Here is a 144,179-nt window from a genome sequence, read left to right on the forward strand (position 1 = left end):
GCTCTTGATTTAAGAGTTTTTACATGTATTCAATACAGTCCTTTGTCACGTAAATGCATTGCAGATATTTTCTCCCAGCTTGCAGCTTAATTTTTTTTCTTAACAGTCTGTTTCAAAAAATAAAAGTTTAAATTTTAATGGAGTCTAATTTATCCATTTTTTTCTTCTATGATTTGTGTCTTTTGTGTCCTATGTAAGAAATTCTTACCATAGTCTTGAAGATTTTGTCCTGCTTTTCTTCTAGAACTTCTATGAATTTAGCTTTTATGTTTGAGTTCATGATTCACTTCAGGTTAACTTTTGTGTGTGGAGAAGGATTAGGGTAAAGTACTTTCATTTTTCCATATCGATATTCACTTACTCCTGTGTCATTTTTTGAAAAGACAATCCATTGATCATTGATTTACATTGTCATCTTTGTAAAAAAAACCAAAAAAGAAAAAAAGCAACTGATTACAGATGTGTGGGTTTATTTCTGGATCCTCTATTCTGTTCTGTTGAGAATCAATACATATTCTAGATTACTGTAGCTTTATGGATGAATGGACACGATATCCTCCATATACACTAAATCTTCGTTTTCTTTTGCAAAATAGTTTTGCTAATTCTAGGTCCTTTGCAATTCTATTTAAATTTTAGAATTAACTTGTCAGTTTTTATCCAAAAGAAGCTTGCTGGAATTTTGTTTGGGATTGCTTTGAATCTATAGATTAATGTGAGGAGAATTGATATTTTAATAACATTGAATTTTTATTCAATGAATACGGTGGATCTCTCCATTTCTTTAGGGGTCTTTTAAATATTTTCTTAGCAATGTTTGCAGTTTTTATCAGACGTGGTATTGAATTTATCCCTAAGTATTTCATTTTTTTGATGCTATTGTAAAGGGTATTTTTAATTTTCAATTTCCATCTTTCAGTTTGTTTATCAGCCTTACATCTTGCATCCTTGCTACACTCACTTATTGGTTCTAATTGTTTCCTTCCAAAACGTTTAGGATTTTCTTCATATACAATAAATAAAAGCAGTTATACTGTATCTTTTCCTATCTGTATGCCTCCTATTTATTTTTCTGTGCCTGTTATACCTTTGTACTGGCAAAGACCTCCTAATATTGAATAGAAGTGATGGAAATGGGCCTGTTTACCTTGATCTTGATTTTAAGGGAAAACACCTTTCATCTCTACCTATTTTTCTTAATAGCATCTGTTCTCATTTCATGCATCTTTCAAGGTTCTTTGCCTTTACTTAAGGATATCAGTTACAGTGTTGGTTGGTTATTGGTTTAGATTTTCGATGCTCTTTGCCTTGTTTTTGATTCTGCCAAGTTTTTTGTTTTTGTTTTGCTTGTCTTTTTCATTTTATGGCTTTCTCAAATGGACTTACATCACTGTCTATTCATATTTGAAAGTGAGGTACTGTGGACTGCTGGTTAGTCCCCAAATCCTTTCTTCCCGGATACTTGGCTGCCCAGCTAAAGGATACATTTTCTAGCCTCTTCTGTGACTAGATGAGGTCATGCAGCCAAGTTTCACCAATAAACTGAAGTGGAATTTCTATGTGCTGCTTCTGCCTCATCTGCTTACAACAAAATTGCTGCCCTGATTTTCCTCTGTTTTCCTTCCTGCAAGCTGGAACACAGATGGCCCGTGATTAAATGAAGACAATCTCTTAAGGGATGACAAACCAATGAAAGGAAACTGGGTCTGTGAATGACTTGTGGAACAAAGAGAAACTAAATTCTATCTTCTTTCAGTTCAGTTCAGTCACTCAGTCGTGTCCGACTCTTTGCGACCCCATGAATCGCAGCACGCGGGTCTCCTTGGTATAGCAAATCAAACTCTGCTCTGATATTTCAGCTAATACAAGCACTGAAAAGCTGGCTGGAAGCTTCACTGGTGTGACCATCCAGGGGTGAGTTTCACTCCAAGGCAGTGGCTCTCCAGGTGTGGTCCAGATAACCTGGGGGTTCTTGAGGCCTTTTCAGAGGGTACTTGAAGTCAAAATTATTTTCATGACAATACTTAACTATTATCTACCTTTTTCACTCTCATTCTCTCCCGAGTGTCAGCAGAGTTTTCCAGAAACTACATGACCTGTGATAGCCTAACAGAATGAATGAAGAACCTCAGATTTGCAAAAATGTAAAATAATGCCACTCTTCTCACTAAATATTTTTACTTGAAAACTGCAGTTATTTTTCATAAAAATACATTAACACAGTTTATTGTTATTTTTAAATGAGTAAGTAAATATTCTTTAATTTTTTCATTTCAATCTTGAATATGTATAATCCATCTTTTTTAAAATTGAAGTATAGTTGCTTTACAATGTTGTGTTAGTTTCAGGTGTATAACCCAGGGATTAACATATATCTGAAAAAGTATATGTATATAAATAGGTAATATATATATTTTCCAGATGCTTTTCCCTTGTAGGTTATTACAAAATATTGAGTATCGTTCCCTGTACTACATAGTAGGTGCTTGTCGGTTACCTATTTTATATATAGTAATATGTATATGTTAATCCCAAAACTCCTAATTTCTGGCCCGTCCATAATCCATTTTTAAAAGCTCATTGGAATACTTAATAACTTTTAAGAACACAGAAGTTCCTAAGATCAAAAAGTTTAAGAACCATTGCCCAAGGATGACCGCCCAGGGTTCTCTGAGTGGGGATTTCCAACTGTCAGGATCTGTGGGGTTTTCTCCTGCTTAGAAACTCTCAGAGACCTCTCACTGCACTTGGAACATTTTTAGAAAGCCTGCATCTGGGGCTTGCTTATTTCATCACTGTCATGGTGGGGAACTTTCCCAGTCCCATTCACTCGCTATAGTTCGACCACACTGGGTTCCTTCAGGGCACCAAGGTCCAGCCTGCCTGGAGGTCTCTGCAGTGTAGGGAAACGGCTCTGTCGTGGCACCCTGGCAACCTTACACGTCTCAACAGAGTCCATATCAGCAATGCTGGAACTTCAGCAAAATTTGTCTTGAAGAATGCCATGTGATCCTCCTATGACAAAAGAGAGGCCGGTGAGGAGCTGCTACAAGGCCATTTTTTACTCATTTCCTTATCTAAAGCTGTCAGGAGATAGTTTCTCCTAGCCTTTGGGTTCTAGTGAGGTCTGAGGCTTTCTGTCTCACCCACCCCACCACCCTGTTAGGCCATGGGCTCCTCAGCAACAGGGCATCCTAACCTCTGGCCCCATTTGTTTCTGTGATGTACTACCAAAAGGTCATTAGGAGTTAGCCTCTTTGGCTACTCTTCCTTTTGGTGTCGTATAAGTAATAAACTGTCTGAATCTAAACAGGGCTCCTTGTCTCTCTACCAGCCAAATCTCTCTGCCATGCCTTTCCTTGGGCTGGACATGGCAATGTTATTCTCTCTTCCCATTCCACCCAACCTTTCACATCTAACTTCTTTACTTCTTGCTGTAAATGTTATTTCCTCATGGAGCCCTCCTTGACTAGCTCACTCAAAACAGACACACTGTATCAAACGCAGTTGGTCGCAGTTCCAACATCCATTCTCCCTTGCATCCTGGTCCTTGCTAACAAGCAGCCTCGTTTTGATTTCTTAGCATATTAGGCTGTCATGTGGTTGAAGAGAGGCCAGCCCTCCCCAGTCCCAGAGACTGACTTTTGGCTCATCAAATTCCAACACTGTAATGCTGTTCCTTTGCCAGTGACTGTTCTGTAAAGGGACAGATGACACAATTCTGCCCAAGAGCACGTGGGTGGAAGTCTGTTTCGGTGCTTCTGAGAAACTTTACCTCACTCATACAAAGGGACCAAAAACATGACATACCCTTTTCCTGCCTTCTGGCCTTTGGTTAGTGTTGTGTGAGAACATTAAACTTGAACCTTCTACAGTCATCTCTTGTCCTTGTGGGGACAAACAGGAGGATGAAAGTCAACACCTGAAGATGGCAAAGCTGAAAGATGGAAACATTCTGAGTCACTGAGGGTCTGGTGAGCCACTAAATTAACCAGCACCAGACCAGCTCTCCCCTGGGACTTGCTAGTTGATATATTTCTTTACTGTTTAAGTCAACTGAGCCCACTCTTCTGTTACTTGCAGTACTTCCTTACTGATTCATCATTGTCTTATTGTCTGTTTATTTCCTTCAGGAAGCTAGTCAAAATTCCATATCATTTATTCCTTTGTGTACTTATCTTTTGCCTGAATACACCACTCTCCCTTCATTCCATAATGTAAATTCTATGAGGGCAGGGGCCTTCTCCGTCTTCTTCATCACTTATCTCCAGTGTCCAGTATGATACAAGAGGCCTGCAATAAACATGTGTCAGATGAATAAAGAAAGAGTTGTTTTTCTATGATTACTTGCTTTAGTTACCATCCTTCCCATTATGGCACTGATCCTGGAAGTAGAATCAACCTCTGTTTGGATATTAATTACAGATTGCACAGTCCCACAGCTTGGAATAGCACAGGCTATGGTTTAAGACATATCTGCCACTTGCCAGCCATGTGACTGTAACCTGGCTTCTCTGAATCTCCATTTCTTCAGCCTTGTCTAACTCAGTGAAACTATGAGCCACGCCGTGTAGGGCCACTCAAAATGGACGGGTGATGGTGGAGAGTTCTGACAAAACGTGGTCCACTGGAGAAGGGAATGGCAAATCACTTAAGTATTCTTGCCTTGAGGACCCCATGAACAGTATGAAAAGGCAAAAAGATAGGACACTGAAAGATGAACTTCCCAGGTCAGTAGGTGCCCCATATGCTACTGAAGATCAGTGGAGAAATAACTCCAGGAAGAATGAAGAGATGGAGCCAAAGCAAAAACACCCAGCTGTGGATGTGACTGGTGATGGAAGTAAAGTCTGTGCTGTAAAGAGCAATATTGCATAGGAACCTGGAATGTTATGTCCTTGAATCAACGCAAATTGGAAGTGGTAAACAGGAGATGGCAAGAGTGAACATCAACATCTTAGGAATCAGCGAACTAAAATGGTCTGGAATGGGTGAATTTCATTCAGATGACCATTATATCTACTACTGTGGGCAAGAATCCCTTAGAAGAAATGGAGTAGCCATCATGGTCAATAAAAGAGTCTGAAATGCAGTTCAGTTCAGTTCAGTTCAGTCGCTCAGTCATGTCTGACTCTTTGTGACCCCATGAATCACAGCACGCCAGGCCTCCCTGTCCATCACCAACTCCCGGAGTTCACTCAAACTCATGTCCATCGAGTCGGTGATGCCATCCAGCCATCTCATCCTCTGTCATCCCCTTCTCCTCCTGCCCCAAATCCCTCCCGGCATCAGGGTCTTTTCCAATAAGTCAACTCTTCGCATGAGGTGGCCAAAGTATTGGAGTTTCAGCTTTAGCATCAGTCCTTCCAATGAACACCCGGGGCTGAATTCCTTTAGAATGGACTGGTTGGATCTCCTTGCTGTCCAAGGGACTCTCAAGAGTCTTCTCCAACACCACAGTTCAAAAGCATCAATTCTTCGGCGCTCAGCTTTTTTCACAGTCCAACTCTCACATCCATACAGGACCACTGGAAAAACCATAGCCTTGACTAGACGGACCTATGTTGGCAAAGTAATATCTCTGCTTTTCAATATACTATCTAGGTTGGTCATAACTTTCCTTCCAAGGAGTAAGCATCTTTTAATTCATGGCTGCAATCACCATCTGCAGTGATTTTGGAGCCCCCAAAAATAAAGTCTGACACTGTTTCCACTGTTTCCCCATCTATTTCCCATGAAGTGGTGGGACCAGCTGCCATGATCTTAGTTTTCTGAATGTTGAGCTTTAAGCCAACTTTTTCATCCTCCTCTTTCACTTTCATCAAGAGGCCTTTTAGTTCCTCTTCACTTTCTGCCATAAGGGTGGTGTCATCTGCATATCTGAGGTTATTGATATTTCTCCCGGCAATCTTGATTCCAGCTTGTGCTCCTTCCAGCCCAGCATTTCTCATGATATACTCTGCATAGAAGTTAAATAAGCAGGGTGACAATACGCAGCCTTTTCCTATTTGGAACCAGTCTGTTGTTCCATGTCCAGTTCTAACTGTTGCTTCCTGACCTGCATATAGGTTTCTCAAGAGGCAGGTCAGGTGGTCTGGTATTCCCATCTCTTTCAGCAATCTCAAAAACAACAGAATGATCTCTGTTCATTTCCAAGGCAAACCATTCAATATCACAGTAATCCAAGTCTATGCCCCAACCAGTAATGCTGAAGAAGCTGAAGTCGAACAGTTCTATGAAGACCTACAAGACCTTCTAGAACTAACACGCAAAAGAGATGTCCTTTTCATTATAGGGTATGGAATGCAAAAGTAGAAAGTCAAGAAATACCTGGAGTAACAGGCAAATTTGGCTTGGAGTACAGAATGAGGCAAGGCAAAGGCTAATAGAGTTTTGCCAAGAGAACACATTGGTCATAGCTAACACCCTCTTCCAACAACACAAGAAAAGACTCTACACATGGACATTACCAGATGGTCAATACTGAAATCAGATTGATTATATTCTTTGCAGCCAAAGATGGAGCAGCTCTATACAATCAGCAAAAACAAGACTGAGAGCCGACTGTGGCACAGATCATGAACTCCTTATTGCCAAATTCAGACTTGAATTGAAGAAGTGGGGAAAACCACTAGACCATTCAGGTATGATCTAAATCAAATCCCTTATGATTATACAGTGAAAGTGAGAAATAGATTCAAGGGATTAGATCTGATAGACAGAGTGCCTGAAGAACTATGGATGGAGGTTCATGACATTGTATAGGAGGCAGTGATCAAGACCATCCCCAAGAAAAAGAAATGCAAAAAGGCAAAATGGTTGTCTGAGGAGGCCTTACAAATAGCTGTGAAAAGAAGAGACGCGAAAGGCAAAGGATAAAAGGAAATATATACCCATTTGAATGCAGAGTTCCAAAGAATAGCAAGGAGAAATAAGAAAGCCTTCCTCAGTGATCAATGCAAAGAAACAGAGGAAAACAATAGAATAGAAAAGACTAGAGACCTCTTCAAGAAAATTAGAGATACCAAGGGAACATTTCATGGCAAAGATGGGCACAATGAAGGACAGAAATGGTATGGACTTAACAGAAGCAGAAGATATTTTTAAAAGGTGGCAAGAATACACAGAACTATACAAAAAAGATCTTCACGACCCAGATAATCACGATGGTGTGATCACTCACCTAGAGCCAGACATCCTGAAATAGGAAGTCAAGTGGGCCTTAGGAAGCATCACTACAAACAAAGCTAGTGGAGGTGATGAAACTCCAGTTGAGCTATTTCAAATCCTGAAAGATGATGCTGTGAAAGTGCTGCACTCAATATGCCAGCAAACTTGGAAAACCCAGCAGTGGCCACAGGACTGGAAAAGGTCAGTTTTCATTCCAATCCCAAAGTAAGGTAATGCCAAAGAATGCTCAAACTATCACAATTGCACTCATCTCACACACTAGCAAAGTAATGCTCAAAATTCTACAAGCCAGGCTTCAACAGTATGTGAACCGTGAACTGCCAGATGTTCTGGCTGGATTTAGAAAAGGCAGAGGAACCACAGATCAAATTGCCAACATCCACTGGATCAAGAGAGTTCCAGAAAACATCTACTTCTGCTTCATCGATTATGCCAAAGCCTTTGACTGTGGATCACAACAAACTGTGGAAAATTCTGAATGGGAATACCAGACCACCTGACCTCTTGAGAAAGCTGTATGCAGGTCAAGAAGGAACAGTTAGAACTGGACGTGAAACAACAGACTGGTTCCAAATAGGGAAAGGACTACGTCAAGGCTGTATATTGTCATCCTGCTTATTTAACTTATATGCAGGGTACATCATGAGAAACGCTGGGCAGGAAGAATAACAAGCTGGAATCAAGATTGCCGGGAGAAATATCAATAACCTCAGATATGCAGATGACACCACCCTTATGGCAGAAACTGAAGAAGAACTAAAGAGCCTCTTGATGAAAGTGAAAGAGGAGAGTGAAAATGTTGGCTTAAAAGTCAACATTCAAAAAACTAAGATCATGGCATCTGGTCTCATCACTTTATGGCAAATAGGTGGGGAAACAGTGGAAACAGTGACAGATTTTATTATTTGGGCTCCAAAATCACTGCAGATGATGACTGAAGCCATGAAATTGAAAGAAGCTTGTTCCTTGGAAGAAAAGTTATGACCAACCTAGACAGCATACTAAAAGGCATAGACATTACTTTGCCAACAAACATTCGTGTAGTCAAAACTATGGTTTTTCCAGTAGTCACAACTATGGTTTTTCCAGTAGTCACGTATGGATGTGAGAGTTGGACTATAAAGAAAGCTGAGTGCCAAAGAATTGATGCTTTTGAACTGTGGTGTTGCAGAAGACTCTTGAGAATCCCTTGGACAGCAAGGAGATCCAACCAGTCCATCCTAAAGGAAATCAGTCATGAATATTCATTGGAAGGACTGATGCTGACACTGAAACTCCAATACTTTGGCCACCTAATGCAAAGAACCAATTCATTTGCAAAGATCCTGATGCTGGGAAAGATTGAAGGTGGGAGGAGAAGGGGACAACAAAGGATGAGATGGTTGGATGGCATCACCCATTCAATGGACATTAGTCTGAGTAAACTCCAGGAGTTGGTGATGGGCAGGGAGGCCTGGTGTGCTACAGTCCATGGGGTGGCAAAGACTTGGACACCACTGAGCAACTGAACTGAACTGAATTGAAATAAGACTGTGTATTTATGAAGCAAGTGGTTCGCAGTCAGTGTTCAAGATTATTTCTTCTTAACACCAACGTGCACACCTGGCTGGAAGAAGAGCTGAAGGGTAAATGTGTTGTGTAGCAATAAATTGGATCCACTCCTGAAGCTGGTGCCCCAAATCTGCTCTTCCCTAAATTTTTAAAATATTAATTTATTTTAATTAGAGGCTAATTACTTTACAACATTGTAGTGTTTGTTTGTTTGGTTCTTTTGCCAAACATTGACATGAATCAGCCGTGGATGTACATGTGTCCCCCATCCTAAGCCTTCCTCCCCCCTCCCTCCCCATCCCATTCCTCTGGGTTGTCCCAGTGCACCGGCTTTGAGTGCCCTGTTTCATGCATCGAACTTGGACTGGTCATCTATTTCACATACGGTAATACATGTTTCAGTGCTATTCTCTCAAATCATCCCACCCTCGCCCTCTCCCACAGAGTTCAAAAATCTGTTCTTTATATATGTGTCTCTTGCTGTCTCGCATATAGGGTCATCCTTACCATCTTTCTAAATTCCATATATATGCATTAATATACTATATTGGTGTTTTTCTTTCTGACTTACTTCGCTCTGTATAATAGGCTCCAGTTTCATTCACCTCATTAGAACTGATTCAAATGCATTCTTTTTAATAGCTGAGTAATATTCCACTGTGCATATGTACCACAGCTTTGTTATCCATTCGTCTGCTGATGGACATCTAGGTTCCTTCCATGTCCTAGCTATCGTAAAGAGTGCTGCGATGAAAATTGGTGTACATGTGCCTCTTTCAGTTCTGGTTTCCTTGGTGTGTATGCCCAGCAGTGGGATTGCTGGGTCGTATGGCAATTCTATTTCCAGCTTTTTAAGGAATCTCCACACTGCTCCAATGCTGCTCTTCCTTAACTTTTGCCTCAGCCCAATTAAATTCTTCCCAGATAACCCCCTCAGTATGATTATCCTTTATCCTTCCCATGTCTCCACCTACAACTAGGCCAGTTCCACACAGTGCCCTCATGTCACATGAGCTTTCCTGTGACACAGGAAAAGCTTTCCCTTTGCTTCCCAGGACATAGAGGGGAAGTGGAAACAGGGCTTAGAACTGGAAGACATGTGATCCGGTTCAGTCTAGCTCTGACTAGATGAGTGACCCCAAACAAGTGATTTAACCTCTGAACTTTAACTTTATCTGCAGAACATAAGGGGTTGTAATGATGCTCATGTGGGATGTTGTAGATACACAGACTTGAAAGTTATAAAACATACAAAAATTGTCGTTGTTGTTGTTGTTTCATATTTTCAGCATTCCTGCTAGTGAGATGAGAATAGAAGCAGACAATACTAAGGCTATTCTTGCAGGATTCTGGAGCATCCTGCTTTGCGTTTCCTGGCCACAGTCTGCCTAGCCAGCCACGTCAATGCTCTTCATTATTCATTCATTCAATAAATACTTATTGAGTGCCCACTGTGTGCCAAGCACTGTTGTACATTCTGGGAACAGAACAACGAAGACAGTAGACTAAATATTCAGCTCTCATAGAGCTTGCATTCTGGTAGGGAGAGGAGAAGCCTGTAGGCACTGAGGGTAAATATCCACCACCTGCAGAGTGCTGCCCATGCATATCTCTGGCCCTTTGTTACCCCACTGGTGCCAAACGGGGACAAAAAAGAGAGACAGAGAGGAGAGGAATGCAGGAAAAAGAAGTTGAAAGAATCCAATCATACTAGAATCCAGAAACGGGCCTGGTTTCATTAAAATTAAGTGTCCATACACCACTTAGCTACCTCAGTTAAGAATGCAAAACAACAAATCTAATTATGAGGAAACATTAGAGAAACCCAATACCAGAACATTCTTTTTTTCTGTTTTAATATAACAAAAGGCAAGGAAGCCTGAGGACAAATTAAGAAGACTAAAGAGACAAGAAAAATAAATATAGTACCGAATCTTGACTGCCTTCTATATTGGAGGCTGAGAGGAGAAGACTGCTATAAAGTTCATTACTGGGTCAATCGAAAAAATGGGATGGAGAAGGTATATTAAATTTATTCAAGTTATGTAATAGGATATCCTTATTCTTTGCAAATACAAAGAGAGAGAAAAAAGGAGGCAGAAAGGAGGGAACAAATGATAAGAAGTGAAAATTAATAAGCAGAAACCTCATTTTAAATTGAGTCAGGAGAACAGAAAGGGGAACTCTCACAACCTACCAACAGGTAGAGACTCAACAGGAAGAGACAGCTTTGCATCTCCAATAGAAAGGTTACTACTTTAGTTTCCAGCAGAAGGAAGGAAAATTTTCTCCTTGCTCAGAAACAGCCCAGCCAATAAGAAAGAGACTGTCACAATTGAGACAACGAAAAGCCACACTTTTTAATTCCCAGTTCCCTCTAACTCTTTGTTTATGACAGTCCCTTCCAAATCACCCTTCTCCACTAAAAAAAAAAAAGTCCTCTGCCTTGTTCTGCAGACTTGCCTGTGGGTTGCCATAGATTGCTCAGCCAGAATTGCAATTCTTTGCTGTTCTCAAGTAAACCCAATTTGCTGATAAAATAACTGGCTATTTTATTGCTTTAGATCAAAAAAGTAAATGGAGCAAATTGTTAGCAGTAGGTGAATTTGAGTAAAGATTACACAGCTTCTTTGCACTATCTTTGCAAATTCTCCAAATAAGACTTTTACAAATGTGTCCCCCGAACCCAGACTTTAAGCCCAATCCCTTTTTTAAATTGTTGCATGACCCTGAATGACTCCCTTCCTCTCTCTGGACCTCATTTTCTAGTCCAGATGGTTTCTGAGGTTCTCTCTGACTCTGGCAATCAATGTCCCACAACTCAGGTCGCTTCTAGACAGGGCTTTGGAAAGAAGATGTCTCCTCTGTCTCTCAGTCCAGCAGTTACTTCACAACTTTATCCCCCATGCACACCCGCCCTCTTTCATCAGCCATAAACTTGCCCTTGCCCATCTCGTCCACCAGCCAGCAGGCCCTGCTACTCTTTCTGAGGGCCTTAGGGCTCATCTTCTGGGAGCCTCCAGCTTCAGTTCACAACAGGCACGTGCATTTATCCCCCAAGAAACTACAGCCCCCCAAATGCTTTGCGGCAACCTCTGGGCCTTCAGTACTACCAAAGACAAAAGGTTTTTCAGCGCGGGTCAACCCCCGCATGGCTTTTTGGGAATTGTAGTTCATCTGCGAAGAGTCTGGGAACAACAGTAAGGCAGCAAGCCACCCTTCCCAGAATGCATAGCGCGCATCCTCCCCAATCCGAAGCGCGGATCTTGGAAGTAGGGCGGGGACATGGAGGAGCTGTCCGGCGCACGCGCTGTCTGTGGCTGGGGAATTCATGTGGAGGTCAGAGTGGAAGCAGGTGAGAAAGCTGGGGAGCGGCTGTGGTCCGCATTCTGGCGTCTCTGCAGTCCCCTCTCTGCGTTCCCATTCTCCTCAAGTTTGGGCGGGCGGAGTGTGTGCCTGGGTCCGCCTCGTGTCGGAGGGGAAGGGGGTGAGCCTGGGAGGAGCCAGGAATTACGTAGAGGTAGGTAGGTGTGTATGGGGGCAGGGTGAGGAATAATCCAGAAGATACTAGGAATGGAAAGGCCGAAGGGTCGGGACTAGGCGTCCTGATCACGCGAATGGAATAGTTAAGTGCACGGATAGAGATGAAGATGCTCAGAAGTTGAGGCCTGAGAAGGAGGGATAGAGGCTGAAGTGGCCGACGACGAATGGGGCGGGGAAAGACAAAGTTTTAAGTGCAAGAGCAGATTGTAGAGAGGTCAGCCGCGCTCCCGTCCACCCCGCTTCTGCTCCTACCCCCACCTGTTCCAGGGCTGTTGTTCGCGGTGCAGCTGTTTAAGACATTTTTGGCCCTGTTATTTCTCGTGATTTGTTGGCCCCAGAACGTCATCCAGAGCCTGCTTCCATAATAACAGGTTATTCATTCTTCATACCTGATGTTGAGAAACCGTGATGAGGAGTTAAGCTGTGTCTTCTAGAATTAGACCTCCAGGTTCTAATTCTCTTTGCCTCCTTCATAGCTGCGTGATCTTAGGCTTCTTTTGTAACTTAACCTCTCTTTGTGCTTCAGTTTCCTCATCTGTGTAGTCCTCTACTTCATAGGGGTTGATGTGAAGATTAAATACACCAATTGCTGTTAGAAGACTGCCTATTGTAAAGGTTAGCTGCTACTGCTGTTTTGTTGTTGGAATCACGTTCTTTTCTGTATCAAAATCACATAGAACCAACCCCACAGCCTCTCTTCTGGGGCCTGCAGGTTCAGGAGATGAGAGGCTGTTTTGGTATGGTGCTAAGTTTTCTATGGGTAATCCAGCCCGTGCCTCCTTCCCATTTTGAACCAATACCCCAGACGCCGTTTCTTAAGTAGTAGAAAAAGAAGAAAGCAGCAGAAAAAGAAGATCAGAGGAATTGATTATACACTTTTACAAGCTGCAGAGAGTTATTTATGAAATGTCTTTCAGTTGAAGATTTAGAGCTCTCAGGAGTGGGGAAATAAATAGCTAGCTTGAGAAATGCATGTGATGCCTCAGAGAGGGCTTCCTCTGAGGATTGGGGATTGAGTTGTTTTGTTTGTTTTGTTTTTACCCCCTTAGGTGTGAGTGGGTCCAGCCAAGGGAGACATGGCTGCCAAAGTGTTTGAGTCCATTGGCAAGTTTGGTCTTGCCTTAGCTGTTGCAGGAGGCGTGGTGAACTCTGCCTTGTATAATGGTGAGGCACTGAGGGGTGGTGGGTCACTGACCTTTCCCAGAGGATTTTCATTGGTCTGCCTAGCCCATGTGACACTCCTGTTGGCAGCCACTTGCTGCGAATATATTTGACCAAGAAGGCTCACCTGCTGCCATCCTGCACCATATGATGGCCTTGTCATCAGAACCTCTGTCCTTGGAGCCTTAGGTTCTCTCAGAGCCTTTCTTTACAAAGAGCCTCCCAACCTAATTGGGTGTTTCCACTTTCTCTTATTAAAGTATCAGTATGTCAGGATTTTGCTGGCCAGTTGAAATGGAGAGTCTGTTCTCTTCTGCCTGTGTGGGGAGTAACTCAGCAAGGGCTTTAGACCTTTGGTGACCTTGATCTGAGCAAAAACTTTTGCTCTGCTCTAGTTGAGTTGTTCCCAAGAAAATATCTTTGAGATGTATTGCCCAGCTTTTAACAGTGTAACCAGGCTTTAAGCTGTCTTTTGAGGACATCCCTGGCAGTCCAGTGGTTAAGACTCTGTCCTTCCATTGCAGGGAGTGCAGATTTGGTCTCTGGTTGGCGAATTAAGATCCTGCAGGTGAAGCGGTGTGGCCAAAAATTTAAAAAATAAAAACAGGTTTTCTTCCACTTTCCTGTGTGACGTTAGGCAAGTCACCTTCCCCTCCATAGGACTCAGGTTTCTCATTGGTCAAGCAGCAGGATTGAACTAGTTTATATCTAAGACACTTCCTGCTTTGATATTCTCTTAACTTTTCACTGTTGGAAAGCAGCAATAGATTGACCCATCTCACGCGAGACTCTGACAGCAGGAGGATTACTTTCAGAGTGAAGATACTGGCCCAACTATAAAGCCCAAAAAGGCAGAGACAGAAAGTGGCTGATCAGAAAAGCCTCCTCTGCTTCTGTGGCCCAGCTTTATACTCTGATCTTTTTGGCCACCCTGCATGGCTAGACTGTAATCATCATCATTAATTTCTCTCTGAAATTAGCAAGACAGCTCTATAACCCCTTCAGATTTTAGAGAAACCAAACTGTTGGAAAGAAAAAAATGAGGACTTTAAAAATTTTAGGGTTGCCATAGGAAGGGTGCTACTTCTGGGAATACTGGGTTAAATTGGAACCAGGATGGACTGTGAGTTTTAGAAGGAAGTTTTGGGAGCTGGTTCCTAGGAATGTGTTGGTGGGAGTTCACGGGTGGAGTGGTTAATCAGAAAATCAGCAGCCAGTTGTTTCAAGGAGGAAGAACGCTGAGAATAGATCCTGTTACCAAAGTCCTTAGGAGGACACGGGACAGAAAGTGATTGCTTTGTTTCGTAGCTATTAAGAAGACTCTGGAGTCCTGAAGTGTGGGAAGACAGAGCAAGAGACTTACTATATAAACAGAAAACACCAGGGGCCTTTCAGACATGATCCTTTTGGTTAAGGGTGAGGGGATTTTTCTGACCCATTGTTATCCTTCATTCCCAGTGGATGCTGGGCACAGAGCTGTCATCTTTGACCGGTTCCGGGGAGTGCAGGACATTGTCGTAGGAGAAGGGACTCACTTCCTCATCCCTTGGGTACAGAAACCAATTATCTTTGACTGCCGCTCTCGACCACGTAACGTGCCAGTAATCACTGGTAGCAAAGGTAAGTCTCATCTGTGGGTCAGGTAAAGTGGAGTGTGTGGAACAGGTGCTGTGGGATCCAGAATGGGTTGAACTTCCCTAAATATTTTTCCTGAAGAGTTTTATGTGGCTACAGAAAAAGAAGTATACAAGGATGCCTGAAGAGACATTATGAGTTCAGTTCCAGACCCCTGCAACAAAGCAAATGTTGTAATAAAGTGAGTCACACCAATATTTTTGTTTCCCAGTGCATATAGAATAGAAGTTATGTTTATCCCATACTGTATCCTATTACAGGTGCAACAGCTCTATCTCTAAAGAAACAGTGTACATACCATGATTAAAAGATACCTTATGGCTAAAAGATGCTAACCATCATCTGAGCCTTCAGTGAATTATAGTAGTAACATCACAGATCACCATAGTGAATGTAATAATATTGGAAAGTTTGGAATATTGTTAAGAGTTGCCAAAATGTGACTCAGAGAGACTTTCTTGGTAGTTAAGAATCTGCCTTGCAATGCAGGGGATACCGGTTCGATCCCCAGTCAGTGAACTAGATCCCACAACTAAGGCTGCGCATGAGCCACAGCTAGAGAGTCCCCATATCGCAGCAAAAGATCCCATGTGCCACAACTAAGACCCAAAGCAGCCAAGTAAATATCTTTAAAAATGCGATACAGACATGAAGTGAGCAGGTGCTGTTAGAAAAATGATGGTAATAAACTTGCTTGATAAAGTGTTGCCCCAGACCTTCAATTTGTAGGAAATACAGTGTATGCGAAGCACAAATATATGAGATGTGCCTGTATATTCAAGATACACACACAACTATGAATTCAGAGAAATGGACGGATGTATTTCAGTAGTCGCATCGCAATCCAGCTTTAAAGAAATCTGAGTGTGCCTCTGCTCTCTCGGTTGGCCCTTCCCATCAGCTCTTGCCCCCGGGGTGACTGTACGCTGATCCAGCCGTTGTGTTGCCTTCTCAGCTGGCTTGCCCTTGGCCTTGCTTCTAGACCTGTGTTTCCAGCAATGCTGTCCCCACGCTGTTAACCTCCTGGGCCGGGACCCACACCCTGAGCAACTTGGTGTCTGACATGCCACCGACTCCCTGGTTGGAGCCTGAAATGAATTATTGTCACGGTTCTCCCCTCCCTGCCCCTCCCATGGCAGTAAATGGAGCGGCAGGTGCTGGCTCGGCTGTGACCTTTCTGTGCAGGAAGAGGGGATCGCGTGGATGTTGCTGGTCCTCGGCAGATGTTTGCTTTCTATAGTAGTGTCAGGCTTTGTGCTGCGTCGGAGGGTGGGGTACGTCAGCAATGAGTAAAGCGGGAGCCTTTAGGAGTTCGATCTAGCAAGGGAGACAGGCGTGGACAGGCGTTAGGAGTGGGATGTGGTATGCAGCATGGAGGGGAGCAGAGAGGAGCTGTGAGGAGCGGGTGTCTGTGCTGGTGCTTGAGAGTGAGAAGTGCGTTGGACAGGGGAGGGGACAGGGTATTGTCTAATCTGTCCTGTTTCTCCCAACGAGGGAGAGGACGAGCCTCCTGTAAAGGGTCTGGCCTGCCTACTATATCAGAGGAAATCAACAGTGGGGTGGGGTTCATTAAGAAACATCTTCAGTTCAGTTGCTCAGTTGTGTCCAACTCTTTGTGACCCCATGAATCGCAGCACACCAGGCCTCCGTGTCCATCACCATCTCTTGGAGTTCACTCAAACTCACGTCCATCGAGTCAGTGATGCCATCCAGCCATCTCATCCTCTGTTGTCCCTTTCTCCTCCTGCCCCCAGTCCCTCCCAGCATCAGAGTCTTTTCCAATGAGTCAGCTCTTTGCATGAGGTGGCCAAAGTACTGGAGTTTCAGCTTTAGCATCATTCCTTCCAGTGAACACCCAGGGCTGATCTCCTTTAGAATGGACTGGTTGGATTTCCTTGCAGTCCAAGGGACTCTCAAGAGTCTTCTCCAACACCACAGTTCAAAAGCATCAATTCTTCGGCACTCAGCTTTCTTCACAGTCCAACTCTCACATCCATACAGGACCACTGGAAAAACCATAGCCTTGACTAGACGGACCTTTGTTGGCAAAGTAATGTCTCTGCTTTTGAATATGCTATCTAGGTTGGTCATAACTTCTTCCAAGGAGTAAGCATCTTTTAATTTCATGGCTGCAGTCACCATCTGCAATGATTTTGGAGCCCCAAAAAATAAAGTCTGACACTGTTTCCACTGTTTCCCCATCTATTTCCCATGAAGTGATGGGACCAGATGCCATGATCTTCGTTTTCTGAATGTTGAGCTTTAAGCCAACTTTTTCACTCTCCTCTTTCACTTTCATCAAGAGGCTTTTTAGTTCCTCTTCACTTTCTGCCATAAGGGTGGTGTCATCTGCATATGTGAGGTTATTGATATTTCTCCCGGCAATCTTGATTCCACCTTGTGCTTCATCCAGCCCAGTGTTTCTCGTGATGTACTCTGCATATAGGTTAAATAATTTATCTTAAAGGCCTTAACGAGTGCGTGTATAACCATTTCCCACTCTAGTGCCTGGTTCAGAACTCATCTCATGGGCACTTGGTCCATATTATTGATGACTGTAAGCAGTGCCTTGGCTCCAAGCACAACTGGATTGTCAGGGGAAGTTGTAATTCCCTGGTCCTTTGACTGGTAATGAGAAGCAGCCTCTCAATGAGTCTGATAACCCCTCACCTCTGCTGCATATTTGACAGAGTGCTTTTATATTGTCTCCTTCAGTTTCCCCCAACGTGCCTGGAAGGCAGATGATATCATCCCTGTTCTTACAGATGAGGAAATAAGCTGAGAGAGGCTAAGGTTTAGTGAGGCTGTGTAATAAGTAAACATTAGAGTTAAGGCACAGCCAGGCCCTGGACTTTCAGTCCACTGGATTCACAGTCATCTCTCTGAGGCATACTCCTGCCTTGAGCCACGTTTACCTGGCCTTGGAGAGGCCTTATCCTAGTATTCTTGGCATTGGCTTATCTCTTTGCTTAGCATATTCATTATTCCAGAGATTCCACGGCACTTACTAGACCTATAATCTGAATTTGCTCATGTCAGAGGGCATTCAGGACATGGAAAAGCTGTCATCACCAGAATCCTTTGAGAAGTTATTAGCGCTGGTGCTCTGCTGGGTTCTCTACCAAAGAAACCATGAACCTGTGCACCTCACCTTGAAGGGTTTGTTAATCAGCAACTTTACTTAAAAATTGTAGCAGATTTGGCCTAGGGGAGGTCATAGGAGGCCATGTGATTTGTATTTTTAACTCCAGCGTTTGTGCCCTGCCCTCAGATTTGCAGAATGTCAACATCACCCTGCGCATCCTCTTCCGGCCGGTTGCCAGTCAGCTTCCTCGCATCTTCACCAGCATTGGAGAGGATTACGATGAGCGCGTGCTGCCGTCCATCACTACAGAGATCCTCAAGTCCGTGGTGGTGAGTGAGCAGGGCCTCGTCCTCGAGCCCAGCCCCCAAGAGCGCACTCGGTGGCAGGAAGAGCTTGGTGATGACTGATTGGGATTCTGCTTCTTTGCAATCATGACTGGCTCCTCTGCCTTCCCTTGGAACCAGGCTCGCTTTGATGCTGGAGAACTGATCACCCAGAGAGAGCTGGTCTCCAGACAGGTGAGCGATGACCTCACAGAGCGAGCAGCGACCTTTGGGCTCATCCTGGATGACGTATCCTTGGTAAGGGTCTTGGGGAGCCGGAGGGGTGGGGGTAGGGGGGTGCCTGGCTCCATTTCTGGGTAGATACTGTGAGGTCCTACCTTCCACTTTCCTTGATGAAGACTGGAAAACATGGAATCTTCTTAGTGGTATGAGACAGTCTCCTTGGGTTTATTTTCAGATGAGGGTTCTTTTACTGCCCCTGTGCTGCAGACGTTTCTGTTTTGATTTTTGATCCTACCCAGGTGGTCCCTAGCCACTAGGTTTTTTCCCTTCCCAGGCTGAGTGTTGCTCACGGGTCCCCAGGAAGCGCTGTCACGTTCACCTCATTTGACGCAGAAACTGCCTGATAGAGACTAGGGAGCGGCTTGCATAGTCTCTTCTCCCGCGCACAGACCTCCCAGCCTGACCCCCGGGAATTTCCCAACAGCTAGGGCTTGAAGTGCAGTGACGTGAACTCTGAGAACTCCCCGTGAAAGGTGATAGAGTGTAAATGAATGGTTCTGTCCCCCAAAGCCTGGTATGGGGGCATCTCTGAGGCATGAGTTACCCTCTTGAGACTGTGTGGTCTGTGTATTTATACGACATTGAATGCCGCAGTGCAGACAGAAAGCAATACAGGCAGGATAGCATTTCAGATCAGGGAGGGTGAGGGAAAGGGGTCTTGTTTCTGATTCTCTGGGGAAAATCATTTGGAGTGATTTGTTCGGTTAGTGAGGTAGGGTGTTTCCTGTTCCGTTCTCCTGCGCGTCACTGGGGAAAGGCACCGTTTCCCACTCAACATCTGTGCAGCTGTTTAAACAGTCACCCTGTGCACACCCATTGCTCACCCCAGGACACTGCCTCCGTGGAAGGCTTTTGGGTTCCCTCTACTGGCAAGACGCCAGGCTGCAGCCACTTGGCCCTTGCGACCAGAGCAGTTTCTCAGGCCCTCCCACTTAGTGTTAATCTAAACACCTTGGTCATGAGAACATAGTAAGTAAAAACCTAAGGAGAACCTTGGCATTTTGCTAAATTTTAACCACGTAGTCCATTCTGGGGAAATGCGGGTTGACCACAAGAAACGGTCTAAGAGGTGTGAGGAGAAAATTAGGTTTCATGGGGAGTTTGCTGCCTTCAGCTGGCCCTTCTGGAAAGAAATTTTATTCCTTAATTGCACATTTCATTTTCATTTCTCAGGGTCGTATTTTCTTCCCCAAACTTTGAGCAGGAGTCCAGAAATGGAGCAAGCAAGGCAGAACAGCTGCAGTGTAAGAGTTAGGAGTGTTAAAAGTTCTGAAAAGACAGTGGGCTGCAGTTTGCTCTCCAGAAGAGGTTTTGAGCTGCCAGTTTTTTTTAAAGCAGAGATTGGGAGTGTGGGGGTGGAATGAAACAAGTAGAATTTGATAGCAAAACCCATACTAGTCTCCCCTTTATTCTTCCCGTTTAATAAAAAGTTAGATAAATAAATTAGGCTTTCGGAGTGCTGAGCTCTGTTCCCGTAGTTTGCACTTGATCACTTATGTTACTAGGGACGGCCTGTGCATAATCAGAATTTTAAACCTTCACCCTAAGCAATAATCTTCACCTGCTTTCTCTTTCTTTTAAACCCTTTACCAGAAGGACTTGCTCATAGGAATACTGTGATTTGCAAAATCATGATTTGGAAGTCTCACTCATCCTCCTCCTGTTTTGTGATGGAGATGCTGTGAGAAAGCAGTGGACTGGTTAATCCATGAGCAGAGAGCCTCACACTCTTGAATCCCTGGGAACCAGCTGCGTGCCTCACTCTCAGGGGCTCAGTTTTCCATCTGGTCTCTCTGGGGGCTTTGAACAGGCCATCAAAGGGCCTTGGAAGAGCACTTGTCGGTGCTGGGGGTCCTGGAACCCACTGTTCTCCTCCCCTGGGGAGGTGGTCAGTTGAGTAGACACCTTCTGGTCCCCATGGCTGTTTCCTACCTGAGGACAGTGATGAACAGGAGCACGTTGGGCAGCTGAGGATTCTGGGGTGCGAACTCAGTTTGGACACAGATGTGGAGGTGGAAGGGTGTTCTGGCCTCATGTTATCTCCAGCTGCTAGAGCCATTCCTGGCCTCCTCCTCCAGCCGCCAGAGGGGCTCTGCAGCAGCCCTGTCAAAGCAATTACAGTGCCTCATCTTGCTCTCACTCTTTCCCCTTAGACACATCTGACCTTTGGGAAGGAGTTCACAGAAGCGGTGGAAGCCAAACAGGTGGCTCAGCAGGAAGCAGAGAGGGCCAGATTTGTGGTGGAAAAGGTGAGTGCTCAACCAGATGGCAGGAGCCTCTCTCCCCTTTCTCCTGTGCTCAGCCGCCCCGTTTGCTGGGTGGCCTGGAAATTCATCATCTGTCATCTCTTCTTCCGGGATCATCGGAAGGGGATTGAAAAGACTGTGCTCCTGCAATTGGTTCCAGAGTCTTTAGGGTCTAGTCAGGGATATGTGAGGTTATGTTCCTAAATCATTGAAGAGTAATTTCTTTTCCACGTCCCCAAGATCAAAAACACTCTCCCACAAATAAAAATGTTTCTTCTGGAATATTTTCAGCTTCACTGAGAAGTTGTTTTTAACCTTAGTTGCACAGTGAAAGCTGACAGTGTAAAGGATCAAACGTTGCACCAGATACACTATTATCACTGGATTTTTTTTCAAGCACTAAATCCATCCAGATGTGTCAGAGTGTGCTGGGATGCAGTGGATTTGCACAGGGCCTGGTCTTTCAGTCTTTGCAAAGGTGTATTTATTTCATGTATCTCCTTCTCCCCACCACTAATACACTTGGATTTTTATTCCTAATCCAAGATTCCTTCGTCCTTAGAATCAACCAAAGAAAGATATATGGGTAGACATTTAACTTTAGAGAATATAGACTCCATGTGGGTGGAGATTTTTTTTTTTCTTTTTTCTTCCTCTCTCCAGCATCTAGAACATATCCAAAACCATGCCTCAGGTAGATACTAGGAATCCGTAAACATTTGTTGAGTGAACAGCCCCAGAGCCTCAGTTGAGTAGCTGTGTGTTAATCTCAGGGAGGCCCTGCACCGCGCTCTCCTCCCACCCTTCTGAAAATCATACATTGTAGATAGACGTCTTCGGTTGATACAAGCTGAGAAAGCCAGGAGGTCTTGTACTGGTGCCCAAGTTCCTGGTCGGGAACCCCTTCAGCCCACAGTCTAAGGAGCATCCTGTGCCTGCTGCTCCTACTTGGCTGCACTGGTTTTGATGAAAGTCGCTTTGACTTGGGCCTGGAGGGAAAGATGAAGGTTGAGTCTACCTTTCCTTGGCCTGGGATCCTCCAGGCTCAGAGTAGGTGGCTGGCCTCAGTTGCTGTTAATGTTATTGAGGACTTTGAAATAAGACAGCTCTCTATACAGCCAACAGAAACGTGTCCCTTTAGTAGTGAGCAGTGGGCATGATGAGGGCAAGGAGAATTGAGTGAATAGTGTTTGTTGAGCCCTTCTGAAGGGAGAGAGAGGTAAAATCCCAGAGCTCATTCAGGATCCAGAGAGGGTGCCTAACACAGAGCTTTTGAGGCTGTAACCCGCCATCACGCCCCAGGGTGTCATCTTGGTCTCTGCCTCCACCCTCGCAGGCTGAGCAGCAGAAGAAGGCAGCCATCATCTCCGCCGAGGGCGACTCCAAGGCGGCCGAGTTAATCGCCAACTCGCTCGCCACTGCAGGCGATGGTCTGATCGAGCTGCGCAAGCTGGAGGCCGCAGAAGACATTGCGTACCAGCTGTCGCGCTCGCGGAACATCACCTACCTGCCTGCCGGGCAGTCGGTGCTCCTCCAGCTGCCCCAGTGAGGCCTACACCTCCTGGGCCAGCTCTACCACCTTCCTTCTCCTGCCCCAGAAATCACTGTGAAACTTCATGATTGGCTTAAAGTGAAGGAAATAAAAGTAAAATCACTTCAGATCTCTTAATTACTCAATCAGATGGAGCTCTTTGATTCTTCTCATTTCCATCCCCTTTGTTTTAATTTACCTTCCTACCCAAAATTGCTAAGTGCCTACACAGACAGCTTGGTTCCGGTCTTTGGGGCCGGCTGGCACTCCTGCCCAGGCACTGAGAATTGGCAGAAGAAAGGCAGGGCCTTGTGTGTAATGAGCTGGGAGTCAGTGGGAGGCCTGAGTAAACTTGTAGCCTCCAACCAACCCTTCATTCAGGATTTGAGGAAGATGGCACATGCAGATGAATGGTGAACACAGGCCTTGGATTTCTCCAGTGGCTCCTGCACAGACCCAGCTGAAGAGAGGTGCTGGGGAGGGTCAGAGAGGAAGTGATCCATCTCTTACCATAAAGCTGATGCTCTTTAACTGCGGGACCAGCGGAAGCAGGTGTGTACAAATGGCACGGATTGAAGAATCTGCCTCCGTGAAGGTGGGTGGGCCTGATTTGATTTGCTCTCCCCCCGCCTCAGAGTTCTGGAATGGATTTGAATAGAGAGAGCAGGCCTGGACTGAGATGAGAGTCCTGTGGCCTTCCTCTCCACCTCCCACCTTCGTGTCTCAAATACCCGGCGGATTTCCAGCTTGAAGGATTGCATCCGGCCAGAGCTGTACAGGCCTGCCAAAGACGTGTGCATCCCGTGTTCCTGGCTCCCTGGTTCAGAGACTGCCCTTCTAGAGGGCTCTGTGCCTGTGCCTTGAAGGAAATGACCATGAGAAGAAGACAAATGTGTGTAAACTATCAATAAATGACACCCAGACCTTCCAGCTCAGTTTTGTGGGTTTGTTTTGTTTGTTTGTGGGAGCCATGGGCTCAGGAAAGAACATTCCAGTAGTCTTTGTGTGCACAATTGTATCACCAGAGAGGACAGACTCTCCAGCAGGGCAGGAAATGCTTTGGTTTCAGAAAACACTGGGTTGCCGTCCAGATCCATCCCCAGCCTGAAATTAATCAGTGGTGTCAAGTGAGGTTTATCATGACATGGGTACTTAGGAGGTAAGGTTAGATGGAGGCTTGTTAACTTCCTTTGTTGTCTTTGAGTTGGGAGTTGTAGGCACATTTACTGAGAGAGGGATTGGCGTGAAATACACTGCCAAGCCCGCAGTGCGCTCTGGTTAGACTGACACACAGTAGACGGCTTCAGGTACCTTGCCTGTCATGGGGTTGTATTGCTTATTCCGCTTTATTCTGCTGTGGAAAGGCCTTGGTCTTTGAAGGGCGGGGGGAGAGAGGACAGGATTGAGAAATGAGCTGTGCTGGTCACCCACCTCAGATCCTTTCAGGAACAGAACGGGAACAACAGTGCAGTCAGCACCCACGTTGACTGCTTTAACCTCTGCTCTTGGTTTAGTCCCAGGCTCACCACCTGGCCAAGGAGAGCAGCCTCTTAAGAGGACTCGGCAGGCTGGTCTATGACCTGGATTCTGCATTTCCTCTCCCAGAGTGATAGGGCCAGCTGTCAGCTGGGAAAGGGGACAGATGCACTGATTCGGGGTGGGCTGGGGCCTGACTTCTGCTGGCACTACACCCTGCTCCCCTTCCAGGGCCCCTCCGTGGGGATCACGTCCCTTCCCACCGCTGTGAGCATGCCGACAGGAGTGTGATGGGCTCATGACCCTCAGCTGAACTTCCCGCCAAAGCTTCGTTCTGATGCTGAGCGAGCCTCGTTCAGCCCGTCACCTCACCACCTCCCTGGCATCAGTTATCTCAGAATAACTTACTACTTGTGTTTTTTGCTGTAAGAGTAGCGAGGCCTGCAAGTGGGGAGGTGCCTGAACTCAAAATGCAGGGAAGACTGGAGCAGAAAGAGCTTGACTGCTAAATAGGTTCCAGACCTGCTTCCACTCAGCGGCCTTCCTCCTTTCCTGCTGTTTATTGCTCCGGACACCCTGGTGGGTGTCGGGGGCGGGGGGGGGGAAGGGGGGGCCGGTGCAGGAGGCGCCTCTCTTCCCCAGGCCCTTTTTAAAAGAGCAGCTTGTTTCTTGCATTTGGCAGGAGATTGGATTTCCCACCCAGGTGTGTGAGGGGAGCCCTCCCCAGCTTCTGGGTTCTTTCTGCCTCCAGGTCAGCCCTTCAGCAGCAGGCAGGCCAGTTCCTGCTGATTTTGTCTGTAGCCTCCCTGCCATGAATGGTGCCAGTGGTAACCCGGGGCCTCATTCTGCCTTGACTTCCGCCAAGTAATTCTTTTCACAAATGTTCAAGGGCTGTTAACTGACTGCTTAGTCCCAGCGTCCCCTGAAGGCCTCCGGGTTTCTCCAGACACTGCCACAATGGGCTTTTATCAGCTCGGGATTCTCTTGGCCTTGGATCAGAAGCCCTGTCCTGTCCTGCCCAGGGAGGGGCCAAGCAGGAGTGTCTCCATCCCTGCCTCCTTTGGTCAGGCTGAATAGTTCCCTTGTTTGGGCCCTGAACTGGGGGAGCCGGGAAAGAAGACCCTCAAAGGTTGCTGCATTTTACACGCGTTCTGCTGGTGTGGACCCAAGTGGGAGGAGCTGTGCCGCTCCTCCCATCCCCAGGTGGGTCAAATTGAAAGAGAGAGAGAGAGAATGGAATATTGTCCAAGCTTGGTGTAGCAGATGCTCTTCTAATGAGCCAGTGGTCCAGCCATCAGCAGGGAAGAGTGTTTAGGCCGTCCCTGGACCTTTCCCATCTGCCAATACTGTGGGCAAAGCAGCCCATCCTGACTGAAAATAACCTGGGTGAGACAGTCACAGGAAGCTGTAAATGATGTCCCTGCCTTTCCTTGGCCTCCTGTTCATCCTGCACACTGTTCCAAGCTTCATTTTTCATTATTTTTATTGGAGTATAGTTGCTTTACAATGTTGTATTAGTTTCTGCTATATAGCGAAATGAAACAGCTATATGTATACACATCCCAGGTGGCGCTAGTGGTAAACCTCCTGCAATGCAGGAGACATAATGAGACATGGCTTCAATCCCCGGGTTGGGAAGATCCCTGGAGGAGGGCCTGGCAACCCACTCCAGTATTCTTGCTTGGAGAATCCCATGGACAGAGGGACCTGGTGGGCTACAGTCCATAAGGTCACAAACAGTCGAACACGACTGAAGTGACTTAGCATGCATACGTGTGTATATATCCCCTCTTTTTTTGGATTTCCTTCCCGTTTAGGTCACCACAGAGCATTGAATAGAGTTCCCTGTTCTATACTGCAGGTTCTCATCAGTTTTCTATTTTATACTTAGTGATGAGTATATGTCAACAAACTTCATTTTTCTAAGTAGATCTCTTCCCCTTTCTCCTGAAAAACCTTCAGCAGCTACTCCTCCCTTGATTGAAGTGAAGTGAAAGTCGCTCAGTTGTGTCCAACTCTTTGCGACCCACAGACTACACAGTCCATGGAATTCTCCAAGCCAGAATACTGAAATGGGTAGCCTTTCCCTTCTCCAGGGGATCTTCCCAACCCAGGGATCGATCCTAGGTCTCCCACATCGCAGGCGGATTCTTTACCAGCTAAGCCATGAGGGAAGCCCAAGAATACTGGAGTGGGTAGCCTATCCCTTCTCCAGGGGATCTTCCCGACCCAGGAATCAAACCGGGGTCTCCTGAAGTGCAGGCGGATTCTTTTACCAGCAGAGCCACCAGGGAAGCCTCCCTTGGTTAATAAAGTGCAAATACCTTGTTCTGGCATTCAAGGCCCTCGCTGCCTTTCTAGTCCAACATACTTGACTGCTTACTGTCGCATACCTACCTAGTGGCTCCCATGGGATGGGGAGTGCTGTTTGAAAATGCAAGTGGAGAGGGGCAGCTGCTACTAGCTTTAGGTGATGGCGAGTGGAGGTGGCGGGGGCACTAGGAGGCCTACCTCATATGGGACAGACTCACACGACAAAAGCTGTTCCAAATGTAATGCCAGTGAAACCCCCCTTTGAAAACACACGCCAAACTGAGTTCCTTGCTCCTGTCGGCATACCCCCTACTTTCGCTGCACCCCTCTGCTCACAGAGTCACTTCCTCCAGTCAGCCCTTCCCCCACATTTCACAAGCCCAGATGCCCCCCATCTGTTGTAGCCACGTGTTTGGGAAACAAACTCACTCAGAAGGACAATGCAGATAGTGGAGTGCAGTTTATTACACCGGCGGGCTCAAGGCAGAGTCTCCTCTTAGCCAAGGACCCTGACCAGTTCTTGTGAAAACCTTATATACCCTAAGTGTACATGCCCAAACCCACCTCCCCAAATTCCCTGAAACTAGCCTGAACAAAGGAAAAGAAAGATACAATCAAAGTTAACCCATGATTCATATGCCTTAAGCCTAGGTAGTTAACAGTGGACAATTATTAATAGGCCTATGGTCATACCCCAATAAGCACAAGAGAATGTATGATTCTATTCGGTTACACAGATAATTAGGATATTCTTTCAGGCAACAGAGTCTAGGCACGAGCCCTGGGGCTCTTCCATCCAGGGGGTCTGGTTTTCCAGTTGGTATGTCATTTCCATAGATACTGGGCATATAGCTCAAAGTCCAGAGTCCGGCCCAAGATGGAGTCCTGCTTTCAAGATGCAGCCTGTTCTGTTTCCTCCTTCACGTCCTCTGAGTGCTAGCTCAGCTTCTTTCTCTAACACACACAAAACTTCCCTGACCCACAGTCCCGGGAGGCACTCTGTGCTCATTTGGGCTGCAGGTGTGTGTGTCCTCCCTCCAGCCCTACGTTTATGTGAGTCAACATTTCCCCTTCCTCTTCTTTCCCCCAACCCCCGTGGCCTTTTCCCCCCAAGTCAAACATGCCTGGCTCTCGGTGGGAGTTACTGAATGTTTGTCAGACGAGATGAAGAATAGACGTACAGGACTGAGGTTAGAGGCGAGCTGAGCATTTTTCCCTAGGTCGCCTCAGGCTGCTCTGAAGCAGGGCTCACAGTCCTGCAGACCGATCCACCCACAAAGGTCCCACCACCCTCTCACTTCCTGCGGCCTGCATGTGCGGACTCTCCTCTCGCTCTCCTCTGCCCTCCCTTGCTTCTCTCTGGAGCACCTCTCCTCTCTCACCTCCCTCTTTCAATCCCAGTCCCTTTTTGTCTCAAGCCCAATTTAAAATTCTTCTTCTCCAGGAATTTGCCTGTGGCTGACCTCTTCCCACCTTTCTTTACACATAAGGTCTCCTTTTATTCAAAAGACTTTAGCTCCGGAACTCTGGCAACAGAGGGGTTGAGGATTGAACAAAAAAGGAGTGAGGCCTGTCCCAGCTGGTAGAGGCTGGGATGCTTTGGCAAGGCCCAGATGCACACGGCTGGAAGAGAGAATGGAAATGTACTGGCCTGGGGAAGCTAGTTTAGATTTGAAAGAGGACGACTTTGCCCAGGACGCTGTGTGGAGAAGGAGGAGGGCGTATTTCCAGCATCTTCCAATCAAGCTACTTTGGAAGAGAGAGTACAACTAACAGGGCAAGGCTACTCTGAAGGAACTGGAAGCTGTTGTCATCCAGGGAAGATCAGACAAACCACTTGGATTAGCCAGAAAAGCCTTTTATTGATGACAGGCTTGGACCATCTAAATTTGCCTGAATGAGCTGTAAACATTTGGGTCAGGGGCTGGCAAAGTCTGGCATGCAGGCCACATGCAGCCCACTGCTTGTTTTTGTACATCTCATGAGCTAACAGTGGTTTTCACTGGTTTTCAATGGTCGGAAAAAATCAAAAGAATACTATTTTGTGACACATGAAAAAGATATGAAAATCAGCCTTCAGTGTTCATAAGTAAGAGTTTTATTGGAAAATAACTATGCATGTTTGCCACTAGAGTAGCAGACTTGCATATTTATAGCTGAGATTATATGGCCTGCAAAGCCTAAAGTATTTACTGTCTGTCCTTTTATAGGAAATGTTTGCTGACCTCTGACTTAAGGAGATTAGATAGCCTTAAATATGGGGTGAACCCTGAAATTTGGAAGTCTCAGGCCTGAGGGCTTTATGTCAGACAATGTAATTGTCACCCAAGTCCCTGACTGTGTCCGAGGCTACAGTGAACTGGGAAGAAAAGTAACATTGAGGCCCTGGCACACAGACTTATAACACCAGCTGTCTCCGTGGCTGCACATGGTTCTAGAATAGGCAGAGTGGGAATGGGGTAGGAGACAGATGGGAATTAGGTGACCCCATAGCCACTGAGGGGTCTGAGGATCTCCAGGCCTGGGGTAAAACCACTTCTTTTCCATTTGTCTGCCCTCCAGGAGGGTTTGCTGCTGTACTGTCCTTTCCAAGCCAGGCGAGGCCACAGCCAAGGAAGGGAGCCTGGTGCAGCAATGACTTCAGAGATGGGGCTTCTGGGACACTTAGCCACTGGGTGGGAGAGTCTCTTGGTTAAGACGGTGTCTATCCTGGACAATCAGAGACCCCAAAAGAACCCACAGATGTTCCTCACTGTAGATTATGCCAACCCTGTTCTCCACCAAACATTCAAAAGCAGAGGAGCTTGCCGTCTCTGGCTGACGATGGCTTCTTTGTCTTACTTGCCTCCGCCGGCCTCTCAGTGGGAAATGCTATTTCCCTCTCCCACGTCCACAACCCTCCAGCTCACTCACTTCCTTCGGGAATTTCCACTGCAGTCACAACAGCACAGAATTGAGCAGAAGGTTTTCAGGGCCTCAGGAACAGCCCCTTCATTTGGGGGAGGAGGGGAGGAGACTTGCCCAACATCCCACAGGATGCAGATGGTAGGGCCAAGGGTGGAATCTGGCATCCACCCTCCATCTAGTACTGTTTCCATCCCATCTCTCAGCTTCCAGGATTCTATACCCAGGAGCCCCTGTCCTGTAAATCCTTGGCACTCATGGGTGTGCAAGTGCGTGTGGGGTCCTCATTCCCTTTGTGGGCGCACTTCCATCCCCAGCTAGACCACAGCACTTAGGAGGCAGAGACAGCACTTATGCCTTCTAAGGCCCTCATGCCAGGGCACTACGTTCAGCCTTGCTGACACTGAAACTCTGAGCTGGCCTGGAAGTCCCAGGTTTCTCACCCCAGAAGACAACTACGTTTGTAAAAGAATATGAGTTCTAGAATCAGAAAGATTCGTGTTGGGAATCTGACTCTGCCACTTACTAGTTTGGGAGACCTTGGGTAAATTACTCAACAACTTTAACCATCCTTTTTGTCTCATTAAAACTAAGGACACAAATATCCACATTGCAGGGTTGTTGAGGAATAAGTGAGATGACAGATGTGAAAATGCTCAGCACAGGGCTCAGCACACAGGAGATGCCCCAGATCTCCTCGTTCCTATCCCTATTTGTGTTTGAAGGTGCTGCCTGCCTCTCCCTAACATCAGATATCAAAAAACTTATTTGGGCATCTACAGGCCCCTGATTCGAGGCCAGATATTGAATAGGGGGCATAGGGACCATCATGGGTCTGCCCCTGGATTGATTCAAACAAGAAGATGTTGGAGGGGTTGAGTTCCAGGCTCCTCCTCCCCGGAGCCCAGATGTCTTGAGGTAGGAGGCTTGATCTAGCACTCAGAAAGCTGCGTTCAGACCTTCCTTATTTGAGATTGGGGGTACAAGCTGGCTGCACATATTCCAAAATGTGTTTCATACAAAGGATTTGCACAAATCTCGTTATATTGCCAAGTCTCCATTTCCCCATCCTTGCAATGAGGGAGTAAACAGCTGTTTGCCAGCTGAGCTCAGGGGAGTGTGGAACGTGTCCCCTGGGGCTCTGAGTCCCTCCTTTCCCTGCTACATACAGCCACAGCAGTGTTGAGTTTAGCAGTCTTACAGGAAGGCCTCAGTCACTTAGTGGTCTTAAAGAAAGAGATCCATGGCTACGAAATTTTGAAATCCACTGTCCTGTGGAAGCTGTTTGAAATGGCAGCCCACTCTAGTACTATTGCCTAGAAAATCCCATGGATGGAGAAGCCTGGTGTCCATGGGGTGGCAAAGAGTTGTACACGACTGAGCGATTTCACTCACTTCCATCTCTCAAGTCTGTTTTAGGCCCAGCCCCGCAAGGCTGTGGCCTCTCTTCTCCACCAGGTGGCAGCAACCTGCCTGCTGCTGCAGGTGCCAGGCTGTGTTGACAAGTACAAGATGTGCAGAAAAAGATCCCAGGGAAAGGACCAGGAGGATGTTAGCACCAGCTAACATTAGCCTTAACCAGAGGGTAAGTAAATAGATAGAGGTGACCCTCTGCAGTCAACTTCCTGATATAGAACCCCCTGGGCATCTGTGACTGTAAATATACCAAATGTTCTGCCCCAACCACCAGCCAAACTGGTGCTACCCCTCTCTTCGCCAGGTGGGAGATCGCCATTAATTCAGCTTTAACTCTTTCTAAAACCAGACAGGCTCTTACTGTGTTGGATACTCAGGCTTTGGCAGCCTGAGGTCAGTTTGGGGGAATTAACCAGTTTTTAATGAATTAGTGAGACACAGAGGGGACATTACATTCTCCTTCTGAGACCCCAAGAGTTTCCCTCCAACTCCCCAAACACTCATGAGGAAAAGCAAAATAAAATCTGATAGTCTTGGGGGTAGTTTGGACTTCCACTGAGTGGATGCTCTGTGAATGAGTAGACCTGAAAAGGACAAGTGTCATATACACAAGCTGGTCCATTTACTCATCCAACAATGATTACTGAGTGCCTGCTGGGTACAGTCCTGGGCTAGATGCTTCAGGGGACCAGAAGATGAGTCAAACACAGATCTTTTATAAAGAAGTGAATACAACTTAAGTCAAATGACAAGTGATCGGGTCGTGTGTATTGAAGTCATATTGTGTATCTTCTTCTCCCTTCAGATTTCTGTTTCTTATTGTTTCAGGTAAAAAGTTAAATGATGAGGCCATGAAATGGGAGGAGAAACAGGGAAATGGAATGGTTAAAAGGAAAACAGAGAGAGTTCAAACATTTGCCATCAGTTCAGTTCAGTTCAGTTCTCAGTGGTGTCCGACTCTTTGCGACCCCATGAATTGCAGCACGTCAGGCCTCCCTGTCCATCACCAACTCCCGGAGTTCACTCAGACTCACGTCCATCGAGTCAGTGATGCCATCCAGCCATCTCATCCTCTGTCGTCCTCTTCTCCTCCTGCCCCCAATCCCTCCCAGCATCAGAGTCTTTTCTAATGAGTCAACTCTTCGCATGAGGTGGCCAAAGTACTGGAGTTTCAGCTTCAGCATCATTCCTTCCAAAGAAATCCCAGGTCTGATCTCCTTTAGAATGGACTGGTTGGATCTCCTTGCAGTCCAAGGGACTCTCAAGAGTCTTCTCCAACACCACAGTTCAAAAGCATCAATTCTTCGGCACTCAGCTTTCTTCACAGTCCAACTCTCACATCCATACATGACCACTGGAAAAACCATAGCCTTGACTAGACGGACCTTTGTTGGCAAAGTAATATCTCTGCTTTTGAACATGCTATCTAGGTTGGTCATAACTTTCCTTCCAAGGAGTAAGCGTCTTTTAATTTCATGGCTGCAATCGCCATCTGCAGTAATTTTGGAGCCCCCCAAAATAAAGTCTGACACTGTTTCCACTGTTTCCCCATCTATTTCCCATGAAGTGGTGGGACCAGATGCCACGATCTTCGTTTTCTGAATGTTGAGCTTTAAGCCAACTTTTTCACTCTCCTCTTTCACTTTCATCAAGAGGCTTTTTAGTTCCTCTTCACTTTCTGCCATAAGGGTGGTGTCATCTGCATACCTGAGGTTATTGATATTTCTCCCGGCAATCTTGATTCCAGCTTGTGCTTCTTCCAGCCCAGCATTTCTCATGATGTACTCTGCATAGAAGTTAAATAAGCAGGGTGACAATATACAGCCTTGACGTACTCCATTTCCTATTTGGAACCAGTCTGTTGTTCCATGTCCAGTTCTAACTGTTGCTTCCTGACCTGCATATAGGTTTCTCAAAAGGCAGGTCAGGTGGTCTGGTATTCCCATCTCTTTCAGAATTTTCCACAGTTTATTGTGATCCACACAGTCAAAGCAGAGTGGAGCATTGAATTGGCTCCACTCTTACCAATGTGTGCAGATCTTAAAGCAAAGCATTCTCCCCATCTCCTCTGGTCAATTTTTCTGGAGAATGTGTGATCCTAGCTCTACTCTGTTTAATCTTGCAAATACACACTGCCTGACTCCTTAAATTGGCTTAAAAATAATACTTATTGCTTTGATATTTTAATTTCTTTTGTTTATTTTTTTGGCTACATGGAATGTGGGATCTTCCCCCATCAGGGGTCCTGTCGTGGAATCACAGAGTCCTAACCACTGGACTGCCAGGAAAGCCTAATATTTTTTATTTTAAATGATACAGAGAAGTATAAAGAATTAAACAGAGTAAACCACAACCCCAGTGCCCACAGGTAGTGTTTTTAAAATATTATATTTAATATCGTATATATATCACTTAAAAATGAAAATAGCACAGGAAAATAAACAGTGAACACTGAATACCTTTCCACCACTTTTCTCCCACAGTTGCTTTTCCCAAAATAATCACTGTTAGGTCACTTAAATTTCCTTTCAGAAAACAAAAAGTCAAGCATTCAGGAGCACATCCATCTCTATGCCTATATGAACATGTCCTCTGTGATTATTTACAGAAAAGGGATCATGCTCTTCCGTATCTGACTGCTTTCATTTACTGAACTTATCTTGGACATCTCACCACAGTAGCACAAACAAATCCACCCCATTCTTTTGAATGGCTGCAGCGTTTCCCCTGAATCTATCATATTTTGTTGTCACCAGTTGGCTTTTGTATGACTTGGTGGTGGTTTTTCATGTATTTTGCTGTTGCAAACAAAACCACAATGCACGCATCTCCATTTTTCAAAGGGTCCAATGATCTTTGCGCAAAATTTCCCTCTCGGGCAAAAGAGATGTGCCCAGGTCCTAGGAAATCATCTTTGGGGTGGGGGGATGGTATTACTTGAGCCCTTGGAGTTGCCCAGAGGCTTCATTTTGTGAGTGTGTGACTCTAACTTCTTTGGAGAATTCACTACTCCACCTCCTGTCCCTGCCACGCTGGCATGGCTGCTACCAGGCTGGCCATCCCAGCGCGGCTGCCCTGGATGGGTCCCTGCTCTGGAGTCCCAGCTGGCTGAGGGCTTGCTGGATTGGTTGGCGAGCTCCCCAGAGCTCTTGGCTCAGGCTGGGGTTGCTCTGCTTAGCTGAGGTTCATGGCTCCATGGTGCTGCTCTGAGATTTACAAACAAACAGGAAGCCAGGCCACTTCCTCCTTGCTGGGGCTGGTCCCCCGTCCTTATCACCCAGTTGGCCCAGGGGGAAGGGGCAGCCCAGGATTCACAAGGCAGCTAGCTGCTGGGCAGAGGTGGTGGGGAATTCTGGTCCCACTCCCAGATGAGCTTTGCAGCCCTGTGCATCTACTCACCTAGCTGGGACGGCCCTACTGAGAATCAAAGTTAGACTCCAGCTTCTCCCTTTCAAGAAGCCTTTTCTGATAAAGCCCACCCCTGTTTGACTCCCCCTTCTTCTTTGATTGTGAGACAGAGTTCTTGTGAACTTGCAATAAGCAGCTCTCTGGGTGTTTGTGGTGGGAGCGCTTTCCCCTTGAAGGTGGCACCAACCTCTTGTGTCTCTTCCCAGCACCTACCCAGCATGGCACTCTGCTCATGGGGGATGCCCAATAAGCGTCTGTAGACTGAATGACTGACCAACTCCAAAAGGGATGCCAGGGAACAGGGGACGCAGGACAGGGTTGCAGTCCCAGATCATGGTGGAGCCTGAAGGCATCACTGCTTCGGAGTGGACCTTGGGGCAGCTGACCAGGGGGAGTGGTGGGTCAGTTAAGAGAGTGCGAAGCAGAGAAGCGGTTGGGGCCGAGGCCAGGGATGAGGGCTGCACTCTGTCAGGTCTACAAGGCCCGAAAGCCCATTTCCAATCAGTAATCAGCTAGTTACTATACAGGTTATATGGGGCGGGGCGGGGGTTGGGGGGCTAGAGTGCCTGTTTTTTAAGGAATTCAAATTTTTAAAGCACAGTCAACATAAAAACAGGCTTCCCAGGTGACGGTAGTGGTAAAAAAAAAAAGAGGCAGGTTTGATCCCTGGGTCAGATAGAGCCCCTTGAGAAGGGCATGGCAACCCACTCCAGTATTCTGGCCTGGAAAATGCCATGGACAGAGGAACCTGCCGGGCTACAGTCTATAGTGTTGCAAAGAGTCGGAGACGACTAATAGCGACTCAGCACGCACACATGCACAACATTAAAACAATGCTGAATATACTTTTAATCCTTCGTGGTGACTCAGAGGGCGCAGTGGGATACTGCGCTGCCCGGGGCGGTCCTTACGCCTATCAATTATTTAGAGAACATTAGCCGTGGGCCCAGCAGCCTGCAGTGAGTCACTGTCAGTTGCTTAAAAGAGAATCTCAGCTATCAACTCATTTAGTTGCCACTATTCTCTTACTTAAGAAAGCAGAAACCAAACTTGAAAATAAACAATAACTGGGGAACTCTAAAAGCCCAGTTATCTTCCCTTTGCGGTTGTTTGGTCTTCAAATAAAAGTTTCTCTTTTAAGCACCGGCAGGGCAGGGAAGCCTGGGCGGGGGGTTGGCTGGAGGCTGGTGAGGACAGAGCGATGGGGGACCAGGCTGGGGCTGAGGCAGAAGGTGAAGCAGGAAGCATTGCCAGGAGGCAGAGATGTCAGACACCACAGGAGGGCAGAGAGGGAGTCAGAGCTGCCTCTCCGAAAATGCGCAGACAAAACAGACCAGGGACCAGCAGCCCCCCGATGCTTCCTAGTGAGGGCCACACGGGTGGACCGAGAGCTGACCCTGGAGGCCTGGTGAGGCTCCAGTGTGAGTGATCCTTGCCTGGTTCCACAGCAGCCTCCCAGCATTGCAGGAGGTGGGGGGAGTCAGCTCCCTACCTGACCTGCACAATTTCCAAAGCTTTGATGAACAGCCCGTTTAGGGTGTTTCCTCTGTAAGTGGAGAAGGGAGAGCTTAGGGAGACGGCTAAGGGTGAGGGCTGAAGCTGGGCTCAGCAGGGAGGCCACAGACTGTAACCCCCATGGTTGGCAAACCATGCCAGCAGCCCCACCTAGTCCCAACCGGACAGCAAGAGGTGAGTGGAAACCTCAGGTTAAAAATACACAGTCTTCTTGTAAAGAGAAAGAAGAACAGGAAGGAAGTGTGGGGAAGCAAGGCAGAATAGAAAAAAAGCCCCAGAGAAGAAGAATGAGATGTTAGTAATGGCCAGAAGTTGATCAGGTAAAACAGGTGGGGAAAGCCCCCCAAGGTGCCCGAGAGGCTTGTGGGCAGGGTTCAGGCAGACATTCCCAGAGAAATGATTTGGATCCACTGAGACCAGGGCTCAAATCCCCTGCAAAGAGCCTTGGCCCAGGAAAGCAGTGCCCCCAGGGACAGTGGGGCAGGCGTGACCAGCGGGAGATCGTCATGTCGGTCCTTCCCGCTGCGGGGAGAGAGCCAGCTGAGCCAACAAACCCTCAGTCTACCCCTGGACAGGGTGTAAGGGGGTTCAGCTGGCCTTGGGAACAGCACCCACTCTTGTGCAGGGGAGGGAGAACAGCGAGAGGGCTGAGTGAGGTGGCACGCCACTGGCCAGAGGTGACCATCAGCCCTTGTATCCAGGATGTGAGTCTGACTCCTAACTCAACCGCTTACTAGCCCCACCACCTGGGACTGACAAATAACTTTTCTGTGCTTCAACTTCCTCATCGGTAAATGGAGATGCCTAAAGGGACAACATCATGCTGTTGTGGGGAGGATTAAGTGAGCTAGTTTGCCCACGGTTTCTAGAACAGTACCTGGTAGCGAGTATTGCTTTTTCAGCATTAGCCACTGGGGACTGAACTAGGAGATGGTGCAGCTGACGGGTGGGAAGGAGTTCCCAATGCCTCCTGTCCAGCAGACAGCGCTTCGCAGAGAGCCCGCACCACCCCAGGCTAGGCAGGAAGCGGAGGAAGCAGGGGATGGAACTAAGATAGATGTAACCCAAGCGTTCAGGAACCAACAGAGGATACAGACAGCCAATCACATTTCAGCATAAAACATAAGCATTTCGTACCAAGTGCTAGAGTGCACAAAGATGGAGTGACTTCCCTGCTTTCAGTGTTTGGAAGGTGCTGGGTATACTGGTCTTAGAGGTCAAGTAGAGTAAGTTAGCAGGCTGAGAAGGGAGCATGGTATTCAAGGTGTGGCTCCTGGGTGAATGCCTGGGGGTCGGGAGCAGAGAAAGTAGCTGGGAGTGACCAGCTTAGAAGGGTCAGTAGGGCCCAGCCATACAATCCTCTGCTGAGAGGTGGAACTTCATCCTTTGAGTCTGAGGCATGTGGAGAGGCTAGGAAGGGAGAGATCCAAATCAGACTCAAGTATTTGAAGGAAGTCTCTGGCAGAAAAGTGGAGGGGAAATGAGAGGGACCAGATCAGTGGCAGGGAGGCCAACTGGTTTATTGGCCCAGCAATGGTAAGGGCCAGAGACACCAAAAGGAGGACCCTTGCAAAGTGGGCTAATGTGGGGAGGGATAAATTAGGAGTTTGGGATTAACACATACGCACAGCTATATACAAAATAGAGAAAAAACAAGGACCTACTGTAGAGCACAGGGAACTCTACTCAATACTCTGTAATAACCTATACGGGAAAAGAATACGGAAAAGAATGGATTTAGGTATATATATACCTGAATCACGTTGCTGTACACCCCAAACTAACACATTGTAAATCAACTATACTCCAATACAAAATAAAAAATAGATGTAAAAAAGTAGAAAATAAAAAATATAGTACAGCATGGGGAATACAGCAATATTGTATAATAACTATAAATGGAGAACAGCCTTTAGAAACTGTGACTCACTATATTGTACACCTATAACATACAAGGAGATCAAACCAGTCAATCCTAAAGGAAATCAATCCTAAATATTCATCGGAAGGACTGATGTTGAAGCTAAAGCTCCAATACTTTGGCCACCTGATGTAGAGCTGACTCATTAGAAAAGATCCTGATGCTGGGAAAGATTGAAGGCAGAAGGAGAAGGGGACGACAGAGGATGAGACGGTTGGATGGCATCATCGACTCAGCGGACGTGAGTTTGAGCAAGCTCTGGGAGATGGTAAAGGACAGGGAATCCTGGCGTGCTACAGTCCATGGGGCCGCGAAGAGTCAGATATGACTGAGTGAACAACAACATGCTAGGTAATATGTTGCAGAAAGACCTGAACAAACTTTTGGGCCAACCCAATATAGTATTGTACAACAACTATACAATTATGATAATAAAATAAAAATACTGCTCAAGAAAACGAAAGAAAGTGGACTAGTTTGGAAGGACGGCAAGGAGGAAAGAGAAGAAATGCCCCTGTAGTTTCCAGTCTGAGTGTTTAGTGGTGTCCTTATCAGAGATGGGGAAGAAAGGGAACAAAGTAGGCTTGACAGAGGAGGTTTAGAAAGGGTGAGCTTCAGGGAATTCCCTGGCAGTCCAGGGGTTAGGACTCAGTGCTTTCACTGCAGAGGGCCCAGGTTCAATCCCTGGTCTGGGAACTAAGATCCTGAAAGCCCCATGGGACAGTCAAAAAAAAAAAAAAGAAAGAAAGAAAGAGAGAGCCTTCCCTGGTGGTCCAGTGATTAAGACTCTTCCTGCCAGTGCAGAGGACACAGGTTCGATTCCTAGTCTGTGAAGATGCCACAAACTGTGGAGCAACTAAGCCCGTGTGCTACACCTACTGAGCCCACGAGCTTCGGCTAGAAAATGTCCGCCTGAAGCAATAAAGACCGAGGGCAGCCAAAAGTAAATAACTAGAATTTTCTAAAAAAGGAAAAGAAAAGGGTGAGCTTGACGTGGCTGAGATAGCCAGGAGGGGCTTGGAGATGGAAGAAACGGTAGTTTAGTGATGGACATGAGGTGCGGTTGCAGAAGACTCCCTTTAGCCTGAATCAAGCAAGTTGGGACATGAAGCCAGAGGCCACGGCAGACACCGGAGGGCTGCTGGGAGAGGCGTGGAGGCATGTCAGCGGGACTGACACCAGAGGGCTGACACCAGAGGGCTAACACAGAGGGGCTGATACCAGAGGGGTCTACACCAGAGGGCTGACACCAGAGGAGCTAATACCAAAGGGGCTGATACCAGAGGGACTGACACCAGAGGGCTGACACCAGAGGGGCTAATATCAGAAGGGCTGATACCAGAGGGATTGACACCAGAGGGGCTGACACCAGAGGGGCTGACACCAGAGGGCTGATACCAGAGAGGTCTACACCAGAGGGCTGATACCAGAAGAGCTGATACCAAAGGGGCTGATACCGGAGGGACTGACACCAGAGGGCTGACACCAGAGGGGCTGATACCAGAGGGGATTACACCAGAGGGGTGATACTGGAGGAACTGACAGCAGAGGGGCTGATACTACAGGGTTTGACACCAGAGGCGCTGACACCAGAGGAGCTAATACCAGAGGGGGTGACACCAGAGGGGCTGACAGGGCTCCCTGAATCCTTAGCTCATAGGTCAGTTCAGTTCAGTTCAGTTGCTCAGTTGTGACCGACTCTTTGCGACCCCATGAATTGCAGCACGTCAGGCCTCCCTGTCCATCACCAACTCCCGGAGTTCACTCGGACTCATGTCCATCTCATCCTCTGTTGTCCCCTTCTTCTGCCCCCAATCCCTCCCAGCATCAGAGTCTTTTCCAATGAGTCAACTCTTCACATGAGGTGGCCAAAGTACTGGAGTTTCAGCTTTAGCATCAGTCCCTCCAATGAACACCCAGGACTAATCTCCTTTAGAATGGACTGGTTGGCTCTCCTTGCAGTCCAAGGGACTCTCAAGAGTCTTCTCCAACACCACAGTTCAAAAGCATCAATTCTTCAGCACTCAGCTTTCTTCACAGTCCAACTCTCACATCCATACATGACCACTGGAAAAACCATAGCCTTGACTAGACGGACTTTAGTTGGCAAAGTAATGTCTCTGCTTTTCAATATGCTATCTAGGTTGGTCATAACTTTCCTTCTAAGGAGTAAGCGTCTTTTAATTTCATGGCTGCAGTCACCATCTGCAGTGATTTTGGAGCTCCCCCCAAAATAAAGTCTGACACTGTTTCCACTGTTTCCCCATCTATTTCCCATGAAGTGATGAGACCAGCTGCCATGATCTTAGTTTTCTGAATGTTGAGCTTTAAGCTGACTTTTTCACTCTCCTCTTTCACTTTCATCAAGAGACTAGAAAACCACAAAGTATTAATATCACAGTTTCCACTGCCTGGTTAAATGATGTTATGGATTATATTATCCAACTTGAACTAAATTAACTTCACAAAATGGACATGGGAATTAAAATAATTCCTGCAAAGGAGCTGCAGGTTAAAGATCTCTGTAACTCAGCAAGTGCTAGCACTCAAAAAAGTGGTACCACTGGTGCTTCTCACGGGAGCTCTTGGTCAGCCCCATCGGGAGGGTAACACAGGGACAATCTGATCAGGTCTAACACAATGACGGCCAGCAAACTTGCTTTATAATTTTTCATTATCAAGGTCACTGTTTGAAATGTGAATTACACTTCCTACCATTGTTAAAAACAGACCTCACCCAAGTGTACTTTGTGTCTTGAAATATAATGATAGTGGGTCGTGTGTATGATTTGTAAGTGATTGAACTTATGTTAAGGGTGCATTCTCAAACTTCATTACTGATGAGATGTAACTTCTTAGTATGAGAGCTGTCATCTCACACAGGCTTTGATTTGGGGGGAAATTCTTAAGTCATAGGTTCCAGGTCCCAGGACATGAACATGTTTCCTACTTTATCAGTTCCACACATCTGAAATGCTACGGATTACATTTACCTCTTAGAACAAAGGATGCTTGTACTCAAAGCGTGGCCCCAGTGGTTCACTTTTTCATTGCCTTGGTCCTTCTCTTCCTTCTGGAGATGAGGGAAAGATTAGTTGAGCTCCCTGGAGAAAAGCATTAAGTAAATACAAGGCGTTGCCGAAGTTACGTTACTATTAATATCATTCGCAACACTGAACAGGTAGCAGCAATGAACGCTGCTCCAAGGTGTTCTCATAAGGATCCAGCTGAGAAGGTTCTAAACACATCCAACCACTCATCTCTTTACAACACTTGATCTAGGGGTCCTGCTGGTGTGAGTCCCATGGGGCATGGAGGCTGCTAGGGTTTAGAAGCCCCAAAGGGATGGGATTGCTATTCTCTGAGGAGGGAAGTGCTCATCTCCTTTGAGCCAGAATCCGAGACCGGACTGGACCAGACTGGTTGAGGAAAGCCTTCCACCTATTGGCCCAACGCCAGGGAGCGAATGCCTTCCCCTGCCACTTGAGTACCTGCAACCCACTGCCCCTGAGGAAACTGGGCAGAACACACATGCACACAATTTTATGTTAAAATAACTATTTCACTTTTTCAAAACACATTTGCATGGCGAAATTAATAGGGTGGGGATGATTATTTCCCACAATTTATGCCCAACACACTTATTGAGCATGTGTTGTGTATGCAGGGTGCTACACAAGGCACCAGGAGGACCCAGAGATGGAGACTCCAGCACACTGATGATTCAGTGAGCAAACTGAGATCTGCACATAGCATGTACAGGGCAGACCCAGGGGCTTGAGGCTCAGACAAAGAGGAGCAAGCGTTCTGAGGTGGGTGGGGAGTCAGGCGGCACAGTCATGGAGGTGATGACCCTGGCTTGGACCTCAAAGGCTAGGAAGGTCTGACAAGGTAGAAACAGAGCAAATGACATTCGCAAAGAAGGACAGACGTTCTGGAATGGGAAGGCACGGGATATACATGACGAGCAGTGAGGAGTCACTTTTGGCTGGCATCTAGAGAATGAACAGTGGGGTTGGAAACGTGATTTAAAACCAGATTTTCAACAGCCACATGCTGGACTACAAGATTCAGAGTTTATCTGCAGTGAGCAAGGGGCAGGTGAGGTAGTGGACACAAAATGTTGAAATCAAAACAAAACCCACCCAGGGTCCTATGGTGAGTTAATCTGTGGCCCAGCCAGGACTTGAATGCAGATTTATATTGACACAGGCAAAGCTCCTAGACCTGACGCTAACCCGACAGAAATGGGTCTGTGGGAAAGTGCTTCAGGCCAGGCACGGCCAGATGCTTCTCTGGGAAACCCAGGAGCCTGAGTCTCCAAGGAGCCAGGCGTCCTACCTTCGACAAGTGGGTCTTGTCGAGCTCACTCTTCCCATGGGGCTTGAGTGAGCAGGTAGCTGGACTGCAGTCCTTGGGAACCCAAATAGGTTGGGCTGGGAATGGCTGAGTGTGGGATCACTGCAATAAAATGAAGGGAGAGGAGCCCTCAGAGTGTCTCGGGGTGTGGGGAGCACAGGGCGTGGGCCTCGCATTCCCGGATGGTTGAGACGCCACAGCTGATGATTATCATTATTATTCCTGCTCTGGCTTCTCTGAGCTTTCATCCTGCAGGACCCTGCCTTGCTGGCCAGGAGTCACCAACTAGCAAGGCGTCACCAACTAGCAAGGCCTCCTGGGGCAGGGCGGGGCGGGCAGGTCTTGGCTGCAAGGAAACACAACACTAGTTCGGGTTTCTGCCCAGTGAGACCAGGGAACTAACTTCCTAACCCTGGAACCAGAGGCAGACTTTCTCAGGGGGGAAACTAAGGCATGGAGCCAGGGAATGATTTGACTAAGATCCTGGGGGGCCCTCACTATCCTGGCCCTACTCACCAGACCAGGCTTATCCTTCCCCAGACGGGGCAGGTCCTGTCGGCCTGGAGGGGAGCCAGAGAAGGTGAAGGTGTGGATGCTAGAAGAGAGAACTGGGTCTGGGCCAGGACAGCAGAGCTGGTACCCTCCTTGCCAGGTGCTGCGGGCATCATGAGGTCAGACTCCGGGTTTGGCGTCTCTCTGGAAGGTCCCTCCTTATGGGTGGATCAACCCAAGCCCCTGAGGGAGGCCAAGGCCACAGATGCAGACCTGCAAAATGCCTGGTTCTCTCGAATCAGACACTACATCCAGCACCTGGAGAGGAAGAGCCCGAGTCTCATAAAGACGGGCCAGGCCAGGGGGGCGGAGGGCCAGACAAGGATCTGAGACAGGGAGAGGGGCGTGTGCACATACACACACGCGTTCGCTAAGGCCAGGCTTCTAGCAGTGGCATGTCCTTGCCTGCCCAGAGGAAATCGAAGAGCAAAAGATGTGAACACCAATCTGATGACTGGGTGGGGGGCTGAGAGGGATCTTATTGGCAGTGGGAACCCCCAGAAGGGATGGAATGGCCTGATCAGTTGAGGCTGAGACCCAGCTGGTGCTGTCCACCGAGAGAGCAGTGAGCTTTGGGAACGTCTTCTGGCTTAATGCAGAGGTGGGACCACAGAGGGCAGACTGAGAAGGATGAAGAGAAAGGATAGTAAACACAGCTGCGGAGGCCGCCACAAGCTCTCGCTTTCTCAGTGAGTCCCAGAGCCAGCCAACTACCCAAGCACTCGTTGTGTGCTCAGGCCCGTCTGACTCTTTGTGGTCCCATGAACTACAGCCTGCCAGGCTTCTCTGTCCAAGGGATTCTCCAAGCAAGGATACTGGTGTGGGTTGCCATGCCCTTCTTCAGGGGGACCTTCCCGACCTGGGGATTGAATCCGCGTCTCCTGTGGGTTGGCAGGCAGATTCTTTACCACTGAGCCACCTAGGAAGCCCAATTCATTCACTATCAAGCATGTATTAAGCAGCTATGGTATGTCACGTGCTCTGCTCTGAGCCGTGGGTTTGATCCTTAAGACATGGCCTCTGCCTTCAGAATAAAGACAAATTTTCCTACTTGGTTTCACCCCCTCACTCCACGTAGTGCAATACCAGGATCCTGGGCTGAGTCCCAAAGCATCTTCCTCTTTGGTCATTTTTGACCATGACTGCACTTGCTTGCTTCTTCTGTTCCCACCGCCAGCTCTGAGTTCACTCAGGAGCAAGGCTCACTAGAATTCCTACCACTTTCTTGACACTTACCTAGCTAAAATAGTCACCCTTCAGGCACAAAAGTCATCTCTGAAGTTTGCAACTGTGATTAGACTTCTTCAAGAAGATGTACTTGAAGATGTACTTCAAATACAGCCTGCAAAGTCCCCACTCCCAGGGGTCACCCACAGTTGGGAAAGACTGAGGGCAGAAGAAGAAGAGGGTGTCAGAGGATGGGATGGCTGGATGGCATCACTGATGCAATGGACATGAACTTGGGTAAACTTCAGGAGATGGTAAGGGACAGGGAGGCTTGGTGTGCTACAGTCCATGGGGTTGCAAAGAGTCAGGCACGACTGGGCGACTGAACAACAATAACACAGCTCCCACCGCTCGCCATCTCCTGTTGGTGACCTAAAGAACTCGCAGAGGTTCCCTGTTGCTTAGTAGATACAACTGGAACCTTTAGGAGCCCTCCCACACATTTCTAGCTCCTTTTATTATAACCCAACAGTGTCTCTTCTCACCACCAGCACGCTCGTTTTGTAACTCAGTAGCTGAGAAAGAGCAAAGAGCTCTTTAAGAGAACCACTTCCACGTTTATAGTTGATTTATTCAACAAATATTTACTAACAGCCAGTCTGTACCAGGCACTGTGACGTACTAAGATGGCTCTGATGGTGACTAGGGTAGACATGCCTTCTGTCCTGGAGGAGCCCATGAACAGACAGGACAGACACTAATAATGAAAACAGAATGGGACGTGTGATCAGACTGGATGGCCATCTGGGGTTCCTGAGAGTCCGGGCATTTCCACTGTGGCTGCACAGATCTGTTTTACTTCCGGCCTGGATTCTTCACAGAGCAGAGTGTGCTTTGCTGGGGAGGAGTGGAGAATGTGCCAACAGGATGTCTACGCGGTAAGAGCCCAAAGGCATCAGTCCCCATTCTGTTCTTCCCCCTCCCCTGGGGAGGAGGTCCCGCCCTCCTTGAATTCAGTCTCCTAGGGAAGTGACACAGGAAGCAGGGACGGAATTAAGAACTTAAGAATTCCATGTCCAAACAAACCATGAAAGTGAGAAGGACTGCAAAAGGCACTTCCCAATTTCACCGTGCTGGGAAATACCAGATCCTGCCACTTCTCCAGAAAGCAGCCACTTTGTTAAGGGTGAAATTCACTCTCTTCTGTTCTCTGACTACATCGCCCATGAGAGGTGGTGACGCTGTTTCATTTTGAAACTTGTCCATGAATGAAGGCTCTAAGCTCTTATGCAGTTGTTGGATGTTGAGTCAGTGCTTAACCACTATAATTTGCAGAAAAGTCCTCCAACAATTTAACCAAGATGAGACACTGCATATTCCACTCGGCTTGCTTGTCCACTGCTCTCTGTGGAATGGGGAAAATAAGGAAAAGGTATGAAGTATCAGTTCAGTTCAGTTCAGTTCAGTCACTCAGTCGTGTCCGACTCTTTGCGACCCCATGAATCGCAGCACGCCAGGCCTCCCTGTTCATCACCATCTCCTGGAGTTCACTCTTTTCAGAAAACATCTACAAAACTGACAAAAGTAACAGGGTTTCAGAGCTGATGACCCTCATTCTCTGTAAGGGTGCAGAAACTTTTTTAGAGGACGTGATGGTGGGGTAAGAGGGTGGGGGCAGAGAGCTCCCATATTTTGAATATAAGCCTACTGGGTGCTTCCCTGGCGGGTTCTGGTGGGTGGGGGTCTCTCCCCATTTGGTGCCTCTGTCATCTGGTTGTGGAACTGGAGTGGGCCCTAAGAATGTTGTGGAGGTGGTGGGTGGGGTGGGGCTGGCCTGTGCAAGGCAGCCGTAAGAGTGTTCCTTTTTAGATGCGCCTGGCAGAAGTGAAAGTGGCTTGAGCGCTAAAACAAGAAAAGCATCAGAAGAAAACTTTCAAAGGCCGCTGCCCTAAGTCTGTGGGGGTTTCCTAAACCAACAGGCAAATCCCTACACTAGCAAGTTTCTTTCCCTCCGTCTTTCTTGCCTCCCCCTGCTTCTTTATTTCCATCCTTCCTTTTGTTTCTCTTTCAATGGAAACACCTTCTTCCTCTCTTCCAGCCTCAATTCTACCATCTTTCCAGGTCAAGCTAAAGGCTAACCTCTTTCACACACCCTTCCCATCTAATCAACCTCCGGCTGTCCACTCCTTTCTCTGAATCGCTTCGTATGGCTACACAGTGTCTGGTGCTCCCCAACCAGGTTGAAAACGTTTAGAGGGCAGGGGCCATTCCTTACCTTTTAGAGTCCCTCAGCCCAGAGCTGGGTATCTAACAGGCCTTTATTGAGACCTCCACTTGCCCTTTACTTCTCATTAAACATCAGAGAATTCACACAGGAAAATAAAAATAATGAAAGTGAATAAGCCTTCATGTGGGTAGAGTCGTCAACCATTTTATACATTAGAGAATTCCTACTGGAGAGAAGCCCCGTATCTGATGTGTCTGTGGGAGAGCCCTCGGGTGAGTCTGGAGGCTTGGAAGGCTCATCTGACTCAGTGTTCTGGAACTCAGTTACATAGAACGTGACGTGGGGAAACCTTCGCTCAAGAGACCCGACACTGGCGTGCACCTTAGAGAGAAGTGATGAATCCAAAGAATGTGGAAAAACCTCCCTCGAGACCTTTACCAACCAACATCAGAGGATTCACCCAAGTCAAGAGCAGGGTAGATGCAGGGGTACAATAGGATGCAAAGAGGCCACAGCTCCTGTCTCTGTACAGCTCGTCTCTGATCCATTTCTCAGCTGAAAAAATTGAGACTTGGACAGGAAGCATTTTCTACCGTAGGTACAGCTAGAATCACAAAACTGATTCGTGCTATTTTTTTTTCAAAACAAAAACTTGAAACACTTCCATGTCTGATTTTCTTTGTCATTATTTCTCACCAGGGAAGGGAAGGGATGATGTCCTGAAACGCTTGTTACTGATGGTGAAATGGGGTTGGAGGGGCTGCATCACAGGTCAGGATAAGAGTTCTGTTCTCTGGGGACCTTTCTTTGATGTGCTGGGATCCATGCTAGGTGCTAAAGGAGATCAAAGCTGAAAAAGAGAGGTCCTTGCCCTCAAACAGCTCATAACCCAGGAAGGGGACAGATGGGTTCTTACAATCTGCTTTAACGGGAGTGAATGTGAAAAACAGCAGAGGCATGAGATACAGCAAAGGAGTCCCACGTTCCTTTGCGGGAAGTAGGATAAGCCTCACAGAGGAGGTATTGTTTTATAATAGCTGAGACAGAAAGGATGAGGAGTTACCAGACAAACAAGTGAGGAGAGGGTGTTCCAGGCAAAGGCACTGACATAAGAAAGGGTATGGCTGTTGAGGATCGTGAAGCAATTCAATCTGTAAAGAACGGCGAGGGTGGCACAGGGGTGGGGTGGGCATAAGCTAGCCAGGCAGTTAGACGAGGGGAAGATAACATGAGTCCCATGAATGTCCTGCAAAGCAGTTCAGATTTCCCTTTAAGCAATGGAAGCTGAATTAGTTTCTTACTGCTGCTGTAACAAATTGCCACAAACTTGGTAGCATAAAACCACACAGACTTATTATCTGACAGTTCTGGAGGTCAAGAGCTTCACTAGGCCAAGGTCAAGGTGTCAGCAGACCGTGGTTCTTCTGGGGGCTCCAGGAGAGAGTCAGCTCTTTGCTTATTCCAGTTTCTAGAAGCTGCTGACATTCCTTGGCGCTTGTCCCTCTCCCATCTTCAAAGCCAGCAATCACACCATTCTGACCTCCGCTTCCTGGTCACTTCTCCTCTGACCCTAATGTTCTCTTCTAAGGATCTTTGTGATTAGATTGGACCCACTGGATGATGGGGCTTCCCTGGCAGGCGGTAATGAGTCTACCTGCAATGCGGGAGCCCAGGTTCAATCCCTGGGTCGAGAAGATCCCCTGGAGAAGGAAATGGCAACCCACTTGAGTATTCTTGCCTGGGAAATACCGTGGGGTCCATGGGGTCGCAAAAAGTCGGACACAACTGGGTGACTTCACTTTCTTTCTTTCTTTCACTGGATAATCCAGGTTAAGGTCTGCATTTCAAGATCCCTAACTTAATCCCATCTGCAAAATCCCTTTCACCAACATAAGGTAATATATTCACAGCTTCCAGGTTTAGGATGTGGACATATTTAGGCTATTATTCTGCTTATCACAGGAGCCATGCCAGAATTCTGAGCAGGAATGTGGGGGTTATTGGAGTGTTGGGTAGTACAGTATCATGGTTCAAAGAGCAGCTGTAGGAGTCTGACTTCCTGGATTCAATTCTGACTCCATCATATAAGACTTGTGTGACCTTATATCACCTCCTACTTCATTTCTCTCTGTTTCCTCATCTGTGAAATGAGAATACCTCCCTCAAAAGACAGTCGGAAGGATTCTGCAGACTAACAGAGGTGCAACACTTAGGAGAGCGGAAAGCACTCAATAAGCTGGGGACATCCTGGTGCTTAGTACATGCTAAGAACAGCAATCTGGCCAGGAAAAAGACTGCGGTCAACGCCGTGCAGTGCAGAATGTAGCATCTAGGGGACCCATTTCCACAGGACCATCAATACAGTAGGAAGGAGGTCTCCAAGCGGCAGGGCATTCTATGGCACAGAGGAATCATGCAGGCCCTCCGAACGGCACCACGTTGCTCAGCGGAGCTCTCACCTGCTTCCTCTCTGCTGGCAAAATGAAATGAGGGAAAGAATGTGCACCAATCTGTTTCTATCCTTAGGTGGGGTTCCATCTGTGTTGGATAATATTCGAGTGTAGGTGATGCTTTCTTTGTCTTAAGCTCTTCCCTGAGATCCCTGGAACAAGTGTTGGATTTGACACAGGGCCAGTGAAAGACCTGGCAACATCTCAGCCACATACCCAGTGTGACCGTGAGTGTGCTTCTGAGTTGATGGACAACTGGTTTGGGGCCTCTTCTTCCCTATCTTCTCTGTCTCCATTTTCTGGTACCAATGAACCTGAAGCTATCAAAGAAAATCTCTCCTTTCTGTTGTTTTTTTTTACTCTGCTGCTGCTGCTGCTTCTAAGTCGCTTCAGTCGTGTACGACTCTGTGCGACCCCATAGACGGCCTCCCACCGGGCTCCGCCGTCCCTGGGATTCTCCAGGCAAGAACATCGGAGTGTGTTGCCATTTCCTTCTCCAATGCATGAAAGTGAAAAGTGAAAGTAAAGTCGCTCAGTCGTGTCTGACTCTTAGCGACCTCGTGGACTGCAGCCCACCAGGCTCCTCCGTCCATGGGATTTTCCAGGCAAGGGTACTGGAGTTGGGTGCCATTGCCTTCTCTGGTTTTTTTTCTCTACAGAACTCTAAAGGAGCAGTTTTGGATTGCTTAGAAGTTTACCTGCAAATGGATAAAATACAGGACACCCAGTTAAACCTGAATTTTCAGATAAACAACGAACAATTTTAGTATGTCTCAAATGTTACTATATGTTTAGAAATACTTTAAAAACCAGATTATTTGATTAACCAGAGTACTCTGTTCCCTAAATTCACCATATAATACTTTATGTTCTTTGATGTAATCTACAAGCCAGATTGGTATTCAAGCCCTGAAAGTTCTCGTACCTTCTGTGGGTAGACATTCTCTGTACTAACACAGGGAAAGGAGGGGAGACTGTTTCCAGAGGGATGGCAAGGGTCCAAATAGTGAGGACTGGTCCCTCTATTTCTCTGATATGAATGGTGATAGCTGTGATACAGTTTCTTCTTCTGCCCAACTCTGAGATTCAGAGAAACTCAGTTCCTGCTCCGTATCGCATCTGCCCTCTACATTAATGGGGAGGATCATCGCTGCTGCTCCAGGACCCAAGGATGACCAGGATACCCACTCTGCTTAAGTATATTGAGATCATTTTGTCTATATTGCTGTCTTTGATCTGGGCTAGGATAATGATGATGATTCTCACCATCTATGGGATGTAAGTGAAAGTCTGTCTCTGGATTGGGTGTGTATAATTCGCAGTCACTGTTATATGAAACACATAAATGAAAGAACAGCTGAAATCTGCAAGGCTAGTCATGGTTGGCACTAGTTTTGCTCAAGGTTTGGCTCTCAGGCTCCATCCCATGTAACTCCTCCAATCTAGAATGACCCTCCTTTTTTTATTCACCGTGAGCCCTCTAAACTTGGGTCTGTGGCTGGGAGTGGGGGTAAACACCTGAAATCTTCCAATTTACCTTGTTTGCAGGCTGAGGCTCAGCCCTGCCGCCAGTTAGGGCTTCGAGCAGATGATCACTTCCAGGTCACTTCCTGGTCATCTGCAGCCACTCTCCACTGCAGCATATTGTTCAGCCTGGTGCTGTTGGTGGGACTTGAGTTTTCACATCCAAGATGTTTAGACATGTTGTGATGGCTGGTTCCTGCATTTCTGTACTCACCCTCATTTCAGCATTATTTCAGAAACTCTAAGTAAATGCAAAAGATTATAACAGTTTATGAATCAGGAAGGAATTTTACCCCCTCTGGATGTGAACTGACCCACCCAGCTGAAGGCAGGAGGCCTAACCACACAGGATTAACTGTGTTCTCTAGCACCTCCATTACTTCTTGAAAAAGTGACCCTGAGGGGCCAGGGGAATTAATGACTTAATGCCTACAAAGCTCTAGGAACAACTTGCTGCAGATAAGGTCTCATTATCGTTAATTGTTGTTATTATTTTTGTTATTGTTGTTCTTAACCCAACTCCTGTGAAAAGCTGCCACAGCTCTGTTAGTGACCTCAGGTCAGGGGTTTAATGAATACCTCTTCTGAATGCCAGAGGCCCCAGGCACTATGTTCCCGCCCCCACATCCAGGCTCCACCTCCTAGGAACTCCACCTTCAGGGTCCTTGCAACCTGGCAGATCTTCCCAGGCCCTATCTGAGGGACTCCATCATTCTTCAGTCCCGCAAACACTCCAGGTCGCACTGCTCCCAGCTCCAGACACCCGCATCCCCTTTGCCACCTCTCCCCCATGTAATCTCACACACCTCTCTTGACCTTGTCTCCCCTTTCCTGCAGTTTTCTAGCGCTCCCAACACATTTCTTTTGACTCCCAAACTGCTCTTCAGAGCCAAGGCTTTTGAGGATCACGAAAGCTAAGAGGGGGTTCCCTGAGCCCTGTCCTTCACCCTTGCGTTCCCCACGTCCTCCAGTGCATCCCAGGTATCGCATCCCACCTTCGTGAGACCTTCAGGATTGTTCCTCAGGTGGCGAGGCCGGTTGGGTGGGTTTGGTTTAGGGTTACAGAGTTTGGCACTAACTCACAGCCCCGTGCAGCTGCCTTCTTTAATTAATTACTTCCAATTTTTGAAAAATCATCTCTTCATTTGGACCTCAGTGCATGCCTCTGGGGCACATGTCACATCAATTACACACAACAATTAAGTCTGCTGCTTAAAGAAGCTGTGAGCCTCTTAAACAACTCAAACACAGTTCGAGCCTAACTGCCTTAGATCACTCAGCTGTACATGGACCTTGAGGCCGAACCCCCAGGGGTGGAATCGAGCTGCAGCGGTCCACTTAGGAATGGAAGATGTTCTCTTGTTGTGGGTGCCTGCCCTGGGCCACCCACGCTCCCTAACCCCAGGGTTCCTCTTGGCCTTTGCTTAAATGGTCAGGAAGCTCAGGTGGTTTCTCTAGGGTAGTAACAACGTCTCCCAAATTCCAAAGCCCGCCTCTCTACTGTCCTAATTGGCCATCTTGCGTGGATAAAGATGAATCTGAGGCCCTCACACAACAGGATGGGGACTAAGTTAATCTGTCCTTCCATCCATAAAGATGGTAGACACAGGCTTAACTAATGCTTTCACAGTGGTTTGAATTAGGAAAACAGTCACAGATATTGCTTGAGGGTAGAGATAATTTCTTAATGGTCCTTGAGTCCCACCTGGCATGACAGACACTTGGTAGGTATTTCAGGAAGGTTCATAGAATGCTGCAGACAGAAAGGGGTAAGAGCACGCAGTACATCAACAAACACTTTTCCATGTGCAAAGCAAGTAGGCATACAGGACTGGTCTAACACCTTAACCTCATTAACATTGTCCTTTCTACCCAACTGGAATTAAAAAAACAAACACATTAGTAGGCCAGGTAAACGAGGCTTTCCTTATCTATTTAACTCATTTCTTTATTGGCATATGTGAGTCGCCTGTGAGTCTGTTATGTTTGCCAGAATCGTGGCTGGCCATTTGAGTCCAAACTTCCAGAGAGCAGAGACCACATGTGTTCCATTTGCTTTGTATGGTGTCCAGCAAAGAGCTGCAGTACAGTATCACAGACAAGTCCTGGACTTGGACCCTGGAGACCCAGGATTTCATTCTGCCCACGTTACCCTTAAAATCTGGACCTTGTTTTTAATATATTGTTTTTAAAAAATTAGCAGAAACCAACATTTTCTGCCCTTCCTACCCTCCAGTGTTGAGGGAAGAATTAAGTGAAATATTGTAAAAGAAAGATTTGTAGAAGTTGTCACATAAGTGCATTAAAAAAAAAATTATACGGAGAAAGAAATGGCCACCCACTTCAGTATTCTTGCCTGGAAAAGTCTGACAGGCTGCAATCCATGGAGTTACATGACTGAGCATGCGTGCATGAGGCTGGAGGGAGATGGGCTGATAGCTATAAACTGGTAGAACTAAAAAAAAAAATTATAAAATGCATTTTGATGATAAGGACACCACAGCAACTATGACCCAAACTCTGAGATGTTTCAGTTGGAGAAGCTGATGTGTAGAGACCACAGCTGTATGGAGCTCTGAACCAGATGATGGTCCCAGGCCATGCTGCAGCTAAATCAGCTGAGATCAAAGTGGCCAATAGCCTCAAGAGCCTCCCTCATCTTTGTCCCCAAAGCAAAAGAGCTCCACTCACATACCTGACCTTTTAGTGCATTCTGGCATTTGTTTTAACTTTTCCTTGGAATTTTAGTGGGGGTGGTGCCAACTGAGACAGCGCAGAATGAAAGCGCCCATGGACCTTACATACACATATACACAAGTGCACACACACAAGCCCCCTGGCAGACAAGCCAAGAGTCCAGCTTTCTGGGTGTCTCTAAACATTATCACTTGAGAAAAAAGTGGCTACCAGAGGGAAGTCCAGGACAACTTTACCCGTTCTGTACAAGGGGCAGTTTCCTATAGTAAGGGCTTTGAGATGAGAAATTGGATAGTAACTCTTAGGAAAGGAATGGAATTACAAGGTATTAAGGAACACAGTCAACTTTCTAAAGGAGAATCCTAGGTATTACATCTGAAAGGCTCTAAGAGCCATATAATCCCCTCTTCTTACAAAACCTCAAAGGTGGAATGATTGAACAAAGGTCACAGCCCTACAAGTATGAGGGCCTAGGAAACCCCGAACAGAACTCTGGCCCCAACTCTGGTGCAATACGTGGGGTAACATTAGTCAACGGGTAGGCAGGGAGCCATAGCCACTGCCCCTCCACGTGGAAAGAACTAGTATTGACTAGGGCTACATCCCTGGAAACTTGGGGAGCAAAGAAATGCAGTGAACTGGGGGCTTGTACCAGGCTGTCCAGCTCACCTTATAGGAACCAGATAGCTCTGCTGCTGTTTAAATTAAATGTGTAAGACTTTCAGAACTGTCAAAATATACAGAACTTTTTACTAAAATTTTTAAATTAGAAAAAAAAAAAGAAATGGTGGGAGTTCCCTGGTGGCCAAATTGTTAGGGTTCTGGGCTCTCACTGCCACGGCCCAGGTTCAATCCCTGGGGAACCAAGATTCCACGAGCTACATGGCATGGCCAATAAAAGGGTGGGGATAAGGGAGTTTTGCTAGTTTTGGCTGATGGCCTTAATGAGATGGTGAAGAATTATCCAGGGCCAGGAAACCAGGATGACAGAAGTCTCATTTTCCAATAAGACCAGATGTGGTTGCTAAATATTGCCTGTAATGACTGCCAAGCAGAAGAAGGGAGGCACTGAAACTAGCAAAATGATGACAGCACTTCTTCTGGTAGGTTCTCAAGGGGGAAGAGTTAAGGGGGAGCAGAGGAACTAGGATCACCATGCCAGGCCCAAGGCCTTCCAAAGTACCTGTCACCAGCACTTCAAATACACTGGTCAAGTCCCAAGTGCCTGGAGAGAGCGAAGAGGAAAAAAACATGAAATAAAGGAGATATGTAAAACTGAATATTAGAACTATTATCCCTCACGTGGTGCGGCTACTTGTTTTCACTGCACAGGAAAATGCAGCCATTTTTCCAGGAAGCCCTTTGAGAGGACAGCATGTTGGGAATCAGAAGACTGAATCCTGCCCTGCCTCCATTGTTGACTGGGCTGGGTGACTTAGGCTGAGCCAGGAGACACACCTTGGCTTGAATTGCCTTCATTTGGAATAATACCTGTTCTATCTGCATCATGGGGTTGTTGGAAAATCTGACAATGGATATAACCTGTCTGCAAAAACTTTAAAGCATTCTTCAAGCGGAAGGTGATAATATTACTATTCCAATGACTAGGAGCCCTTCAGAGGTGTGGCCCATGGGTAGAAACTCCTAGAGACTTGGTTCTTCAGCCCTCACTCTGCATACCCCTCTTCCAAGAGGCCGAGTGGGAGAAGGGACGGGACAAATGTCCAAGAAGGCAAAGTTAGACATCTCAGTGAGATGTTCTAGGCTCACTAGCCTCCATGGATGCCAAGGTTTTTCTCACATTGAATCGAAGTTTTCCCTTTTACTACTTATGGTTGTTTCCTCCTGTTTTTCTTGAAGATTTTCTCTCACCTGCTTCAATATGACATTATTTTTAGTGTTTATCCACTGAAGACACTCACTATTGAAGAACGTGACCAAAGTTGCTAAATTATGATCCCTGGAGTCCAAGTGTAATAAAAACGAAGCATCTGTTTTGAGAAGTAGCCAAGGATAGAGTTAGCCCTGGAACCCTTTTATTTATAAAGTTTCAGTCTCTTCCCTTTTCCCAAACTCAGGTCATTTTATTCCCCACAGGAATTTTGGGGGGTGCAATTTTTGGAGAAGTAGCTGCATATGTATTAAAAATGTTGAGAGCTCAGATTTAGTGCAAGAACATTTATTAAGCATAGTGTAAGAATAATAAGGAATTCCAATTAAGATAAAATTTGGAAAACATCAAGGAACTTTGGTTTATGGTGGGAAAGGTCATGACTTGGTTCTACTCCACTGGAGGCCTTTACTTTGCCTGGTTCATTTCCCCTCCCTGTACTCCAAGCGCTTTCAATTATGGACAGCTTCTCTTGGCGATGAACTTGGATAAATGCTACCTTGTTAGCTAATAGTACCATTAATTATATTAATGATTAATAGCTAATTAGTCATGATGCTGTAATGCTTAAATGGAGGCTTCCTTTCTTTCGGCAGCTCCATATCTCAAGCACAATCGCGTACACGCGCCTGCACACACACACACACACACACCACACACAATCCCCTTCCCTATTTCTGGCCGCAGAACAAGCAGGGTTCTAAATTTGTTTTTCTGACAAGTCTGGGCGATCTCTAAATTTCTCGTTTTTATTAGCTGTCTCATTCATCAAACAAATAACCCACTACTGCTTACATTCTGTCTTTTTTATTTGTCTTCTGTCACCCACACCGCCCTTCAGTAACAAGGGGGCCAGAGTCAAGTTGTTTTTTGTTTGTTTACCTTATAAACCAAAAAACCTCCTGATTTCTACTACACCTCGCTTGGACCTACTTTTCTACTTTGGCCCCCTTTCTGAACTTCACTTTCCCTAATCTTAACCCGCTCTCTACTTCGTGGAACGCTCCCACTCTCCAGCCCAAAGCTCCCTCCTACTCTACATTTTGGCTTCCTTTCAGCAACCACGCCCCCAGACCCAAGGAGAGCGGCGCGCACGCGCGCCCCACGCCTTTACCTGGGCGCTCGGCAGTGGGCGGAGTAGGGGAGGCGGGGATGGAGCGGGAGTCGGCGGTTGTGTGGGAGGCGAAGCGCTCACAATGTGGCAGGAGGGAGAAAAGGTGCGCCAGGGCCGGCCCCGAGGGCTGCGCATGCGCGCCGCCGCGCCCAGCGGCCGGGATGCCAGGGGGGCGGGCGGAGGGAGGTGTCGGGCTCCCTGTTGGGCGGGCGGGGGGGGGGGGGGCCGGCAAGGGAAGGGGCCGCGGGCGCGCGCGCGCTCTCGCCGCCGCTCGCCCTCCCTCTCTCCCTGCCCCCCTCTCTGCACACACAACCACACACGCACACCCCCCCTCCCCTGCCTCCCTCCCCGCGCACCGCCCGCCCCGCCAGCCCCGCTCGCCCTCGCGCGCTCGGAAGGGAGTCGCGAGACGTCGGAGCGGCGGCCACGTAGCGCTGCGGCGGCGGCGGCGGCGGCGGCGGCGGCGGCCGAGGCCGGGTCTGCGGAGCGGCCCTGAGGACAGACGTTGGGCAGGGGGGAGGGGCCGGCCCAGCCGGCGGTTGTTACTCGAGCGCCGCGGCTACAGGCCCCCCGCCGCAGGGATGGACCGCCGAGGCGGCGGTCGGGGCGGCGGAGGCGGAGGCGGCCGGCCCGGGTGAGTAGGGGCCCCTGCCCCCCACGTACACGCCACAGTTGCGGCTGCGCCCCTGGCAGCAGCCCTTCCTCTCCGCCGCCCTCCGAGCCGACAGGGGCTCTGGGCGCCGGGTTAACCCTTCGCCGAGGCAGCTGCGTGCACTAGGCCGGAGCAGCCCCCATCCGGAGGGGAGGCCCCGGGCGTGGAGCTTTTCTGGCCCGGACCCTGGCTGGAGGCGCCGGCTTCTGTCCCTTCGCCCCCTCTTTCTCGGACCCGGGCTGGGCTCCAGTTTTGCAGAGTGCGCTCGCCCGGAGGCCGGAGGGGAAGCTGGGGTTGCACGGGGTAGCGGGCCGAGGGGAGGTTTGCACCGGTCCTCCTTCGAGCATTCTCCTGCCCAGCAGCTGGTGGCTTGCACCCACTGCCTCCCCTGTCGTGCGGCTGCGCCCAAACCACCAACCCCCGGGAGTATTGTGCCGCCTGAGATAAAAATGCATCTAAGTGTACACCCGCCCAATACTCACCCAGAGGGTAATGCAGACCTTTCTCCACCCCCACCACAGCCTCCCCTCCAATCAGGCTCTGCTTAAGATTCTTAGATGGGAGCCACTAAAGGTAGTGACACCCCCGTTACATCTGCACAGAACATGTTCATTGTCGAGGAATGTCTCCGCCAGAAATGAAAAATACCCCTGCTTCACCCTGGAACACTGTCTACGATTTAAGATCCCGTCTGCTCTTCTTGAAGAGGGCCAGTCTTTGATCACATCTAGCACATCCCTCCCCCACAACGCGCGCGCGCGCGCGCACACACACACACACACACACACACACACACACACACATACACACACTTCCTGATTGCTGAACAGTCCCTGTCATCGCGGATCCATTGTCAGGAATGGCTTGTGCCAATCAAAGGAATGTGCTTTTGCCTTTGGAGAAGGGTGCTTTCCACAACCACGTTCTCAGGATATTGCTGTGTGAGTCTGTCTTTGATTGTCCTCAGGTTGCCTCTGTGTTCAAGTATCATCTTTCCAGTGTTTCCCCTATATACATTACATCTCCCGTGGATCCCCAGTAGTACCTGAGTGATGGGTTGCCCCCCACCAGTTAATTACGTATGGTGTGTGGGAATTTCATTTTTTAAAAAAATTTCGTTTATTTGGTTGTAATGTTTAACATTTGTAGTCAAGGCATAGTAAATATATAGGATAATATTTTGGGACGATTTTTTTCTTTTCTTTTCCAGAGATGGCATGGTCCGTATTGTTCTGGGAATGGCAAATAGCACATGCTTTGTTGACAACATGTGTGTGCTTAGGGAATGAAGAGCTGCTGTGGTTGGCGTGTGAGAGTGTATGCACTGAATGCTGGTTGTGTTCCCATATAGGGCTGATTTGAGACTGGTGAGCTGTACTGTGATAGGGCTGGCAGGCATCTAGGATGTTTGTATCAGGACTGTGCACATATATTCAGATAGATACTGCCTTTAGTATGCTGCTGCTGCTAAGTCGCTTCAGTCCTGTCCGACTCTTTGCGACCCCATAGACGGCAGCCCACCAGGCTCCCCCGTCCCTGGGATTCTCCAGGCAAGAACACTGGAGTGGGTTTTTGTTGAAAATGTACACTGATGTGTTTTCGGAATTCTGAAAATGTCTGTTTTAGTGATTTCTAACCTCTCTTTGGATTCATGGAAGCCTTTAGGACCCTCTTCCAGGGGAAATAGACACTCATAATTTTGTATGCAATTACAGTCATCTTGAGCCTGGTCCTGGGCCCTGAGGTTAAAATCTGTATTGAAAGGACTTTGAGTTTTATGTTTTGCTTTCTTTCTTGAGGATTGTCATTACTTTGGTCCTGAGCAGTAACCAACAAACTAGATGAAATATGTATCCTTGTGTCTTGTTCTTTGATTACAGTGAGTTAGGTATTTGTAAGGTATCATTTCCCCTGTCTTACAGTAAAGAAATGTATGTGAGAATTTCAGAAAAAGTTAAAACTGGAGTCAGAATAACTTGTTTAAATGTGTCTAAATGTGCCTGGCATTATCTTCTAAGTGTAGCAGATTTCAACAGCAGAATCAGTGGTCTGTTTTCTAATGCCTATCTGGAATCATTTTGTGTTGTTTGAGGTTGATCTGATCTTTTAAAAGAAGGCCTTATCTTTCCCATGGTAGAGTACCTGCTCTGTGAAGATTTTTCAACTTTATTAAATGTGATTTCATGTCTTTTTTTCAGAGTGATGTTACCATCAGAATCATCCATTTTTAAATTTTGTTTTAATGGAAGGATTTTAATTATAATAAGGAAATTCAGTCTCCATGTTTAAAATCTAGAACTAGGTATGAATGTTGCACCATTCTACAATAAGCAGGGGATAAATATCAACTATTCTTGTTTAAATCACCCTGCCCTCAGTCTTTGCCTTTTGACCATATCTCAGTCAGGAGACAGTGTGTGATAGTGTTATGATGGGCAGTGAGATAAAAGAAACAGGTCCCCAGCTCTCCAGGAGCTTGTAATTCTGATAATATTTTTTGCTTACAAAATCCTTTAGGACTTTCATATTTTTGATATTTTGGAGTTTCTGAGAGGCTAAGGAATTTATGGTATTAACAGCATTTTGGATGGCAAGGGAGCCTTGGAATCTTGCATAAAACCTGTTTCATTCACCTGAAGAATAACATTTATTCTAATAATTAGGCAGTATATCCTATGAAATTTGAAAGTATGCTGAGATTGCAAATATTGCATTTTTATTATCTAATAAACAGGATTGAGGTGGCTTATATTGCAGGTTATGTTGTTGTTTTTTTCATGTCGTGCCTAAAGATTTACTGTCAGAAATTATTTGCATATCCTAAGCCCAGGGAATTTTAAAATTGCAAATATGTTACTTTTCTTTTTCAGTGTAGTATGTGACAGATCATTAAAATCTCAGGGGACAGTGTGCTTCCTTGATTTAACATCACAAAACCTCTTCTAACCAGTCACTTACCTGGGTAAACACCCACACACCACAAAGCAGCTGACCATAGAACTCATATGGCTGTGAGGACAACCTTCTCCCTGCCAAATGCAGAGCTTGGAAGCTGGAAAACAATTGCATAGCAGTGAAACATGGAGTCGTGGTGCCGGCTGCTCACTCTCATTAACACAAATAGCTTGCTGTAGTTTTTTCAGCGCTCTTCTTCAGACACCCTTCCCTTAGGAGGTTTCAGATCAGCAGCTTCTACTCAAGGGAAACAGCACCTACTTTCTGCAACTGTGGCTTCAAGATCTGATGCGTGACACCCAGAGCTGTTTCCATTTCTGCTCTCGGTATGGGAAGTAATCTTGTAGTGTGGTAAGAAAATACTTATTCAAGTCTGTAGAAAAAAGTTGATTAGTAATGCTGCTGATGTGATTTTGTTTTTGAATGTCTGAAGCCTTTTGAAGAAGCATACTTGTAAAAGTGAACTGTTTAAAAACAAATCACCCTTTTCTCAAGCGTTTCAGAAGATTTCACCAAAATGTGAATATACTCTTGAGTTTCATTTCCCTTGTTCTAAAAAGTCAGTTGAGAGACAACCAAAAGCAAAAAAGAACTGAACTGGATTCTCTCGTATTTTGAATCATAGCCTTTGGAACTAAAGGAGGTGACTGCATTTCCTCGCCAGGAATTCCTGAGTCTTATGCTACCGTTTTAGGTATGATGTTTTTCTCATCTATTGTCATCATTTCAGACAGCATTTTGATAAAATGATTTTGATAAGCAGAATTTATTTTAATAAAAGTGAGTTGGTGTTGGAGTTAGTGACTTTAGCTGAGGGAGGATCAGGGAGATGGTTCTTTGGAGCCAGGCAGAACTAGATTTGAATAAAGGTCCACTGTCTTTACAGCATTGGACTAGTCACCTTGACCTCTCTATAGCCTCAGTTTCCTCACCAGAAGAGTGGGGTTTGTTATGATATTAGAGATAATATATATGAACTTCTGGAAGACAGGCACATATACACATTAAGGACTCAATGGTAGGACAGGAGTGATGTGGGAGTGAAACTGCAGATCATTTTGGCTTACAGGATTTAGAAGTCTGGTGCTGCAATCTGCATACTTTAATTTGTGCTGATTTGAGATGAAAAAATTGCAAATATTTAACTTGGTGCGTACCTAAGTCTTGCAGGTGCACTGTGCTTGTTGGAACTTTGATTTGTTGCTCTATGGCTGGCTGAACTTGGTGGAGACAATAAAACTTAGCTCCAAATTCAACAGTGTTACCCACAGGCTGTGCTTGTTTAAAGCCTTTTCAGAGCTTACGTGGTGAAAGGGGTGTTTTAGGACACTAATGTAGCTCAATGAGTTCTGTGTCCAGAGTTGGATCACGTGCAAAGCCTTGTGTAAATTTTCATGGTTAATGCAAGTCATAAAGTCCTTGGTGGAATCAGTGAAGACATCCAATGCTTATTTTAGTTAATCTGTTTGTTTATATAGCAGTTATCTTTGATATTTGAAAACACTTATGAACATGTTTTTCTTAAAAAATTCTCATTGCTCTTCTGAGGTTTTGATCATAAACTATTATTAGGGCTATAAGTTTGAGTGCCTAAGGCATTTTTGCTTTGATGGGTGAAAGAAAGAAAAGTAAGATCCCATACCTGTCAAATTTGATCAGCTCTCCACTTTAGACCTATACCTTTAGGTTATGTATATAGTTCCCAGCATTGTTTTTAGTCAAAAAGGCAAGTTTATGGTACATTGTTTTTTTTTAAATGGCAACCCGCTCCAGACTCTTGCCTGGAAAATCCCATGGACGGATGGAGGAGCCTGGTAGGCTACAGTCCATGGGGTCTCAAAGAGTCAGACATGACTGAGCGATTTCACATACATAAACATAAGAGTCTGGTTACTTTGAAAAGTAGATTCAGGACACGTATACAGTTTTACTCTATACACAGAACTTTTAAAATAGAGTTTCTTGAGTTCTATAGAATTAAATTATTCTGTCATTTTTGCAGAATATCACTGTGATAAGTCCATAACCTAGAGACTTTCCAGATAAGGTAGGCACATCAGTAATGCATTAGGAAATAGCTCAAGGGAATCTGCTAAGCCTTATTTTCTTTTATTATTGAGCCACCTAGGGGCTTGCCCATCAGTGGAATCAGTCACTAGTATTGGATTGCTGATAAAGAGGAGTTGGCAAAGTTAGACTTTGCAGAACACTTGAGAAAAACTTAGTCTTGGCCAGAATGTATAACTGCAGCATTTATGCTGTGTGAACCCACTGACTAAATAAGGTTTAGATGATTGAGTTAACATAATTTTTTCTCAACTATAGTACATTTTGCCAAGTAAACTTTTTTTTGGAAGTGGTGCTATGTTTTTTTTCTTTTTTTTTTCTGTCTAGTTTACTGGAGTCAAACGGCTCAGTAGATGGCTTGTTGCTTTTGTCAGTTTCTTGATAGGCCAGTCAGTGTGGTGAGAAAGGATTGCTGGAAGAGAATAAGAATGGAAATCATGCAAAGAATGGCTCCTGAGCATGATTTTTGGTCTTTACCATGGATGTAAAGACCATGGTATCAGAGAATTGTGACTGTACTTGGATTTCACCAAGATAGGCAGTGTGGGTGATTCCTTTTGACTTCAATGCTAATGTAGAATATAATCTTCAACACATTTATACTTTTCAGCTTTGTGATTTAGATTCAGTTTGGGGGATTCAATGGAACATAACTTCTTTTTTTTAAATCTTTTAAACATTTTTTATTTTTCGCTCGGCTGGGTCTTAGTTGCTGCTCATGGGCTTTCTCTAGCTGCATTGAGCAGGGACTGTTGTAGAGTTGCAGTGCGTGGGATTCACACTGTGGTGATTTCTCTCGGGGAGCAAAGGCTGTAGGCGCAGGGGCTTCAGTAGTTGTGGGTCACAGGCTTAGTTGCTCCACAGCATGTGGGATCTTCCTGGACCAGGGATTAAACTTGTGTCCCCTGCATTGGCAGGCGAATTCTTAACCACTGGACCACCAGGAAAGTCCCAGCATATAACTTCTTAATTATACTATGTGAGCTATAAAATGAGATTTATAACTAGGCCCTTAAAATTGTTTTTACCCTTTTGAATATATCATTTTAATATATCTAGAATAATACCAGTGGCCTATAAATATTGAAATGCAAACAATAATACAGTAAAATACTGTTTTGTTTCTTGAGGGAGTGGCAAGGAGAGCATTTGTGACTTCAGTTTTGTAGATAAATCTGTTTTTTCCCCCGGTTCCTCTTAAAACTATGTCCCAGCTGCCCATGGACTTTTCCTATATTAATATACTAAGAGCTGGAGTTTGAACAAAAAAGATCTTAATGACATGGATAACCACAATGGTGTGATCATTCACCTAGAGCCAGACATCCTGGAGTGTGAAGTCATGTGGGCCTTTGGAATCATCACTACAAAGATAGTGGAGGTGATGGAACTCCAGCTGAATTATTTCAAATCCTCAAAGATGATGCTCTTAAAGTGCTGCACTCAATATGCCAGCAAATTTGGAAAACTCAGCCGTGGCCACAGGACTGGAAAAGGTCATTTTTCATTCTAGTCTCAAAGAAGGGCAAGGCCAAAGAATGTTCAAACTGCCACAGAATTGCACTCATTTCACATGCAAGAAAAATAATGCTCAAAATCCTTTAAGCTAGGCTTCAGCAGTTTGTGAACCAAGAAATTCCAGATGTACAAGCTGGATTTAGAAAAGGCAGAAGAATCAGAGATCAAATTGCCAACATTTATTGGATCATAGAAAAAGCAAGAGAATTCCAGAAAAACATCTTACTTCTGCTTCATTGACTACACTAAAGCATTTGACTGTGTAGATCACAACAAACTGGAAAATTCTTAAAGAAATGGGAATACAAGACCACCTTACCTCTTGAGAAACCTATATGCAGGTCAAGAAGCAACAGTTAGAACCAGACATGGAAAAACAGATTGATTCAAAACTGGGAAAGGAGTATGTCAAGGCTGTATATTACCAACTTGCTTATTTAACTTACATGCAGAGTCAGTTCAGTCAGTCAGTTCAGTCGCTCAGTCGTGTCCGACTCTTTGCGACCCCATGAATCACAGCACGCCAGGCCTCCCTGTCCATCACCAACTCCCAGAGTTCACCCAAACTCATGTCCATCGAGTCAGTGATGCCATCCAGCTGTATCATCCTCTGTCGTCCCCTTCTCCTCCTACCCCCAATCCCTCCCAGGATCAGGGTCTTTTCCAATGAGTCAACTCTTCGCATGAGGTGGCCAAAGTACTGGAGTTTCAGCTTTAGCATCAGTCCTGCCAAAGAACACCCAGAACTGGTCTCCTTGAGGATGGACTGGTTGGATCTCCTCGCAGTCCAAGGGACTCTCAAGAGTCTTCTCCAACACCACAGCTCAAAAGCATCACCCAATTCTTCAGTGCTCAGCTTTCTTCACAGTCCAACTCTCACATCCATACAGGACCACGGGAAAAACCATAGCCTTGACTAGATGGACCTTTGTTGGCAAAGTAATGTCTCTGCTTTTGAATATGCTATCTAGGTTGGTCATAACTTTCCTTCCAAGGAGTAAGCATCTTTTAATTTCATGGCTGCAGTCACCATCTGCAGTGACTTTGGAGCCCCCCAAAGTAAAGTCTGGCACTGTTTCCACTGTTTCCCCATCTATTTCCCATGAAGTGATGGGACCAGCTGCCATGATCTTCGTTTTCTGAATGTTGAGCTTTAAGGCAGCTTTTTCACTCTCCTCTTTCACTTTCATCAAGAGGCTTTTAGTTCCTCTTCACTCTCTGCCATAAGGGTGGTGTCATCTGCATATGTGAGGTTATTGATATTTCTCCCGGCAATCTTGATTCCAGCTTGTGCTTCTTCCAGCCCAGCATTTCTCATGATGTACTCTGCATAGAAGTTAAATAAGCAGGGTGACAACATACAGTCTTGATGTACTCCTTTCCCTATTTGGAACCAGTCTGTTGTTCCATGTCCAGTTCTAACTGTTGCTTCCTGACCTGCATATAGGTTTCTCAAGAGGCAGGTCAAATGGCCTGGTATTCCCATCTCTTTCAGAATTTTCCACAGTTGATTGTGATCCACACAGTCAAAGGCTTTGGCATAGTCAATAAAGCAGAAATAGATGTTTTTCTGGAACTCTCTTGCTTTTTCCGTGATCCAGCGAATGTTGGCCATTTGATCTCTGGTTCCTCTGCCTTTTCTAAAACCAGCTTGAACATCTGGAAGTTCACGGCTTGTACCATGCGAAATGCCTGGCTGAATGAATCATAAGCTGGAATCAAGATTGAAGGGAGAAATATCAATAACCTCAGATATGCAGATGACAGCACCCTTATGGCAGAAAGCAAAGAGGAATTAAAGAGATTAAAAAGCCTCTTGATGAAGGTGAAAGAAGAGAGTGAAAAGGCTAGCTTAAAACAACATTCAAAAAATTAAGATCATGGCATCTGGTCCCTTAACTTCATGGCAAATAGATGGGGAAGCAATGGAAACAGTGACAGACTTTATTTTTTGGGCTCCAAAATCACTGCAGATAGTGACTGTAGCCATAAAATTAAAAGCCACTTGCTCCTTGGAAGAAAAACAATGAAAAACGTAGACAGCGTGTTAAAAAAAGCAGAGATATTACTGTGCCTAAAGATCTGTATAGTCAAAGCTATGGTTTTTCCAGTAGTCATGTATGAATGTGAGAGCTGGACCATAAGGAAGGCTGAGTGCCAAAGAATTGATGCCTTCGAACTGTGGTGCTAGAGAAGATTTTTGAGAGTCCCTTGGACAGCAAGGAGACCAAACTAGTCAATCCTAAAGGAAATCAACCCTGAATATTCATTGGAAGGACTGTTGCTGAAGCTGATGCTCCAATACTTTGGCTATCTGACTCAAAGAGCCAACTCACTGGAAAAGACCCTAATGATGGGAAAGATTGAAGGCAGGCAGAGAAGGGGACAACAGAAGATGAGATGATTGATTGGCATCACCAACTCAATGGACATGAGTTTGGGGAAACTCCAGGAGATGGTGAATGACAGGGAAGCCTGGTGTGCTGCAGTCCATCGGGTCGCAAAGAGTCAGACATGAATGAGTTTGAACAAGAGTTTGAACTTAACCTTGCCTGAAGCATCCTGAGCTCTTTAGTTTTCTTCAGTATACCAGGTATACGCACTAGGCATACAAAGGCATTTAAATTAACTCAGTAAGTGTTTAGGAAAATCCTAAATCCTTACAGTAAGAATTGGATAAATAAGTTAATGTATATTCATGTAATTGAGTAAATCTTATATGGCTACAAAAAAGAATGAAGAAGCTATATATTATTGTGAAAAATCTCCAAGCCATATTTAAGTGTAATACAGTATGTACTCATTTGAGTATGGCTTATAAGATTCACTCATATTGTGTGTAACAATGCTTCATTTATTCTCATATAATATTTCATTGTATACATACGTTGTAATTTATTTCTCCATTCTACTATTAATTGGAGAAGGAATGGCAACCCACTCCAGTACTCTTGCCTGGAAAATCCCATGGATGGAGGAGCCTGGTAGGCTACAGTCCATGGGGTTGCAAAGAGTCAGACATGACTGAGTGACTTCGCTTCACTTTCACTTTCTACCATTAATGGACATTTGAATTGTTTCTGGTGTAGCTGTCATGAGTAATGCTGCTGTATTCACTATATTCTCTTCTGTACTTTTATTTTTTGATCCTTGCATGTGTATGCTAAATAATTTTTCTAATTAAAAAATTATATAATTTCAAATGGCTAGTTGCCTCCTGTCAGATTGTGGTAAGCAGCATATACACTTACGCATCCATTCCAACTTGTCAGGAATTAAAACTGCATCCAAAAGGTAGCTTTTTCTGCCTTTCAGAAACTCCTCAAACTTTTAATCACCTCAAATGGAAAGTTAGATTTTTTTTTCTTTAAAGATGTCTTGTGTCTCTAAGGTCAGGTGGTACAGAGAGTCCTAAAGACATTCCACAGGAGCCAGCTGTTGCAGGGTTGGACTCTTCGAAATCTAGAACTGGTGTTTATTTAATTCTCTGTAACACTGTTTCTCAAACTTTTGGATCATGATCCACAGGGAGAAGCAGTATATGCATGCCCACGTGTATTCCCTCTTATGTGTTCCACCGCCTACAACTGAAACAAAGCTCCAGAAACAGTACTTAGCCTTACCATCTGTGAGACAGTCTGTTATTTTACACTGTTTCATTTGTAAAAATTGGGTTGGGACAGACAGTTTGAAAATCACTGCCCTAAATAGAACTTAACAAAAAGTATTTTCTTGAAGTTGATGCTAAACAAATGCTTACTGGAGTAAATGGGGATGGGGGGAGTGATAAATTGAAAAGCTGTGCTTAATGGTATGAGTTTGAAGTGTTAAGAAACGTAGCATGAAGGAAATCATCATATTTATGACCTTAGTTATTGCATTATTGTTGTTTAGTCGCTAAGTTGTGTCTGACTCTTTTGAAACCTCATGGACTGTAACCCATAGACAGGTTCCTCTGTGAGATTTCCCCAGCAAGAATACTGGAGTGGGTTGCCAGTTCCTTCTCCAGGGGATCTTCCTGACTCAGTAATTGAACCTGCATCTCCTGCATTGGCAGGAGGATTCTTTACCGTTCAACCTCACCAGGGAAGCCCAGTTATTGCATAGAGAGTGTTAATTCTTAAAGTGAAACTCTGGAAAGGTTAAAATTGGATTCTCATTTTGCCTAGCATTTAAACTATGTTCTTCTAAAAGATGGGACACCTACTCTTGCTTAATACACACACACATACAGTCAAGCACTGGCTACCTGTTTATTCATTGTTAGCCGGAATTGAGTGGACTAAGAAATATATACAAATACATATAAACTTATACAAATGTAATAAATATATACAGCATAACCTTTAACACAAAGTGTGGTTTAAATATCAATGTACTTGTGTAAAATGGTTATAGAATAAAAATACATCAAGGACTCAATAGTGAATTTTTACCTCTGTGTGAAAATCAGACTATGGGCTTGGACTATATTTCAGAGATAGCTCTGTCAGAAAAGCAATCATCAGAACCTGGTTCAATGGAAGGACAAAACTTTAAAGTTACTTGATTGGAGTTGTCTTTCATTTCCATACCCAAAGTTATGTATACTGTGAATATGTCTGTATTTTTCTTTCTTTATGTACCATTTAATCCTCTTGTAACCCTTTGAGGTAGGTATTATTATCCCCATTTTTCAACAGGGAAATTAAGACAAAGAGGGGTTATGTAACTTGCCAAAGTGAATGTATTCTTTTCTTGGTGTTGAGATTTTGTAGGAAAAGACCCATCAAATGATTTTATTTTGGTAATTGAAAATTTAGTTTTAAAATTAAAAATCCATAAATATTTCTGGCTTTTAGAAGCCAGAGACTATGTAAGTAATTTTGTTAAATTGTTATTTTAAAAAAGATATTTTGGCCATGCCGTGTAGTGTCCAGGATCCTAGTTCCCCGACCAGGGATCAAATCTGTGCCCCCTACAGTGGAAGCCTGAAGTCCTAACCACCGGACCGCCAGGGGCGTCCCTGTTTTATTTTTTAAAATAATGTACAGTAAATTGATATTTTGGCATGTGTACAGTTCTTCGTATCAGTACCTTTGTGTCAGTTCTTTGTATTCATGTTACCACCACCACGTCAGGGTACAGAACAAGTCCGTCACTCCAGACTCTTCCCTGTAATCCCTTTGCATTGGTGCTATCCTCCACCCGCCACTCTGGCAACCATTGATCTGTTGACCATCTCTATAGTGTTCTCTTTTGGAAAGTGCTATGTAAGTAGGATCAGTTGGTATGTAGCCTTTTGAGACTGTCTTCCTCCACTTAGCATGACGCCTGTGAGATTCATCCAAGTTTTCTGGTTATCAACAGTTTGTTCCTTTTATCACCAAGTAATAGGTGGCTCAGAGGTTAAAGCGTCTGCCTCCAATGAGGGAGACCTGGGTTCGATCCCTGGGTTGGGAAGATCCCCTGGAGAAGGAAATGGCAATCCACTCCCAGTATTCTTGCCTGGGGAATCCCATGGACGGAGAAGCCTAGTAGGTTACGGTCCACGGGGTCGCAAAGAGTCGGACACGACTGAGCGACTTCACCTTCACCTTCAGTATCCCTTTGTGTGGGTACACCACAGATTGTTCATTCATTCTTAAAGGGCATTTGGATTGTTTTCTAGTTTTGGGTGAATATAAATTCTCATTTCTCTAGAGTAAATACCTAGGAGTGGGATTGCTTGATGACAGGTGTGTGTGTTTAACTTTGTAACAAACTGCCAAACTGTTTTCCAGAGAGAGTGTGCCCTTTTGTACCTCCACCAGAAAGATACGAAAGTCTTGTTTGGTCTACGTCTTTGCTCACACTTGAAATTGTATTTTTTATCTTCACTGTCCTAATGGGTGTTTGTGTAAAAATGTTAGTCGTTCAGTCATGTCCAACTCTTTGCAAACCATGGACTACAGCCCACCAGGCTCCTCTGTCCAGGGAATTCTCCAGGCAAGAATACTGGAGTGGGTCCATCCATTCCCTTCTCCGGGGGATCTTTCCAACCCAGTGATTGAACCCGGTTCTGCATTTCAGGCAGAGTTTTTACTATCTGAGCTACCAGGGAAGCCTGAGTCCTAATGAGTATGTAGAAATAATTCATTTTGACCCTTAGGACCAGAATCTGGGTAATAGACCAAGCTATGCCATCAACTAGCTGTTGACCTTACAGGAACCATTTAACATTTTAAAGCCTCATTTTTCTTCATTTCTCATATAATAGAGAATATTGAATATGTTGTAAGTTCTCTTGCAGCTCTCCAGTTCATTGGTATGGAAGCATAAATCCTTGGCAACAGGACAGCTTTTGTTGCTTGTGTAAAAAAAATCTATTGATGGATCTAAGCTAAGGTATAAACACTATAAACAATACATGTCTATTTGTAAGTAGAATCTGTGTGAAATAACTTGATATTTATAACTGTAATTTAGCTCTAGCTAAGCATAATAATACTGAGATGTGTCTATCATGTCTATAAGCTAAAATTATATAGCTAATGTTGCAGTTAACATTGACAGTCTAGAGTCCTTGGCTAATGTTGGATGTTTTCATAATAGAACTATTTCTCAGCTTTCTAGGGCAATTGTTTACAGTAAGTTCAGTAACATATTTTACCATTTTCAGTCATGAACAGGGGATCATTTTTTTTAAATTACATATTTGGGTACTTAGTGTCTTACTTGAGTGTGAAGCAAATTGCTTCTATAGTGTTATGAAGAATAGTTTCTTATTTTTCCAAAGAATTATACAAGCTTATCCAGAATTATTTAAGGATGACAGAAAGATATGAAGGAACAAAGTATCTCCGCCTTCATCTTTGCCCCTATCCTAGGTATCTCTCAGTGTGAGCATACATATGCATAGCTTATGTGCATAGTCTTAGGTAGTGGGATTACGTGATTCCACTCCCACATGTACTTTACGCTTATTTTTTCTCATGTGGATATATTTCTGTGTCAATTAATATAAACCTACATCATCATTCGAATGACGGTGTAGTATGCCAGGATCTGTGTGTATCATTATTTATGTTTCAAGTTTTTGTTATATTAAGTAGTGCTATAAAATGAATACCCTTGTATACATATCTTTTTATACTTGTGTTATTATCTACTAATGAGGAATTCTCGATAGCTGGGTCCAAAAATACGCACACTTCACACTTAGGAAAATAGTGCTGAGTTGCTCTAATGAAGGTTAGTTATTCCATAGTCACATAGCATTCTGGTCTATATTGGCCAAACCAGCTGATGTCAGAAGTCAGGTTATCTTGGCATTAGCCAGTTTGGGTTTTAAGCCATAAATCATATCTATACGTGTTTGTAGGTGGATCCTGCTGGAAAAACTTGTTCCATTTGGTAACTGATAGTCTTTACCAAGTAAACCTGAAAATGTTGAAAAACATCAAAGTTAAAAAAAGCAGTTTTTTAAGGAATTCCCTAGTGATCCAGTGGTTAGGACTCTGTACTTCTACTGCTGAAGGCCGCAGTTCAGTCCCTGGTGGGGGCGCTGAAGTCCTGCAAGCCACGTGGCATGGGAAAAAAAGTTTAAAAAGCGCTCACTTTTGAGAAAAACTAATAAAGCTATTTGTTTTTTTAATTCAAAGAAAATCTTTTCATTAATGTGGTTTTACCTCAATTTGTACTACCCCTGTAAGTTCTCTTTTTTAAAATTAAAAAAAAATTAAATTTGGGAATAATTTTAGATTCACAGAAAAGATGCAAAATGGGTACTTTTTTTTTCTAATTTATTTTAATTGGAGGCTAATTACTTTACAATATTGTGGTGGTTTTTGCCATGCATTCACATGAATCAGCCATGGGTGTACATGTGTTCCCCATCCTGACCCTCCCTCCAACCTCCCTCCCCATCCCATCCCTCAGGGTCATCCCAGTGCATCAGCCCTGAGCACCCTGTCTCATGCATCTATTTCACATATGATAATATACATATTTCAATGCTTTTCTCTCAAATCATCCCACCCTTGCCTTCTCCCAGAGTCCAAAAGTCTGATCTTTACATCTGTGTCTCTTTTGCTGTCTCACATATAGAGTCATCATTACCGTCTTTCTAAATTCCATATATATGCGTTAATATACTGGTGTTTTTCTTTCTGACTTATTTCCCCCTGTATAATAGGCTCCAGTTTCATCCACCTCATTAGAACTGATTCAAATGTATTCTTTTTAATAGCTGAGTATTACTCCATGTGTATATGTACCACAGCTTTCTTATTCATTCATCTGCCGATGGACATCTAGGTTGCTTCCATGTCCTGGCTATTGTAAACAGTGCTGCAGTGAACATTGGGTTACACGTGTCTCTTTCAGTTCTGGTTTCCTTGGTGTGTATGCCCAGCAGTGGGATTGCTGGGTCGTATGGCAGCTCTATTTCCAATTTTTTAAGGAATCTCCACACTGTTCTCCATAGTGGCTGTACTAGTTTGCATTCCCACCAACAGTATAAGAGGGTTCCTTTTTCTCTGCACCCTCTCCAGCATTTATTGTTTGTAGACTAAAACAAGTACTTGTATATCACCTCATCTAGTTCTCTTTTTTCTTAAGATGGATGTATATGCATTTATTTCTTGGTTATAAAAAGAAAGCCTTAGATTAAAATATATACTTAAAAATGTTACAGTAACACAGTACAACTGTCTATATAAATATTATAAATGGTATTGATAATCTTCAGTAACTTTATAGTCTTCTTGTGGTTTATGGAATAATGGTAGAGTTTAAGGTCCAGTACTTTTAAAGGTTTATTTTTGTTTTTTCTATGACTGTGTTTCCGTTTCCTAACCTAATTCTGATACTGAGAGTTTTACCTAACAGCCATTAAAATAATATAATTTAGTCTTTCACATTACTCTGAACCAAATTGAAAACAAATTATTACTTAAAAAGCAATTACATATCGGTATTTCTGAGCTTATTACTTGCTCTACATAGATTTTAGAAGTTGAGTACTTTATATTAGAGAAATGAATCTGTAATTATTTTTAGCTAAATTCATTGTTCTCTTATAGTTGTTAGAACAGGTAAAATAAAATGGTAACATTAAAGTTGGTATATTTTTATTGTATATTTGGCAAACTATGAAAATTAGCATTTGAAAATTACTTCATTGTGTTGACATTTTGTTCGCGTTAAGTTATAATAAATGTAGAATTTGAAAATTTTCCAGATGATTATATCTCATGAATAAAGTTGAAAATCATATAAACACAAAGCATAGTGATACTTATAACATTTGTATAGGGTTTTGGACATGAATTTGAGCTTTCTCCAGGAGATAGTGAAGGACAGCAGGGGAACCTGGTATGCTGCAGTCCATGGGGTTGCAAAGAGTCAGAAAACTTAGTAACTGAACAACAGCAACAACAAGTAGGATTTTGAGATACTTTTCTCATATATTCTTTTTTTAAAAAATTTCAATTTAACTTTACTTTTATTGAAGTAGAATTGATTTACAGTGTTGTGTTAGTTTCAGATATACAGCAGAGTGATTCAGATATTTATCTTTATCTTTTTTCCAGATTATTTTCCCTTACACAGTATTACAAAATATTGAATATGGTTCTCTTCATCTAGTTCTGTTATTGTTAAAGTCTTACATACATCAAGAAACCAGCGCTGGTACATTACTGTCAGCTTAACTCCAGATTTAGTTCAGATTTCACTAGTTTTTCAACTAATATTCTTTTTCTATTTGGAAACATCCTAAATCAAGCTTTTAAACTCTGTGCTTAAATAAGCTTGAATATCTGTTCATAGATTAATTTTAGTCATACATTGTACATTTGTACCGTGTATAATGTATCCAGATCTCTATATTTGTCTAGATAAGTTTTAAGTATCTTTGATGTTGTTATCTTTGAAAGTTATCTTTTGATGTTTACAGATGTCTGCCCAAGGCCATATTAGGGTAGGTTTGGAGGTCTTTTTCCCCACTCTTCTTGTGTCCATGCAGAAGCATAATTTATAATATGAGTAAGAATAGTCCTTGCACAGTGATAGCCTTTTCAGTCCAGTTATAAGTCTCTATCTCCAGGATCACATAGCTACCTTTTGTTTTACTAAGAAATTAACTTGTGCTGGATGGTTGCCCTGTCTGGCTCTGAGAGAATATAAATATTAAGCAGTTCTTGAAAGAGAAACTGGTGCTGGTTTTGCAGCAGAATACCATTATAGGTCAGTTTTCATTCCAATCGCAAAAAAAGGCAATGCCAAAGAATGTTCAGACTACCACACAATTGCAGCCATTTCACATGCTAGAAAAGTAATGCTCAAAATTCTCCAAGCTAGGCTTCAACAGTACATGAACTTCAGATGTTCAAGCTGGATTTAGAAAAGGCAGAGGAATCAGAGATCAAATTGCCAACATCTGTTGGATCATAGAAAATGCAAGAGAATTCCAGAAAAACATGTGCTTCATTGACTACGCTAAAGCCTTTAACTATGTAAATCACAACAAACTGGAAAATTCTTAAAGAGATGGGACTACCAGACCACCTTACCTGCCTCCTGAGAAATCTGTATGCAGGTCAAGAAACAACAGTTAGAACCGGACATAGAACAATGGACTAGTTCAAAATTGGGAAACGAGTACATTAAGTCTGTATAGTGTCACCCTGCTTATTTAACTTACATGGAGAGTACATCATGTGAAACGCTGGGCTGGATGAAGCACAAGCTGCAGTCAGGATTGCTGGGAGAAATATCGATAAGCTCAGATAAGCAGATGATACCACCGTTATGGCAGAAAGAGAAGAACAACTAAAGAGCCTCTTGAAAATGAGAGGAGAGTGAAAAAGCTGGCTTAAAACTCAACATTCAAAAAACGAAGATCATGGCATCTCGTCCCATCACTTCACGGCAAATAGATGGGGAAACAATGGAAACAGTGACAGACATTATTTTCTTGGGCTCCAAAGTCACTAGGGAACGGTGACTGCAGTCATCAAATTAAAAGCCGCTTGCTTCTTGGAAGAAAAGCTATGACCAACCTAGACGGCATATTAAAAAGCAGAGACATTACTTTGCTGATAAAGGTCCATATAGTCAAAGCTGTGGTTTTTCCAGTAGTTAGTCATATATAGATGTGAGAGTTGGACCATAAAGAAAGCTAAGCACTGAAGAATTGATGCTTTTGAGCTGTGGTTGGAGAAGACTCTTGAGAGTCCCTTGGACTGCAAGGAAATCAAACCAGTCAATCCTAAAGGAAATCAGCCCTGAATATTCATTGGAAGGACTGATGCTGAAGCTCCAATACTTTGGCCACCTGATGCAAAGAACTAACTCATTGGAAAGGACCCTGATGCTGGGAAAAATTGAAGGCAGGAGGAGAAGGGGACAACAGATGGCATCACTGACTATGCACATGAGTTTGAGTGAGCTCTGGGAGTTGGCGAAGGACAGGGAAGCCTGGCATGCTGCAGTCCATGGGGTCGCAAAGAATCAGACATGACTGAGTGACTGCACTGAATTGAACCATTATAGAGGGGGTACTTACTTGGCTGTCTTTCACTCTTCACTTGCTAATGCAGAGAATCTCTCTTGAGGCAAACTGTGGCATCCAAACTCACTATATTTAAATGATTTATTGAAACAGTTTACATTATGGGAGAGGCAGAAGAAATTGGCAACATCACATGGGTATGGATTTTTAAAAATCACTTTCCTTCCAGCTTAAACAAAACTGTTAGGTGTTCCATTAGCTTACATGTCCTTTTAAAAGTAAATAAAAATCTTCCTAAGCATTCTTGGAAACAAAAGTGGTAGTCAACAGAAGCTTCATGAAGGAGATAGATACTTTTGAGCTAGGTCTGCAATGGTGCTTGGAATTTTATAGTCATATAGGCCGTGAGGGTGGAGTGGTGGTGTTCTAGGTAGAAGCAAAGAATGACATAACCAAAGGTTTAGAAGTGGAAAAAGTCAGGGTGCACTTTAGAAATAGCATGATGGCATTAGGTGGGAGAGAAGGATTTTGGGGATCCAAGTCTGAAAAAGTCAGTTGGGTCAGATGGAGGAGGGCTTTGGAACGATTTGCTAAGGTATTGAACTTTATTCCAAGGCTCTAGAAGCCAATAATACCTAGTTTTGTAGCTAGGGAATGACATGATCCAAATTCTTTAGGAAAATGTAGTGTAGAAAATCTCTGTGTAAGGTGGTTTAAAAGAGGGAGGCAGAAAGACTATTGTAATGTGTGTATGAGATGATTTGGGCCTGAACTCAGAGGTTGTGTTAGCAATTGGAATAGGGAGGACATGTCAGCTTTTAAAAACAGGACTTGTTGGTTCATTAGGTATTGGGGTAAGGTAGAGGGAACCCCAGAATGAACCCGAGGTTTGGCTCCTCAGTCAGAAACTACAGCTGCTTCATTTGGGTCTTCCACAAAATTGACCATAAAATAAGAACTTAAAATCAATAACATCCTAGAACTGAGGAAAATTATGTAGTCCCTTGTTCTGGAAACCATAAAATGCAGCTTAGAACTGAGTCAGGATAGAGGAAGAGAACCAGGGAAGGAAGAAGGTAGTTTTTCATTTAACACTGGAGAACCATTGCTATGGCTTGTACTTGCATCTGATTTTTATACGGTGCAATGGTGTAGGCCATTTTACTTACAGGCTTTCCTGGTGGCTCAAACAGTAAAGAATCCACCTGCAATGCAGGAAACCTGGTTTCAGTACCTGGGTCAGAAAGACCTCTTGCAGAAGGGAATAGCAACCCACTTCAGTATTCTTGGTTGGGCTTCCTAGGTGGCACTGTGGTAAAGAATCCAAAGGAGACTCAAGAGATGTAAGTTTGATCCCTGGGTCAGGAAGATCCCCTGGAGAAGGAAATGGGAACCCACTCCAGTATTCTTAACTGGAAAATTCCATGGACAGAGGGGGCTAGTAGGCTACAGTTCATGGACTCACAAGAGTTGGACGTGACTGAGCACATACTGTGCTTATGGTGATAGCAACAGCACAGCCCTGACCGAAGATGAGAATCCTGTGACCTCACAGTACAACAGATTTAGGAAGTCGTCTAAAACGGTCTGCTGCTCACCTGTGGGCCTCTCTCTATAAACGTACGTGTACTTTGTTTGGCTGATGGTTTCTTAGTTGGACCTGTGTATACAAAGGTGACAATGTACTGTGTAGTCCATCAGCTAGAGAACACAGGTAAAGCAGCTTTAATGCCAGTTCTTACTAAAACATTGGCTATGCATGTAGACAATACCGACCTAAAACCTTACCTGTAGCCAGAGCTACATAGGAAGTTCCACATGAAGACAAAGGTTGGAGTTCAGTTTTATTGTCTTTTCATTGACAAAAGTTGACTTAATGCATAGGATACAGTACTGTCTACTGTCTAACCAGTCTTGACTGAATGATGATCTTACTAGGCAAATTGTTTTATTCAAACATAGTTAACTTTTTTTTATTATTCTCTGTTAGCATATTTGGGATTAAAGTTTTATTATATCAAACATATACCATATTTGGTACATTTTATATTATAGTTTTTAGAGATATGAAATTTAAGTTATGGAAAAGAAAATGTCATAATATGGGGGGATTTTCAAACTATATTTTACCTCTGTAATTCCTTAGTTTAGTCATATCAAAAAGTTAATTTAGAGTTAATTGTAGTTATAAAATATTTTTTTTCTCCACTGAGCCACCAGGGAAGCCCAACAATTATTAGTACATGGCTGATCTTGTTTCCTAGGGCTTCCCAGGTGATACAGTGGTAAAGAATCCACCTGCCAGTGCAGGAGATGCAAGAGACGCAGGTTTTATCCCTGGTTCAGAAAGGTTCCCCCAGAGTAGAAAATGGCAGCCCACTCCAGTATTCTTGCCTGGAAAATTCCGTGGACGGATGAGCTCGGTGGGCTGCAGTCCATGGGGTCACAAAGAGTTGGATGCAGCCAAGCACACACACAATTTTGTTTCATTTATATCCACCCTCACTGTAATTCCCTCTCTCCAGTTACTTTGAAGCGGTTTAGATGTCATATCATATTATTTTTATATGTGAAAATTCTTTTTTAAAAAAGACAAATACCATTATACTAAAAAAACTTCCAGACCATCATTAAGTAATCAGTATCTATACTTCCCAGTTGACTCATAAATTGTTTTTTCACTTTGTTTTTTCAACATTTAGATACAGGCTAGAATGTTGACTTAAGGTCCAAAGAATGAGTGATTGGCTAATATGTCTATTCAGTTCAGTCGCTCAGTCGTGTCCGACTCTATGCGACCCCATGAATCGCAGCACGCCAGGCCTCCCTGTCCATCACCAACTCCCAGAGTTCACTCAGACTCACGTCCATCGAGTCCGTGATGCCATCCAGCCATCTCATCCTCCGTCGTCCCCTTCTCCTCCTGCCCCCAATCCCTCCCAGCATCAGAGTCTTTTCCAATGAGTCAACTCTTCGCATGAGGTGGCCAAAGTACTGGAGTTTCAGCTTTAGCATCATTCCTTCCAAAGAACACCAGGACTAATCTCCTTTAGAATGGACTGGTTGGATCTCCTTGTAGTCCAAGGGACTCTCAAGAATCTTCTCCAACACCACAGTTCAAAACCATCAATTCTTAAGCACTCAGCTTTCTTCACAGTCCAACTCTCACATCCATACGTGACCACTGGAAAAACCGTAGCCTTGACTAGACGGACCTTTTTTGGCAAAGTAATGTCTCTGCTTTTGAACATGCTATCTAGGCTGGTCATAACTTTCCTTCCAAGGAGTAAGCGTCTTTTAATTTCATGGCTGCAGTCACAATCTGCAGTGATTTTGAAGCCCAAAAAATAGAGTCTGACACTGTTTCCACTGTTTCCCCATCTATTTCCCATGAAGTGATGGGACCAGATGCCATGATCTTAGTTTTCTGAATGTTGAGCTTTAAGCCAACTTTTTCACTCTCCTCTTTCACTTTCATCAAGAGGCTTTTTAGTTCCTCTTCACTCTCTGCCATAAGGGTGGTGTCATCTGCTTATTTGAGGTTATTGATATTTCTCCCGACAATCTTGATTCCAGCTTGTGCTTCTTCCAGCCCAGCATTTCTTAGGATGTACTCTGCATGTAAGTTAAATAAGCAGGGTGACAATATACTGCCTTGACGTACTCGTTTTCCTATTTGGAACCAGTCTGTTGTTCCATGTCCAGTTCTAACTGTTGCTTCCTGACCTGCATATAGGTTTCTCAAGAGGCAGGTCAGGTGGCCTGGTATTCCCATCTCTTTCAGAATTGTCCACAGTTGATTGTGATCCACACAGTCAAAGGCTTTGGCATAATCAATAAAGCATAAATAAATGTTTTTCTGGAACTCTCTTGCTTTTTCCATGATCCTGTGGATGTTTTTAATTTGATCTCTGGTTCCTCTGCCTTTTCTAAAACCAGCTTGAACATCTGGAAGTTCATGGTTCACGTATTGCTGAAGCCTGGCTTGGAGAATTTTGAGCATTACTTTACTGGTGTGTGAGATGAGTGCAATTGTGTGGTGGTTTGAGCATTCTTTGGCATTGCCTTTCTTTGGGATTGGAATGAAAACTGACCTTTTCCAGTCCTGTGGCCACTGCTGAGTTTTCCAAATTTGCTGGCATATGGAGTGCAGCACTTTCACAGCATCATCTTTCAGGATTTGAAATAGCTCAACTGGAATTCCATCACCTCCACTAGCTTTGTTAATATGTCTATTAAATCTCTTTAAATGTGTAGGTTCTCCTTCCTTTCCTTTTCCTTTTCCTTGGAATTTTTGTTGAGGAATGCATGTCATTTATTGGATAATCTTCCATAGTCTGGATTGTGGTGATTGTATCCATGTGACACCATTTAACATGTTCCTTGGTCCCTTTTTATTTCCTGTAAATTGGTTTTTAGACCTACAGACTTGATCAGATTAAGGTTCAGTTCTCGTGTGGGTGTGGGGCAGGACTAATAGGTGGTGGTGTAGAATGCTACCAGGAGATGTGCGGTGTCGGTTGTTTCTTCTTTGGTGCTGTTACCAGCCACTGATGATCTTTGTCTATATTTATTAATTCATTATGGGTTGCAAAATGATACAAAAATAATTTCTTCTTCAATTAGAACACTTCTATAGAAAGAAATTTCCCCTGAACAAATATTTAATTTCCTTGAAGTACAGATCTGATGGGAATGGCAGGTTGAATGCTTGATTCTTGTCCTTCACTAACCAGTTTTCAGAAGAATGAGCTTTTTCTGTTGTCATCCCCGAAAGGTGACCAGTGGGTTTAAGCATATTTGATGTGTTTCGATGCACTCTGTTCCTCATCGTTGTTGGTACTCAGTTGTCCTGTTTTTATCCATTAGGAGCTTATCAGGCTGGCTTCTGAGTCTTTTGACACAACCTTGGTAGTCTGATAGCTTCTTTGCTTTCCATTATGACAAGATGTTTCAGACTTAGATGTTTCCTGTCCTGTCTCCTTTTAGTGGGAAGTATCTGAACCTCAGTATGTTCTCAGTGCTGAGCTAGACACAGGCTAGAATGCTGAAGTGGTATTTCAAAAAGAACTACCCGATCTCAAGGGGCTTATAGTCTTTAAAGTTTTTATTTTTTTATTCATTTGGTTTATTTACTTTGCCTACATTTTGATGTGGTAAAATCAGATTTCGATTTTCTCTTACTTGACTGAAGCAAATCTTTGATTTTATTGTATGATAGGTATATATCAGAATGAGAAGAAGGTCTAAAATAATTTTTTAAAATTTAATGTGTAATAAAAATTAATAGAATGACTTTAAAAAGATAAAACCTGGAAATGATACACATTTTACAAACCTGTTGCCATGCAGGAACAATAGTATGTTTGTTTTTTGCATAAATGTGTAACCATATAATTTATTGTCTAGACTGGGAGAAGTGTGAGAGGGGCATTATTAATAATTACACTGGGAGAAACAGGTATAAATCAGGGCTATACAGCCACCCTGTTTATAAACTAATTGGCAATATTGTAAGCTTTCAGAGACCAGGGATCATATTAGCATGTTAGTAGTTATATCTGTGGTAACTCACATGTGGTAGGTGCTCCGTAAATACTTGTTGAGTGTTACTGAAAATCTGCTGGTATTTTGAGGCTTGGTGTAGATTTAAGTGCTTTTTACGCTTTGTTAAATTATGTTTGCACTTTCTTCCAGGTTTTATCACCACTTCTGTCTAAGGGATCTTATGTGTTGAACCTGAAAAGATTTGATGAGTTCATTTAATTTTTAAGTTTAGAATCTGTTGTTCTGTTTATTATAGAAATAATACATGTTCATTGTAAAAATATTAGAATATGTACATTACCTCTTTACCAGCAACTCTCACCTCCACTCCCCCCTCCCCCCCAAAAAAGTCATCTATCCTTTGATTATGGGCTTTTCCAGTGGCTCAACGGTAGAGAATCTGCCTACAGTTCAGGAGACTCAGCAAGAGATGCCGCCGGTTCAATCCCTGGGTAGGGAAGATTCCCTGGAGAAGGAAATGGCAACCCACTCTAGTATTCTTGTCTGGGAAATCCCATGGACAGAGGAGCCTGGCAGGTCACAAAAGAGTCAGACATGATTTAGCAACTAAAGAATAACAACATCCTTTGATTAGATTTTAGTTGAAGGGAGAGAAGAGCATAGCAGTTATATACTCAACTAGTTCTTAACTCTCAGAGTCCCTCTCACTCACCATTTAGCCAGCGGACCTTAATTTCCTCTGTTTATAAAGGAGACTTATACCCATTTGACAGGAACTTTGTAATTCTTAGATTGATGTGGGGTTTTGGTCGGGGGAGAGGGGAGCTGGGGAAGGAGACAGCAGTTACTTGAACAATAGTTATGTGATTAAACTCTCAAGTATTGCCAAAAATAGTTGATAGAAATTTTGCATTGATGTGAACCAGTGTGAAAACACTTTGATTTTGGTGAGGGGAGTATATTTAAAGATATTACAATAAAAATCCACTTTACTGTGTAAAATATTTTCTTCAGCGTTTAGGTGCAGGAGGATTTGTCTTGGTCCTGTGTCCATAAGGCTTCGACGGGGCAACCTGCTTGGTCATATTGGCTTGCTTATCTTGAGCACTCACTGGATTTGGGTTATGACAAAAGTTACTTAACAGGAAAAAAGTAGGCAAATAGATATTCAGGTTTTTGACTGATTACATCTATTTATAGCACATATATTGTGAAGAGCTGTGGTTTTCTTTAGATTAAGAAAAGCATCATGTAAAAATCATCTCCACATAAATGCTTCCTCTGCCCACTCATTTGTTTGCAAGCCAGGAGTCTGTTCATTTCCGCTTGGGCTCAGTGCCTCTGCTGTTCATAAGCTCATTTTCTAGACGTTCCAGTGCGTTTAAAACACACATGTTTAAACTGTTTGTATAAAATATAAAATGTTTAAAGTTACTAGTTAATTTATTTTATACCCTGAAAGTAACCTCTCTGGGGCTTATAGGGAGATAGTGCCTTGGAACAGGTTGTTCGCTCAGAAATATGGATATTTGGATTTTTTGTCTTACTGAAATACGCACAGTCATTCACAGCTCAATATAGAGAACTGTGTTTGGGGAGAAGTAATTAAAACTTCTGTGTGGAAAAACCTTTGTATATTTGAACATCTTCCACCAGCTTTCACCAGCTTTCTCTGCTCAGGTTACCCCTGACCAATTATTGAACCACAGAGCAAATAGTGAAGAATAATGTTGTGTGATGCTGAGGGATTTTTGCTCCTCACAAACACGTTGTTAAATTGCCACATGTTTTATGGGTTGGCCTTGAGTTAAAATTTTAGTGTTTAGTCACCAGTACCTAGCATAAGTTTGTCAGTATGATACATGTATACATATGCATGTTTGTACATGTATGTGTTCGTAAGGAGTGTGCTTTTCTTTCCTTAAACTGAACTACTGAGATGTGTTTGACCTTTTTTTTTCCTCCACTGCTTTACCTGTTATATGGTATTTAGTGAAAAAAATTTTTTTCGTGAAAGTTGCAGATCCCTTGAGGGCAACAAACTCCACACTCAAAGTGAAACTAGGTTACTGCTGCTGCAACACGCAGTGGTTTGCATCAAAAGCTGTTTTGGTCTTAACTCTGAAATTATCCCTTTTTCTTTGAAGTGGTCATATTTTAATTTGGAGTGGTTTTAAATTTTAGACGTTTCTGAAGTGAACATTAAAATGTTTTAGTATTTTTTATGTGGTTGTTGTACACAAGTTTATAGAAAGCTTATCTCTAGACAGCATATTTCTTCAATAAGACCAAAGGGAAAAAATGCTTAAGATTTGAGAATGTTTATTAAAGACTGAAAGTGTTTTAGGAGCGTATTCCAAATGGTTTTAGGTAGCTGTGTTATAGATTTCCTTAGCTTTTAAAATATCTGAACTTTTATGATTTAGTACCTAGTGTTTTAATATTGGAATTACTGTTTTAGTATAACTAAGAGAAGACTAGGTACTTTTCTACTTTTCATTTATATACTGTTACTACTTATTGTGGTAGATAGATTTTGTGTGTGTGTTTTTTTTTTTTTTTTGGTTGGTATATTCTGAAGTGAGGTGGAGATTAAGTTTGTGACTCTATCAGTTTTTCTTCTGTATATAATTTTTTAAAGGTTAATAAACTAACCTACTATAATGAAATTCTAAAATCTTTTCTTTTAGTGGGTTCTTTGTGGTAAAAGGTGTCCCTTCCCATCAGCATTTAAACACACCCAAATCTCTCCCATCCTTGAAAACCAAATCCAACTTTGTGTCTTTTTGGAGTCCTGTTTCAGTTTCCACTCCTTAGCTGCCGTTCCCTCCTCCTCTCAGGACAGGCTCTTTAGTTGAGTAGGTCCCACAGCTAGGAGTGGAAGCTCTAGAACTCAGCCCAAGGCTGAGCCCTCAAGCATTACACAGTAAGTCCTGTACATACGAACCTTCAGGTTGCAGGCTTTCCGAGGTGGAGACGTTTCACATGTCCGGTCGCGTAAGTTAGTTCGCGTGTCTGGTATACGTGTGGCCGTACAGTGTCATACGCGTGCATCCTCTCCAGGTGGTTGTGCTTTTGTCTGCTTTACTTACAGTACTGTATGCAGGCTTGTAGTATGTACCGTACTACATCCCAAGCCCAGGATGTCCTGAAGCAAATGCAAAAGCAGCAGCGATGTAGCTGGTACTACTGTGCTGTACTGTAAGATGTAAACTTTTTCTTTATTTTTTTATGTTTGTTTTTTATGTATTATTTGTGTGAAAAGTATTATAAACCTATAACAGTATAGTACTACATAGCTGATTGTGTTAGTTGGGGTACCTAGGCTAACTTTGTTGGACTTAAAAGCATATTGGATTTCCAAATGTGTTCTCAAAATGGAACTCATTCATATGTAGGGGACGTGTTGTACTAATTAACTCAAGACGCCTGTTTTTCCAGGGAGAAGGAGGCTGTGGAAGGACAAGGGGGCCTTCACGTTAAGGAATTATTCAGCCACTAAATTCACTGGTCACTTTTCTCTGTCTTTAGTTCAGTGCAGTCACGCAGTTGTGTCCGACTCTCTGCGGCCCCATGGACTGCAGCATGCCAGGCTTCCCTGTACATCGCCGACCCCCAGAGCTTACTCGAACTTATATCCATTGAGTTGGTGATGGCATCCAACCATCTCATCCTTTGTCGTCCCCTTCTGCTTCTGCCTTCACTCTTTCCCAGCATCAGGGTCTTTTCCAATGGGCCTGTTCTTCACATCAGGTCTCCGTCTTACTCAGTGTTTTTAGCAGTATTTGATACAGCTGACCAGTTCTTCCTTGTTGGGGAAAAAAAAAAAATTCTTTTTCATCACTTGGCTTCTGTGTGTTGCAGTTTAGCATTTTCATTTTACCTCAGTGTTAATTTTTTCACTCTTCTTTGTTGGCTCTTTCTCCTCTGCTCTTAGAGTGCCCTAAAGCTTCCTTTGCTCTATCTATCCTGTCTTCCCAGTCCTCCAATTTAAATTCTTTCTGTATGCTGCTGTCTCCAAAATATGTAACTCCAGTCCTGACTTCACCCCTGATCGTCTATCCAATTGATTACTTGGTATCTTTGCTTGCATGGCTAATTTGCATCTCAGACATGATCGTATAAATTAGGATGCCTTAGATACGGAAATTCAAATTGTCTTAAGTCATCTTTGATACTTTTCTTTCTTTCCTTTTTGGCGGCACTGGGTCTACGTTGCTGCACGTGGGCTTTCTTTAGTTGCCGTGAGCGGCAGCTACTCTTCACTGTGGGGCACGAGCTGCTAATGGCGGTGAATTCTCTTGCTGTGGACCACAGGCTCTAGGTGCACGGGTTTTAGTAGTTGTGGTGTGGGCTCTAGGGTGCGTGCTCAGTACTTGTGGCAAACGGGCTTAGCTGCCCTGCAGCCTGTGGAATCTTTCCAGACCAGGGATTGAACCTGCGTCCCCTGCACTGGCAGCGAACTCTTATCCACTGTACCACTAGGGAAGTCCATCACTTTTCTGTGTTTATCCTTCACATATGATGAGAAAATCCTGTTGATTTTCCCTTTTTTTTTTTTTGGCTCTCTGCCACTTTTAGTAATGCCCGTATCTCTCAGCCCTGTAGTCAGACCCTTCCATTTTTTGTCCCTGCGCTAATCACATTTATAAGGTTATAACCCCTGGTAAGATCTCTTTGGCTGGGCCTGAGTATACTGTGGTTCTTCATGATGACAGCCTTACTCTCCTCAGCCTGTGTTTTCATTTCCTCTCTGCTTCTTGAGATCCCTCCGTCCTCCAGGACCTCGCTCAGATCTCATGCTCTTCATGGGGTCTCCCATAGCTGCACATTCTCCATCTTTCTTGCCCTTTTAAATAGTTACGTGGTGCCTTTAAAAAATACCATTTATTTTATTGGGCAATTGTGACTTGTTTTTTGTTCTTGCTCTCCAAACAGATTTAAGCATATGAAGGCTGGGGTCAATACAATAATTATTTGAAGGAATAAATACATATCTTCTCCTTTTATTAGACTCTTGGTACTTTGTGTGTAGATGACAAATGTGAATGAAGAGTAGAGTTCTATAACTGGACAGAAAACACTTAGTGTATAAACCCATTTGACCTGTAAACTTTGCCTTTAATAATCAGAAAAAAAAAACCAAACATTTCTCTCCTTAGAGGAAGGAAGGATATCTGGGCATTCACAAATAAACCCTATGTTTGAGTAGCAGCAGTTTTGGTAGAGTCCTGTCACTTCCAAGACTGTGACTCACTGGATGTCTCGTGACACTTCTTTAACCATAGCTCAGTGTGGTTTGGGTTACAACCCACATCCCAGTATCAACCTATTCTCTGTATTCAGCTGTACTTCCCCAAAGGGAGGGAAGAGCCATGGGGTCGGTTTGTTACCGCGTGTCTCTACCTTTTTGACACAGTTGTGGCATTGCTGCCTGGTTTTGTTTGACTCGGCCGACAACTTATTTTTTTTAAGGACCATTAAAAGTAAGGTAGCAATGGATATGGCAGGTATCTGAGGCTTCATAGATTTCTTCTACGTCCTATTTGGCCTGTTGTCATAAATGCCTGCTGATCAAGGCTGAGAATTGAATCATCCAAGGGATGGTGTTAAACATGGTCATATCTCTCTCTACTCTGAGAAAGTGTGGTGGACCCAGTGTTGGTTTTAGAATAAGTTACCTATACTGTGGTTCAGGCTATGAGCCAGTCCCATTTAGTGTCATACTTCCTTCAAGACTGTAGGTAATATATACCCTTAACCCAGGCATCCCCATCCTGAGATTAATAAACTAATTTTAGTGTTCAGAAAGTCAAATGGAAATTATGGTAAAAGCTGGAGAGCCTAACTGAAAAATTAAGGTAGGCTATGTTTTTATCTTTGGTTAGTACAAAAATTTTTTAAAGTATGACCTAAATGCAAATTCCTAAACACAGCTTTTAAAAACAATGCTGCATGCAAACATGGAAGGGGCATCAGGAGAGTGGCAAGGGGAGTATAAATGATAGCCCTTCATGTTGAAAAGATGGGGTTACTGTGCAGCATTAGGTGACCAGATGAAATAGGCAAGAGAATGGAAAGAAACAGTAGTGCAAACAGTAAGTGTCGCTGGTGGAAGGGATGCCCTTAAGTATGTAGATGAGAAATCTGAGGGTTTGAAAGGTAAAGTAACGTGCCCAGTGGTATGGAAGAGCCCAAAACAGTGCCAGTTTAAATCCTGTGACCTTAGTACTGTGGGTGGTTTTAAATTTTCCACTCAGTCTCATTGCATCACTCCTGTTAAGAGTCCAGTTCATCACTTATGACCTATCCAGTAAATCAATAATGTCATTTTTATATAGAATACCTAATTTCATCTTTTCTTTTGGACCATCTTTGAAGTATTAGTGTCCAGACAGCCCATTTCATTTCATTTATTTGTTTTCAGTCCAGTCCCAAAGGGCAATGCCAAAAAATGTTCAAACTTCCATACAATTGCACTCATTTCACATGCTAGCAAGGTAATGCTCAAAATCTTTCAAGCTAGGCTTCAGCAGTATGTGAACTGAGAACTTCCAAAGGAACAAGCTGGATTTAGATAAGGCAAGAGGAACCAGACACCAAATTGCCAACATCTGTTAGATCATAGAGAAAGCAAGAGAATTCCAGAAAAACATCTACTTCTGCTTTATTGACTACACTAAAGCCTATGATTGTGTGGATCACAGTAAACTGTGCAAAATTCCTAAAGAGATGGGAATACCAGACCACCTTACCTGCCTCCTAAGAAACCTATATGCAGATCAAGAAGCAGCAGTTAGAACTGGACATGGAACAACAGACTGGTTCAAAATTGGGAAAGGAGTACATCAAGGCTGTATATTGTCACCCTGCTTATTTAACTTATACAAAGAGTACATCATGCAAAATGCTGGGCTGGATGAATCACAAGCTAGAATCAATATTGCCGGGAGAAATATCAGTAACCGCAGATAATGCAGATGACAACACCCTTATGGCAGAAAGTGAAGAAGAACTAAAGGGCCTCTTGAAAGAGAAGAGTGAAAAAGCTGGCTTAAAACGCAGCATTCAAAAAATGAAGATCATGGCATCCAGTCCCATCATTTCATGGCGAATAGATGGGGAAACAATGGAAACAGTGACAGACATTATTTTCTTGGGCTCCAAAGTCACTGGGGAATGGTGACTGCAGCCATGAAATTAAAAACCACTTGCTCCTTGGAAGAAAAGCTATGACCAACCTAGCAGCATATTAAAAAGCAGAGATATCACTTTACTGACAAAGGTCCATATAGTCTAAGCTGTGGTTTCTCTCAGTAGTCATGTATGGATGTGAAAGTTGGACCATAAAGACGGCTGAGCGCTGAAGAATTGATGCCTTCAAACTGTGGTGCTGGAGAAGACTCTTGAGAGTCCCTTGGACTGCAAGAAGATCGAACCAGTCAATCCTAAAGGAAGTCAACCCTGAATATTTATTGAAAGGACTGATGCTGAAGCACCAAAACTTTGGCCATCTGATGCGAAGAGCTGACTCATTGGAAAAGACTTTTCGATGCTGGGAAAGATTGAGGGCAGGAGAAGGGGGCGAAGAGAGTGAGATGGTTGATTGGCATCAGTGACTCAATGAACACGAATTTGAGCAGGAGATAGTGAAGGATAGGGAAGCCTGGTGTGCTGCAGTCCATGGGGTCGCAAAGAATCCAACATGCTAAGCAACTGAACAACAACAACAGCAACAACAATGAGAAAACATAAACAATCCTTTGTCTTTTGGTAGGTCAAATATCCCACCCCAGGGTGGCTCAGTGGTAAAGAATCCACCTACCAGTGGAGAAGACTCAGGTTTGATCCCTAGGTCAGGAAGATGCCCTGGAGGAGGAAATGGTAACCACTCTAGTATTCTTGCTGAGAAAATCCCGTGGACAGAGAAGCTTGGTGGGCTATAGTCTGTGGGGTCACAAAAAGTAGGGTGTGACTGAATGACTGAACAGGCATGTATGCAGGTCAAATATATAAATTCTATAATTTCCTGGTGTTGGTCATGCATCTGAATACTGCAATTTTTATTTTTGTAAAGTATCATGGATGAATGTAATGAGAGAATTTCTTGATTTTCATTTTCTAAATGAGCTTTTAATTCAAGTTCGCAGTGATCTAGTCAGCATACACATAGGCCTCTCATGATGGCTTCCATATAGGTAGCCATGTATGAACATCTGTACCTGCTAAATAAGTCTCAGTTCTAACTTAACGTATTATCTTTAGGAGTTTAAGAAATGTAAGCTGCACAAGGCCTTTCACGTCTAATTTTTCTCATTCTCATAGGCAGGATATCAACTAATAATGACCAAGATACTCACATTGATAGCAATTTTGAAAATGGGCTAGTACATTAAATGCAATAACTGTTCCATAAAACAATCTTTGGTCAAAGCTAGACTGAGAATTCAGACAAGGCAATGGCACCCCACTCCAATACTCTTGCCTGGAAAATCCCATGGAAGGAGGAGCCTGGTAGGCTTCAGTCCATGGGGTCGCTAAGAGTTGGACACAACTGAGCAACTTAACTTTCACTTTTCACTTTCATGCATTGGAGAAGGAAACGACAACCCACTCCAGTGTTCTTGCCTGGAAAATCCATGGATGGAGGAGCCTGGTAGGCTGCAGTCCATGGGGTTGCTAAGAGTCAGACACGACTGAGCGACTTCACTTTCACTTTTTACTTTCATGCATTGGAGAAGGAAATGGCAACCCACTCCAGTGTTCTTGCCTGGAGAATCCCAGGGACCAGGGAGCCTGGTGGGCTGCCATCTATGGGGTTGCACAGAGTTGGACACGACTGAAGTGACTTAGTAGTAGCAGCAGAGAGTTATTGGTGAAAGTTAAGGTCATGTATGGATGTGAAAGTTGGACTGTGAAGAAAGCTAAGCACCGAAGAATTGATGCTTTTGAACTGTAGTGTTGGAGAAGACTCTTGACAACCAGTCCATTCTAAAGGAGATCAGCTTTGGGTGTTGTTTGGAAGGAATGATGCTAAAGCTGAAACTCCAGTACTTTGGCCACCTCATGCGAAGAGTTGACTCATTCGAAAAGACTCTGATGCTGTGGGGGATTAGGGGCAGGAGGAAAAAGGGATGATAGAGGATGAGACAGTTGGATGGCATCACCGACTCGATGGACGTGAGTTTGAGTGAACTCTGGGAGTTGGTGATGGACAGGGAGGCCTGGCGTGCTGCGATTCATGGGGTCGCAAAGAGTCGGACACGACTGAGTGACTGAATTGAACTGAACTGAAGGTTGCTTAAGCCGACAGTGTGATGAGTAATGCACTTTAGTTTTTATTGTCTTATATGGAAATGTGGAGACTGTTGATGCTTGAAGGTAATCAGGTAATACCTAGGAAGAATGCCTCTCCCCGTCCTCTTCCGCTAGCTTCACTTGCATGTTACCAAGAAGCACAGTGACAGTCTCATTTAAATGCATATGTAAGAAACCACAGTGAAATTTTATTTTTACAGAAGGTTTGTTTAAAGTTGGAGGTGACAGGTATTTCTCAATTTCATCTTTAACAGTTAATGGATTAAATGGACTGCTTAAAAAATAATTACTTGACATATTAACTTTTGTTAGATAAGACAGCATTAAAATTAGTTACATTTTTCAACTATATAAAATACAGGCGTCTGAGAACACTTTATGACGTTCATCTAAAGTATGGTTCAGTGATATATATCATTTGAGGTTTTGTTTGTTGTAAAGTTGCCTTTTATATGTTGGTGTTTGTAGCTTTTCTTGTGTAACCCAGATCAATTTTGTGAGCACTTTTAGAAAGTAGGCAGCTAGTTAATGTCTAACAAATGTATGCTAAATGTGCCTTATATAATATGTGAAGTATGTAAGTGTGTGTAATTATCTCCACTACCGTATATGTTTCATAGATCAGAGAGTAGAATACACCAAGTTTTGCAGTTTGTTTTCTTAACTCCCATCTTCCAGATTAGCAGGTTGAAACATTGATTACTAAAATTTAGGGTTGACAATACCAAAATTTAGGTTAAAAATGAACCCTGCCATTCTCCCAAATCATTCTACCCTCTCCCTCTCCCTCTGAGTCCAAAAGTCCGGAAACATGTATACTATCATGTAAGAATCGAATCACCAGTCTATGTCAGATGCAGGATACAGCATGCTTGGGGCTGGTGCACGGGGATGACCCAGAGCGATGTTGTGGGGAGGGAGGTGGGAGGGGGGTTCATGTTTGGGATCGTATGTACACCCATGGTGGATTCATGTCAATGTATGGCAAAACCAATACAGTATTGTAAAATAAAGTAAAAATAAAAATTTAAAGTATAAAAAAAAATAAATAAAAATAAAAATGAACCCTGGTTATCAATCCCATCGTTAAGGCTGTTTGATCATGCATTCTTTGTCATAATAATATGGCTTTGTTTTATGTAAAAGAACAAGGACAGAGGAGTCTAAATGATTCTTACTAATTAAAATTATGTAGCAGTTTATCATCTTAAGTAGTTCAGACCTCTGGTGTATACCACAAGGTAAAGTCATCCTTCAGTATCCATGAGGGACTGATCCCAGAACTCCCATGATACCAAAATCCAAGATTGCTTCCTTGTATATAATGGTATATAGCATTTATATAACCTGTGCACATCCTCCTGTAGGTATCTCTAAGTACTTATATTACTTGTACTAGGTATACACAGTGTAAATGCTGTGTAATAATTGCTTGGGTGCTGCAAGTTCAAGTTTTGCTTTTTGGAACTTTCTGCAATTAAATTTTTTTTTCTTTTTTTAAAATTTATTTATTTATTTTAATTGGAGGCTGATTACAATATTGTAGTGGTTTTTGCCATACACTGACATGGATCAGCCATGGGTGTACATGTGTCCCCCATCCTGAACCCCCTTCCCACCTCCCTCCCATCCCATCCCTCAGGGTCATCCCAGTGCACAGGCCCTGAGTGCCCTGTCTCATTCATCGAACCTGGACTGGTGATCTATTTCACATATGGTAATATACATGTTTCAGCACTATTTCTCAAAGCATACCACCCTCGCCTTCAAATATGTATATTTTTAATGTGAGGTTGGGTGAATCTGTGGATGTGGAACCCCTGGATAGGGGGCACCAACTGTATACCGAAAGGTTTCTTAAGATTTTCCCCCGTTTTATAGACATGTAATTGACACACAGCACTGTATAAGTTAAAGGGGTGCAGCATAATGATTTGACGTATATACATCATGAAATGATTACCATAAGTTTAGTGAATATCCATCATCTCACATAAGCACAAAATGAAAGAAATAGAAAAAAATTTTCCTTGTGATGAGAACTCTTAGGATTTACTCTCAGCAACTTTCATGTATAATGTATGGGAGTGTTAATTATATTATATGTTACTTAACTGTTTTATAACTAGAAGTTTATGCCTTTTGACCACCTTATCCAGTTCCCCCTCCTCCCATGCCCTGCCTCTGGTAACCACAAATCTGATCCTGTTTTCTGTGATTGTGTTTGTTTGGTTTTGACCTATAATTGATCTAAAACATTATGTTAGTTCCTGGTACGCAACATAGTGATTCAGTATTTCTATGAATTTCATCACGATAAGCCTAGTTACAAATATGTCACCAAACAAAGGTATTACATAATTATTGACTATATTTCCTACACTGTGCATTTTACACTCCTGATTCATTTATTTTGTAAGTGATAGTTTGTGCGTCTTAACCTTCCTCCCCTGTTTCTTCTCCCCCCATCCTCCACCCCTCTGGCAACCACCTGTTTGTATTCTGTATCTGAGACTCTGTCTCTGTTTTGTTACGTTTGTTCACTTGTTTTGTGTTTTAGAGCCCACGTATAAGTGAAGTCATACAGTATCTGTCTGACTTACTTTACCTAACATAGTACCCTCTAGATCCATCCATACCGTTGCAAATGGCGAGATCTCATTCTTTTTCATTGTTCTTGTTGTTTAATTGCTAAGTCATGTCCAACTCTTGTGACCCCATAAACTGTAACCCGCCAGGCTCCTCTCTGTCCATGGGATTCCCCAGGCAAGAATACTGGAGTGGGTTGCCATTTCCTCCTCCAGAGCACCTTCCCCACCCCGGAATTGAACTCATTTCTCCTGCATTAGCAGGTAGATTGTTTACCACTGAGCCACCAGGGAAGCCCATTCTTTTTCGTGGCTGAGTAATATTCCTCTGTGTGTGTGTCTGTGTGCGTGTGTGTGCACACGCACATGCACATATGTGCACACACACTGTATCTTCTTTATCCATTCATATATTGATAGGCTCTTGGGTTGCTTCCTTTTCTTGGCTATTGTAAATAATACTACAATGAACATAAGCATTTTCTTCAGATAATTACCCAGGAGTAGAATTGCTAGAATCACCATACTGTTTTTCATAGTGGCTGCTTTCACAGATTATTTTTAAGGAAAAAACAGGACATGGTAAGATATCACTTATTTTAGGCCTACTGAAAGTAGAACCTGAAGTATTATATTTATATATTTATATTTATATTTCTATAATATATATATAAAGATTTTAGTGTGAACATGAGTCTTAAACTCAGTTTAATCACTAAGTAGGGAATTAATTATTTCATAAAGAATGCATTCTTTAAAGAACTCTTTAAAGTTGTCATTTGGATATTTTAAATTTTAGTCTGTACTAATATAGGATTTAGAATAAAATTGTGTTTTCATTTTGTTTTTATCCTAATTCCTGGTATTATCTTATTTTCCTACTTCAGTTTTTTTCTACTTCAATTTATTTACATATTTTAAATTTATTCTGTTTTTCCATGTATATGTTGGGCTTCCCAGTTAGCTCAGCTGGTAAAGAATCCTCCTACAATGTAGGAGGCTCTGGTTTGGTTCCTGAGTTGGGAAGTTTGCCTGGAGAAGGGATAGGGCTACCCACTCCAGTATTCTTGGGCTTGCCTGGTGGCTCACATGATAAAGAATCCACCTGTAATGTGGGAGACCTGGCTTCGATCTCTGGATTGGAAAGATCCTCTGGAGGAGGCCATGGCAACCTACTTCAGTATTTTTGCCTGGAGAATGCCCATGGACAGAGGAGCCTGGCAGGCTACAGTCCATGGGGTCTCAGAGTCAGACACAGCCGAGCAACTAAGCACAGCACATATACATATATTTCAAAGACATACTTAAATATAGGTCTACAGTTGGTTGTTATGATATAATTTGACCCCTAAAACATGACTCTAATTATATTAGTTCCTTCTTGGAAAACCTTTGCTCTATTTTGTCATCCATATTAACTGCAAACTCTTCAGCCCAGGGTTTAAGGCTTGTCACTATATGACAATAACTCACCTATCTTGCCATCTCTCTGTTGCTCAAGCCCTATATTCTAGTAAAACTAAACAACTTATACTGTCTCTTGTTCAGGAGTGTACTTCACTGTTAGCCCATTCTTATTCCCCTATGCTAGAAAGGACTTCTTCTGCCTTCATTTCTGCCAGTCTGAAACCTGCCTGCCTTTCAGGTTTTCCTGAAATGTACTATCCTTCACAGAACTTTCCTGATTTTACCCCCTGAATGCAATTTATCTTCCAAACTTTCAGATTTCTACTTTTTTAATTCATATTAAACATATAGTTAGTAGTTGTTAAATAATTATTTGACCATCCAAAGACTTTGAGATTGTTATTTGATAAATGTGTCCCTAACATACTTTCCCAGTAAGAAAGAAATGAATAGCCTTAAGCAAAACCAAGAAAGCTTTGACTAAAACATCAGACCCTTGCTATCATAAACCCATCTTATCCATTCTTCCTAATGGATTGTTTTTCAAAAGAACTTTGCTGATACATATTTATCTCTCCCTCCTTTTTCCTTTCCATTTCTTGATGGTTTTACTTTTGGCCCGAGCCTGGTAGGTAGTTGTATGCTTTAGAAACCTCTCTGTTTGGCAGGACCAGGGTCTGGCAGCACATGGGTGGTTTGAGCTTTGGAAACAGGTCAGGGGCCACGGCTCTGAAGAAGTGGAGTCAGCAGAGGTACCAGATTGATATACCTTACAAGACTGCCTCTTCAACCTGAAAAGACTCATCCCAAATAGAATCTTTTTAACATACAAGGAGAATGCACAGGTACATATTTTAGTAGAAAGAAAGTTAAATTTGTTGACATTAACTTAAAATTTTCAGGAAACAAAATTAATTGTTTTCCTTTTAAAACTAAATTCCTTGAGGACTGCATAAACTTATTCTGTAGTCCACTCGGGGGGAAATGGCATTGAAAAAAGCACATTCTGAAAGCTGTACTTTACTATCTCTATATATGCTGACGTATTTTCCGACTTTTTAAAAAAATTGTATTTTCTTCCCGATAGCTGGTCCAACTTATAGAGTACCAGGACTGACTGCTTCTCAGCTTGTGTACCCCTGACATACAAACTACATTTCCCCCCAAGTTATATACATTAATTATAACAAAACACTAAAGAATGACCCACTTTATTTTGGAATTTATTTTATGACACTTTTGAAAATTATCTTTAAGAACTGATGGCCTTATGTTGTCTTAATACTATAGAACAGCTTTAAATTTCAGTGAAAGTTATTTCTCATTTGCCTCTTCTATCTATCTTTAGTTTCTTAGAGCTCAATATATTCACTTAGTCTTCTTAAAAACTAAGCTAAGATGATTTGTAATAGGTAAGTTAGAACTGTTACTCTGTAAGTAAGGATAGAACTCTATCCTCAGTTACACATGAGGAGTTGGATAATGGAACATGGAAGGTTTTAATTTCCCTAATGTGGTTTTGGTTTTTTAAAAATTACTCAGTTGTGCCCTTATGAGATATTTTTAAGTCTTCTGGAAAGAAAATACAAGAAGATTATCATCAAAACTCAGACAAGGGGAAAGGTGCCAAAATCAAATGAAGAAAGTAAAATGTGAGCAGAAAGCCCATATGTATTTCGGAGTGAACCATTAGACTGCCGCTTATATTGTAACAATGTCATTTATTGATGTTTCTATGAACTTTCCTGATTTTATTAGTAGAGAGATGTCACTTTCAGTTTCATATGGGAATCCATATATGTGTTGCTAATTTTAGTAGGTAAGTTGTGTCTGACCCTTTTGCAACCCCATGGACTGTAGCCTGCCAGGCTCCTCTGTCCACAGGATTTCCCAGACAAGAATATTGGAGGGGGTTGCCATTTCCTTCTCCAGGGCATCTTCCTGACCCAGGGATCGAACCTGTATCTCTTGTACTGCAGCCACCAGGGAAGCTCCCATATATGTGTACGTCGTTAAAAATAGAATAAAGCCAAAAAAGGAGGGGAGGGGTATTCCCTGGTGTCCAGTGGTTAAGATTCGATGCTTTCACTTCCAGGGCCCAGGTTCAATCCTTGCTCAGAAAGCTACGATTCCACAAGCCATGCAGTACCACCCCCACAAAAAAATAGAATAAAGCCCTTTAAGTCTAATTTTTTTTTTTAAAAAAGGAAAAGTCTTATTTTCTAACTTATTAAGTAGAGAATTGATCTCATTATCTTTCTGATTTTTTAACTTTCACCTAGCAATTCTGTCTAGCTTAAGACTGAAACCATTGATGTATGTATATATATTCGTGAAGAACTGCATTAGCTGTTGTGTTCACTAAAACAATGAAGGAACTTTCTTTCTCACTTCGCGGCTGTGATAGATCAGCAGGGGAGCTCTGCTTGTGCCACTCAGTGACCCAGGCTGATGGGACCACCAGCCACCTTTTTGTACTCTGCTGGTCATCATGCGAAGAGGGAAATGAAGTCCAGAGGGTCTCTCATCAGCTCAGAAGTGACTCACATTGCTTATTTCACAGCGTGATGGTCCCATGTAACTAGGCAGGGCCAGGAAACATATCATGCCTATGCCAGGCAGACAGCTGAAAATATTTGATTAATAGCACCATTCTTTTGGCCACCAGTTAGTTGATCTGCTCTCTCACACAGGAAAAATATACTCACTTCCTCCCCAGGTAGGAAACCCTAAGTTCCTGTCCAATCATGACATTAAGCTTGAAGTCCAGGATTTCTGAGCAGATATGCAAGGATGTGATCCTGGTGGTCTGTTCGTGAGGAGATGATGCATGGTCATCTCTACATAGGGCCCAAATGTTGCTCTTTTTGATCCATAGACTTAAGAAAAAAATTGACAAATGATTGGCTGCCCTCACAAACAATGTACCGTGGTGACTAGTGGCAGGATGATTAAAAAAAAAAACAACAACTCCCGTTTGGAAAAGGGAAGCACAAGAAACATACAGCAAATACTGCAGTCCCTCTGAGCAGTCATTGAAGGGACCCCTCCAGGGATGATGAATGTTCTTGACAAGATCCCGAGTTTGCTCCTTAACTCAGTTGTCTGCTCCCTGGCTTAATCTTCTTGATCCTCCTCCTGTTTTCCTGTTCTGTTCCTTGGCTGTATTCCAAACGGACAATGAGGAATATTCCCCCTTAAGGGGATGAACAGCTTTTTAAATCCACTTCCTGCCGTGGATGCTTGGGAACCCAAAGATCATTTTTAGAAGTCTTGAGTACTTCCCTGGTGGTCCACTGGTTAAGATTCCGCTTCCACTGAGGAGGGGCATGGGTTTGATCCCCTGGTCAGGGAAATTCTACATGCCACATGGTATGGCCAAAAAGAAAAAGTCTTGAATAGTCAAAGCTTCTCAAGTGTAGGCTGGTGGTTCTTTTAGCAGTATAACCCTCAAAAACTTAGTTGGCTTTTTACTTATTTATTTCCAGTCAGCTCCACGTGCCCTGGTGCTGCTGCTTCTGCTAAGTCGCTTCAGTCGTGTCCGACTCTGTGCGACCCCATAGACAGCAGCCACATCCATAATTCTTTCTAACCATACTTCATAGATTTGTTGTGTGGCTCTGCATTATTGGTCTCATACTTCTTTCTTGACTTAATTTTGAGTATAGGTATTTCTGCTATAATGCCATATATGCTTTCCTGAATTCTGCAAAATTGCACACTAAAATAAACAGGGCTTATAGGAAAAAATAGGATTTTGCAGACTCAAAATCTGTGGACCACTGTAACCAGTGCACTAATAAAGTAATTAAAATAAAAACAATAGCATATTAAATCTCCACTGGCATACGCAGTCAGCATCAGTTGGCTGAAGCTTTACAGACTCAGTCTCCAGAATGCTTGTTGCTTCCTCTGAGACTCTGGGGTCTTCAAGACATTCACTTACAATAGAAACTAATTTCATTACGGTAAAAATTTGATCTGTGGTGTGGTGTATGATTCAGCAGTCAAAAACTGTCTTCTTTAAACACAGGAGGAGAAACATATATCCTCAGCTTCACCAGATATAAAGTGGAAAATGCAGTGGTTCATGAAGCAACTGAATCAGCCACGACTTGCATTAAAGGAAGGTACATAAGTGGGATGTTTAGCTTTTTTTTTAGTGTGTTCATATATTGCTAAGGCTTTCTTTTAAATTTGGGAAAGCTTTTTCCTGGTTACTTCCAACAAGAGAAAAATGCATATAAACCAACTTAACTTCTGTGTTATATTGACATCATTTCCTTATTTACTAATAGCATTTGAACTAATTCACATCAAAGCAACATGCTTAGTAGCAAAACAGACTAAGAGGCTGTTTTGATGAGAGAAGCCCTCTTTAGTCTTTTTTTAGAAAAGCTGTTTTATTCAGCAGTACCTTAATCATTTGGGAGGTTTTATCAGTGGTTGTAAAGGCCGAATCTTTGATTTGATTCTTGCCTCAAGACTGAACTCTGATCAGCATTTGTAGCTCAGAGACCTTCTCAGTTTTGGGTTAAGCACTTGATTCTTCTGACCCCACAAATCGCTGGAAACTGATGAATTCTTTTCTGAATTCATACAATAATTTTTTAAATACAGCCAGCAGTAACCAACACAATCTCTTAATGGTCCATTTTCCCACTAGAGCTATAAATTCTCAAGGCATATTAGCTCTCTTCACCACTGCACACTATGAGCTGCTATCCTTTTAGCCTCTGGTAAGTTTTTCCTTAACCTCCTTCTCCCTAGCTCCTTAGCCTTCACCATATACTTTAGGTTTTTTGATGAGACAGTACCACACTTCTGGATTCCACCTGTATCAGCTAAGAGAGACCCAAATTATGACTTAATTATGACCAAATTATGCTGCAGTAATACACAACACAAGATTTCAGTGGCTTTGAAATCATGTTCTCCCTCAAGTTAAATAAAATACAAAAGAATTTTAATGATTGCTGCACGGTGCATATCCTGTGGGCCGTTGTGTTACTCAGGGTCCTAGCTTGATAGCAGCCATAGCAGTCATCACTTTGAGGCTTGCTGGTCGCTGTTGCGGTGGGCGGAGAGGCCTGGAGGGTCTCATGTTGCTCTTCATGTCACTTCTACTCAACTGGGGACGGGCAGAGTCAGAAAGTGCAGGCCTGTCACGTGCCCAGAAGGCTGAGGGCCAGGATATTTGGGAAGAATACATGGATGACTACCATAGAGGATATCCTTTCATTTATTTTCCTTCATGATTTTGTTCTATTCCTATTTTTGCTGGCTAATTGAATTTTACTGTCCTTCTTCCCTTGCTTAATTTGGATAATTAATGTGGGTCAGTTTTATTTACTGGTACTTATAGTAGTTTACATTATTTCAGAAGTTTGGGCAATACAAAATAAAGCTACTGTGATTTTCCTACTTAAAATGCAAGGTATAAAACTGATTAAAAAGCTATATAGTTACAGGAAGAGTTGAGTTTAAATTATTTTGGAATGTCATTTGTCATAGTAGAAATAAAGCTTTGGAGTCAGGCCTGGGGTCAAATATTGCTTCTGTCATTTAACAGATATGTGATCTTAGACAAATTATTTAACCTCTCATAGGCATAATTTCCTCTTTTATAAATATAAAGAAATATATATATATATATATATATATATATATATATATATAAAGATGTCAAGTAAAGCACGGTGGCATTTATCACTGCTGCTTTCTGAAAATTTACTAAAATGAAAGTAAAATACATTTTTAAGTTAATTAATTTATTTATTTGGCTATGCCACACAGCTTATGGAATCTTAGTTCCCCAACCAGGGATTGAACCCGGGCCCTTGACAGTGAAAGCACAGCATCCTAACCACTGGACCACCAGGGGATTCCCTAAAATAATTTTTTAGAAAATGGAAGAGAGACAGTAGCAGAGGAATGATAGAAATAGTTGTGAATTACTTATTATGGTCATAATAATGTAAACAATAAATATTTTACAAAAAAGTCAAGAAATAGAAATATTATCACAGGGATTTCCCTGGCGGTCTGATGGTTAAGACTCTACGCTGTTACTGTCAAGGGCCCCGTCTCAACCTCTGATGGGAGATCTGAGACTCTACAGGCCATGTGGTACAGCCAAAAAAAAGAAAAAGAAAAGAAATATAACCACATTGTTTAGAAATATAAAAGTAAATACAAGGGGAAAGGGAAGAGGAACAGCTGAAAGAAACACTTGGTCTCAGGTAAAGGACTCAGATGGGATGGAGTAGGCAGAGGATGGCTGCTTTTGTTATAAACCTTGCAGTATATTTGATTTGTGAAACTGCGGGTGCTTTTTTTATTAGTGATTACTTTGATGAAAGCTTTAAAATAAGTTTAAAACTCAACCCCAAAGTTTCGTAGTGGATATTAAATAGAAATAGCAAATAATGAGCACCTTTACAGCGTTTGTGCACACAGCAGCTATTCAGTAAGTATTAGTTTCCTTCATTTTGTTAATTAGACAGGGTATATGCCTGTAGTGATATTTATGTGACTCAGAAGTTAAGTGGTTGGCTAAGCAGCAATGTGAGGTACGTCATAAAGCAAATTATGCTCCCTTCTCATCTTTTTTTTTTTTAATGGATGATTTTATTTTTCCTGGAACCATATCAGCTTTATGGCTATTGTTTCTTAGAGTTTAGACTTCTGTGCAGCTGATACATGAAAATCATCTGGTTATTGAGTGAATCTAGAGAGCTATGCATAGACCAAATTTTAAAATACCTAGCAACTTTGAAATTATTCTAATAAACTTGAAAACAATAATATCTATAACTAGATTATAAATTATTTAAGGCCAGGGATATCTCTCTCTCTTCTATTGTTACGTCAGTTAGCTGCTTTATTTTTCGGGTCCACAGTGCCTAGACCACTACTACCTTTGTTGTTTAAGCTCTCACTGTGGTGGATGGTGGTGTCTGATGTTGAAAAGAAAGCCACCCAGCATGAGGTTCTTGTGTATTTCATGGACCTCACATACTGTGTATCTAGATTGTAAACTTGTGAACATGGACCATATATTCTACCATGTCAGTATGTCCAGGATAATGACTACTATGCAAAAACATGTTCACTAAGCATCATTAAGTATGTAATGAATACCAGCTAAGTGCTGGTAGTCACTGTACTAAGCTCTAAGGATATCTCAGTGAATGGGACAGATAATGACTCCTGCTGTCTTAGAATTTACATTCTAACAAAAAGTTTATTGAATTCATGTAATGCAGTAAAATGATGGCCCACACTGAACCATTTGAGCAGGATAAAGAATTGTATATATAAAGAGTTTAATCATTTAAGGTATGTTTGTTGTATGATGTCAGTGCATGCTATGAGAAGGAAGTAAGAGATATCTGATCTTTTTTCTCTTTGCTTTTCTTTGCAGATAAGATGCTCCAAGTCACTTGCAGCTCTCTGCAAAAGGAAAATCACTAGTGCTCTGCTCTTGCCATAATACCAAACCTTTTGACTTATGCATTGGTGCTGCAACACACTGGAAGAATTGCACAGAGGTTCCAGGAATACCTTTCCCCCCACCCCCGTTTGAGTGATTCTTCATGGATGGAAAAAGATTTGAGTCTTAATGATTATCCTGTTTTAAACCTATTCTCTGTAGTCTGAACTGCTTAATACATTAGGCCACTTACTAATGAGCCACACAGCCAGCTCTTGTCAGGAGCTGGTTGAAAACCGTGCTGTGCACGGAGCAGGAATGGCACAAGAAGATAGCCGCCGTGGTCAAGTGCCATCTTCCTTTTATCATGGTGCCAACCAAGAACTCGACCTGTCCACCAAAGTGTACAAAAGGGAATCAGGAAGTCCTTATTCTGTGTTAGTGGACACCAAGGTGAGCAAGCCACATCTCCATGAAACAGAGGAGCAGCCGTATTTCAGGGAGACAAGAGCAGTGTCTGACGTGCACGGTGTTAAAGCAGACCGGGAGAGTTCTGATGACACAGAGGAGGATGAGGAGGAGGAGGAGGAGGTCTCCTACAAAAGGGAGCAGATCATAGTGGAGGTAAACCTTAATAATCAAACGTTAAATGTGTCTAAAGGGGAGAAGGGTGTCTCTTCTCAGTCCAAAGAGACTCCTGTTCTTAAGACAAGCAGTGAGGAGGAAGAGGAAGAGAGTGAGGAAGAGGCCACGGATGACAGCAATGACTACGGAGAGAATGAAAGGCAGAAGAAAAAGGAGAAGACGGTGGAGAAGGTCAGCGTTACACAGAGGAGAACGAGGAGAGCCGCCTCTGTCGCCGCAGCTGCCACTTCCCCTGCTCCCAGAGCTACAAGAGGTCGTAGGAAGAGTGTAGAGCCACCTAAGCGTAAGAAGCGGGCCACAAAGGAGCCCAAAGCACCAGTCCAGAAAGCTAAGTGTGAAGAGAAAGAGACTCTGACCTGTGAGAAGTGCCCCAGGGTGTTTAATACTCGCTGGTACCTGGAGAAGCACATGAACGTTACTCATAGGCGCATGCAGATTTGTGATAAGTGTGGCAAGAAGTTTGTCCTGGAAAGTGAGCTGTCCCTTCACCAGCAAACAGACTGTGAAAAAAATATTCAGGTAGGTCTTATCACCAAGAGGGCAAACTTTCCAGGATAGAACCTGGCTATTTCAGACTCACCTGGTATCTGCCCAAGAGAATAAATACAGTAGAGGCTGAAGGGACAGTTTTCACCAATTTATGTGTTTTTTTAAGCCCCTGCTTTGGTATTTTCAAAACCAGGCTTAACATTTTCTTTCAAAAGCATAAATTTTAACTGACGCTGGACTAGTGGGAACCCAGGTCCATTGGAAAGGGGAATCTGTTAATAGGTGATTGACAAGGAGATGAAGTCAACACTGACTTGGCACTGAGATTTACTCTTGTAAGACATGTAATATAGTTCATTCTGGTGTCTTCGCTGTCAAGGTGGGAGATATCAAGTAAAAGTCAGAGGAGTAGAGAGAGGTCCTTTTCTAAGGTTTGAAAGGATGCTAGGTTCTAGTACAGCTGTTGGGGACAAAAACCATAATGACTCAGACTGGTGGAAATGGAAGATCTCCAGGAGTGAGTTTGCTTCTAAACCAGTGGAGAGATGACAGCACTAAATTTGTCAAGAGGCTAAGCTCATGGGAATATGCAAACTTTAAAGGAGGCTGAGCTGATTGAAAATATTGCCTACCTGGCGGTAGGCTTATAGAATGCTACGGTGTAGTATTAAAGTAACAAAACACGGTATTCGAACCAGGTTGGTGTCTTGAAAGGACTATGTTGTGATAGGTTAAGAGGTGTGCTAATTATGTTGTGTGAACTATGTTATGTTGGGCTATGTTGGTTTGCACATGTAAGTGCATATTTATGAATATGAATATTCATTCATAAAAGGTAAGTCTATTAATGTCTCCAAAAGATATGTAAAATAGACATTTCTTGTACCATGCTTAAGCTGAACTTCTTGTAGAAGATGAAATCATTTGGTTTCAGTGTGTTTCTTGGAGTACTCCTAATTTGGAATGTTCCTTATTTGTCATTTTTCTTCCTTGTTTTTAATCAACAACTGAAATCATTACTTTAAAGAGGTTTTTTAAAAATATGAATTAGGGGCTTCCCCACTGGCTCAGTAGTAGAGAATCTGCCTGCCAATGCAGGAGACATGGGTTTGCTCCCTGACCCAGGAAGATCCCACATGCCAGAGCTAATCCCGTGTGCCACAGCTAGTGAGCCTGTGCTCTGGAGCCCCAGAGTCACAGTTATTAAGCCCATGTGCTGCAACTACTGAGGCCCTTGTGCCCATGCTTTGCACCAGGAGAACCCACCACAGTGAGAAGCCTGAACACTGACCGCAACTAGAGAGTAGCCCCCGCTCTCCACAGCTAGAGAAAAGCCCCTGCAGCAACAAAGACCCAGCACTGCCAAAAATAAATAAATAGAGTTATAAATAAATACATATATAAATTATATTTGCTAAAAATTCACTGCACTTTGATTCATCAGCTGTGACTTGACCTCTGGCATACTTGGTAAATAAAAGACTGAATCGTGGCACCTGTCACTCAGTAACTACTGGTGCCAGGACTTGGTTCTCAATTGGTTGCAGCAGTTCAGGCCAGAGGAAGTGCGATGCTGTGCTGCACCCTAGGGGTCAGACTTAGTTCTGTAATGATCCATTGCTGAAAAGGTGTCTCTTGATCTTCGTCTTTGTGTAGTTGTTTTTTGGGTTTTTTTTTCTTTTAACTTTGCTTCACTACGTACAGAAGGGGCTTTCTTGGTAGCTCTCCTGGTTAAAAATTGGCATGCCCGTGCAGGAGATGCGGGTTCAGTCCCTGGGTCAGGAAGATCCTCTAGAGGAGGAAATGGCAGCCCACGCCAGTCTTGACTGGGAAATCCCGTGGACAGAGGAGCCTGGCAGGCTGCAGTCCATGGGGTCCCAAAGAGTCAGATACAGCTTAGCAACTAAACAACAAGAAGAAATGCAGAAAAGAAAACATTTAATAAATCCTTTTTTTGTGTGACTGTATTCACTGTTCCTTACTGTAATTTCATTTAAACTTATCATTTAAGTTTTGTAGATTCTGCTGAATGAACTCTTTTTGCATTTCTAATCCTGATGACCTAATAACAAGTAAAAATTAAAGCTGTGCTCTACAGAATGAATGGCTTATAGGGTTTGTCTGTCCTTTCCTCCAGCAGTATCCAGCCAGAGGCTTATCTCTGTGACTCTTCTTGGTCCTCATTTCCTGAAGTAACAGTGTGTTCAGAGATCTTTATTAAATTTTGCAGCAAGTAACAACTTTTTCCCTTATGTATTACAGAGGCTGATGGTTACCTAGAACTTCCTAATACTGTTTTTAAACAGAAGTAGTTTATTTTGATACGTTATGATATCCTAGACTAGTAATGATGCATAATACAGGGCAGTAGGTGGATTGCCTGTGTCTCCTACAAATGCCTGTGCGAGATCTGGATCTGAGCTCCTCAGGAAAAGGGAGGATACCAGCAGCTGAGGGGTTATGTTAAATTCTGCCAGAGGGAAATGTTTAATAGAGAAAATTAGGAAAATATAGTAAAATCTCAGTAGTTTGTATTAATGAAGACTCTGAATATGTTCGCTAAGCTACAGAAATACTGTTATTCTTCCGTAGATCTATAACCATTCACATCTGCTTTGTTTTATCTTGCTTTTATGTTAATTTAAAATTAGTTTGTATCCTCTGGTAAACACATATTAACTACATAGTGACCCATGTGTAGGAAACAGCTGCTTACAGTAATCCATATTTTTAAAAAAAAACAAAACTTGAAGGTTCTTTTCAAAGGTACAATACTAATTTGATAAAAGCAGTCAATTCTTTGATATTAGTGGAACTTTATATTTCTTTTTGTCTTACTTTTTGCCATTGTGTTCATACTCCCAAAGTGTCTCTAAAAAAATTCATCTTAGGAAATGGAACATAAAGATGTTGGTTTTGAAATCTGGACTCCATGAAAGAATAGCATTTGTTTGGGTTCTGGTCTATGCCACAAATCTAAAACACACCCACTTCTTGAGACTTCCCTGGCAGTCTGATGCTTAGGACTCTGCACTTTTACGCTGTGTCCTGGGTTCAGTTCTTGGTTGAGGGAACTAAGATACTGCAACCCATTCAACTTGGCCAATTTCAGCTGCTGGTCCACAGGTGAGGCTTTCTGGAAACCCCTATAAGTAAAGATTATTTCTGTTTATCCTGCTCAGTGTGTTTCCTGTAATAAATCGTTCAAGAAACTCTGGTCCCTTCATGAACATATCAAGATTGTCCATGGATATGCAGAAAAGAAATTTTCCTGTGAAATTTGTGAGAAGAAATTCTATACCATGGCTCATGTACGGAAACATATGGTTGGTAAGTTGCTTTTCTCTAACACCTATAATTTTCCCTTGTTCTTTGGTGTGTTTTATGCTTTGAATTGGGCAGCATATGAGACACTGCCTTATTTGAATCAGTTTTGACTTGTTGAAACCAAATGCAACATGTCTTCAGTAAGCATCACCAGATTGGATGGTAGAGAGTCTTCCACACCCAGGTTTCTTTTCACCATTGTTATTCTTTCAACTTTGCTGTTACAGCCTCACAGATTAGAGGGTAGTAAATTAAGATGTCCTTACAGTAGAACATGTCTCTTTTCCAGTTTGAGCCTTTTGGTGACCTGATTTTGAGTATAAGTCCATTCTCTGTTGCAGCACACACAAAAGATATGCCATTTACCTGTGAAACCTGTGGGAAGTCATTCAAACGCAGTATGTCACTCAAGGTGCACTCCTTGCAGCACTCTGGAGAGAAGCCCTTCAGATGTGAGGTGAGCCTGGGCTGGCCCCCAGGCCCAGTTGTGGGGGCTGGCTTGTGTGTGTATACGTGGTGAGCAGTGGAAGAGAGGTATGCCTTGTGCAAGGCACAGGCTGCATTTCCGCAGAACCATCAGACCCATGTGCTGAGCGCTGTGTGTTGTTAGCTCACTGCTGGGTAAAGAGCAGTCATTTTTAACACAGTGTTGACTTTCTTAGATTAGGTTAAAGTTGGGACTAACACGTGGTGAATTATTTTACTTTTCTCACTCATTCAGAGAAGTTGGATATACTTCAATGATAATTGTTTAAGAAATGTTCCCTTTTATTAATAACTCAGCTGGGAAATACAGCAGAGCCAAACAGTTGACACAAGCAGGTTCTGTTTTGAGTGTGAAAAATAAACCTAATCTCAGACTATATAGGGTGGGTGCAGGTAAAGCTGCTATGCCTGGCATTCAAAAGTCTCCACTGTGTCCAATGCAGAACTGTGACGAAAGGTTTCAGTACAAGTACCAGCTCCGTTCCCACATGAGCATCCACATCGGGCACAAACAGTTCATGTGCCAGTGGTGCGGCAAGGACTTCAACATGAAGCAGTACTTCGACGAGCACATGAAAACACACACTGGTAAGGAATTCTTGAGAAAGGTACAGATGTGTCTCGGGCGCTTATTGATGATCACCTGTGAGTCCGTTTACTTAAAATTCTAAACCACAAGCCTGCATCCTAAGTGCAAATGCCGCTTTACATAAATCTGATATTGAACAATACAAATTTATAATATAGAAAAATTAAGCCTTTATCAATTTATTTATTTCAAAAAGTATTGTTAGTGCCTTTTAACTGTGAGTTCCTTCAAGGTGATGGACTGTTTATTTGGGGCACAGGATCTCCTGAAATTGTATGAAACTTATTTTGTGTATGTGTATATGTTATTTTTCTGAGGAAAGGATTCTAGGTCTTTAAAAAATGGAGGATATTGACTGCTTTTAGCAGAATACCCTCTCAGTATTCTTAGAGTTTGATTGGAATTGATTTACCAAAATTCACTACTTTTCATGAACATTACCATCAACTGAGGTTAAATAATGTTTTAACTGCTTTATGTTTTCACGGGTATATGCTTCATAGCATAGAATTGTCTTGTAAGCATTTAATCACCCAGCCTTCAGAGAGCTGGTTAGAATAATAGCCCAGTGTAAACACTGGGGCATTGTATCTCCATCTCATCTTGATGCTCTGGAATTAGATGTCTGTGCACAAACTGAACAGTATGAAACATTTTTCAAGCTTTTAAATAAAATCTAATCACAGAATTCTAGGTTTTATTAGTCTGCAAAGTAGCAGAGCTAGAAAGAACCACAAGAGATTATCTTGCTTAGCCTGCTTACGAGTGGTGAGGAAATTCTGCCCATGTCTGGGTCTCTGTAGTTCCCATTTCTATATTTAAAGTCCAAGGAAGAATGCCTGCCTGATGGGCTTCTTTCCCCTTCAGAGCAGAGCAGAGCACCTCAGATTTTAAGGAATAAGCTAGAGGAAGAGTCATGAGAGAAGTTTAAGTAAACTGCATTTCAAAAGGTAATGCTAACTTTGAAGCCTAAGCAGAGAGCAGTATATATCAGAGTATTTAATAGATTCTCCCCTTAAAGTCTGGTGGTTCTTGGATAGATTCTCAGTTCTGCGTCAGTTTTAGGGCACAGTTTTTTGTTAATTCAGCAGGAAACTATTCAGCAGAAAATAAGTCTTTTTGATGGCAGAAGCTGCTTCACACTCAGAAACAGTGCTTGGCACATAGTAGACGCCCAGTTAATGCTTGTTGCAAGCCTGGAAGGAACGTCCACCGTGTGAGCCTGTGCCTCTGTGCTCACCTCTTCCCTGCCTGTCTCCCTGTGCTTCTTCCTCCCTGGACTTTCTCCTCCCCTTCTCCTTCTGTGTTTCTTCCTCTTTCTTCTTTCTCCTTCTTTCTTTTTTCAGGCCCTTAAATGTCCAGAGTATGAAACTGAAGTGTACGTTTCATGATTAATGTATTTGTTGAATAAAAACAAAGTTTTATAAATTTAACATATTCTTCTTTGACCAAATAGGCAACCTGAACATTTCCTATTTCTTCTAAAGGAATATAGCCACCTATATTCACTTAAATGTTTATTCTTCTCATTAAAAGTATTAGTACATACTTATGAAAGTATATTAGAAAATATGAAAATTGCAATGCTCTATAATCTTATCAGTGAGATCACTACTGTTAACATTTTAGCATATATATTTTTAAAATTCTGTGATTTAATATATATACAGATATTGTGAAAAACTGTTTATATATTCATATATGTATAGTAAATAAAACAAAAGTTGGGTCTTTATGCTCTATTATAACCTACTTTTATTTTACTGTATTATGTCATTAACAGTAATATCATTTTAATGGTTGTGTAATAGTCCTTATAAATTTGTTGTAATAATAGCCATCATTTATTATGCACATATATGCCAAGTATTATCTTAAGCACTTTGCATACATTATCTCATTTAATCAATATAACCTTTACCACAGTCCTGTTAAGGATATTATCTCCATTTTACTTTACCAGTTCCCCATTGGACATATAGATTTTTCCAATTTTTCTACTGTTATAAGTATTAATAGTACTGTGACAAACAACTTTCTGGCTAACACATCCATGATTATTTTCTTAGATAAATTCCTGGAAATGGGATTATCAGGGCAAAGGGATGTGTGTATTTTTAAGAATTGGTGGTATGTATTGCCAAATAGCTGTCCATATACACTCTTAGCAGTGGTGCGTGAAAACACTCATTTTCCCAACCCTGTCCAATGTAAATAAAATAATTGTTGAATTAATAGGTGAAAAATGGTTTCTTTTTGTGTTAATTTGTACTTAGTTGCTAAGTAAGATGGAACATTTCTTTCAGTACACTTGTTGGGTATCAGTGTATTTTCTGAATTGCTTATACCTTATTTGTATTCATCCTGTCATTGCAGTGTTTGGCTTTTTCTTATTGTTTGTGGTAGCTCTTTATATAATAGCTCTTTGTGTATATTTATGTCCCCTGGACCTTGTTTAACAGCAATATTAAAATACTTCCCCCTGGTTTGTCCTCTGCCTTTTAATATTGTTTATGATGCTCACACTGAGAAAGCACTGCCAGTCACTAGCAATGTGACCTTACCTGAATTATGCAACTCCTGTAGGCCTCTGGTTCCATTGGTATCAGTATTAAATAAGGATGACAGTAGTACCTTGGAGAGGACCCAAGAAGGGTTAGCTTTTACAGAAGAAAAAAGACAGCTCTTTTACGGCTGGCTGGTTGGAACCACTTGTAGAGTGTGTTTTGGTGGGGATTAGGCCATTGCAGGAACTGACATTGATTGGGCTATTTCTTTGCAGTTAAACAGAAGTGAGGCAGATCTTATCTAGGGAAGCGACCAGCCCTCAGGCAGGGTTTCCTGGGATGGTGTGGACACGGGGTGAGTTCAACATAGAATAATTGCTGATTTCTCCTTGTACCAGGCATAGTGCTAAGTACCTAGAGATATAGAATGGATTAAGGCCTGGTTTTGCCCTTAAAAAGCTTATAGTCCAGTGATAGTAATGGTAATAATAATAGTAGTAGTGGCAATAAAATGCATTGAATGTTTACTGTGTATCAAATACTGTCGAATTTGATCAAATACTCCTCGAATTTTTAAGTTATCACAGTAACCTATTATTATCTTCATTTTTCAGATGAGGCTTAGAGAGTAAAGAACTTGTCCAAGGCAATCTGACTCCAGAAACACATACTTAAGTCATTCTGATACAAATTTAATGAAGCAAGTAATAAAATGGAAGGATACACAGGACATGATGAGGGCAAAAAGCACCATCCCAGAGGCTGGTTCTGAAATTCCAGAATTTGTCAGCGTACCCAGTCAGGATCAGAGGGATTGATCTGTGCTAAGTAGTCTGTGTGTGTGTGTGTGCTAAATAGTCTTGATGATTTCTTAATAAAATTGCTAATTTACAGTGAAAAGGCTGAATGATGGGTGGTTCAGAACTCTTACGTTCTTTAGTCAGAATATTCTTTGCCTAAAATAAAATTTATTTTAGTTGCTAAATTATAATCACAAGATTGTCAGGGACAGGAAATTATAGGCGAGGAAGGTAATCGAATGATCTTACTGGTGAGTCCCAACCTTCATTGAATTCAAGAAGTCATCAGTTCCATGACAAAGCTAAGTTTATATATCACTAAGAAAATGCTGCAAATTAAAGAATGAAATGCCATCAGTTGTTATGGTATATATCAGTTTCACAGATGTCAATATTGGGGGGGGATGCATGTCTTAGAATTAACTAATATTTGTTTATTGATGTTAAGAATCTACTCAGTGGGGTTACTGTAATGAACAAGGCTAAAATAGTCCCTAGGTTCACAGACTTTATTGTCAGCTTAGCGTGATAGACAATCAAGGCCTAACAGTGGTTTGGTAGTGAGAGCATAGTAAGTACAACTAAATGAAATTGGCTAGAATTTGATGAATTAGGGGGGGAGAGGAGGCAGGGAATATGATAAGACATGATACCTGAGAGCAATAAGCAAGTATTAGATCACAGGATAAGCCATGTAGAAAAGTTTGAGCTTTATTCTAAGGACAGTTGGAAGTCCTTAAATGGTTTTAAGCAGAGTGTGACACAACTGTCTGAAAGTTCACTCTGGCTACACAGTGTGAAGAGTGGATTGATTGGAGGGTGGGGAGCAAGAATACATAAACTGAAACCAGTCAGATGGCTGTTGCAGTAATCCACGTGAAGGATTGTAATCTTATGGTAGGCCAGATATATAGATATACACATTTCTGATGCTGCTCACGGATATTCATAAGCAGACTAGAGTGGTTATGTTTATTGGCCAGATCACTTTTTCCTTTGAACAGTGCAGAAGACAGCTAACTAGCCAAATTCTTGCTCTTTTTTATCTTCCCTGCAGATTCTCTCTTCATTTATATTGTGTGATCTTCAGATTCACTATAATACTATTTCTTACAATTAGGTTAGCTTTATCTGTATGTAACAGGTCACATCATAAGATGTATTGATATATGTGTTTGTAGTTACCTTGATGGACTTAGATGTTAGTACCTCCGCCAGCCACCCATTTACTAGCATTTCCTTAAAATGGGACATTGTACAGGTGGTTGATTTCAAGTATTATATTTTTATTTTTCCTTGTTTCACCCTCATTGTAATCTTGCCTTGAGGTTTCAGGGAAACTTTATCATCAGTCATTAGCACAGTTAAAGATTGGGCCTAATAAATAATGAGAGAGTTAGGTGAGAGTGTGGGTTTATGTCGTGAACAGCAAATGTGGAAAATTTGGTAGGACCTCAAGAAATGGATAAAAGATTAGTAAGTAGTAAAAAGGACTCATTTAAATTTGAATACATGGATTTGTGGTAGACCAATTCTAATAGTTTTTGATCTATCTGTGGCAAATCATTATAGCCTGGAAGACTACAAATGAGAGATGATTAGAACGATCCAGTATTGGACTCAGGTTTGAACACATATCAGAAAGTTACATGTCCATATATTTAATAAACTTTCAGTCAAAACATATAGTGAACCAACGAAGTGATTAGTGAAATGGAGAGTGTTTGCCTGTATTAGATTAATAATCAAAGATTAGGTCCTTTGGCTCTGGTTCCATATGGCTGTTAGGAATGAAGAATATTAACTCTGGAGAGTCAAGGAGGAAAGGGTCAAGGGGATTAATAGGTTATCAAATAGGTGTGCTTTTAAAACATTTTATTATACAAATGAATCATGTTTATCTTAGAAAACAGGAAGTACATATAGGCATAAAAAGAATAAAACATCACTCATAAACCCATTATCTAAAGATAATCGCTTGTAACATTTGTTGTATTTTTTTTCCATATTTTCCTATATGCATTTTTCATTAAAAGTGGATAACACATGCATACATTTTCATAACTTGCTTGTATTACTTAATAGACTACAGATAATAGATTACAGATTTTCATGTTAACAATTACATTTCTATACTTTTTAAAATATTGTTTTTAATGACACTCTCCATTAGATAAGTATATCACAATTGATCAATTCCACTTAACATAGAATTTTAAGTTTTTAATTGGAGGAAATGGATTAAAAAGAAGGAAAGCAAATGGGTACAGAATTTATCTAGAAAGATGAATGTGACTCACAGTGAAGAGTGGCAGTGATTGAATAATAAAAGGTAGGAAGATAAAAGAAATATTCTAGTCAGCAGATAGTACTGGTAACAGTGGAGAAAACTGGTCTGTCCTGATGATTCAGTTCAGTCTTCAGGAAGTGAGGGCAATTCTGGCTTCCATTGAAGGGGAGGGCACCAGGAAATTTCCATTTTCAAAGGCAGAGAGAAGTAAAGACTGCAATATGGATAAAGAGGTGTTTGCCAAAGGGTTAGTAGTCTCAAAGTGAAGGAAAACAGTAAGAAAATAACATGCCTTTGTGTGTGCAGGAATGCACAAAGCATTGAGGTATAAAGTGCTGTGGTTTTTGTGTCTGGAGCCATTCTGCAGAATTTTAAATCCTGCCTCTCCGCTAGCCATAGAACCTTTAGCAAGTTTCTTAATTTCCTCATCAGTAAAATAGGGATAACAACATACCTCCCTCATAAGGCTGTCAGGATCACCAAAGGTTAATGAGATGTTAAGTGATTAAAACATAGTAAGTAAGTAAGTAATACTGCATATTAGAACAATATGCAGTATCTTTTATTTATACTGAATAGAATAAGGACATCTATTAGAAAGAAAGGGAGCAATGATTGAAGTGAGAGCAAACTCTTGTAGCAGGAGCTACAGTAAAGATAGAAGCTACATACACTGAGCATTGGTGAAGGAATTGATTAGTACAAGCACATGGTCACTGAAGCACATGTGTAGAGGTACTGCACACCATACCACAGCATTCTGGATGAAGTGATCACAGACACGTGTTCAAACATCATTTTGTTTCTCGCCTATGACCCAGGGAGAGGAGCAGGCAAACAGCATAGAATAAGCAGTAAGTCCAAAGGAAAGCTTAAAAATTAATCCCTTAGAACCCAAACCCAAGTTCCTCCCTAGGTGCACTTAGAATTATAGGGTTTTGTTTCCTTTTTGGCTCCCTGTCCCAAAGGTTCTCCACCAAGAACGGTAGCCTGCCTTTCAATCCTCCCCACACCCATGGGCATTTGGAAATGGTATGGGGACATTTTTGATGGTCAGAATTTCTTGGGGGCATTTAGTAAACTGGATCCAGGACCACTGAGTGCTCTTCAGATGTGCAGACAGTCCCATGTGATGGAAAACTGCCTGCAGAGAAACACTGCATTGTGAAATCCATGTTGTAGGGTGAGTCAGTCCAGTATTTCCCCAAATACCAAAAAGTAAGCCACATGCTGAGGATTAGGAACGAGTAGACATATGGAGACTTATTTACTCCATGGGACATTTTCAGCAAAGTCCTACGTTGTGTTGGAATGTCAGAAATTGCTTACGGATCAGCTGGCCTAGCTTAAAGGCAGAGATTCATCTGTGGGCTTGGTCCCCTTGAGCACAGGAAAGCCATCTGACCACTTCTTCCCATAGGATGTGGAAGATCACTTTTGTAGATGCCTTTTTTTTTTTTTTTAAATCTTTTACCCAAGCCCCGATGGTAGGTTGTACATAAGTTTTAGTTGTGTCTGCTGTTTTTTGTGAAGTCCCAACTTTGGGGGACTTTTTTTTATGACTATCAGAATATAATATGCAGTAAGGGAGAGAAGTGGTAACCTCCTTATCTAATATGAAGGGTAGCTGGAGCACATACTTACCGCCTAGTGTGTTAATCATGTCTTTGTGTCTGTGTTCATCTCAGGAGAGAAACCCTTTATCTGTGAAATCTGTGGCAAAAGCTTCACCAGCCGCCCCAACATGAAGAGGCACCGTAGGACTCACACAGGCGAGAAGCCCTACCCGTGTGACGTGTGCGGCCAGCGGTTCCGCTTCTCCAACATGCTTAAGGCCCACAAGGAGAAGTGCTTCCGGGTGACCAGCCCCGTGAACGTGCCGCCTGCTGTCCAGATCCCACTCACAACCTCCCCAGCCACCCCAGTTCCTTCTGCGGTGAACACGCCCACGACCCCCGCCCCGCCCGTCAGTATGAACCCTGTTGGCACTCTGCCCCCTCGGCCCATCCCCCACCCCTTCTCACACCTTCACATCCACGCTCACCCTCACCACCCACACCACCTTCCCATCCCCCCCGTCCCTCACCTGCCCCCACCTCCAGCTCTCTTTAAGAGTGAGCCTTTAAATAACAGAGGCCAGGGTGAGGACACGTTTCTGCGGCACCTGGCAGAGAAGAACAGTGCAGCACAGCATCACTAACATCCATCTCCTTAAGGGTGTTCTCCACGAGTCACGTGCCCCTGTGTGAGCTTGCAGAGAGGGGGTTGGTGAGCCTTTCTGTAGCTGTCAGACTCTCAGCCTCCACCAAGAGCTTTGTCATTGTCTTGGTGAATCAGCACATCCGAGGGAGTGAACGAGAAGACCTTGAGCTCACGGAGGGAACGGTCATCTAAACCAGGGAACCACCGAAGTAAAGCCCAATTTGCTTGCATTTTCTGGTGACTTTTATAAATTTCAAATACTCAGACTTGTGGAATTTTATAATTTCATATCAGCTGATGAGGTATGCTTGCTTTTATATCCTGGACTTCTCCTCAAAGAGGGGATAGGCCTGGTTTCCTTTGTACTAATCGGGAAGGCTGTGAGATTAATCCAGAGCATTAATTGTATCACTGTGTATCGTAACAAATTATTTTCAGCTTTTGGTGCTGGCTTCAGAGTTGAGCTAGCTGTGTTTCACAGTATATCAAGCATTATAGAGAAAGACAAATTTTCTTCTTTGTGTAGCTCTCCTAATGCACTCTTTATTTTACTACAGAAATTATTTTAGAGTTTTTGTATAGACTTCTTTAGTAGTCTGTTTCTAAAATGAAATGTATTTCAATAAGCGGTGTAATTTTTTCAGTGTAGCTGGACCTATGTTGTAAAATAGAAAAAATTTTTATAATCATCAAAATGTGATTCTTAAAGATGCATATAACTTCTATAGTTCAAAGTTATTCTTACATCCGTACAACTCAAAGGTGCTTCAGAAAGTAGATGTATCTCAGAGGGTCTCCAGACCAAGTTATTGCAAAAAATGAGGTTTTGCTTTCAGAACTTGACCTAAGTCCTCGGTAGTTTTTTAATCTCTGCTTAACACTTGGGGGGTCTGTTAGGCTTATGGACATGCTCTGTCCTCCATGTTCCGTTTGGTTCAGTTAGTGTGTTAAATGGAATGATTTGCAGGGGTTTGAGCCTTTTCCAGGGAAGTCACCTGAAGCTGGCCTGTTTTGAAAATCTGAGTCAAGCTGTTCACCGTCAAGAGGAGGAAGCTGGGGAGACTGTTTCATCTCAGTCACGTCTCCCTTCCCTCAGAACTGTGTTCAGGTTCAACCTTTGTGGGATGACAGATTGAAGTCTCCTGCTACACTGCTTACTTTGAGGTTGCTTTGTTTTTCTAGAATTGTTGTGGAAAGATAAAATAGTACATTAAAATCAAAACATGATGTTGCTGATAGTGGCTGAGAAATTTGGATAAGAACACAAATGGGCTATGACTTTTAAAATGTCTCTTGTATCAGTGGATATAGTCACAACATAAACTGTTCAACACAGTGAAAATTGCAGTGAGGGGAAGAAAGTGACATTTTACTGCCCTGTCCCCTGCAAGTAATTACCTGGTAGCAGTCTTCTTGGTGATAAGAAGAGCCAATCTCTAATTTGGGACAGATTTGGAAGAGTTTGGGCAACTTCTAAAGAGCATGGTCAGTTGGGGGTTCATTATAGGAAAGGCTGAGCAGAAGGGCTAACAGATTATTTTTAACTGATCACATTCATCCAGACTCAGTATAGCTAAAAGTTTTGTAATTTTTCATGTCAGTGAACTGAGTTCCAGCGCGAAGTCTACTTTCTCTCTCTCTCCCTTCCTCGGTTTTTTTAATCTTGAAATTTCTTCATTTTTCTTTCCTCGGGCTTTTAAATCTTTGTGTGACTCAGAACCCTGACTTTTATTTATTTTTATTTTTAATATTAAGTGTGCAGAAATATTTGCAGCACTTTTCTGGCTTATTAGCTCTGTGGTAGGAAAAACTGGAACTCTCCATTGAGGTTAAGTCCCTATTTTTAAAATGCTGCATTCTCTGCTAGCTTTTTGGTTTAATACTTCCAGATTTTTTTCTTTCTGATTATTGCCTTTGTCTTCTATAGTGAGCATAGGAAAATTTGGGAGTGAGGCAGAAAAGTATCTTCAGTATCATACTTTTCTCCCTATTTTTGGATGTAACTTCTAAAGAATGCTGTTTTAAATGTCTGTATACATTCTTTGAACACTCTAGTACCCAAACCAATACGAAAAGTTAATTTATTTATGACTGTTCTATCTTTAGTGGCTGCCTCCCCTTACTTCCACAATTTCCTTGGCATTCCATGACAAGTTTGTGGGTATACACCTTTGTGTGGACATACCATTTTTTCATGTCCAATCTTATAATATTAAAATGATTTTTAAGATGTAAATTGAGCTTAATTAATTGGTTATACCTTATTTTATTCTAAATAAATTTACAGTATTGGGCTGCAGTTCTGAATTCTAACTGGAGACTTACAGAATCAACCATTTTATGAGGTGTACTATAAATTACACACTGGAAAATCCAGATAGTCATATTTCTTTTTTCATTCAAGTGAATATAGCCATAAAATATCTGCTACGTAGGAAAACCAATACTAAGCAGAAAATCACTACCACCCTTAATAGAAGCAAAAAATAAAAAAGGACTATCTTTTTTAAAAAATCAGCATTGTCACACAATACAGTTCTTAGTGAAATATATTATGGAACAATCTGGAAACTCAAAATTTTCCCCTAGTTAAGTATACCTTCCCTGATTTGGGGTTTGTGGTCTTCAGGAAAACTGCTCAGAATATATTGGCTGCTCACCAGTGTCAGATTATATATGCCTAATGAAATGCATTAAGAATATTCATAACAATGTTTCTGAATAGAAGGACTGCAAGATGAAGCCTTAAACACATATGTGCATCAGGTTTAACATGCTTAAGACTCAAACTCAGGGTTAAAAATTTGATGGGATCCTTTACTAAGATAAAAGTTGTGTGGCGTGTTCCCTCCCACCTATGGTACAGCACCCTGTGACTTCTTCAGAAATTATTACCTATTTGTTATCTGTTTATGAAAAAAAGAACTCTGGAGGAGTTTGAGTTCTCAGCCCTTATCTATACTTAAATTTCAAAGACAACAAAGGCCACATTTCAGCATTATATAGATATCAAATTGAGGCTGTTTTTCATGACTTAAATTTTACTGTCTTCAAAGGCTTGTACCATTGCTAGAATTAAGACTGACTTAGCAATTCCCAGCTTGAGTTGATACTGCTTTTTAATTTTCTTTTTACATTTTTCTATTCTCGTGTAGATTTGTCGTTCAAATATAAACTCTTCCTTAGCCTAAATGAAAGGCTGCTTGTTGCTTTCTCAAATTGAGAGGAGCAGGTTTATACAGAGTTAGACTTTTTACATTTGAATGAAGAAAATAAGATGAACAGTTTAAAGCATGTGGCTTCCTTTCCATGTATATTTGTGATTTGATTCCTGTTTTTAGCAGGCAGGGAAGTCTCCACGTAAAACTTGACTACATAGCTCACAGTAGCCTTTACAAATCAATTACATATACTTTTACAGTCTACCATTTACATTTTCTGTTCTAAATGAATGACTGAGCATGGACATTGCCATAATCATACCATCTTTCTTAAACCAACATTGATTGGAAGAAAATTTTCATGGTGGTTAAAAAGTCCCCTATATACACTCTCTATATATGGTTGATTGTCCCTTGTATTCTAAAGGCAAAATACTCTGAAGAGATGCTTGTAAGCTTTTGATTTTCTATTTCTTGACTTTTTTTTTCAGTTTTTATGTTTGTTGAATGGATATGCTTGTTAAGCTTAATTTTTATTTCACTGGAAATTTTAAATTTTAAGAAAATCAAGCAGAAATAGAAATTCATTGCAGATACGTGTGTATATGTGTGTGTGTGTGTGTGTGTGTGTGTGTATTTACCACATCTTAAAGATTTCAGTTAGTGAAATACAGAATGGTGGGTGGGATTTTAATGTTTGGAAAAAGAGAGAAAGAAAAACTAAAGTTAGAGAAATCCTTCTGTTCAAGCTACTGTATAGAAGAGACAACTTTTATTATGTTGCTGACCAACATGATGAACATTTTGATGCTGTTTCAGACTGTATGAGAAATATTTGATGAAAAAGGGATGAATTACATTTAGGAGTTTTATGAACTATGTCCCATTATAAAAATCAACTCACTTGGATTTCTTCAGACTATTAAAATTGAGCAAGTAAATATTGGGTTTTAATTTTCCTCTGCCTGAACCAAGATAGGAAATTTCCCAAAAGATCTTTTTTTTTTTTTTTTCAGGAATGAAAGGTCATTAGCCATGTACTAGCAACACCCTAGCTAACCTGCTTCTGTCATCTGTAATTGGTGACAAATAACAATGACCTTCCAACCCTGGACACTACCTCGATAAAGTGAACCAGAGATCCTCTCTAGACTTTCTATGGAAGCCATAAAAGTTGCCATCAAGATATCTACTTTCATAGTTCTGTACTTTTATACTCTCTGGACTTTTTGTAGACTTTGTGATCAGATCTTTTTGTCTTAGAGGATAGGTTTTGCAATATTCAAAGGAAAATCACACTCCTTGATTGTCCCAGCTTTGAAGCTGTAACTCAGTACTTTTGTTTAAAAAATTAGATAGTATACCATTTATCATTTGCAGAATTGCATATCCAGAAAGCAAACTTCTCTTCCTTATCCCGTAAGTGGAAGCTATACTGTTGTCAGAAACTACTTACAAAGTGGATTTCTACCTTGTTAGACCCTGTGTATAACTTGATAATATATGTATTGTCACAAAGTTCCTGGAGTTGTTTTTAATTTTCATATGACAGGTTAGTGAGTGTACATCTCTCTAATCTCTTGCTGCAGCTTCAGTCTCTCTCACTCTGTTCTTGAGTGCCTTCAAAAAGCCAGCATCCTGGAACATTCTTTTCCTGATCTGAATCCTACCTCTGATTATTTCATCCTCCATGATCATTGGAACTCACCTATACTCCACTTGATTTGTCTCCACCAGCTCGCTGAAACCTTGGGTGTGAATTTTTTATGCATTTCTGTTTTGTTCCATTTAGATTACACTTTAAACTTTTATTTATATCTTGTTTCTTCATGTATTACATCTCTATTGATGAAATATTTTATCCTTATCTTACTCCTCATGTGTTTTCTCTTTCACCAGAAACTAGATGGTCCTTTCAAAGTAAAGGTCACTAAGTATCTCTTCTGAACATCTTTTTCTCATCTTAGTCTTCCTAAATGCCTCCCCTTTCTGAGTAAGGGGTCGTGAATGCTGCTTTTGCTATGCCCTCTTTCTATGTGCTCTCTCTCTCTCCTAGAAACATTTCGCAAGGTTGTACTCATAATTTTATTTTAGTCTAATTTCAGATTGCTCTCTGGGTTTATCAGAAGTCCCTTACTGAGTTTTGATCTGCCTCTTTTATCCTATCCCTCAAAAACTTCCAGTTACTTTCTCTTCTGCTTGTTCTCATCTAATTAATTTTTAAAATATTGTTGATACGTAATATATGAAGGATGTAATAAAAAAGAGGTTTCCTTGTATTCTCCATGTGAGATGAGCACCTTACTGATAAAAACATTTTAGTCATTGGCTCACTGTTCACGGTCAACACTGTAGTTTGTGCTGTGTACAGGCCTCTTGCTCCCTTTCAGTTCTCCTCCAAAGCTGAAAACAAATTCAATTCTTTCAAATGAGGAAATTATATTGCGCTTTTTTTTTGTTTTTAAGTAAAAGAAGGCTGTTGAGTGTGTTGGCCTTAGTCAAAATCTTTCCTTTCTGACTTGAAATGTCATGTCTCTTTCCTTAAAGTTAATAATTCTAATACTCAGGTTTTCAAGACTAACTAATAACCACATGAAGTGGGAGTCTAAGAAGGCAGCTGTTAATAAATTCTTACTGCTTTTTATCTGGTGACAGTATGTTATTGATGGGATAGTGCAAAATTGTGAGAATGCTTATGTTTGATAATGAATATGTTCTAGACATTTGAAGATTTCAATGGGTATTTGGAATGGGAATACTAGTTTACAAAATGCAAAAAGTTGATTTCTACAGAAATAAGTAACGAAAGTTTCTTGTTTTAAATCTTTTTACTTTAATATGCCTTGGTAGTCCCCATTATTGACCTAGAAGTTTGCATCTTTTATGTAGTAACTTTCTACCGAAAGCAACCGCTTTGTATATCTGGCTTTTCTCCTGGGACTCTCAGGCAGTACAGCAGTGGGAGTGATGGGGGGCTCACACTGAGGAGCCACATCCCTGAGACAGGCTGTTGGCTTGTTTCATGTCCACGTCTGTATGAGACACTTGGCACAGGTATCAGAGGGTCTTTGCCCCGGAGAAGTGTCGCTTCCACTTTCTAATTTCACACTATCTGAGCTTCCCTGGTGAGACCAGGGATGTTACACATTACTTGAAAATGATTTGGGGGACAGGGCAAGAAGGAGTAGGAGCTGAGTTTTCCTTCCAAAGTTGGAAGGAAGTCTGGTACTTGTGTTGTTGGGTTTGGTCAACCAAAGAGCCTGTCTCTCTAGTGGATGTGCCAGAGAGTCCAGGTGTTTCTAAATATCCAGCTCCCTTGACAAACACAGCTTCCTTCTTACCTGCCTGTCACGGGTGGAAAGGGACTGTGTGATTGCAAGGCCAGAGACTCCAACTCACATTCTGCATAAGACTTGAGGCTATGTTTAACTGCATTTGAAAGCTCATGGGGAAATATTTTTTTCTTTTAGAATCTCTAACCTGACCTGGAAATACCTTTTCTATGCTTGATCATTCAACTCCTGAGACTTTTTCCAAAAGTGAAAAGGAAAGAATGTGGCATAATTTTGGTGTTTCCTGCTAGAGTTGTATCCCCAACCATACATATGCAGCCTCAGAGGAATTCTCAATCTTCTGCAAGTTTTGAGTACGCCTTTTCCTCTTTTCTTGACATGGGCAGTGTGATTCTGCTCCACCAGCAGTACTGGCTTTGTCCACAAGGGAGCAACAAAATACTTCAGCTTCTTTATTCTCACCTTCTAAAGAAACATCTAAGTCTCTTACAGAATATTCTTTCTTGGCTCAATATTTGTTTTCAGATCTTGGTTTTTAAGACATTTCCCCATATTACTAAGTGCTCAGCCTTATGGAAACAAAGGTTGATGTGTGGGTCAGGTGTCCTTGTGGGTCAGGCATCTGAACTGAAAGCCAGAACCTTCCCTTGAGGGATCTGTCATGTGCTAAATGCAAAGCAGGAAGGCCACCCTCCTTACTTCTTCCTCCCAAATCCCACCACCGGTGCAGGGCCATCATGTCTCTGAGAAGAAGAAGAGCGGCAGGGATAACTGGAGTATGAATGAGGAAATGCTTCTTACCTTCTCTGCTCCAAGCACATGTCCATTATAGCAGAGAGCAAGTCACTGGGGTCAGCTCTTCATCCTGACCTGTGGGAGGTCTGCTATGGCATCCACTCCGCCCAGTTAGAGTTCAGCTCACGTTCCCTGTGTGTCAGTTATTTGTCTTCGGGTTCCTAATCCTCATCAGCTCTCTGATCACAAGGTTGGTTTGTGCTTATAGTGGCGTCTTCCTCACAAGATGCAGGTCAGTTATCAACCAAGAGGAAACCCCAGACCCTAACTATTTAGCCTGTAGAACTGGGAGGCATTTGCACCTGAAATGGCCTTCCAAACAGGTGTCTGCCTGGCCCTTCTTCCCCAGCCAAATCTGACCCTGAGCGATATAGGTAGACAGAGGCGTCTGCTTGTAACTCCATTTGATGAAAAAAAAAAAAAAAATGAAGCTGTGATCGCTTCAGATAATGGGGCCAGGTGTAACTTGTTTGTCTTTATTTTTGTTTTCCCTGACAGTACTGAAATCACTTGCACTTTCCCTCATTTCTTAAAAGAAAAAATCCAGTTTGCTTGCCAGGAATTGTTCAGCGTTAGGTTTACAGAGCTTGTTGTTGAATGTTGAACATTTGTCCAAAGGAGTTTGACTAAACAGAAGCTGCTTGGTCCCTGTTCTGCCTCCTGGGTCATAAGGATTAAGGCCATGTGGCTGGGGTACTTGTGTCAAGTCCAGAAGAGGGCAGTGTCCCTCTCCTACCTCTGTGAGGGTACAGTTGAAGGTCAAGTTGGACTCATGTAGGGCAGGTACCTCTCATGATGCAAAGAAGTTTAGAGGAGTCTTCAGTCGGGGAGGTGACAGGTAATGGGACAGGATCTCGTAAGATGGGAAAGACACTGGGGAGGGAGAGCTGCTCGGCCCCAGGGAACCATGGTGAGGGGGAACCACACTTCCCTCCCGCATCTCCAAATGTGCCCAGCTTCCCGGAGTCCTCTGTATTCCAGCATCCTGTCAGATCCCTCAATGTACTGATTCCCCCCTTGTGTTAACTATACCAATATTATTTTTTTAGCAATTGAAATGCACTTTTTTAATTTCAACTCAATCATGATTTTAAGTATAAAAATTTATAGACTGTTAAAACTACTTTTTTGTGTATTTTTAACCACTTGATGTAGCATTGTCTATTTTATTCTTGTGAGACTCTGGTACAAGATGTGCCATTTCATGATATTTCCAAGATGCTGGGCCTTTGGATGTGTACGGTAACCAATTTAATGCTAATGTTCACAGTAAAAAAAAAAAGTAGCCATATCCATTGCGTGTCTTTCTTCACTTCATTTCTTCCTTATCCTCAGTTGACAGTCTTCATAACATGCTGTCCAGCCCACAAATCCTGCTGACCTCTGTATGAAAGGTAGCATGTTTTCACAGCTGCTGGCCAAAGTTAGAGTGATTAGTTCTCTCTTTTCTCTGCTGCCTGGCTCAGGGCTGATTGGTTTCAGTAACACTACTCTGAACCTATCCTAGAAAACAGTGTTTGAAGAAAGGATCATGATTGGGTTCTGAATCAGTCTGAAGAAAAAGAAGCCAGGTGGAAAGCGCTTACAAAGCACATTCAGTGAAAAGCAATGATTATAAAATGTGGTACTTGGATGAGGCTCCCTTCCCCATTCATTCATGCACTCATTTGTCTGCTCCGCAAATGTTTATGGAGTGCTCAACACATACTGGGCACTGATCTGCCCACTGAGGGCTCCACCATAAACAAGATAGTCTCTGCTCTCATGGCGCCTGTGTTCCAGTGGAGGAAACCCGACAACAAGCAAGTAAATAATTCTCCAACACATGAGCTGTTACTGTAGCCACTGGAGGAGCAACCATTTTCTGCCAGGAGCCTTTCAGCTCAGGATGCACCCTGTTTCATTCAGATTAAGAATTCCACTGAGGGAGTTAAGCACATAGAAAGGAGAAACTTTGTTCAAGGTTCCTTTTGTTTAAAACCTTTTAGAATGGAACATAACTCCCCAAATCATAGAACTGACATTCTTATTTTCTATCATTTTGTAACTCTGACTAAATACTGATGTTAACACACTTTTTTCATGAATATAAAGTAGATAGCCTCTGACTCCAGCATATACTAAATCAGTGGCTTTCAAACTTTGGCTGTGGCCCATAGTAAGAAGTGTATTTTCTCATTAGTTGGCTATCCAATATATATATATTGATGAATTTGTTTGTATAAGTGAATTAAAAATTCAAGAAAAATATCCATTTTGATATTTTTTATTTTTTAAATGCTGACCTTGAACTACAAAATTAATGTTAAGTCCCACTAAGTTCTGCCTGCAGTTTGAAGAATCTTTCTAAAGCAGGGTATATGTGTATGTGTATTATTTTATCCCAACAGCAGCCTGAATTCAATTTCATGTAGAATCTGGTTATTTTAACTGGGTCTTCCAGCATCTTAAGTCTTACATGTTTCTATTTCTGATCGGGCGCAGACGCTGAAGCTCCTGGCACAGATTAGCCATTGCTTATTCCAGTGCCCTGCAGTGAAGACAGGTCAATCTTGGGCACACTGCAGTCCTATCTTGTGGGGCCTCTAACCTGCTGCCTGTACCAAGGCAGCTAGAACTACTTTATTGCAGTGTCAAGGTCTCCATGGTAAATGGTGATCCTTCATGAGCCATGCCTCCTGTGTCCATACCCTTTTGTAGTCTTGGCCTTACCCCTCCATTAAGCGCCCACTGGGAACTTAGTGGCCATTCTCAACTACCTTGAACCTGGGCTGGTCTCATGACTTGTTTGAGCAATAGAACGTGAGGAAGTGATGTGGTTCTGGAGCCTAGTGCAACAGCCGCCTTTGTTCTCTTGGGACATGACTGAGGTAACTCAGGTGAAACCACTGACTGACAAGAACTGCTGGAAACACACGTCCCAGGTGTCCCTGTCAAGATTCCCGGCCTGTGGGTGAGGGCATCACAGACCCTTCAGATCAGACTCCAACTAAACGCCTGCTTAAGAGCCCAGGTGATGCCAGCAGAATAACTGCCCAGTCAACTCAGAGAATCACTAGAAATTATTTTTGTTAGAAACCACTAAGATTCAGGGTGGTTTGTTACACAGCAATAAGATAACTTGGAAAAGCTCTAAGATTTAAGTCTAACTGTTAAAACTTAAGTCTAACAATTAAAAGCTTATAACTTTGCACAGTCCATTATGCAAGAACTTTGAGGGGCATGACTAAGTGATAGTTGTAGCTCGCTTGTAACCCTGCTACTTCTATTTTCAGTCCCTACTCAGCAACTGCACACTTGCAAAGGAAGGAGGGCTTTCCTCATGTCCACAGCTGATTTCATCAAGAACATAACCAGTTCAAAATTCCCCTCTACCCAGACTTCTGGCCTGCCTTCTGTGTCCCGAGCCTTTTTCCTAAGCTTCCTGAGTGAGGAATTGCCTAGGTTTAGACCCCTCTGATTGGTACCTCTCACTCCCAGCCCCTGCACCTAAAGCTGGTAGCCCCCAATCTAGCTTTGATCTTTGCAACAATTTTGACTTTCCTGAGATGTTATTAATGGAGACAGTATAAGAAATAGAAACACATAGACTTGTGTGTGTCTGCAAAACTGGACTCTCTTTTTTTCTCTCCTCTAACAGTCACTTGTATGGCTTCGAGCAAGTTATCTAACCACTCTGCCTATTTCCACATCTGCAAAGGAAGATACTAATAGCAGCTCCCTTGAGTTCACTGTGAGGATTAAATAAAACCAGGCAGGTAAAATGCTCAGCTCAGTGTTTGCCAGGTAGTATTTGTGACAGGTGGCCCCAATGACCCCCACCTCCTGATATTTGCACCCCATGCAATCCTCTCCCCTTCAGTTGGGCTGGATTCAGAAACTTGCTTCTAAGGAATTGAATATGACAGAAGTGATGCAGCTTCACTTCCAAGATTATAGTTACAAGAAGACTTGGGAGCAAAGAAAAAAGACTCCTGGTCGTGGTCTCTCCCTCTTTAATCACCAGCTGCTGTGTCATGAAAACATTTAAGGCGGCCTATGGATGACTTGCCCAGGAACGGAAGCCTGCCAGCAACCACGTGAGTGAACTTGGAAGTGATCTTCTGAGACCTGCCAACAGCCACATCAGTGAGCTTGGAGGCGGGCTGTCCAGCACAGTACAGTCTGGAATTGACAGCCCAGGCCAGTAGCTTGGTGATCCTGAGCCAGAGACACCTGTCTAGGCTGAGCTCAGATTCATGACCAACAAAGGATGAAATGATACGTTTGTTGTTTTAAGTTTGGGGGTAATTTGTGCAACAATAAAGAATTAATACAAAGTATAAATGTTACATAAAAGCAGATACAGAAAACAATAACTGCAGTAGATATTGTGGTGTGCTTTTCCAAATCCTACCCCCCAAGCACCCCCTGCCCCTCCCCCACCCCACTGCCACCACTTCAGGGTCCAGGCACTCGTTCTCCCAGTCACTCCAAAGCCTTTGTGCCTCAGCTTCTGAGTCTCTCTCCAGGATTGCTCTCAGCTGAAGACAGCCACCTCCCCCAAAGTCACACCTCCTCCCTTCCCCAAGGGCAGCCCACTTCCAGTGACTGGTTAGTGCAGAGGTATAAAGACCCAGACTTACTGCCTCAGGGGGCCCAGTTTTAAAGAGCTGCCCTCTCCTGACCTCCTGTGAGATCAGCTGAGGGCTTTGCAGTGAATGCATCGCAGTTCAACTCTGCCCAACTTGACCTCTGTCCAGTCCTTCTTCCTTGAAGACTTTCCAAGTTTTATCAGGACCTGACCTAATACAGTTGGTACTAGGATTGGCTCAGAGAAGCAGAGTCAAAACTGGGATTTTGGACCCTTGCTGGGCAGCTGATAATGAAGACACGATCACTAGTGATAGGTGGGACAACTGTTCCAACTGTCACCAGCGGTGACCCTGCAGAAGGGAAGCACTGGGCATGAGGGCTGAGGGGTGCGGTGTTGACGGCACAGGCTTTTGAGAGGCGGAATAAGTACTAACTCTAAAGACAGTGGAATCTGATGGCTACTGGTGATTGCCATTGACACACTGGAGTAAGATAATGAAAGGCTGAGGGTGCTTAATGACCAACTGAAGACAAGTGTGAAATCCAAGGGCCTTGTGTTGTTTTAAGCACCCCTCCCCCCCAGTTTGTGGTATTCAGCAATAGAAGGTTAAAACGTGGTACCTGGAAGCAGGGTACCAAAACAAATACCTAAAAAGGTAGAAATGGCTTTGAAACTGGGCAGTGGTAGAGGCCAGGAGAATCTTGAGGGGCATGACAGAAAAGACCTAGATTGCCTTGAACCGACTCTTAGTAGAAATATGTACATTCAAGATGCTGCAGGTCAAAAGAACATGAGGAAAATTTAGAAATCCTAAACTGCCTTAAGAGAAAGCCTCAATCTGCATGAACAAATCATTAATAGAAACAAGATGCTGACAGGGCACAGACAGAAGTGAGGAATATGTTATTGGAACTGGAGAAAGGATAATTCTTGTTATGTAGTGGCAAAAAACTTAGCAGAATTGTGTCTGGCAGTTATGTGGAAAACAACTTACAAGCAAGGAATGAAATTCTCTAGGCAAAGCCTGGTTTCTTTTTGCTAATGATAGTAAAATACAAGAGGAGAGAAAGAAATTAAGGGGAGAATTGTTGAAAGGGAACGTAGACAATGATTTGGGAAATTCTCGGCCTATCTAGATTGTGAAAGATAGTAAAATTCAGAAAGTGAAAGTGAAAGCTGCTCAGTCATGTCCGACTCTTTGGGACCCCATGGACTGTACAGTGCATGGAATTCTCCAGGCCAGAATACTGGAGTGGGTAACCTTTCCCTTCTCCAGGGCATCTTCCCAACCCAGGGATGGAACCCAGGTCTCCCACATTGCAGGCAGATTCTTTACCATCTGAGCCACCAGGGAAGCCAAATGGCTGCCAAAAACTGGCCTAAAGAAAAGCCCTGGTATGCGGCTGTAAAACCTTTTGCTGAAACTTCAGAAAGGTCCATGAGCCAGTCAACCAGAGATCAGGGGTTGTACTAGTTTGCTGGGGTGCCACAGTGAAGTACCACAAACTTGGTAGCTTAAAGAACAATTATGTATTGTCTCACAATTCCTGAGATTGAGGTGTCAGCAGGGTTGGCTCCTTCTGAAGACTGACCATCTGTTCCATGCCTCTCTCTAGCTTCTTGGAGGTTGCTGGCAATCTCTGGAGATCATGGCTTGTAGAAGTATCATCCTGATATCTGCTTCCATCTTCTCATTGCATCTTCGTGTGTGTGTGTGTGTGTGTGTGTGTGTGTGTATTTCCCCTTTTTATAAGGATTCCAGTCATATTGGATTAAGGGTCCACCTATTCCAGGTTGACCTCATCTTAATGAATTACCTCAGCAGTAACCCTATTTCCAGATAAAATCACATTCTAAGGTACTGGGAGGTAGCATTTCAAGGATGAATTTTGGGAGGACACAGTTCAGTCTCTGTCATTGTCATTGATCTCAAGCAAACCAGGGGTCCTGAGGAAGCTTAGGGGTTATTGTTCCTTAGCCATCTCAGCAGAAGCCAAATGTAGAGAAGGGATTATTTCAGAAAGATGTGTAGGAGAGACTTTTGTCTCATTAGATGTTTGGTTAATCCCTGTGCAGTCAACGCAAAGCCCACAAAGTTCTTGAGAATTTTATACCCACAGGGAAAGAGAGTGGAAAATGAAAAAAGGTTTTTGGGTCCCCCAAATTTCACTGGCAAGAAGCAGGTTGATAAAACATCTCAGCTGAAAACATGTGCTATCTTTCATGCAGATGAAAAATGAAGAATAGGGGATCCAAGAGCCCCAAGGGCAGAGTCAAGAGCCAGTTGTCCCAAGCCTTGAAATCTAAGAGCTTGCTTGATTAGATTTAATGACTGCTTTGGACTGATGACATTTCCTGCTTTTTGAACCAGAGCCTGTTATTTCTTTAGTTTCACAGGTCAGTAGATGGAGAATTGTGCCCAGGAGCTATACTTAGTGGGTTACACTCAGTAGATTCATCTGCGCCTGATTTAGATGATAAAACTTTGTACTTTTGAGATGATGATATTTAGATTAGATTTTGGACTTTGAATTGATGCTGTAATAGGATGACACCCTTGGGAACTTTGGAAGGGGTTGAGTATATTTTGCATTTAGGAGGAATGTGAATCTTTGGGGACCACAGGACAGACTATAGAAGGCAGAATTCTAAAAATGGCCTCTCAAGATTCTATGCCCTAATCCTTGGAACCTAGTAATATGATGAGATTCTACCCCCATATTTATGTTATGTACTATGGCACAGCTGACCTGACACCCTGAGCAGAACCTAGTCCAGTCTGCCCAGACTCCTAAACCACATAACTGCCTGATACTAAGTGGATGTTTTTTAAAGCAACTCTTCGTGGTCTTTTGTTACACAGCAATAGAAAACTAACTGCCTTGGCAACATATAAGGACAAATCCTCATCTTCTGCAGTCAGAAAGCAGAAAAGCTGAGAATGAGGTTCAGTTTTTAAATGTAAGAGTAGCAGAATTCCAGATAAAGTTGAATTCTCATCCATTGCATTCTCATCCAATGAATTCTCATCCATTACCTACTATGACAAGTCCAGGGGTCTGGTTGGGAAGAGATGTAATGGGGACATCTGGGCCAAGGAATCCCAGGTCTCCCTGAACCTCTAGCACTGCAGAAACAGTTCACCCCTTCCTGGAAGAAACTAATATCCGCCTCTTGCTTCAAAAGGATGTAGAGACCTCTGCCTTGCTATAATGCACATCTCTCTGGGTCTACCCCGTCTCTCCTCCTGGCTACCAGACCAATAACTAGGATCAAGTCACAACATAACCTAGCCAGGGAAATGCTGGCCTTGCCAAAGGAAGAAAAGACTTGTGCCCATTGTCAATTTTTGCCTCTTAGTTCCAGAAATACCCTTCACTGCCTGCTCTGTAGGAATGGATCTGAGCCCTTTAAATGTTTCTTCTTTGCCAGCTGGCATGATGCTAAGCTTCAGCAGTAGAGGGCCATGGAGAACCTTTGCAGGAGCAAGGGGCTTTCCTTCCTAGTTCTCGTGTGCCACTCCTGGCCTTCTCCAGCTCCCAGCTTCTGCAGCATGGGCAGCTTCCATGTCCAGTTCTGGTGCAGGACAGTCAGCAGCACCCAGCGGCCAGCAGCCTTTCCCAGCACTCCCATCAGAAAGTTTCGTAGTGGACTGAGCCAGGCAGCCGGGAGGACGCATTTGGTGAGTCTGCAGGGCCAATTTCCTGCTCCGCCTGCTCAGCACCACAGTGACTTCTCTGCCATCCTGAGAGTCATGACTATATCCTCTAAACAAGATCTGGATCTCAGCCGCGGGCTGGCCTCTTCCTGACTGCTCCATCCCAACATTAAGGGAAGTGGCTGTTCCTTATGTTTGCTGCTTTATACTCTTCTCAGGTCTCTTTGTTTTTTTACTAGCCAATCATTTATCATTCCAGTTCCCTATTATACTTCACTATTCTACATGTCAAAGTTTCCATGTCCAAATTACAGTGTGCTTTCTGACTCCTGATTGGACTCTGACTGATTCAGACTCTATATTCTGAAGTTGTAGGACCTAGCCAGCATGTGCTGACAGAAGCCAGGACAGTATTATGATCAAGATCAAGAGCTAGAGAGTGGTGTAAGGCTGAATAGATGACAGTTTCTTCAAATGGGAGCCTTCTGAAAATGCACCCTAGCAAAGATTCCACAGGAGATGGTGCTAATATACTGCTGCTAGGATGGCTGTTGGAAATGCGGAGAGAAAATGGCCTACACCAAGAGAAGGAGATAAGCTGAAATTGCTAAGGGAGGCTCAAAGAAGTAGGCATACTTGAGTGGAACATACAGTGAAGAGCTAGAAAATTCAACAGATAACTGTATTCCACAGGAGGACCTGGAGCTCATGCCTTTTACCAGAGGAATTAGAAATCTCTGGTGAGAGGGAGACCATGGCTGAGAAGCTCCATGTGTCTGTCCTCTGCTGAGCAGAGCTGATGGTACAGAACTAGGCTTCCTAATAGCAATGGGGAGGCTAGGATCCTTACATAATGGAGGCAGATGGTAGCACTTAAACATCAGAGGCAAGGTGGATTCAATTATAATGAGTGGCCATGTCAAATCTGGGGGGCAGGGTAGCTGATCTGCAAAGAGCTACAGAGATGATTAATAGAACGTGGCAGGAATGACAATCTCCATTATATCCTCGCTAAATTCACCAGTCTGGCCTTTGCAAAAAACAGACTGGGCTTCAGGGATTAAAACCGGCTTCACTGCAAACTCAACAAATGGTAGCTCCATTGAAACTGCTGTGCCAGACTTGGTATCTTTGCTAAAGGTAATTAATACAGCCTCAAGTGTTAATACATGGTTTATGGCCATTGACCTAATGGGTGGCTATGCCGGTCAAAGAGAAGCAAAAAAAAAATTTACATTCACTCTAGATGGATAAAAGTATATTTTATAGCCTTATTCCCCCTACCCTCCATCTGTGTCCTCTCTCCTGCCTCTGATATAATATAGTCCAAAGGGACATGACTGGACATCCTGAAAAGCATCACACTGATACACTACATTGATGACATTATTAATCAGACTACAGGGCCAAGAAGTGGCAAGTATTTTGTAGGCTTTGCTAAGACTTGCGTGCTCTAGAGAGTGGAAAATTATTCTTAAAATTCCAGGGCCTGCCACATCAGTGAAATGTTTATGGGTCCAGTGATTTAGGTCATCCATGCATGCATGCATGCTAAGTAGTTTCAGTTGTGTCTGACTCTTTGTGACCCCATGGACTATAGCCCATCAGGCTCCTCTGTCCATGGGATTCTCCAGGCAGATACTGGAGTGGGTTGCCATGCCCCCCTCCAGGGGATCTTCCCTGACCCAAGGATCAAACCTGTGTCTCTTAGTCTCCTGCATTGGCAGGTGGGTTCTTTATCACTAGCACCACATGGGAAGCCCCCTAGGGCATCCATAATACAGGACAAATCCTTTCATCCTGCACCTTCCAACTTAAAGAAATATAATGCCTGGTAGGCCTCAGTGGGTTCTGGAGGCATCTTTCCATACTTAGCTTCAACTCATGTAAATGGTGGCACAAACGGATGCCAACTTTAGTGGGGTCCAGAGTTTAAAAAAGTTCTTCAGCAGGTCCAGGCCATGGTGCAAGCAGGCTTACCACTTCACACATTAGGGCCATACAACTGTGGCATTAGAGGTATCTGTGAAATTATGTGGCATTTATAGCAAGCCCAAATTGAATTACTAGACATGGGGTCTTCTTGCCTGGAAAAATCCCATGGACAGAAGAGCCTGGTGGGCTACAGTCCATGAGGTCGCAAAGAGTTGGACACAACTGAATGACTAACACTTTGGTTATGGGATCTGGAGCAGACCTATTTGCATAAGATCATTATCAATTTTTTGCAAAACAGCTGCCTGGAATGCCACTGAACCCTGGTATAAACAGAACACCTGACCTCAGCTATCAGTGTTCATGCAGCCAGAACTTCCCATCATGAGCTCAAGTCTGTCAGGTTCCCCAGCTTATAAGGTCAGTGGGCTGAGCAGCACTCTAAGATTTAAGGGATATATTCAAGGTTGAACTCGAGCAAAGACAGAGGGCACAAGAAAAACATACAAATAAGCTACCCAAGCGTGGCCCAAACCCCCGTGTCTCCCATCGCATGGGCGCTTCTCCTCCAGTTATCCATGTGTGGTGGATACACGGAGTCGGGGGTGAGGGGCCCTCTAGGATCGTTTGGAGGAAGAGCTTGGTTCACAGAGGGTTTGGCTTGTTGGATACACTCTGGGATAGATAACTGTTACATTGCCACCCTCTCTGGGTCATCTGGAGGAAGAGCAATGAGGAAGAATCCTCCATGGGCAGAGCTTTGGCCACGCATGCCAACATCCATTGCATGTGGAAAAAGGAGCAGCCTGAGGTAAGAATATGCCAGAGACACGCATAGGCGCAAATGGTGTGACTAGTTGTCCAGGGGCTTGAGAAATAAAGTTTGGATGATCAGGAACAAAGAAGCATGGTAAAGAGATACGCAGATGGACCTAAGGAATGGGCGTGAAGTGTGAAGATCCTCACAATACACATCAAGGACTATCCCAGACATCCACCGTGTCGACACTCTACATGCCAAATAGAACGAATTGTTGGGCCAGTTGACATTAACCATTAACACTGATCAATCCAGTGCTCACCCAGTAGGTACATGAATGGAGATCCACGAGAGCAGGGAATAGAAGTTATAACTGGTCCAACTAGTATGGACTCCCACTCACCAAGATCCATCTGGTTACTGCCAACCAACCTACCTCTGAGAGGCCAATGCCGTGGTACAGATGCAGCATTGCCATTCCTCAAAGAAATCAACTAGCCGTTTGATAACAGGTTGACCACACTGGATCCCTTCTACTCTGGATGCAGCAGCAATTAATCTTGACTGGAATCAACATATATTCTGGTTATGTGTTTGCCTTTCCTGCCACAGGGAAGTTGACAGGGACTGCATCAACTTGACTAGGCTATAGCAGCCTTATTCAATCAAACACCAATTCAATCTAGGTTTTGCTGTTATGATTTAACATCTATTGACTTTAAGGAGCATCTTCTCAATAATTTGAATGGGCCTCACTAATCAAGGCTTCCTTGGTTAGTCAGTAAAGAATCTGCCTGCACTGCAGGAGACCCAGGTTCGATCCCTGGTTCAGAAAGATCCCCTGGAGAAAGGAATGGCAACCCACTCCAGTATTCTTGCCTGGGAATCCCGTGGACAGAGGGCTACAGTCCATGGGGTCGCAAGAGTCAGACACAACTTAGCAACTAAACCACTACCATCTAATCAGTTGAAAGGCCTTAAGAGCAACAGTGAGGTTTCCCTGAGAAAGAAGATATTCCACTGTGGACTGCAGCATCAGCCCCTGCCTAAGAGTTCTAGACTGCTGATCTGTCTAATAAAGTGTGGACCTGTCTAGCTAGCCCCCACAATTGTATAAGCCAGTTCCTTGCAATAAGTTTCTAAAGCTATAGGTAGACACAGATATATCTCCTACTGGTTCTGTCTCTCTGGTAGAGCCCTGGCTGATTTAAGGCCTGTGCCAGCATCACTATCTGAGGGCGTACTTTAAAAAAAAAAAAAAAAAAAGCATGATAGTGGACAGAAAGCCTCTGGCTCCCAAATCACCAGTTTCCAGGGAACTCAGAAGTCCACAGCTCACCTGTCCCAAGCTCCTGCTGTGGTATCCATTAATACAGATTTGATGTTAAAGACAAGACCAATGAAGAAGAAAACTATTCAGGATCATAACTCTCCAGGCTGATAATCACAGATGGTAGCAAATTGCATTTGGCAATGTTATCAATGGATGATAGAAATGGTAACCAGAGACTGTGGCCAGTCTGAGGGGGTGCACGCACATTCATCCAAAGAAGACTTTCATTGAGAAGTCTCCCCCTTGAGGATATGGGCAGGGGCTGAAGTTGGGGTGAAGCCAGGTGACCCTGCAGGATGAAATGCAGCATGACCCCCCACAGCCCCTCATGTGTGAAGGGACCTGATCAAGCCCTGAAAGGGGTCAGAAGCAGAGGAGTGAGAAGTTGACCAGTCAGAGTCATGAGAGATGCTCCTCTGGAGTCAGGAATATTGAACCAAAAAATGAGAACAGTCAGCATTCAGCGTTTGAAAATTACTTTTCTTGCTTTCCGGTTGTGACTTTGTAAAAATCAGTTTAGGAAGCCACTGATCTCCCTTGACTGATGCTCTGATTTCACAGCTGGGCTTGTCTTCGTCTCCTGCTGGGTCCATGAAAGGACATTCATTACCATAGGCCAACCCAGTGGAAGGTTAAAATCAGGGAGCTCACTGGGAAAACGCCAGCCCAATGCGGGCATGGAGCAGCAGAACTTTTAAAGAACAGGAATGCATGCAGGCTTAGGCAAATGACGGTGGCTTGGGTTAGCAAATAATATTCCAGACAATCTCAGACCACAAAATAGTGCTCACCCTGGAAAGCTATAAAGTTAGAACTTCAGACATTAGCTAGTTACCAAATTAAGACCATTTTATTTACCTTCTTCGCCCTCAGGGAGCCACATCTTTCTGTCCAGGTCTGCACCACAAGCAGAATGAATAGAATGATGTCCTTGGGGGTGATGTGACATGTTTGGGTTGGGGCTATGAAGACCATACCAGCTGTCTTCAGTGAAAGAACAGAGCCCTTGTCAAAGGATTTGGTTTTTTCCATCTTTTTATGATCCAAGTTACCAGACCCTACAGAAGGGTCAAGGAGAGAGCTGGAGACGTCAGCTCAGGAGACCAACGGTGGAGCATCTGAAAACTCCACCATATTCAGGGACCCATTCTAGAGAATCCTGACAGCTGCCCCATCGGTTGAACCACATGTTGTGAGGATGACAGGAGAACAGGATCCATCAAGGCCACCTAACAAGCAACGGGCAGAACCGTCTCCAACCCCTCTGCCTCCATCTCTACCTCCCTTCAGACCAGCCCTCTTACGATCTCACGGCCCCTCTGCCTGGCCCTGAGCTCACCCTCTGTGTGCTCACCCAGGCTTGGGCCCCAGACTCAGTCTCTCATCCTCCACTTTGGCTCTTGTGTTCTAGACTGATGTGCAGGACAGTCACCAGAAGACATTTCCACGTGATGGGGGATAAAGTCAGACAGGTAGGTTTCAGTTTCAGGAGTCTGAGCTTTCTAGGACTAAACTCCATGTTTCACAGTCCCTGGAGTCTCTGCCCTCATTCTATAGGTGAGGAAACTGACTCCTGGAGAGAAGTGACCAGTCAAGGCCACATTGCAAGTTCATGGCAGAGCTGACCCTTGGAAGGTCAGTTCCAGAACCTCCCTGGAGCACTTTCTCATCCTTCCATTTGCATGTTGATGTTACCAAACAATGCAGGTGCGTGTGCCCAACGCACAGTAAGGCCACATCATGCTAAAATGTTGGAGTTTGGGTCACAGAAAGGTTTATTATAGGGCCATGCACGGAGATGGGTGGCTCATGCCTTAACAACCCCACAGTTATTGAAAGCTTTCATCATAGCCCTTTTACAAGCAAAAAGTGAGGGAGGGGTGTGATTAATTGTTGCAAATTTCTTGGTATCAGATCCTTTGTTCCTGAAGTCAGGTCACGGTCAAGTAACGATGTAAATCTCTACCAAATCAAGTACCTGTAAATCTCTACCAAATGAATATTATTCTCTGTCTTGACAAGAAAGGGCCAGGTCCCAAGGCACAACTTTTACCCTCCAAGGTCCCCATCCTGGTTAAGAGGAGGCAGCTCTCAGCTGGCAGCTTCCTCAGGGCCAGGTCCCCAGACCCTGCCCAGCTGTCATTGCTGAAGGAGGCAGGCACCCAACCCAACTGGCCCTCAGGCTCCTCAGGCCACCCAAAGGTGGGGAGACAAGATCCCACAGACTGCAACCCAGGCAGACTGCCAGTGCTATTAGGTTGCAGAGACAAGGATGGGACAGAGGTTCACTGCTGCCTCAAGGCCTGGGCCAAGGCTAGTGGGTGGCCTTGGTGAGGGCTCTGGACACAGTCCCAAGCTTGTTCTCTGGGCCCCCCAGCTCACCCACTGGTCCAGGTGAGCAGGAGGGCCTTAGGAGAAGGCCGGGATCCGCCTGTTACTTTACTCTCCACCTCACAACCACTCTACTGTTATCTGAATCTCCTCATTGTCATCTCTTGACTGTTGATTGCCAGTGGGTGGGGCCCATTTGAGGCACTGACCAATGACTGAGCAGGACCAGTTGCCTAGTAACAGGGTGCCACAGGGATGATGCTCAGCAATGGCTGTGAATGGCCTGCACTCACCGTGCTCTGTTACCTTGGTATTTCTCTCATTTCAGTCTTTCAAAATAATATGAAAATTCTAATTCATTCATATTTTAAAGGAGAGGAAGGAGTATAGAGACTAATCCAAAACAGCAACAGGTTCCAACTTCATTTTTACTAGATATTCATTCTATAAGCATGTGTTTAATGTGGCATGTTGCCATTCTGAGTTGGGTTTGTCTTATGCTAAGATATTTGCATCCTTTGAACACCTATGCCAGGAGGCAGGGACCAAGGGGTCTAGGAAATAGCTCCTTTACTAGTGGATAAGCCACAGTCAGATAATCAAGAATCAAATGCTCAGATTCAGCAGGTTATCCTTGTGGTGCCTACGAGTGGAAAGAGAAATGGAAACTACCTCTCCTTTCTTTGCCTAGGAAAAATGGAACAACTTGACCGTGGTTTCCCTCTAGGAGATGCCAAGGTTTTGAAGGCTTCAAATCTCCACTGCTGCTGCCTAGCACAGTCAATCTGTGAGGCTGTCTCTTATTTTCTCCTTCCATTGCCCAGACACCTCTGGTCTTCTGAAGGATACTGGATCAAGGCTGAATATAAGAATGGCCTTTCCCAGACTGCTGCATCAGTACCCCTTTTCAGGCTGCTAGGAATTCAGGTCTCCAGCTTCCCTAGCAAGTCATCTCAAGATAATAGAAGCAAAGACTTCCCTGATGGCCCAGTAGCTAAGATTCCACACTCCCATTGGAGGAGGCCTTCTGGGAACTGGATCCCACATGCCACAACTAAGAGTTCGCATAGTGCAACTAAAGATTCCACATGCTGCAACTAAAAAAAAAGAAGAGCCTTCACGGTGGTCCAGTGGTTAAGATTCTACCTGCCAGTGCAGGGCACACTGGTTTAGTCCTTGGTCTGGGAAGATTCCACAGCCATGGGACAGTTAAGCCCATGCACCACAACTAGAGCCCACGAGAGCAGCTAGTGAGCCCACACACTGCAACTACTGAAGCCTGTAGGCCTAGAGCCACAACAAGAGAAGGCAGGGCAACGAGAAGCCCAGGCACCGCAATGAAGAGCAGCCCCCCTCGCTGCAACTAGAGAAAGCCCATGTGCAGCAACAAAGACCCAGTGCCGCCAAAACTAATAACTAACTAAATAAATAAAAATTAAGAATAAAGATCCCATATGCTGCAACGAAGATGGAAAATCCTGCATGTCTCAGCTAAGACTCAGTGCAGCCAAATAAAGAATGAAATAGATAAATTAAATTATTTTTAAATAATTTTTTTTTAATGATGACAGAAGCAGTGACCATATATGTAAAGAGCACCAGCCTAGAAAACAGGTCCTAACTCCAGCCTCTGTCACAACCTGCCTTTCTGGGCCAACTGTCCATCCTTCAAAACCCAGCTCAAGCACCACTTCCTCTGTGTATGGGCCTACTGTGAGCTTTTGAAGGAAGAGAATTGTCTTGATCATCTCATCTTTTTAGGTACTCAATATACAAATAATTATGGAATTGCTCCAAAATGAGACGGTAATCTTGAAGATAGCTTCCTTATTGTAAGAGTCTGATGACCCCAACCCCACTTCAGGGGTTGGGCCCCAATGCCTGAGAGGCACACAGAGGTGAAAGACCTAGGATCCTTAAACCCTCAGACCAAGCATGCTCAATCCAAGTGTTCCAACCCAGCTGGTCTCTGACAAGTTACCTCTCTGAGAGGTAACCCCAGAAGTCACCTCTAGGACACTGATGCAGCATTCTGGGAAAATACATGTATACATCATGTACACAGGCGTGACAGAGATCAGGAGATTAGACATGCCTCTCCCCCCCCACCCCACCCCCACCACCCCCACCCCCGCTGTGGGCATAGATTAGTCATCTGAAAGCATTTTGAGGTCTGTGATCACAGTGTGAGATGAGATGGTGTTTCTTTAACAGGTGAGAAGATGGATCATTTCCCCAAGGGGATGGAAGGAGAAGAATCTAGAGGAGTTGAGTGATGTGCTGAACCACACACATGTTGAGGCGTGATCCAGATTCTCAGCTGACATTCTCAGTTTCTACTCTGGGTTTTCCTGACCAAAGAAAATCTCTACCAGGTTAAGGTCTCAATCTGCTGCAGCAGACACAGAGGGCCGCTTACTCTCTGAACTCTTTGGGGGCAGGGCAGGGACCTAGGAAGAGCTACTCAATACTTTTGATGTGGGACTCACATACAAAAGGTCCTCCTTGATGTGGTTTGAAACGCTGCCACGGTGTGCTTGGATAATAGCTTAATTAGCCCTTCATAAAGACTGGGAATGAAGGGACGTCTAAATATAACTCTAGGACACAGTTTGAGAACTGCCTGTGGGTAGAATGTAAGAACCCCATCAAGAGGTACAAGATAGGAGAAAAATCAAACCCACCCCCCACTCCCACTTTCCCAGTTCTAGGATTTTTTAAAGTTAGAGGAAAAACAGGCAGTAAGAGGTCACATCAGGTCTCTGGACATCTCCACTGCTTCCAAGCGCCAGAGAAGAAAATGCTATTGTGTCTGTGAGTCCGGAGCAGGGGAGGGGTTTGTGAGGGAGGTGTTGGGCCATCTGCTGTCGCCAGGCGGCAAACATCCAGCAAGGTTGTGCAGGTGATTTGTGGAGTCAGTGGGTGAGACCTTCTAACACTCTGGGCCCCTGGAAACAGCTTTTATTAGAAACCTTCCATTTTTCTGGCATTTCACTAATTTAGCCAAACCACTCTTGGCAAAAAGTCTGACTGTTCTTAGCCCCAGGGTGGGTGTGATTTAATTTTATATAGGTAGGAGAGTGTTGGAGAACGAGCCCTGGGCTGGGTGTAGAAAACAGAGGTCCCGATTCTGGCTGGGTAGTAACTTACCTTGGGACCTTGACCTTGAACAAATCATCCCCCTTCTCTGGGCCTCTGTTTCCCCAGCAGTAAAACACACAGGTGTGACCTTAGGCTCTCTCCACCGTGCTCCACCAGGCAATGCTATCCTGCAGTCAGTTGTACGATTGGTTCATCTGAGCAGGCAAAGTGTTATCCCTGGGGCAGGAGCAAAGGAACTGCTTCTGCTCGGGAACCCCACCCGGGGCAGCAGAAGCGGGGGCCCAGCGGAAATCCTTTGAGCCCCTTGCCAGTTGGTTTCGGCCCCCAAGATGCCAACTCAAGTTGAGCAAGTGTCTGGCGCTAACAAAAGGAGACAGTGACGGACGTGCGCCCTGCAACCGCGAGCTGTCGCCCGGCGCCCTAGGAGCGCCACGTGTGGCTGGGAGGCGTGCGGACACCCCGGCCCGAGAAGCGACTCTCCTGGCGGCCGCACCCGACCCAGAATGTGGCGCCGCCGGAGGCGTGGCCGGAGCCAAAGGGCCGCTGCCAGCCAAAGCCTGATGCCGCCCCGCCGCGGGCCAACTCGTCCTTCCTGGACGTGACACACTCCGCTCTCCAGCGACCGCGAAACGGGAAAAGACGGGGACGCCCGGCGAGGTGGGGTGGGGGCGGCCATGGCAACGGGTGGGGGCCGGGAGGGGACGCGTGTGCAACGCTGCTCCCTCCACGTGTCACTGCGCGGCCCCCCGCTCACCGCCCCCCGCCGTCTGAATAGCTGTTCTGTCTCTGCAGATCCCCGCGTCGGCTGCCGATTGTTTAACTCCCAGACTGGCTGGCTCTGTTGAATTTCCAGACGCCTCTTTGGGACAGGTCCTGGGGGAGGGGGCGGAATCTGTTTTCAGGAAAAGCCGGGTACAAATAACCTTGCCTCTGGTCTCTTTTGATTCTCTTGCCATCTGCGTCTGCGACTTGGCGGGGAACATAACTCCCTTTAACAGATGGCAAAACTGAGGAGCGAAGCCACTTGGCCAAAAACGCATTGCGAGATACAACTAACAGAAAAGAGAGAATTCCTATCCCTCCATTGTCAGTCTCGGGAATGAAGTTCTGGAAAACCCTCCTTAGCAGGGCTCAGAATCAAACAGGCCAATCTCCCTATTTTCCTGCCTGCATCCCCTGGTGAGGGGATGGCAGACTTCAAGGATCTAAGCTGAGAGGGAAGGAGGACCTAGGTCCTGGACCTTGCTTTATGTTCCCTGGCTTCCTTTTACAGGATGACTCCACTTTCCCCCTCTTGTCTCCACCTTTCCTGGTTTCACTCTATCAGGGTGGGAGGCTAAGGACCATTCCTATTTTCTCATTAATAAATCTGATTAAAGACCACTTAAGCGTTCTAACTCGTGGTACTTTGGGTAAGCTCCTTCTCCATCATGAACCTCAGTTTTCCCACCTGTATAAGAAGGATTATATAAACCCCTAAGAAATTTTCCAGCACTAATATTTCATGATTCTAATTCACATACTTTCTCTGATGTAAAGAGTTAACTTTTCTTCCTTTTTTCCTCATCATAATTATACTTATCTCCCTAGAACCAGTACACATAGTAGCGCTCGATAAAAGCCTATAAATAAGTATAAAGGGAGGCTTCTTTGGGGGCTCAGAAGAATCCGCCTGTCAATTCAGGAGACAGGGGTTTGATCCCTGATGGAGGTCCCAAGGGCCCTGGAGCAACTAAGGCCATACACCAGGCTCTAGAGCCTGGGATCTAACTCCTGAGACCATGTGCCGCAACTATTGAAGCCCACACGCCCTAAAGCCCGTACTTCACAACAGGAGAAGCCACCACAATCAGAAGCCCACGCACCGCAACTAGAGAATAGCCCCCCCTCACCACAACTAGAGAAAAGCCCACACGGAAATGAAGACCCTGCACACAAAACTAAATACTTTTTTTTTAAAGTATAAAGGTATATCTTTAAACTTTGTATTTATTTTGGTTGTGCTGGGTCTTCATTGCAGCAAAGGCTTTTTTCTAGTTTCGGGGAATGGGACCTACTCTCCAGTTGTGCACAGGCTTCTCACTGTGGTGACTTTTGTTGTGGAGCACAGGCTCTAGGACTCGAGGGCTGCAGCAGTTTGTGGGTCCTGGGCTCTAGAGCACAGGTTCAATAATCTTGGCCCACAAGCTTAGTTGCTCTGTGGCATGTGAGATCTTCCTAGATCAGGGATCGAACCCGTGTCTCCTGCATTACAGGCAGATTCTTCACCACTGAGCCAACAGGGAAGCCCCATTTTTTATATAGTAGTATGCATATGTTAATCCTAATTATCTCTCCTACCCATTTAGGAATTTTTTAAAGCCATATTTGTCAAGACATGCTCTATAGATCACCTGAGTCAGAATCTCAGAGTGTCTGTTCCTTGGGTCACAATCATTAGAGCTGGAGAACATTGATTTGAAGAATTTGACATTTATCATCCTGTGGTTGGAAAGGTATTTCCATATGTTAGCATTTCTAAATAAGGAGACTGTGGCCAAATCTGGTCAGCTTCATATAAGATCTAGAACCAGAGTTTCCAACACTTTCAGCTACACCAGTGTTTTACAGACTCTGAGTGTGTGTGTGTGATTAGTAGCAAATCTTTTTTCAAAAGGAAATCATACCTGGAAGCATATACGTAAAGAGAAGCAGAGCTTCTCCTCCTGGTGAAGTGGGGTGGGTAGGGGGTGTTTAGCGAGCTTCCTCTGCCTTATTGCAACCCCTACAGCACCGTCTTGGAGCCCAAGGATTGAGAGACCACAGTCTCATCTTAGGTGACATCCTAGAGGTGACAAGAACTTGGTGTTCAGATGTTCAGATCCAAGGTGGGAGAACCCTGGAAACCCCTGGTGTCTGGTAAACCCCACCAGGCTTCCTCACATCCCTCAGACCCATGAAGGCAGTTTAGAGAGAAGGCTGCTTGGAGACCCATGGTCCCCAAGATGAGAGATAGCCTCCTTTGAGCATCTACATCTTGATCAGTCCAGATGTTTTTATAGAGACGTCTCTGTTAAGTCCAGCGCAATAAATTCCAAGCTGTTTAAAACTAGTTCCTGCCCTCCCATTGTTGTCAATGTAGCTGGAGAGAAAAGACATAAATAGAAGTGATGACATTAAGCGGGTATGTGCCGGGTCAGGGGTTAAGGGAGGTGAGCAGGCAGGTAAGTCATCTCCTCTGGATTCGAGGGAGCTGGAGGAGGCGTGGGGTGGAGAGGTGGGGGAGAGAGCAGGATACCGTGCCAGACAGGGGAGCTGGATCACTTTCCCAGCAGACAGGGTCAGAGTGGAGGAAGCGGCAAATCAGGACGTGAACCCTTAACCCCAGCTGATTTAAACTAATTGGCTTGAGGGACTTGGGTTAGAGTTTAGGGCTTTACAGCCAAAATGTCCATCTTTCAAACCTGCTTCTCCTTAAATAACAACTCTATTCTTCCAGTGCCGTCCCCGCCACCCCCGCACTGGCTCACTGGACTCTCTCACAAGCCCTGGCCTCCTGCTGCTTGTTCCCTCCGCCTGAAGGCTTGTCCCCAAACATCTGCACAGCTGGATCCCTCATCCTGCCCCACACCTTACCAGCTGTGTTTCTTCCAGCTGTCTTTGTGTAAATATCACCCTTCCCCCCACTCTCAATACCCTTCCCTGCTTTATGTTCTCCATGGCATATCTAGCTGGCCAGCATTCTGTATATTTACGTATCAGTTGCCCTCCCATTAGATGTGAGCTCCATGAAGGCAAAATATTTTGTGTCCCTGGTGACCAGAATAGCACCATAGACACAGTAGGTAGGAAATAAGCATTTGTTTAATGGGTGAGTGGGTGAATGATGGTGAATGGTTTCCTCTTAAGGATTCTCCATAGAATCCTCCCTAGGATGGAGAGGGCTGCTCACATTAATAGGTCCTGGGGCAGTTTCACCAGGAGCAGTCATTGAGAGTGTGTCGTAAATCTCAGCAGAAGGTGCAGGTGCCCAGTTGAACCAGATCCTCACAGTGAATGACGAGGATCCTGGGGGGAGGAGGAAGACCTGGTCTTGGGAAAGACCACCACTGGGCTTGGGAGAAGCAGGGGGAAAGCTAGGTCACCAAAGACCCTGAGCCAGAGACCAAGGGAGAGCAGGCAGTCATGTGTGCAGGGAGCTCGGTGAGGCTGGTGGCCAGGTGTCCCCTCTTATTCCTCCTTTACCTGCCCTTGACTCCCAGATGAATCAGCAAGTTCCAGCCTCTGGGGCTTGTTGCCCCACTTCCCTCTGGGGCTGGACTGGAGGATCTTGCACGACATTAAGTAACACACCTGGGAGGGCAGGGTAGAAGGCTCAGAAAGCCAACAGCAGCCCGGGTACAAGGGTCACCCAGGGCTAAGCCTGGGTCTCCGTATGGAGATCCCAGCCCCAAACACAGCTGGTGCTAAGAACTTGGGGGTGGGAAGGGACCCCCAATCTCAGCTGAAAATCAGCACTGGAGGAGAAGCAGTTGAAGAAATGCAGTTTCAGAGCAGCAAATCCTCATGGAAAATGAATGTGAGTGTGCCTTGCTTTAAGCCACCACTTACAAGGAAACTAAACTGCTACCGAGGATAAACCAAGGGGCAAGTGCATATTTTAAAGAGGGACTCTTGGACTTCCCTGGTGGTCCAGTGGTTAAGAATCCACCCTCGAGCAGCAGCTACTGAAGCCCAGTGCTCTGGAGCCCATGCTATAATAAGGGAAGCTAGCGTAATGATAAGCCCACATACCACAACTAGAGAATAGCCCCTGCTAGTTGCAACTAGAGAAAGCCTGTGTGCAGCCATTAGTAAATAATTTTTTAAAGAAAAAAAGAAGGATGCTCCTTGGGGATGGTGTGCGTGGGTGAGCTCCCCTAGTGAACTGGAATTGTTGCCTTTATGACAATTCAACTTCCCAATAATAATCATTTGAAATGTGGCATTCTCTTTATAACCTGCCTTCAAAGCTCTGAATACTTTTCCACATATATATTCTCATCTGATTATCAGAGGCCCTAGGAAATCCCCATTTTACAGATGAGAACAGAGAGGCCTAGAGTGGGTGAGCCATGCAGTGTGGCCAGGTTTTCAGACTTGAAGATCTTTCCAGCCCGGCCTACTGTCCGCACGTGATTCCTACAACAGTTCTGGGAGGCTGAGACAAAGCAGGAAGCTGTGATCCACACAAAAGAAGAAAAAACCCAAACCCAGTGGGTAAAGGTTCCAACCAGATTCCTGACTGAGCCCAGGCTTTGGAGTCAAATAAGGTTTCCCACTCACTGGCTTCACTTAGCACCTACTCAACCTCTGTGGGCCTCGGCTTCCTCAGCTGTAAAATGGGGGTGATAATACCCACATCACTTAAGCTATGAGGGTGAATTAAAGTGATGTATGGCATTGCTTAGAGCCATGCCTGACACGTAACTGCTATTTTTATGCCTGTCGTTCTTGTTATTTTTACAGTATCTCACACTTCTTATGTGAAATATCCAGAGAGACGTGTGATGGA

At 43.5% G+C, this 144,179-nt stretch overlaps 2 protein-coding genes across 4 annotated transcripts; both read left to right on the forward strand.

Moving 5' to 3' along the window:
• Positions 1–12,029: 12,029 nt before the first annotated feature.
• On the forward strand, positions 12,030–23,439 carry PHB1 (prohibitin 1). 3 transcript variants are annotated; one of them, XM_052657492.1, is made up of 7 exons: positions 12,030–12,097; positions 13,335–13,449; positions 14,905–15,066; positions 18,353–18,495; positions 18,631–18,747; positions 20,886–20,981; positions 22,315–23,439. In XM_052657492.1, the coding sequence occupies exons 2-7, from the start codon at positions 13,362–13,364 to the stop codon at positions 22,525–22,527; spliced, it is 819 nt and encodes a 272-aa protein (XP_052513452.1). In that variant the 5' UTR covers positions 12,030–12,097; positions 13,335–13,361; the 3' UTR covers positions 22,528–23,439. The 3 variants fall into 3 exon arrangements, with proteins under 3 accessions (XP_052513452.1, XP_052513454.1, XP_052513453.1); XM_052657494.1 differs by lacking the exon at positions 12,030–12,097 and adding an exon at positions 12,132–12,262; XM_052657493.1 differs by lacking the exon at positions 12,030–12,097 and adding an exon at positions 12,812–12,900.
• Positions 23,440–55,952: 32,513 nt separating this feature from the next.
• Positions 55,953–114,062, forward strand: ZNF652 (zinc finger protein 652). The gene is made up of 6 exons (XM_052658253.1): positions 55,953–56,077; positions 100,359–101,531; positions 104,684–104,831; positions 105,170–105,285; positions 105,758–105,902; positions 113,189–114,062. The coding sequence occupies exons 2-6, from the start codon at positions 100,623–100,625 to the stop codon at positions 113,698–113,700; spliced, it is 1,830 nt and encodes a 609-aa protein (XP_052514213.1). The 5' UTR covers positions 55,953–56,077; positions 100,359–100,622; the 3' UTR covers positions 113,701–114,062.
• The last annotated feature ends 30,117 nt before the right edge of the window (positions 114,063–144,179 follow it).

Source organism: Budorcas taxicolor, chromosome 19, assembly GCF_023091745.1.
Source record: "Budorcas taxicolor isolate Tak-1 chromosome 19, Takin1.1, whole genome shotgun sequence".
Classification (NCBI taxonomy): domain Eukaryota; kingdom Metazoa; phylum Chordata; class Mammalia; order Artiodactyla; family Bovidae; genus Budorcas; species Budorcas taxicolor.

Excerpts from the sequence above, each read along its gene's own strand:
- ZNF652 (XM_052658253.1), top strand. The coding sequence starts at position 100,623 with ATGAGCCACACAGCCAGCTCTTGTCAGGAGCTGGTTGAAAACCGTGCT. Across the intron at positions 104,832-105,169 it reads TGTACGGAAACATATGGTTG|CACACACAAAAGATATGCCA; the intron begins GTAAGTTGCTTT and ends TCTCTGTTGCAG. Across the intron at positions 105,286-105,757 it reads AGAAGCCCTTCAGATGTGAG|AACTGTGACGAAAGGTTTCA; the intron begins GTGAGCCTGGGC and ends TGTCCAATGCAG.
- PHB1 (XM_052657492.1), top strand. The coding sequence starts at position 13,362 with ATGGCTGCCAAAGTGTTTGAGTCCATTGGCAAGTTTGGTCTTGCCTTA. Across the intron at positions 13,450-14,904 it reads GAACTCTGCCTTGTATAATG|TGGATGCTGGGCACAGAGCT; the intron begins GTGAGGCACTGA and ends CTTCATTCCCAG. Across the intron at positions 20,982-22,314 it reads CCAGATTTGTGGTGGAAAAG|GCTGAGCAGCAGAAGAAGGC; the intron begins GTGAGTGCTCAA and ends CCACCCTCGCAG.